Source organism: Aotus nancymaae, unplaced genomic scaffold, assembly GCF_030222135.1.
Source record: "Aotus nancymaae isolate 86718 unplaced genomic scaffold, 86718_ANA_hifiasm-v0.15.2.pri h1tg000041l, whole genome shotgun sequence".
NCBI lineage: Eukaryota > Metazoa > Chordata > Mammalia > Primates > Aotidae > Aotus > Aotus nancymaae.
In genome coordinates, this window is record NW_026988455.1 from 32,196,456 (window position 1) to 32,327,500 (window position 131,045).

At 38.4% G+C, this 131,045-nt stretch overlaps 1 pseudogene; it reads right to left on the reverse strand.

Annotated features, from left to right (window-relative positions):
• Positions 1–54,460: 54,460 nt before the first annotated feature.
• On the reverse strand, positions 54,461–105,195 carry LOC105725235 (heat shock 70 kDa protein 12B-like; annotated as a pseudogene).
• Positions 105,196–131,045: the final 25,850 nt, after the last annotated feature.

The window sequence follows — 131,045 nt, forward strand, 5'->3', positions numbered from 1 at the left end:
ATTTATGTTGTTGAGGTCAGCTTTACTCTGATATCAAAACCAGGCAAGATATAATAAGAAATGGTAACAGCAGACCAATATCATTCATGACTATACATTAAAAAGTCTTTAACAAAATATTTGCAAATTGAATTTAACAACTTATAGAAAAGTGTAATATATCATTACCAAATGATGTTTAAGAATGCAAAGTTACTTTAACATTTAAAAAAGCAGTCAATGTAATTCACCATTTTAACAGACTAAAAAATGAAAATCCATGTTATCATCTGAATAGATTACGGGAAAGCATCTGGCAATATTCAAAACCCATTTGTCTTTAAAATTCAGCAAACTGGGAATAGTAAGATAGCTTTTTCAATCTGATATAAATATGCAATATTACAAAAATAATTTTTAACAGCATCTTAATGGTGAAAGACTGAATCTTTTCCTCCCAAATTGGGAGCAAATCAAGGAGGTATGTCTTCACTTCCTGTCAACATTGTAGTTGAGATCCTTCACAGTGCAATAATATAGGAATTTCAAAAATCATAGAAATTGATAAGAAAAATGTAAATCTCCTTTTTTATGGCATCGTGATCGATGTAGAATACCTTAAAGATTAAAAAAAAAAACCCACCCACAATGAATAAATGAGCTCAACAATATCACAAAATGCAAGGTCAACATAAAAAAATCCATTGCATCTCTATACAATAGCAACACATAATTAGAAAATTCAAATAGCAAAATCATAGCTGATGAAAAATGATGAATTTTCTAGGGATAAATTTTATAAAATAGGTACAAAATCTGAAAAGTGAAGTCTTTAAAATTTTACTGAAAAAATTAAAAAGATTTTAATAATGGAGAGATATTTCATGCTTATGAATTAGAAGACTCAATATAATTGAGATGTAAATTCTCAAATTGATCTATGAGTTAAATGTAATTCCAACTAAAATTTAAACAGATCATTTTGGAATAAATTGACAGCCTGCTTATTCCAAAACTCATATAGAAAAGCAAAGGAATTAGAAATGTCAAAACAATTTTGTAAAAGAAAAAAATTAGAGAATCTGCACAATCTGATTTCAAGTCTCAGTATGAGGCTACAATAATGAAGAGAGTGTGCTACTTGCATAAGGATAGACACATAGATCAATGGAACAGAAAGAGTCCAGAAACAGAGATCATACATATATAGTCAAATGATTTTTGACAGGTGCAAAGGCAATTGAATGAAAAAGGATAAGCTTTTTAACAAATAGTGCTGTAACAGTTACATAGTCAGATGTAAAAAAAAAAAAAAAATAGAGAATATGGACCCTACTTCACACTATATAGTTTTGTATATACAAAATACAAAACTATAATTAACTCGGAATTGATCAAGTACCTAAATGTGGGAGCTAAAATTATAAAATTTCTTTAAAAATAGGAGAAAATATTTATAATTTTGTGTTAAAGATTTCTTAAATTGACGCAATATAAAAGAAATGAGGAAGTAAGCTTCATTAAAATGATTAACTTTTGTTATTCAAAAGACTTATAAAATGTCAAGACACTTATTGAGAGAAAATATTTGCAAAATATATCTGATAAGTACTTACATACAGAGTACATAAAGAACTCTTATAATTCTATAATAAGACACTCTGCTGAAAAAACAGTGGGCCAAATATTTGTACAGACATTTCACAGATGTCCAATACATACATAAAAGAGTGTTCAACATCATTAGTAGGAAAATGTAATACATGCGTATGTTTGTTGCAACACGATTCACAATAGCAAAGATATGACGCCACCCTAGATGCCCATCAACAGTGGACTGGATAAAGAAAATGTGGTACATATAAATCACGTAATACTATACAACTATTAAAAACGAGATCATGGCCTTTGTAGCAATGTGGATGGAATTGGAGGCCATAATCTTAAGTAAATCAATGGAGGAACAGAAAACCAAATGAAAACCAAATATCTCATGTTCTCACTTATAAATTGGAGCTAAACATTGAATACACATGGACACAAAGAAGGGAACAATAGACACTGGGGCCTATTTGAGGGCACAGGGTGGGAGGTGAGTGAGGATTGAAACACTGCCTATTGGATACTATCACCCAATAGGTAACAAATTATCTGTCACCTGACTACTTGGGTGACAAAATTGTCTGTACACCAAATCTCCACAACTTGCAACGTACCCCTGTAACAAACCTACACATGTACCCCTTGAACCTAAAATAAAAGTTGGAAAGAAAAAAAAAAACACAATGAGATACCTCTGCTACCTGACAGAATGGCTATAATCCAAAAGACTGAGAGCAGAAAGAGTTGGTGAGGAGGTGGAATGGTCTCATACACTGCTGGTGAGAATCAAAAGTGATATAACTGCTTGGAAAATAATTTAGCAGTTTCATCTTCCCTCCCTCCCTTCCTTCCTTCCTTTTGACGGAGTCTTACTCTGTCACCCAGGCTAGAATGGAGGGCATGACCTTAGCTCACTGCAACCTTCACCTCCCAGGCTCAAGCGATTCTCCTACCTCAGTCTCCCGAGTAGCTGGGACTACAGGCACGCGCCACCACACCCAACTAATTTTTGTGTTTTTAGTAGAGACAGGGTTTCGCCGTGTTGGTCAAGCTGGTCTTGAACTCCTGACCTCAGGTGATCTGCCCTCCTTGGCCTCCCAGAATGCTGGGATTACAGGCATGAGCCACTGTGCCCAGCCAGCAGTTTCTTATAAAGTTAAATGTACACTTACCATATGACCTAGCATTTCCACTCCTAGGTTTCTACCTATGAGAAACACATACATTCCTTCAGAAAATGAGCACAAAAGTGTTCTTAGCAACTTTATTCATAATAGTTTCAAACTGGGAACAAATGTAATTTCTATCAGTAGGCCAATGGATAAACAAATTGTGGTTTAAACATACAATAGATACAATTTATTAATAAAAATGAATTAACTAACATGCAACAGCATGGATGAAGCTCAAAAGTATTGTGTCAGAAGAAAGTGGCCAGTCATAAAGGAATAGATACTGTATGATCCCATTGACAGGAATTTCTTTTTTCTTTTTCTTTGTTTTTGAGACAGAGTCTTGCTCTGTCACCAGGCTGGAGAGCAGTGGCACATTCTCAGCTCACTGCCACCTCCGCCTCCTGGGTTTAAGCGATTCTTCCGCCTCAGCCTCCCAAGTAGCTGGGACCAGAGGCGTGTGCCACCACACCCGGCTAATTTTTGTATTTTTAGTAGAGACTGGGTTTCACCATGTTGGCCATGATGGTCTCGATCTCTTGATCTTGTGATCCGCCCACCTCGGCCTCCCAAAGTGCTGGGATTACAGGCGTGAGCCACCGCGCTGGGCCAGGAATTTCTTTTATTTTTTTTTGAGACGGAGTCATGCTCTTGTTGTCTAGACTACAGTGTAGTGGTGTGATGTTGGCTCACTGCAACCTCTGTCTCCCGGGTTCAAGCGATTCTCCTGCCTCATCCTCCTGAGTAGCTGAGATTACAGGCATGCACCAATTCCCCCCCGGGCTAATTTTGTATTTTTAGTAAAGACTGGGTTTCTTCATGTTGGTCAGGCTGGTCTGGAACTCCTGACCTCAGATGATCCACCCACCTTGGCCTCCCAAAGTGCTGGGATAACAAGTGTGAGCTACCAGGCCCGGCCTGCAGGAATTTCTTAAGAGGACAAAACTATACGGATAGCAATCACAGGAGCTGTTGCTGAGGCCAAGTTGTAAAGAGAGGAAATTTACTACAAAGGGGTGTAGAGTGGAAGGAATGTTCTGTATCATGCTTGTGGTAGTGGTGATATGTCAAAACCCATCAAGTTATGTGTTTTCAATTGGTGAGCTTTATTACATATAACTTATACCTCAATGACTGACAAAATGTCAGCCCCTGATACTGGGGTAATTTCTGCAGGGAGCAAAAAATAATTCTTTAGTTATTTTGCCTTTCTTTTCACTGACATCAATGCTGGTACAGGTATCACAGGTATTCATCATGTTTCATTGAAATCAAACATTCACCAAAAGTGAAGATGATTGTATTAACACACAGAAATACTCTTTGGGAGGATGTATGCTTCTATTGGTAGAATGAAGTGACAGGAAAAGTAAATAATAATCAGTCATAATCTAATTAATTGCTAAGTGGTAGAGCCTAATGTGAAAAGCTCCACGGAGACGATAGCTTCTTTGGCTTAAAGTGCTTTAATGCCTCTTGAATCCCAGGTGTGGAGAGAATGAATGAGAAGAAAAAAAAAATCTGATAGCAAAGCTGTCAGACACTTTGGGTCTTTGGCTCTCAGGAAGAAAGGTCACTGTGCTGCCCTTTCCAAAATGCTAACAGTAATCTTTCTTAGGCAGCAGCAGTAGCTCTATTATCAGCTGAGCAAGCCCCATTGTCGGTGATTGACAAGGTTTCCACCTCCAGATTTCTTCCATAACTGTGCTTAACAACTTGGGGCTTGCAAGCTCCTGCTCATGAAGAGAATTCAACTGGGCTTAGGTGGCAGAAATCCAGCATGGGCTTCATGTGGTGTGCACTCCTTATTACTGCACTTTGCTGTGGAATGTTCTGCTTGGAAAGCAAGGTGAGCTGTTTAAAACAGAACTTTGAAAGTAGGAATACACTCAGCACAACCCAAATAATTCTAGCTGTGGCTACCTGCAAAAAGACCAGTGTGAGTGGATAAACATTTTCACCTGAAACTGAATATGAGGCGATAGGTTAAAAGTCTGTTTTAACAGAACCCTGGGAAATCAGCCTGGTTCTGTCGGTTAGTAATGGGATGGTTCAGAGGATTTCACCTCCAAGTTAGGTAACTCATACCGTACAGTACACAAACTAATCTGTCAGGTCCAGTTCCATGGGTGTGCATCTCAGAAGAACCCATGCTTGGTTTAATGCTCCCCTGTCACCATCCTGAAATTAACAACTTTATCTTCGTTTGTTTTTTGAGATGGAGTTTCACTCTTGTCGCCCAGGCTGGAGTACAGTGGTGCGATCTTGGCTCACTGCAACCTCTGCCTCCCAGCTTTAAGTGATTCTCCTGCCTCAGCCTCCCAAGTAGCTGGGATTAAAAGCCCTCACCACCATGCCTGGCTGATTTTTGTATGTTTAGTAGAGGTGGGTTTCACCATGTTGGCCAGGCTGGTGTTGAACTCCTGACCTCAGGTGATCCACCCGCCTTGGCTTCCCAAAGTGCTGGGATTACATGTGTAAGCCACAGCACCCAGCCTCAATTTTGTCTTTGAGTTTGTATTTTATACGTGAAGCACAGTGGGAGAATGGAGTATGTGCATGAGCAGAGGAGTCACATGCAATATGCGTGTGCCATTCCATGGTGCCCCATTCACAGATAATGCACACACGATGCCCCGTACAAAATCCCAGTGGACCCTCGATGCATGGATGGGAAGTGAGACTTAAAGTGAGGGCAAGGTATGCATGTTACACATAAGACTCAACAAGTGGGTCCATGGAGACTCCCAAGAGGCCACACTTTCCATTTGAACCAGAACATGCTTCAAATGTAGAAAGAGGGTAATAGCATTCCAAGAAAAAGGAATAACCAAGGAATTCTTACCATATTCTTTCCTACTTGTGTCATTTTCCTGCAGTAGCCAACCGCTTATGCTGAAAATAATGTCATAGGAGAAAAAAGAAAACATAGGGCAACTCATAGTTACATGTTTTCCTTTAAATTCTTCATTATTCACCCAAAAGCTGAAGATAAAGCATGTAGAATCTGTTCCTATCAAAGTGCAATAAATACAGATGAGTTAGTTTTGTTAATTGTTTCTACTGCTCTGGTGAGAATGAAATACATATACATGTGGGAATTACAAAGCATGAATCATGTATTATAATTTTGGTAATTCTGCACATGAGATAAATACTCTTACATGTTCACTTAAAACTGGCTTCCTCAATATAAATATAAATGGTGAAATTCATGCTAATAATTAAACATTTTAATTTTTATTAACTTTGAATGACATTAAATGGCAAAATACCATGGCAAATAGAAAGAGGCTGCTGAAGAAATAAAATATTTATATTTTAGCATTTTTTTTTAAGAGTTGGGGTCTCACTTGGTCACCCAGGCTAGAGTGTGGTGGTATGATCATAGCTCACTGCAGCCTTGTTTTTCTGGGCTCAAGTGATCCTCCTGCCTTGGCCTCCCAAAGAGCTATGATTACAGGCATGAACCACTGTGCCTGGCCATTTAGGACCTTTAATATAACTTTTTTTTTCTATTTTTTTGGAGAAGGATCCCTACATTTTTATTTCAAACCGGGCACTGAAATTTATGTAGCTGGGGCCCTGCCATCGATACTGAATTCTCTCTCAAGTAAAATGCATTAGTGTTGTTTTGCATATCAAATATTGTCTGTGGAAGGCAGCCACAAACTTTATTGGTTTTGTGTCTCTAACTACTCAGCTTCCTAACATGAGTTGAATAGTCACATAAACTTTTCCTGTTTTAGGTGAGTCTGTGTTTTTGATTTAAGGCATTAAGCAATCCGTCAAGCAATTATGGAGTATTTTCTGTATGCTACTTGCTCATTATAAAAACTTTATAATTTACTTGAAGGAACAAATATTTACATAGCAATGTCATATGTGCTATTAAAATAGACATGAAAACACACAGGAGAGAGAATTGATGTATTTGAGCCTGGCAGGACAATAGGAGTTGTCAAAAAACTTGACTGAGCTGGCATTGTTTCAGCAAAGTTGAAGAATGAAGAGTTTTTGCAGGTAGTTGGTGAATTGATGGAAGGGCATTCTAGGCCAAGGAATATTTTATTCTCATAACCAGATTTGCTGCAGTGCACTCTGCTTTTGAGCTGGAGAATTTGTTGTTAGCATTCTTTCTGACTGTTGAGTTTAAAATCACAAATACACTGACAGATTTTTTAGTTTTTTTGTATAAAGTAGGACTAATTTTTGTGTTTGTGATGACATACATGCATATTTAAAATTTTTGGTTTTTTTAAGCATTATAGGGATATGAGGTGATATTTTTAAAAATAATATGTATTTATACCATTATTTTATCATTATGGTTGTAGATATTCAAAAAGGTGTTTTGCATTTTGAGCAATAGGCTGCCATTTTTTCTACTGTTACCAGTGGGAGAAGTTGTATAAAAGTTACTGTGAGAAGATGTATGAAAGTTACTGTGGTAGTAGTGGGCAGAAAGAATCAGGAGTTTTGGAGAAATTCACAATAACAAAATGATGAATTTGGGGTTACAATGCAAGATGCATTTGGTACCTGGAATGCTTTTGAAACTTGATGTTATGATGACACTCCAGTGTATTAACTGGGAGCAATATCCTGCGGGGATCAAAGAACACATCTGAAGTTTCTTCAGATCTATTCTAAGAGATGTTTGTGGTAACTGCAAGGCTTTGATCAGACCCTGGGAGGTCTGATGTCATGAAGGTCACTGTTACTATTTTGACAACGTGGAAAAGATAAGCACCGATCAGACAAACATCGTTTAGGTTTTGTGCTGCTTTCTCCATTGCCCATGATAGCAGCAATATGGATGTCAAGGAAGGAACTATATGGTAAGGGAGGTGGAGGAATTGATCAGGCATCTGGGTGGCCGAAGGGAAAACAGTACTGAGAGGAAGTTTTAGGCTCTCTTTTTCCACTGATCACTGCCTCTTTCCTCATGTTCCCTGTCTACATTGATTCAAATGGCCGTGAGCCTAGCCCTCCCTTCTCACTTGGCCACAGAGCTGGAATCTATGCTCACAATGTAGAAATGGGAACTGCAAGTCTGGCTGGAGCAGGGTTGGCTGAAGGCTATAGTTAAACCATGTTTACTTATAAACCTGTCCATGTTGGAGGCCAAGGTATGTGCTTTGAGAAAGTGTTTTCCTCTGGAGATAAATGTCTTACTCCCATCCTGCCACTCTCAGAAGAGGCTTTTATAAATGATGCTCGCTCACTTCTCTTTGTTTGGCTTTTAGCAGCAGGAAGCCAAGAAAAGGCCCACCTCTGGTTTGAAGACCCTAGGGAAGAGTTGCAAAAATAACACCTGCAGGTGTGGAGGGCTGTTCAGTGACCCCTGGTGTGCAGAAGGCCATGAAGAAATTATGAGATTAGAGGATCGAGAGAATGACAGCAGCTGCCTTTCAGCAGCTTTCTCCTCTGGCCCCGAGAATAATTCAACTCTAGCAGACTTACTTAAGGCCTAGGAAAATAGTGCAAATTGAAGAAAGGGCTAGAAATGGTTGTTGTTCACCCCAGGGTGAGAGGAGGTATTTGAGCTTTCCCTAGGATATTGAGAAGTAGACGGCTGAGCAAATCATAGCTGGAAAGTAGGAGAACATACTTCTCTACTTTGCATTTTTCTAGGAGAAAAAAATGAATCTACCTAAATGTTGAGAGCATCTTAGGTAATTTATGGGGAGCATTAGCAAAGCCAGGAAAGCTTGCAAACCAGACTAAACACCTCAAAGTTTTAAGAGTGTGCAGAGAATACAATGAAGAAATAATAAATGAAGATTAATGGCTTACTTAAAAAGGATTAAAGCAACTTTCAGTTTAAAACTGCAGCTAGCTAACAGTCCCTTACACAGACTTTTAATTTTTGACTGAACCACCCAGATAAAGACTGAAACTCATAATTCCACCCAAACTAGAAACTTCAACCTCTTTTCACAATCCTGGCAATTAGAATGGTTAGAAACATATTTAAAAGTCTATTTGTAAACTTTTCAAGAACCCAACCACTGACTCACCTGGGGACAGAAATGCCAAGTTCTTACCAACCAAAAAAAAAAAAAATACACACACACACACACACACACACACACGTATATATAGAGAGGCCAATAGCAGCAGAATTGTTGCTGTTTGAAATACCTAGAGTTTTGTTATCTTTGTTATCTTTCTCTTTTATCTATTGTAAGCCTTTTACTTACTAGTTTAGGGACCACAATTCTGAATGCAAAAAACAAAATTAAACAAAAACCAAAACAAATTAGCAGGAGGAAGGAAGGAGGGAACAACACAGAACAGAATAGAGAATTTTACCTGGGACAGTAGCCCAGTGAACACTATGGTGAGGAGTGTGGTGAGGGAGACTCCTTGCTAGTATGTTATCAACAGATGAGATACTGAGAGGGTTGACTGGGAGGGTTGGAAAAGATCTCTATCTACAAGAGTCTTAACTGGTAAAATAAAGAATATCACTGAGCTATTTTAATTTGGTATGTACCACTTCATATTTGACATCTTCCTTTTGCTGGGAAATAATATTTAAAACATAAATTTGGGCCCTAGGTTTGCTTACTGGTTCCACTTAGTAGAAAGAGCTAAGAAAAAAAAAAAAACGTGTGTGCACATGCATGCATATATCAGGAATCATGAGTGTACATTGATACCTCAAGTGCAAGCCTGTGGGGCTCCTTTCTGCCTTTTGTCACTTCACCTTGGCAGCTCTGTTGTGAGAAGTGGGACTTTTAACAACATGAATATATTCATTCAGTTGTTCAATACCTTCACATGCCCAAAATAGTTTCCAAGTTTTCATATCCACATCACCAAAAAAGTAAACCTGCTAATAATAGTTTACTGTATATTTGCAGTTTTTAGTTTTTTTAAGGCTAAGAGTATATAGTCAAATTACAGGGTTCAAAAAGTACTTGGGTAGATTCTGTTCCCCCAATCATTTCAAATGCAGATGTGTTTGTTTCTTTGTGCATTCAGTTAGAGGATTCCTCCCATTCCTGTTGGTTTAAATTTATTGTCTATGTGAAATATTGAAGTTATTTCAAGTATTAAAAGTACATACTTCATCCCCTTTCCCTTCTCCTCATCCACTTCTCCATAGGTGAGTAATTTCATTCATTTCTAATTCAGATTTTCTGTGTTTCTATTTGCAAAAAGAAGCAGATATATTTATGATTTTTATACAAAAGTCATGCTATATTTAATATTTTATACTTTTTCACTTAATATACTCTGGGAGCTATTTCACATCCATGAACAGATATGCCTCCAAAGGCACAGAGAATGTCAATATTGGGTTTGTAACAGAAAAAGTAAGAGTCATGAATAACAATATTATAAAGCCACAATCTTCCTGCTTGAAATCAAGGGAAATATGATTATATAACTAGAGTCATCAAGAATGATCATGAAGACTTAAGGTAGCAAACCTTCTAAAATTAAAGGAAAGAGAAAGAACCCTATGGTTGTATGGACAGACGATAGAAGGTCATCTTTATGAGAGGACAATAAGGCTGGCTTAGCATCCTTCAGTGCCAGAAGAAAATAACACGAGGTCTATAGAATTTGGAAGAGGAATACCTACTCAAGATATCACCTGTTTATAAAAGTAATGGAGAGATTTTCAAATGTACAAAAACTCATGGACTACAATACACATAAAATACCTTTGAAACTACTACTTGTAAGTAAAATCAAATCAAGAGAATAATCAAAACAAAAAACATAGCAATGGAGGAGTCGTTCAATGATTGAACCTATTTAAATGTAGAACTAAGATTATGTTTGAAATTACTATTAGGCAGCAAAATCTAAATGTTATAAATATTGAAAGAATGCATACATAAAATATAATATTTGTATAATTATAATGGACTAAGCTAAAGTCTCAATAATTTTTTTACCTTTAAGAAAGTGAGATAATTCCTGTTTACTTTTAAAGAAATGGTGAACAGAAATAGAAGCATGAAGATATAAAATCTAATAACAGACCATAATGCTTTTGAAATCTGGGGTGGCAAGAGTAAGAGAAGATGTATACCAGAGAAGAGATGATAAAATTATAGGAAACTGCAAGAAAAAATAAAAGGCCCTATTAAGCCAACCTTGCTATAACAACAGTGATGAATGGGATAAGATTGTTTTTATCAACCAAACATTTTATCACAAGAAAAATCAAATTGAAAAGATCATTCCACATCTGTCATCAAATAGCAACACACATAGAAGTTACAAACTAATGAAAAATTCTAAATATTTTGTAATTTGTAAAATCTCTAATGACATTTGGATCAAAGAATAAATTAAAAAAAAAAGTAAGAAAATAATAATAAAAATACAACTTTAAGGACCTATAGTATGTGGATAAATCTTTGATTAGAGAAAAGTACAAAGCTTTGAATATTCATCTTGCAAAACAAAAAATAAGTAAATTACGTTCCATATAGTCTACATGAGAAATTAGAAAAGGAACAACAAATTAAGCCAAATGAAACAGAAGGAAGGAGATAAGCTAGAAGCAGAAAATAATTTTTAAAAGTTAAGAATAATTCAATATAAAAAATGATCCATGAAAAGACTCTTTAAGGGGAAAAGCCAATAAACTAGAGAATTCATTTGCTAACTTAATAAAGAAAACCACAGAAAACAGAAGATAGTAAATCAAAAGGAAAATTTTGAAAAATTATATAACTATTAAAATATATTTGGGATCTTGGAATGGATGATTTCCTGGGAAAATAGAAATTACCAAATTGTGAAAAGGGGAAATGTAAACAGGATAATAATCATGGAAAAGATTAATAGAATTAGAAAATGTATTTGTTCCTAAACATCATGGGCCTGGAGCATCTAACAGATGAAGCATCTAACATGAGTCTGGAACATTTAACAAATGAATCCTTTCAAACCTATTAATATTTTTGTTCTTGGTAGGTTTATTTGTCAGTTCAGGCAGCCATACAAAATACCATAGACCAGTGGCTTAAATAGCAGACATTCATTTTCTTATAGTCCTAGAGGCTGGAAGTCCAAAATCAAGGCCATCAGCATGGTCAGGTTCTGGGGAGTTCTCTTTTCATGGGTTACAGGAACTTGCCTTTTTGCTGTGACCTCACAAGCAGAAAGAACGTGTCTCTTTCTCTCCTTATAAGGTTACCAGTACCCTCACGAGGGTCCTGCCCTCATGACTTCATATAAATCTAGTTATCTCCCCAAATCCCCATCTCCCATCATTGCATTTGGAGTAAGGGTTTCAATGTAAAAATTTTAGGAGGGCACAATTCAGTCCATAGCAGGAGGTTAGGAGGAAGAAAGGGTTTTAGATTAGATGTTCAAGGATTTTAAGGGAGGATGCTGAACAAAGACAAAGAGGTTAAACATCATGAGGTGTTGATAAGGGACAGAGTCTGGATCAAGTCTCTACTCTTCCAGTCTCAGTATCAGCTACATAAATGATGATATGAATATTAACTAGATGAATCTACACAGTTTGGGTTACATGGGAAACCACATCTGTTAGATACTGGACTTGGGAAAGGTCTTGGTATGGACAGCTGTCTTCAGCTGCAGGCAGTCCCTGAAGAGATACTCAGCTGAGGGCTGTCTGCTGCTGCCACTTTGAGCAGCTGAGAAAGGAATGTTTGAATGCCAGAATGAAGAGGACTCCACAATACCCACTGCAGTCCATAGCTTGCACTGCTTTGATCAGTTTTTTTGCTACAAGTTCTGCAAGGATCCTGGAGGATTCTGGTGGACCTCTTTTTTCTTTTAAATTTTTGACTTTGTGTGTGTGTGTGTGTGTGTGTGTGTGTGTGTGTGTGTGTGTGTTTTAATTGTACTTTAGGTCCTGAGGTACATGTGCAGATCATACAGGATTGTTGCATAGGTACATACATGGCAAGGTGGTTTGCTGCCTCCATCCCCCCATCACCTACATCTGGCATTTCTCCCCATGTTATCCCTCTCCAACCTCCCCACCCCCAGCTGTCCCTCCCTTAGCGCCCCCGCAACTGACCCCATTGTGTGATGCTCCCCTCCCTGTGCTCATGTGTTCTCATTGTTCAACACTTGCCTGTAAGCGGTAACATGTGGTATTTGGTTTTCTGTTCTTGTGTCAGTTTGGTGAGAATAATGGTTTCCAGATTCATTCATGTCCCTACAAAGAACATGAACTCATCTTTTTTAATGCTGCATAGTATTCTATAGTGTATATGTGCCACATTTCCTTTGTCCAGTCTATCATTGATGGGCATTTGGGTTGGTTCCAGGTCTTTGCTATTGTGAATAGTGCCACAATGAACATACATGTGCATGTGTCCTTATGATAGAATGATTTATAATCCTTTGGGTATATATCCAGTAATGGGATTGCTGGATCAAATGCAATTTCTATTTCTAGGTCCTTGAGGAATTGCCACACTGTCTTCCACAATGGTTGAACTAATTTACACTCCTACCAACAGTATAAGAGTGTTCCTTTTTCTCCATATCCTCTCCAGTGTCTGCTGTCTATTGATTATTTAATGATCACCATTCTAACTGGCATGAGATAGTATCTCAATGTGGTTTTAATTTGCACTTCTCTGATGACCAGTGATGATGAACATTTTTTCATATGTTTGTTGGTGGCATAAATGTCTTCTTTTGAAAAGTGTCTGTTCATATCTTTCACCCACTTTTGAATGGGTTTTTTTTTTCTTGTAAATCTGTTTTAGTTCTTTGTAGATTCTGGATATTAGGCCTTTGTCAGATGGGTAGATTGCAAAAATTTTTCCCATTCTGTTGGTTGCCAATTCACTCTAATGATTGTTTCTTTTGCTGTACAGAAACTCTTAAGTTTAATTAGATCTCATTTGTCTATTTTGGCTTTTGTTGCCATTGCTTTTGGTGTTTTAGTCATGAAGTCCTTGCCTATACCTATATGCTGGATGGTATTGCCTAGGTTTTCTTCTAGGATTTTTATGGTGTCAGGTTTTATGTTTAAATCTTTAATCCATCTGGAATTAATTTTAGTGTAAGATATAAGGAAAGGGTCCAGTTTCTGCTTTCTGCATATGGCTAGCCAGTTTTCCCAACACCATTTATTGAATCCTTTCCCCATTGCTTGTTTTTGTCAGGTTTGTTGAAGATCAGATGGTTGTAGATGTGTCACGTTTTTTCTGAGGCCTCTGTTCTGTTCCATTGGTCTGTATCTCTGTTTTGGTACCAGTACCATGCTGTTTTGATTACTGTAGCCTTGTAGTATAGTTTGAAGTCAGGCTGCATGATGCTTCCAGCTTTGTTCTTTTTGCTTAGGATTGCCTTGGCTATGCAGGCTCTTTTTTGGTTCCATATGAAGTTTAAAGTGTTTTTTTTACAGTTCTGTGAAGAAGGTCAATGGTAGCTTGATGGGAATAGTGTTGAGTCTGTAAATTACTTTGGACAGTATGGCAATTTTCACAATATTGATTCTTCTTAACCATGAGCATGGACTGTTTTTCCATCTGTTTTGTGTCCTCTCTTATTTCCTTGACTAGTGGTTTGTAGTTCTCCTTGAGAAGGTCCTATGCATCCTATGTTAGTTGTATTCCTAGGCATTTTATTCTCTTTGTAGCAATTGTGAATGGCAGTTTGCCCATGATTTGGCTCTCTCCTTGTCTGTTATTGGTGTATAGGAATGCTTGTGATATCTGCACATTGATTTTTGTATCCTGAGACTGTGCTGAAGTTGCTTATCAGATTAAGGAGATTTTGGGCTGAGACAATGTGGTCTTCTAAGTATACAATCATGTCATCTGCAAATAGAGACACTTTGACTTCCTCCTTTCCTAATTGAATACCCCTTATTTCTTTTTCTTGCCTGATTGCTCTGGCTAGAACTTCCATACTATATTGAATTGGAATAGTGAGAGAGGATATTCTCGTTTAGTGCCAGTTTTCAGAGGGAATGCTTCCAGTTTTTGCCCATTCAGTATAATATTGACTGTGGGTTTGTCATAAATAGCTTTTATTATATTGAGATACATTCCATCAATACCTAGTTTATTGAGAGTTTTTAGCATAAAGAGCTGTTGAATTTTGTCAAAGGCCTTCTCTGCATCTATTGAGATGATCATGTGGTTTTTGCCTTTGGTTCTGTTTATGTGGTGGATTACATTTATAGATTTGTGTATATTGAACCAGTCTTGCATCTTTGGGATGAAGCCTACTTGATCGTGATGGATAAGCTTTTTGATGTGCTGCTGCATTTGGTTTGCCAGTATTTTATTGAAGATTTTTGTATCGATGTTCATCATGGATATTGGCCTGAAGTTTTCTTTTTTAGTTGAGTCTCTGCCAGGTTTTGGTATCAGGATGATGTTGGTCTCATAGGTTGTAAACCCATCTGGACATGGACTTTATTTGGTTGGTAGTCTATTAATTGCTGCCTGAATTTCAGATCTTGTTATCAGTCTATTCAGGGATTCAAGTTCTTCCTGGTTTAGTCTTGGGAGGGTGTAAGTGTCCAGGAATTTACTCATTTCTTCTGGATTTACTGGTTTATGTGCATAGAGTTGTCTGTAGTAATCTCTGATGGTGGTTTGTATTTCTGTGACTTTGGTGGTGATATCCCCTTTATCATTTTTTATTGCATCTATTCGATTGTTCTCTCTTTCCTTTTTTATTAGTCTGACTAGCTGACTATTTTGTTGATTTTTTCCAAAAAAAACCCAGCTCTTGGTTTTATTGATTTTTTGAAGTTTTTTTTTGTGTCTCTATCTCCTTCAGTACTGCTCTGATCTTAGTTATTTATTGTCTTCTGCTAGCTTTTGAGTGTTTTTTGATCTTGCTCCTCTAGCTCTTTCAATTTTGATGATGGGGTGTCAATTTTAGATCTTTCCTTACTTCTCATGTGGGCATTTCTTGCTATAAATTTCTCTCTAGGCACTACTTTAAATGTGTCACAGAGATTCTGGCATATTGTGTCTTCATTCTTATTGGTTTCAAAGAACATCTGTATTTCAGACTTCATTTCATTGTTTATCCAGCCGACATTCAGGAGCAAGCTGTTCAGTTTCTATGTAGTTATGTGGTTTTGAGTAAGTTTCTTAATCCTGAGTTCTAATTTGATTGCACTGTGGTCTGATAGACTGTTCATTATGATTTCCATTCTTTTGCATTTGCTGAGGAGTGTTTTACTTCTGATTATGTATTCAATTTTAGAGTAAGTGTGATGTGATGCTGAGAAGAATGTATATTCCATGGATTTGGGGTGGAGAGTTCTGTAGATGTCTATTAGGTCTGCTTGGTCCAGATTTGCATTCAAGTCCTGGATATCCTTATGATTTTCTGTCTTGTTGATCTGTCTAATATTGACAGTGGAGTGTTAAAGTCTCCCACTATTATTGTGTGGGAGTCTATGTCTCTTTGTAGGTGGTTAAGAACTTGCTTTATGTATCTGGGTGCTCCTGTATTGGGTGCATATATATTTATGATAGTTAGCTCTTCTTGTTGGATTGATCCTTTTATCATTATATAATGCTCTTCTTTGTCTCTTTTGATCTTGATGGTTTAAAGTTGGTTTTATCAGAGACTGGGATTGCAACCCTGGTTTCTTTTTTTTTGCTCTTCATTTTCTTGGTAAATCTTCTTCCCTGCCTTTATTTTGAGTCTGTGTGTGTCTTTGCACATGAGATGGATCTCCTGAATACAGCACACCAATGGGTCTTGACTTTTTATACAGTTTGCCAGTCTGTGTCTTTTGATTGGGGCATTTAGGCCATTTACATTTAATGTTAATATTCTTATGTGTGAATTTGATCCTGCCATTTTGTTACTGGCTAGTTTTTTTTGCCCATTAGTTAATGCAGCTTCTTCATTGCATCGTTAGTCTTTACCATTTGGTACGTTTATGTAGTGGCTGGTACTGGTTGTTCCTTTTCATGTTTAGTGCTTCCTTCAGAAGCTCTTGTAAGGCAGGTCTGGTGGTGATGAAGTCTCTCAGTAGTTGCTTGTCTGTAAAGGATTTTATTTCACTTGTGAAGCTGAGTTTGGCTGGATATGAGATTCTGCATTGAAAGTTCTTTTTTTTTGATGATGTCAAATATTGGCTCCCACTCTCTTCTGGCTTGTAGGGTTTCTGCTGAGAGAACCACTGTCATTCTGATGGGCTTCCCTTTGTGGGTGACCTGACCTTTCTGTTTGCCCTTAGCATTTTTTCCTTCATTTCAACCCTGGTGAATCTGATAATTATGTGCCTTCGAGTTGCTCTTCTTGAGGAATATCCTTGTGGTGTTCTCTGTATTTCCTGGATTTGAATGTTTGCTGCCTTGCTAGGTTGTGGAAGTTCTCCTGGATAATATTCTGGAGAGTGTTTTCCAGCTAGGAGTCATTCTCCCTGTCACATGCAGGTACACTGATCAAGCATAGGTTAGGTCTTTTCACATAATCCCATACTTCTTGGGGGCTTTGTCATTTCTGTTACTCTTTTTTTCTCTAGTCTTGCCTTCTCAATTTATTTCATTGAGTTTATCTTCAGTCTCTGACATCCTTTCTTCTGCTTGATTGCTTCGGCTATTGAAACTTGTGTACACTTCAGGAAGTTCTTGTGCTATGTTTTTCAGCTCCATCAAGTCATTTATGTTCTTCTCTAAGCTAGTTATTCTAGTTAGCATTTGTCTAACCTTTTTTCAAGGATTTTAGTTTCTTTGCATTGGGTTAGAATATGTTCCTTTAGCTCAGAGAAGTTTGTTACTACCTACCTTCTGAAGCCTGCTTCTGTCAATTCATCAAACTTATTCTCCATCCTGTTTTGTTCCCTTGCTGGTGAGGAGTTGTGATCCTTTAGAGGAGGAGAGGCATTCTGATCTTTGATGGTTTTATCCTTTTTGTGCTGGGTTCTTCCCATCTTCATGGATTTATCTAGCTTTGATTTCAGGGAGCCGCTTGAAGATGGACTCTGTCCCTTGTCTGCCTGTATAGGCGCTGCTGGGTTGCCAGGGACTCAGTTCAGCTGTTGCATAGGCTTGCTGTGTCTTTTGTTTACACAGGGAGATTAGGCCCACCTCTGTAGTGGTGGATGCCCTTCCCCCACCAAGCTGTATCTTTCCGGGTCAAGCTAAACTCATGTGTTGGCTATGAAACTCTCAGGCAAGAGGGCTTCATCTTACTGGGCTTTGTGAGGGAGGGACCTGCCTAGCCTTTCACCTGTCTCCCTCCTTTTAGCGCCCCCTCTCTCCAGAGGCCAGTAGCTCCAGGCTCTCCCAGCCAGCCAGTGCATTGGCCTAGGTCTGTGCTGACAATATATGGCACCAGCCAGAGCTGATATTCAATTCTGTGCAGGTAAATCGGGTGCTTTTCAGCCCAGTGAAGATCTCTTGGTCTGTGGGTTGCAGAGGCTTTGGGAGAAGTGCAGTGTCTGGACTGGTGTGTCAGAGGGGGAAGCCCCCAGTCCTCTGGTCAGATGCACTTCCCAGGTGGAGCAGCACCCTGTTCTGCCTTGGTTTGCCCTCTTTGGTCTATACCCACTCTCCAACCAGTCCCATAGAAATGAACCTGGTACCTAGTTTGGAGATGCAGATATCACTCTCTGGGAGCTGTGTGCCAGAGCTGTTTCTATTTGGCCATCTTGGCCCTACCCGCAGTGGACCTCTTTCTTAAAGTAACAAGAGGGGAGTTAATGCGATGAATTACAGTCCTCTTCATTGTCCCTAATATTTACTATTCTCATTTCCTACTATCTAGTCTAGAATCATCAGGACCTCTGCAGTCTAGGTGGCTGGGGAAGATGGGGTTGACTCAGGTCCTTTTTTTTCATGGGTATGAGTCCCATTTACCATTAAAATTGGGTATGGAATGCCAGGAAACGAACACACAAGTAGTATCTTATTTCAAAACAAATTCTTCCCTGTCCCTATTACGTAACAGAAGCACTACCCCCTCCTGACCATCAGAATCAATTACCCCTGTCAAAATGATGGTGATTCCTTTATTTGCCTTCTTTTCTTTTGGCACCTGTGGTGACTAGATGACACCCATATCTTAAAATGTAATGGGATTTTTACTCTGCTCCCCTGTGGATATATATTCCTTCTCTGGGAGCCAAAACTTTTAAACACACAGATCTCAGAGTTGCAGGCACAGAATGCACAAATTCCCTGAGTTGGCCACTGAGAGTAGTTGTATTTTGCTATTATGGTCATGCTACAATTGTTTATTTAGAGCAGTGCTTCTCAGCTGGCAGTGATTTTGTCTCCTTAAGGGATGTATGGCAATGTCTGGATACATTTTGCATGCCACAAGCTGGGGAGGGGGTTTGCTATGAGGATCTACCAGAGAGAACCAGGGATGTAGCTAAACATTTCACAGTACAAAGAGCAGCATAACAAAGACTTACCCATCTCAAGACGCCAGTCCTACCAGGGTTGATTTAAATGATGGAACCTCACCCTTGCAGGGTATCTATCATCTCCAAACCAGCACTTAAGCCACGCTTTCAACAGATTGTTATAGGAGAAGCTTCTAGGTAGTGAAGAGTGTGATAAACTTGATGAATTATATGATCTTTTGTGCACTGTCACACCCTATTTTCTGTAAAATAGGTCCCCTGATCCCACATGATATTATTCAGTATCCTGAGCTAATGGATCAAACATGCTGCAAGTCCATTATGGCGGTGTTGACTGAGGTACTACAGGGAGTAAAAGCAAACTCATGTCAAGTTTGTGTTAGTTCTTGTTAAAAATGAATCACTTCATTTTCTAGAGTTGAAGGCATCCAGTGAATTTAATTGACTGCCACTGAGATGATCGGACTCTTTAAGTAGCTCACTTTTTATCTTTGTTACTGGTAGGTTGGGCTTTCAGGAACCGCAGTAAAATCCATCAGATTTGTTGAATTGACAGCACTAGGGTGGAAAATGGTGAAACAGGATGTCAACTAGGCAAACATTCAGTCTAATTAGTTATTTAATGCCTATTCTGTACTGGATGCTCTCTGGTGGAGAGCAACATGTGATACAAAGTTCTTTATATGTCATTTCTTCATTTACAGATCCATGCACATGCCCCTTCCCAGATCTCCATGTGCTCTATCTTTAGCTCTTTCTCCTTCCAAGCTCCTGATCAACCAGCCATGCCATCCATCATTGCCCGTGTGTTTATTTCTATAATATCCCCAGGACATTTCTCTTTTCCTACAAATTCAGTGATTGGTTACAGTGCCCAAAGGTCTGCACATTAGAAGGATTCCCCCTCATGACCGACTTTCAGCATCATCCCTGAATGAGGCTAAAATGAAGTGTTGTTTGTTTTGTTTGGATCCATGTGCTGACCCAGCTAATCCACGTTCCAAGCTTAGACTGTCTACTCCTCTTTCAACTGATTTTAAGGAAGCCCCAGGACAAGAGATGTGGAGTCTCAGTAATGATGGATGACAAGAGAACTGGTCATCTGTTTGCGCAGCTTACTTTCGCCATTTGCCCTACTCATGCCCAATTCTGGATATACCAATTCCATCTTATAACGGATTGCTCTTGGGCTTGCCTGACCTTGTGTCTTGGTGAGTCTGATAGAATTCTGAGCGTGATGAGCAGTCTGAACACATAGTCACTTGAAGCTGTACCATGGTCAGCTTCCTAATCATCCTAGATTTCTTTTTTTCTTTTAAATTTTGAGACAGGGTATCACTCTGTCACCCAAGTTAGAATGCAATGGTATGATCACAGCTCACTGCAGCTTCGACCTCCCAAGCTCAAGCGATCCTCCTGCCTCACTAGATTTCTTTTGATTGTGCAGATTGAACAACACTTTAGTTTGTTGCCCACTGATCTTGCCCTTAGGGATGTCATGCTTTATTACTAATTCTATACCTCTATTTAGATTAGACCCCACTTGCTGGCATCCAATCTTGCTGCTTACTACAATAAACATGCTGCCTTGTTTCTGACAGTTCAGTGCTGCTACCTGGCCTCTATTACTTTGGCAATCCTATAATCCCCAATTGCTATCAAAAAGCCAAGTTCTGTAACAGCAGCAGCCTTGGCCTATAAAGCAGAACTACCAATGGGCTTTTCAGTGCCGCTGGTGCATCTCTCACCTGCACATTTCTTATTGCTTTGGTAAGTGGAGCATCCTCTGGGTCTGCCCATGAAACATGGTAATCAGGTGGGTTTTCTGGCCTTAAGTATTATTTCCATTCTAGCAAGCTCACTTCTTTTTTTCATCATCTGCCATGACAGCTTTGGCATTTCTATTTCACATAGTGCAGGCTACTGCTTTTGCCAGGCTATTAAGAACAACATGTTATCATCTGCTCATGTAGTTTTTGCCAGAGTTTTAAACCCTGTATCACATGAGAAGATTCCTATATTCATAAACTCCTTCTGACTGTCATGGTTATTTTGGTGTGTCAACTTGACTGGGCCACAAGGTGCCCAGACATTTGGTCAAACATTATTATGGATTTATTTGTAAGGAGGACCCTGGATGAGAAGTAATAATGCCCTATTTGTCTTATAAAAACTTGAGAATAGAAAACAAATTGTATTAAAATACTCCATATTTTAAGATATGGTACCTAAGTAAATCAGAGAATTGGTATTTTCATGCTATTTCGACCATGCTAATGGTTACTGAAGTGGATTCCCTAATAAAGGTGGATGGCTATAAACATAGTCCTGGGGATAGTATTTAAATGCAGTGAATATGTCTGTACAGACAATTGCCATTCTTACATGTCTGCATATGACTTATCTTCAGTGCTGATGGTGTTCTCTATTCTATCCTCACATTTACATCTTACCTTTCTCTCCTAGTCTACCTTAATCATCTAGCCTATTGCTTTCTTTCTTCTTTCATTTTTATTTTTAGGAATTCTGTGTTGCATTTGACATTTTTCTTTCCCTGTTTATTCTTTCTATTTCAAAGGATATATCTTTTATTTTCACTTAAGTTTAGGGCTAAAGGTTTCTTATTTGTCTTTGAGTCTTACAGTTGCTTTTATTTGCCATTGGCTTTTTCACAGGGTTTCTCTGTTACCCTCACAACATTATTGTTAGAAATGCTTTTCTCTCTTTTTTCTTTTTTATTAGCTTATCTTAAATATCTGTTTTCTAATTTTCTTTTGATGTATTCTGAGGATGAAAACACAAATGTTTTGTTTCTTTGTTTCTAGTTATAAGAAAAGCCAATTGGACTGTGGCAATTTGTTCTGGTGACTAACTTAAAATACCCTTCTGCTGAGAGAATGTCACCAAAATATACCTCAGTGCTGGAAGACATTTATGTGCATAGTGTCATGTCTAGGTCACTTGTTCATCTATAGAACTTTAAATAGGTGACTACTATATGCAAGATACTGGAGAATTTGAAGAAGTATTTGGGTCAGGGGTTGCCAAGAGTACCCCTAGATTTGGTGGTTTGGAAGCATTCATAACACTCCAACGTCATTATATAAACAGTTACAGTTTATTGCAGTGAAAGGACACAGAGCAAAGTCAGCAAAGTGAAAAGGCACATAGGATAAGTCCAGAGAAAAACAGGCATCAAGTGTGAAATGTATTCATATAAAGTACACTACAGCATGCAACTGCTATGTTTTATATGTTATGGACAAGAACCTTTTAAAGCATGTGGTCAGCAAGGTTTACATTTACACAGTGATCTGTCTGCCAGGAGTTGCTCAGCAGAGAAAAATCCTAGAAATTTCTTCCCAAATGATGTCTCACATAATAGATGTATCCTGAAAAATAAGAATCAAAAGATACTGGCATACGACTAGAGTTCCATTCAGTTGTTAATCACTATTCCTGCTCATCCATTGCATCTGACCAGAATGGACTCCACTGTGATGTACCAATCAGGTTTGCAGGTTTCCATTCTGCATTGTCAGGTTTCAAAGGATTGGTGGTCGTGGCAAACATGCGGCTTTACTCTTTCTAGTATTTGGCCTAATTTCCAGTATTTGTACTAAGAATATTATTCTTTTACTCTTGAGTCTCTCTTAAGGGAACCCTGTAATATCCTTTCCTTATTGCATAAGCCATTTTTTTTTTCATGTTTTACCTTTAATTATTGTTTCTTTGTCTCCCAACTATTCACAGTTTTAACCCAACTCATTCCACAGATCTGAAGGTTTGTCAGATCTGATACAGTGCTGGCCCAGATTGCCAGCAACAGTATGAGCCTAACCAGTGCTTTGCCTTCAGGCCCTTCCTGTTCATATAGGCCTGGGTACCCAGGTATAGAACTAGTGAGATAACTCAGCTACTAAGCAATATAGCTGTAGTTACTGATGATCCCAATTTTTTCAGATGGGATGGAGGCACAATCCATCCCATCAGACCCTTAGGATTTTTTGCAAAATGGTTTAAAGATATAGTCTCAGTTTCTTGCTTAAGGGTCATTCCTGTTTCTGGCACCTGAATTTGTAGTGGTCTTCCCAGAACTGCTGCATTAGGTAGGAAAAAGAAAGTTGAAAGAAAGTGCAAAGAATTGTATAGTCAAACAATATCCTCTTCCACCTACTCTTCCTGACATCTCAGACAAAAGTGGAGGACTGTATCCAGTGGAGACCCAGCCTGACTCCGCTCATGTTGAGTGTGAGCAGACACTCTTGAAGACATGTGAGACAAACCTTCAGCCTTTATCACATTCATTTTGATAAAAATGTTCCATTTGCTTGTTCAAATTTTCTATCAGACCACTGCTCTGAGGATAATAAGCAACAGGATATTTTAATATGATGTTTCTTCTTCCATTATTAGAACCTATATGTTATATAATAAAATGCGTTCCTTTTTATGAAAAAATATAACTCCAAGGTATAAACTGGTACAATATTTTTGCTCCTGTTCTTTTGTAGCGTCTTGAGCTTTTGCATCTACCACTGAGTATGAAGATTGCAGGTCAGAGTCAGCATCGATTCTTGTCCGGACAGGCAGCAGTCTGATATAGCAATAGCTGTGAGTGGGGCCTTCCTCCAGGGGATTCTGCCACATAGCTATTCTCAGTATGTTACTTTCAGTGCTTTTTTTCTAGAACTAGATAAATATATGATAAAGTTTATTCGGAAGAACAAGCAAACAGGAGTAAGTAGAAAAGCCTTAAAAATAAAGAGTAATGGAGGGGTCACTCATTAAATCTAAAAACACATTTTAAAATCTCAATAACTAAAACAGTTGTATTGCTATGTGATGAAGCAGTCAGGTTCATGGAACCTAATAGGATAGACAAAATTCCACCTATGAAAATTTACAACAACCAAAAGCAGCATCTTAAATAAGTGGGAAAAAAGAAAAGTATGAATTTTTTTTTTTTTTGAGGTGGAGTCTCGCTCTGTCATCCATGCTGGAGTGCAATGGCACAATCTTGGCTCACTGCAACCTCCGCCTCTCAGGCTCAAGGGATTCTCCTACCTCAGCCTCCTGAGTAGCTGGGCTTACAGACACCTGCCACCATGCCCGGCTAATTTTTGTATATTTAGTAGAGCCGGGGTTTCACCACATTGGCCAGACTGATCTTGAACTCCAACCTCAGGTGATCCACCCGCCTCGGCCTCCCAAAATGCTGAGATTACAAGCTGAGCCACCACGCCTGGCCTGACTTTTTAATTAGTAGTAGTTGTAGGATAATGTGATAGTTACATAGAAAAAAGACAAATTAGCATCTTTCCCCACACTAAAAAAAATTCTTAATTGTTAAATATTTAAAAATAAAAATGAAATATTGTACAAACTAGAAGAAAATATGGATGAATTCTTTTATAACCTTTGATGGGGCAAACATCTTTCTTAATTATGACTAAAAATCCAAATGCAAAAGAAAAAGCATTGGTAAATTTGGCAAATGAGGAAATAACTCTTGCATGGCAAAACCAAACAGCCACCTATGGGGAAAGTAAAAGCAGTCAGATGACAAAAAGGGCAGTTCTTCAACTTAGGTCACAGACGTAAGTAAGTTAATATTCCTACTGAAAAGTCTTCTTAAAACTGAAAAGAACATGACTAACAAACCAATTGAAAAATGGACAAGTGGCCGAGGTGGGTGGATCACGAGGTCAAGAGATCGAGACCATCATGGTCAACAAGGTGAAACCCCATCTCTACTAAAAATACAAAAATTAGCTGGGCGTGGTAGCGCGTGCCTGTAATCCCAGCTACTCAGGAGGCTGAGGCAGAAGAATTGCCTGAACCCAGGAGGCGGAGGTTGCGGTGAGCCGAGATCGCGCCACTACATGATTACCCACTGCCTGGGTAACAAGAGCGAAACTCCGCCTCAAAAAAAAAGAAAAGAAAAGAAACGAAAAGAAAAATGGACAAGTGATACAAACTTCCCAGTAAAAGAAATTCAGATGTCCTTAGAAACCTTAAAAAGTTTTCTACCACACTCATAATAAGGGAAAAATACAAATTAAAACTACAGTAAGACTCATCCATCATATTAAAGAAAAGAAATCCAGAAGTTTGATAACTTTCCTTTATATGAGATGCTGTGGGGAAATGTATTCTCAGGTTTTTCTAAAGAGAATGCAAAATGGCACCATGCTTGTGGAAGGAAATTTGAAATTATTTTGCAAAATTCCATATGCTTTACTCTCTGACTCACAATTCTACTTTTAGGAACATATTGCAACATAACAGTGGCAACATACAAAATAATGTGTGCACAAAGATATTGCCTGAGGCACTGTTTATAACAGCAAAAAACAAATAAGAAAACAAGCAAACTAAAAGTGGTGTGAAAAAACCTGTTCCTTTGTTGGTACAGTTTTCTATCTTACTCAATTTCTTTAATGATTTACTCTGCCCCTGTTTTTCAGTTCTTGAGTCATCTTTAATAACATATATTTTGCTAGAAATTTTTATAATTTAGCTCAATTAAAAATTATTGTTATACTGCTTTAGCATTTTGGTTTTGATTTTAATAATTATAATGAAAAACATTATTTGAACACTTATTATGTCACATTCACTGTTCAACGTATTGCATATATGTGTTGCCTAATAAATGTATGCAGTAGGTACAGGTATTATCTCATTTTGCTTATGAGAAAGCTGAAGCTCAGAGTGGTTGAGTAACTTGCCCAAGGTTACCCAACTAGATGGTGGCAGAGCTTGGATTTAATCCAGACAACAGCCCAGAGCATGTGCTATTAGTCACAATCCTGTATTGTCTCTTTTGTGTATGTCATCATGAACCTTTCCTAACATGATTTACTTATTTCTCTTCTCTTTTTCTCTTGCTTATTTTGTCAGGGGTTAGATTTTTTTAACAGACTTTATTTTTTATAGTAGTTTTATGTTGACAACAAAATTGAGCAAAAGGTACTGGGATTTCTTTCATGCACCTCCGCACGTGCACAACCTCTTCCACTGTCAACATCTGACAACAGAGTGTACATTTGTTACAACTGATGAGCCTACATTGACACATCATTATTACTCAAAGCTCATTGTTTATATGATAGTTTATTTGTGGTGTTGTCCATTCGGTGGGTTTGGACAAATGTATAGTGACATGTGTCCGCCATTTTAGTATCATACAAAATAGTGCCACTGCCCAAAAATTTCTCTGTGCTCTGCCTATTCATCCCTTTTTCTCCACTAACCTCTGGCAACCACTGGACTTTTTACTATATCTATGGTTTTGTCTTTTCCAGAGTGTCACATAGCTGGTATTATACAGTATGTAGTCTTTTTTTTATGAATATATTTTTCTTTTTTTCTGTTTTTTTTTTAAATATATATTTTATTGCATTTTAGGTTCTGGGGTACATGTAAAGAACATGAAGGATTGTTCCATAGGTACATACATGGCAATGTGGTTTGCTGCTTCCATCCCCATCACCTGTATCTGGCATTTCTCCCCATGTTATCCCACCCCAACTCCCTACCCTCTGCTGTCCCTCCCCTAGTCCCCACCCACAGACCTCAGTGTGTGATGCTCCCCTCCCTGTGTCCATGTGTTCTTATTGTTCAACACCAGCCTGTGAGTGAGAACATATTGTGATTGATTCTCTGTTCCTGTGCCAGTTTACTGAGAATGATGGTTTCCAGGTTCATCCATGTCCCTACAAAGGACACAAACTCATCTTTTTTTATGGCTGCATAGTATTCCATGGTGTATATGTGCCATGTTTTTGCTGTCCAGTCTATCATCGATGAGCATTTGGGTTGGTTCCAAGTCTTTGCTATTGTAAACAGTGCTGCAATGAACATATGTGGACATGAGTCCTTACAATAGAATGATTTATAATCCTTTGGATATATACCCAGTAATGGGATTGCTGGGTCAAATGGAATTTCTATTTCTAGGTCCTTGAGGAATCACCACACTGTCTTCCACAATGGTTGAACTAGTTTACACTCCCACCAACAGTGTAAAAGTGTTCCTATTTCTCCACATCCTCTCCAGCATCTGTTGTCTCCATATTTTTTAATGATCGCCATTCTAACTGGCATGAGATGGTATCTCAATGCAGTTTTGATTTGCATTTTGCTAATGACCAGTGATGATGAGCATTTTTTCATATGTTTGTTGGCCTCATATATGTCTTCTTTTGAAAAGTGTCTGTTCATATCCTTCACCCACTTTTGAATGGGTTTGTTTATTTTTTTCTTGTAAGTCTGTTTTAGTTATTTGTAGATTTTGGATATAAGTCCTTTGTCAGATGGGTAGATTGCAAAAGTTTTTCCCATTCTGTTGGTTGCTGGTTCACTCTAATGATTGTTTCTTTTGCTGTACAGAAGCTCTGGAGTTTAATTAGATCCCATTTGTCCATTTTGGCTTTTGTCGCCAATGCTTTTGGTGTTTTAGTCATGAAGTCCTTGCCTATGCCTATGTCCTGAAAGGTATTGCCTAGGTTTTCTTCTAGGGTTTTTATGGTGTTAGGTTTATGTTTAATTCTTTAATCCATCTGGAGTTAATTTTAGTTTAAGGTGTCAGGAAGGGGTCCAGTTTCTGCTTTCTGCACATGGCTAGCCAGTTTTCCCAACACCATTTATTAAACAGGGAATCTCTTCCCCATTGCTTGTTTTTGTCAGGTTTGTCAAAGATCAGATGGTTGTAGATTTGTGGCATTGCCTCCGAGGCCTCTCTTCTGTTCCATTGGTCTATATCTCTGTTTTCTACCAGTACCATGCTGTTTTGATTACTGTACCCTTGTAGTATAGGTTGAAGTCATGTAGCGTGATGCCTCTAGCTTTTTTCTTTTTTCTTAGGATTGACTTGGCTATGCACACTCTCTTTTGGTTCCATATGAAGTTTAAGGTGGTTTTTTTCTAGTTCTGTGAAGAATGTCATTGGTAGCTTGATGGGTATAGCATTGAATCTATAAATTACTTTGGACAGTATGGCCATTTTCATGATATTGATTCTTCCTAACCATTAGCATGGAATGTTTCTCCATCTGTTTGTGTCCTCTCTTATTTCCTTGAGCAGTGGTTTGTAGTTCTCCTTGAAGAGGTCCTTCATGTCCTTTGTTAGTTGTATTCCTAGGTATTTTATTCTCTTTGTAGCAATTGTGAATGGCAGTTCATTCTTGGTTTGGCTGTCTTTAAGTCTGTTATTGGTGCATAGGAATGCTTGTGATTTCTGTACATTGATTTTGTATCCTGAGACTTTGCTGAAGTTGCTTATCAGTTTCAGGAGATTTTGGGCTGAGACGATAGGGTGTTCTAAATATAAAATCATGTCCTCTGCAGAGACAATTTGACTTCCTCCATTCCTAATTGAATACCCTTTATTTCTTTTTCTTGCATGATTGCTCTGGCTAGAACTTCCACACTATATAGGAGTGGTGAGAGAGGGCATCCTTGTGTAGTGCCAGTTTTCAAAGGGAATGCTTCCATTTTTGCCCATTCAGTATGATATTGGCTGTGGGCTTGTCATAAATAGCTTTTATTATTTTGAGATACGTTCCACTGATACCTAGTTTATTGAGAGTTTTTAGCATAAAGGGTTGTTGAATTTTGTCTAAGGCTTCTGCATCAATTGAGATAATCATGTGGTTTTTGTCTTTGGTTCTGTTTATGTGGTGAATTATGTTTATAGACTTGTGTATGTTGAACCAGTCTTGTATCCCCGGGATGAAGCCTACTTGATCGTAATGGATGAGCTTTTTGATGGGCTGTTGCAATCGGTTTGCCAGTATTTTATTGAAGATTTTTTTCATCTATGTTCATCATGAATATTGGCCTGAAGTTTTCTTTTCTTGTTGAGTCTGCTGGGTTTTGGTATCAGGATGATGTTGGTCTCATGAAAAGATTTGGGGACGATTCCCTCTTTTTGCATTGTTTAGAATAGTTTCAGAAGGAGTGGTACCAGCTCCTCTTTGTATGTCTGGTATAATTCCGCTGTGAACCCATCGGGACCTGGGCTTTTTTTTTTGGTTGGGAAGCAATTAATTGCTGCCTCAACTTCAGCCCTTGTTATTGGTCTATTCAGGGTTTTGACTTCTTTCTGGTTTAGGCTTGGGAGGTTGCAAGTATCAAGGAATTCATCCATTTCTTCCAGGTTTACTGGTTTATGTGCATGGAGTTGTTTGTAATAATCTCTGATGATGGTTTGTTTTTCTGTGGAATCTGTGGTAATATCCTCTTTATCATTTTTTATTGCCTCTATTTGATTATTCCCTTTTCTTTTTTATTAATCTGGCTAGTGGTCTACTTTGTTGATCTTTTCAAGAAACCAACTCCTGGATTTATTGATTTTTTGAAGGGTTCTTTTGTGTCTCTATCTCCTTCAGTTCTGCTCTGATCTTAGTTATTTCTTGTCTTCTGCTAGCTTTTGAGTTTTTTTTTATCTTGCTCCTCTAGCTGTTTCAATTTTGATGATAGGGTGTTGATTTTAGATCTTTCCTTGCTTCTCATGTGGGCATTTATTGCTACAAATTTTCCTCTAGACACTGCTTTAAATGTGTCCCAGAGATTTTGGTACGTTGTGTCTTCGTTCTCGTTGGTTTTGAAGAACATCTTTTTTTCTGCCTTCATTTCATTGTTCATCCAGTCAACATTCAGGAGCCAGTTGTTCAGTTTCTGTGAAGTTGTGCAGTTCTAATTTGATTGCACTGTGGTCTGAGAGACTGTTTGTTATGATTTCCATTCTTTTGCATTTACTGAGGAGTGATTTACTTCCAATTATGTGGTCAATTTTCGAGTAGGTGCAATGTGGTGCTGAGAAGAATGTATGTTCTGTGGATTTGGGGTTAGAGTTCTGTAAATGTCTATCAGGTTTGTTTGGTCCAGGTCCGAGTTCAAGTCCTGGATATCCTTGTTAATTTTCTATCTTGTTGATCTGTCTAATATTGACGGTGGGGTGTTAAAGTATCCCATTGTTATTGTTTGGGAGCCTAAGTCTCTTTGTAGGTCATTAAGTACTTGCTTTATGTATCTGGGGGCTCCTGTATTAGGTACATATATATTTAAGATCGTTAGCTCTTCTTGTTGCATTGATCCTTTTACTATTATATAATGTCTTCCTTTGTCTCTTTTGATCTTTCTTGGTTTACAGTCTATTTTATCAGAGACTAGGATTGTAACCCCTGCTTTCCTTTGCTCTCCATTTGCTTTGTAAATCTTCCTCCATCCCTTTATTTTGAGCCTGTGCATATCCTTGCATGTGAAATGGGGTTCCTAGATACAGCACACCGATGGGTTTTGACTTTTTATCCAATTTGCCAGTCTGTGTCTTTTGATTGGGGCATTTAGCCCATTTACATTTAAGGTTAATATTTTATGTGTGAATTTGATCTTGCCATTTTGATGCTAGCTGGTTGTTTTGCACATCAGTTGATGTGGTATCTTCATTGTATTGATGCTCTTTACCATTTGGTACATTTTTGGAGTGGATGGTGCTGGTTGTTCCTTTCTATGTTTAGTGCTTCTTTCAGGAGCTCTTGTAAAGCAGGCCTGGTGGTGATGAAATCTCTGAGCAATTGCTTGGTCATAAAGCTTTGCTTATGAAGCTTAATTTGGGAGGATATGAAATTCTAGGTTGAAAGTTCTTTTCTTTGATATTGAATATTGGCCCCCACTCTCTTCTGGCTTGTAGGGTTTCTGCTGAGAGATCTGCTGTGAGTCTTATGGGCTTCCGTTTGTGGGTAACCTGACCCTTCTGGCTGGCCTTAGCATTTTTTCCTTCATTTCCACCCTGGTGAACTGATGATTATGTGCCTTGGGGTTCCTCTTCTTGAGGAATATCTTTGTGGTGTTCTGAATGTTGGTCTGCCTTACTAGGTTGGAGAAGTTCTCCTGGATAATATCCTGAAGAGTGTTTTCCAGCTTGGATTCATTCTCTCCGTCACATTCAGGTACACCTACGAAACATAGATTATGTCTTTTCACATAATCCCATATTTCTTGGAGGCTTTGTTCATTTCTTCTTACTCTTTTTTCTCTAATCTTGCCTTCTCATTTTATTTCATTGAGTTGATCTTCAATCTCTGATATCCTTTCTTCTGCTTGGATGCTTTGGCTATTGAAGCTTGTATATGCTTCTTGAAGTTCTCGTGTTGTATTTTTCAGCTCCATCGCTTCATTTATATTCCTCTCTAAGCTGTTTATTCTCATTAGCATTTCATCAAACCTTTTTTCAAGGCTCTTAGTTTCCTTGCATTGGGTTAGAACATGATCTTTTAGCTCAGAGAAGTTTGTTATTACCCATCTCTTGAAGCCTGTTTCTGTCAATTCATCAGACTCATTCTCCATCCAGCCTTGTTCCCTTGTGGTGAGGAGTTGTGATGCCTTGGAGGAGGAGAGGCGTTCTGGTTTTGGGTATTATCATTCTTTTTGCGCTGGTTTCTTCCCATCTTTGTGGATTTATCTACCTGTGGTCTCTGTGGTTGGTGATTTACAGATAGGGTCTTTGAGTGGATGTCCTTTTTGTTGTTGATGAAGTTATTTCATTCTGCTTCTTAGTTTTCTTTCTAACAGTCAGGCCCCCCTGCTGTAGGACTGCTGGAGTTTCACTCCAGACCCTGCTTGCCTGGGGATCACCTGCAGCGGCTGCAGAACAGTAAGAGTTGCTGCCAGTTTCTTCTTCTGTTATCTGTGTCCCAGAAGGATACCCGCCAGTTGTCAGTCTGAGCTCTCCTTTATGAGTTGTCTCTTTGGTTATACAGGGGTTGGGGAACTGCTTGAGGAGACAGTCTGTCCCTTATAGGAGTTCAAGTGCTGAGCTGTGAGCTCTGTCATTCTGTTCAGAGGTGCTGGGCAGTTATGTTTAGGTCTGCTGCAGTTGAACTCATAACTGCCTTTTTTTCCCCAGGTGCTCTGTCCTGGAAAGGTGGGGCTTTATTTATAAGTTCCTGTCATTCTGCTGCCTTTTTTCAGAGATGTGCTTCCCAGGGAGGAGGTAGCGTAGTCACAGTCTGCCAGCAGAGCTGCCTTGGGCTCTGCCAGCTGCTGTGTGAACTTCCTTGCAGTTTTGTTTATAGGGGTATAGTTCAAACTGCCTCAGTAATGGTGGACTGTCTCAGTAAGGGCAGACTGCCTCAGTAATGGCGGACTGCCTCAGTAATGGTGGCCTGCCTCAGTAATGGCGGACTGCCTCAGTAGTGGTGGACTGTCTCGGTAATGGCAGACGCCCTTCCCCCGACAGAGCTGGTCCGTCCTGGGTACAGCTGTGCTTGCTGTGACTCAATCCAGAGCGTTTCAGATTGCTGCTCTTTGTAGGGGTGGGACCTGCTGAGCCAGATCACCTGGCTCCCTGTTTTAGCCCCCTTTTTTCAGTTGAATGGGTGACTTTGTCTTTCAGGCAGTCCAGTCACCAGTTGAAACAGCACCCGGATTTGTGTGAGTTTTTGTTCGGAGACCTGCTGTGCTGGCTGAAACAGCTGCGCTGGAGACTCATGGCACTTTTCTGCCTGTGAATCTCCTGTTCTGTGGGTAGTAAAAATTCATTTGGGAATGTGGTGATCACTCACCCTCTGTGTTTTCACTGGGAACTGCAATCCAGAGCTGTTCCTATTCAGCCATCTTGGATCCTCTCTCTATAGAGTATGTAGTCTTTTCAGATTGGCTACTTGCACTAAGCAATATGCATTTAAGGTGTCTCTATGTCTTTTTATGGCTTTATTGCTTATTTCTTTTTAGGGCCGAATAATATTCCATTGTCTGGATGCAGCAGAGTTTATCCATTCACTTATTATAGCAACTCTTGGTTGCCTCCAAGTTTTGATAATTATGAATAAAACTGCTAAAAACATCTGCAAACAGGTTTTGTGTGGACAGAGGTTAGCTTTTTAATAATAACTTTTAAGATATAATTCACACATCATACAGTTCACCATTTAAAGTGTACAATTCAACGTTTTTTAGTATATTCATAGAGTTGAGCAACTATCATCACAATCAATTTTAGAAAAATTTCATCACTGCCCAAGGAAACTTCACACCATGAGCAGTCACTCCACATTAACGCCCAGTCTCCCCAGCCCTAGCCAACCCCCAATCTACTTTCTGTCTCTCTGAATGTACTCATTTTGGAGATATCTTAGAATTATACAATATATGGTTGTGACAGGCTTCTTTCACTTAGCATAGTGTTTTCAAGGCTCATCTGTGTTGTAGCATGTATCAATACTCAATTTTGTTTATTACCAAATAATATTTTATGTATGGATAGTACATTTTATACACCCGTTTATCAAGGAGTGAACATTTGGGATGTTTCCACTTTTTGGCTATTATGAATAATGCTGCTATGAACATTTGTGTACAAGTTTTTGTCCAGGTGTATATTTTCATTTCTCTTGAGTATATAACCAGGAGCAGAATTACTAGGTCACATGGTCACTATGTAACATTTTAAGGAAATTGTCCAAGTGGTTTCAAAGTAGAATTACTGGGTCACTATGTAGCATTCTGAGAAAATTGTCCAACTGATTTCTAAAGTGATTACCATTTTTAAATCTTACCAGCAATGTACAAGAGTTCCATCTTTTTCATATTCTCAGTAATACTTGCTATTGTCTTTATTATTTTAGCCATCTCAACAGGTATAAAGTGGTATATCATTGTGGTTTTGATTTGCATTTGCTTGCTAACTCATGGTATTGCATTTTTTTCATGTACTTATTGACCATTTGTCTATCTTCTTCAGAGAAAAGTGTTTTCAGATTCTTTGCCTATTTTTACTTTGGTTACTTTTTATTATTGACTTGTAGGACTTCTTACATATTCTAGATGTAAGCCTTTTATTATGATTTGAAAAATTTTTCCAATTTTATGGGTTGCCTTTGTAATTTCTTGATGGTGTCCTTTAAAGCACAAGAGATTTTTGTTTTGATAGTGTCCAATTATTCTATGTTTTCTTATGTTAGTTTATGCTGACATATCCATGGGCATTTTTATTTCAATGATAATGTTTTGATGAAGGTTCTTTCTCAGGTCTATTTATTCCTTTCTTATATTTTTTCTGATTTTTTTTCCACTTATCTCTTTGTTTACCTATATGTCTTTACAATTACTTCCCTATAATTCTTTTGTTTTCGGTATGTAGGGCTATTTACTTTTCTGCTTTGTGCATTGGTCAATGTTCCCTTCATGGTGCTTACATGACAGTTTGTAATTTTTTATTGATAACTATTCTGCAGATGGGGTAACAATTCTAGTGGAATCTTATGAGCTCTGAGATGTGAAAGTGTTTCTCCAGAGAATGCTAGGTCATACTTTTGTTAGAACTAGAAGCGTTCCACAGACTTTGGATAAAGTGTTATGTGAATGTTACAGCTTGTGTTTTATAGAACAAACATGTATTGTAAATTCAAACTCCATTCCCAAACTAAAAGGAATAGACTTTAGGTTTGGTTAATCCCTAATGATTTTTTTTTCTCATTCAATTCCTAAAATAAAGGGCAAGCTTCTTTAGGCTAATGGTTAGGGAAGATTTTTGCAACTCTTCCCCTTAAATGATATTTATAGATTGGATGTAATTTGTAGATATAACTTTCTTTGTTAGAGATAGAAACTAAAGGGATAAGGATATTGCCAGATTCTTGTTAACCACCTTTACCTACCTTTCCCTCAGGAATTCAAGAATTTCAGTCACACTTTTGAAAACCTGACTCAGTACATTTTTTTTCCCACACCAATTCCACTTTCTGTTTTTACTATTCTGTTTAAGATACTTACAATCTGCCTAGTTCTTGAATTATCTACATAGAGTCATTAATTCTTGCCCTGTATCCTTCTACAGCAGAGCTGCCGCCATCTGACATCAATTCTACCTTTAAATGGCTTCCTTACTTCTCCAATCAACTCTAACCTCATTGTCACTGTACCCGTTTACACCCTTATTATTTCTTACGTGGACTATTGCAGTATCTTTCTAAGTGATTTCTCCGTATGCATATTTCCCCTCAAACTATCTTCTAATGTTATTTAAGATAGAGATTTGATCACGTGATCAACTTACTTCAAGAAACATTGTCATCTGCCCATTGGGTAAAGACTGAAGTGGATATACATTTTATTTTTCCAAGTTCTTCTCTTCCTATTGTTCACTATATTACTTATCTTGCAGCCAAACCAATCTATTGAATTTCCCAGGACACCTCAAATATAATCACACCTCTTTGTTTTTCCTCTGCCAGAATTACTGTCTTCAGTTCTTAGGTAGTTTCTACTATTTATTTAAGGTCCAAATCAAGTGCCATTGCCTCTGTATATCTTCCCTGTCACAGAATGGAAACTTTCTTATTTATGTTACCATTTACTCTTTGCATACCTCTATTTCAGTAGTATCTTACTACACTATAAACTTTTACATGCCTGTTTTGCCTTTTAGAATATGAACTCCTGCAGGGCAATAGCCATTTTTTATTCATCTTTGTCATCTCTCTCTGCCTGGCTGGCATGTTGCTTAGAACATAACAGACACTCAATAATTTTCTTTAAATAAATTAATGAAATAATAAAGCTATATTATTAGATCAAAATAGCCACAGGAAAATGTTTTCAATTGTAGACAATATTTATCTTCTTATCTAGTACCTGCTGCAGTGCAGACTAATAATTCAGTGGGGGACCTGATACCTGCTGATATGGAAGCAAAATTAGAATCTTTGAATCTTGTTATCCTCTTTCTTTAAAATATAAATAGGAACTTGTAGCTTTCAGTTTCTATGGAACCAGATAAGCAAATATAACCAATAAATTATTTATGTTAACTAATATTGGCAGGGATTTTTAAAATGCTGTTTTAAATCTTCTTACTTCAATTATAATACATATTCACAATACATTTAGAACACACAGACAAAATATTAAGTATAATATTACCCTTTGTGAGATACACAATAATTTTGAACACATTTATGTAATATTGGTAACAAAATTGAAGCCAGAGGGTATATTCTGTTTTGTATTTTTACTATTTAAAATAATATATTAAAATAATCTATTATTTTGGATACATTCATCTGTAAGTAGCAGAAAGTTTCAAGTCAAATGGGCCTGGCAGTAAAGAAATCTATTTACTCTCATCACTGATAAAGGTTAAGAGATGACTCTGGTTGGCTTATAGTGAGTGTGATCTCTCTGGGGACAGGACAGAGGGTCACCTTTCTTGAGTTACATGAGGAGGAGGAGGGGTAGCTATATTAATAAAATCAGAAACCTATTCCAAAGGAAGAAGGTGGGGGCAGAATGATATTGACATTAGGCAACCTGCAGTGTCAATCACAGATTTTCCTCATTTTTTTTTTAAGAAGTGAATCCTATTTCATTTAAAATCACTTAGTTCTCTGATATGGATATTTTGATATTTTTTCTTCAATATTTTAATATCATAAACAGCACAGCTGTGGAAAATCCTATAGCTAAATTATTGTGAAGATCATGTTTACATATACAATTTCAGGTCTAAATTAAGCAACATATTAAAGCTTTGAAATATACTGAGGTGTTGCTCATGGGAAAGTCACTCAGTTTTGCCAGCAGCATATGAGCATAATTGTTTCTTTGACAATAATGAGCACTTAAAAAAAAAAAATAAATAAAAGAAACTATCTTGGCCAGGGCTTTTTTAGTTGTGTTGAGGAAAATCTGTGCTTCTACAGAACCTGATTTAGGCCAGTATCGGTAATATCACAAGCTGACTTAGGCTACCAGTGGTTTTTTAAGATTATTGATGATGAGTTTATATCAAGTTACTGTTTTCTCAATCCAGACCCTTAATTCTCTGTCCTATTTTAACAATAATTGCAAATGCCTCCTTATGAGTAGCAAAGAAAACAAAACAAAAACAAACAAACACTTAAGTTATTCATGTATAAGAAAATTTTGGAAAAGCCAAAGAACATCTTAGAAAAGATAGATTTTATTAGAATAAATCAACATTTTTTTTTCTAACTTTCCAAACATCCAATTCTCTATACAGGATAATTGGACCTAAATCAGTATGTATCTTGCTTTGTGACAAGCATATATATATATATATGTGTGTGTGTGTGTGTGTGTGTGTGTGTGTGTGTGTGTGTGTATAAAACCTCAGGAATCCATTTAGCTCCTGCCCTACTAAGACCAGTTGGCTGATAGACTGAGAGGGCTGTGAAAGCTGCAGGTAAACCCACTAACTCTGCCTGGCTGCTCATGAAATCCTTTTGAAGTTTGAATTATCATTATTATACAAGTTATATATTAATATATCACATATGTATTATATATTATACATATGTAAAATAATTATACATATATTCACTTATTAAGACTTTTTTCCTGACCTGTATTTCCTGGTTCTGTATTTTAAAGGTTCCATTATTTCAAATAGGTTGACAATTCCTAGGCTAGGTATTAAGTTCATGTGAGAACAAGTGCTTTTTACTCTTTGCAGAAGTTGTGAAGACACTTAGATGTCATGATGGTGATAATTTCTTTTTTCTTTTTCCCCCTAGTTTTCCTTTATAATTGAGATATAATTCACCATTTAAAAGGATACAATTCAGTTATTTTTTTTAGAAACGTTAACAACTTGTGTTTCTAGGTGGATGGTGTACAAAAGAGTGATTTGTCATATATTTTTACTTTTCTGTGGGTTTGAATTTTTTTATACTTCAAGTTCTGGGATAGATGTGCAGACGTGGAGGTTTGTTACTTAGGTATATGTGTGCCATGGTGGTTTGCTGGACCCATCAACCCATCATCTACATTAGGTATTTCTCCTAATGCTATCCCCTCCAGCCCTCTCAAACCCCAGTAGGCCCCCGTGCGTGATGTTCCCCTCCCTGTGTCCATGAGTTCTCATTGTTCAACTTCCACTTATGAGTGAGAACATGTGATGTTTGGTTCTCTGTTTCTGTGTTAGTTTGCCGAGAATGATGGTTTCCAGATTCATCCATGTCCCTGCAAAAGACATGAACTTGTCCTTTTTTATGGCTGCATAGTATTCCATGGTATATATGTGCCACATTTTCTTTATCCAGTTTATCGTTGATGGGCATTTGGGTTGGTTCCAAGTCTTTGCTATTGTGAATAGTGCTGCAATAAATATGTGTGCATGTGTCTTTATAGTAGAATGATTTATAATCCTTTGGGTATATATCCAGTAATGGGATTGCTGGGTCATATGGTATTTCTATTTCTAGCTCCTTGAGGAATCACCACACTGTCTTCCACAATGGTTGAACTAATTTACACTCCCATCAGCAGTATAAAAGCGATCCTATTTCTCTACATCCTCTCCAGCATCTGTTGCTTCCTGATTTTTAATGATCATCATTCTAACTGGCGTGAGATGGTATCTCATTGTGGTTTTGATTTGCATTTCTCTAACGACTAGTTATTGTGAGCTTTTTTCATATGTCTGTCGGATGCATATGTGTCTTCTTTTGAGAAGGGTCTGTTCATATCCTTCACCCACTTTTTGATGGATTGTTTTTTTCTTATAAATTTGTTTAAGTTCTTTGTAGATTCTGGATATTAGCTCTTGGTCAGATATAGATTGCAAACATTTTCTCCCATTCTGTAGGTTTTCTGTTCACTCTGATGATTGTTTCTTTTGCTGTGCAGAAGCTCCTAAGTTTAGTTATATTCCATTTGTCAATTTTGGGTTTTGTTGCCATTGCTTTTAGTGGTTTAGTCATGAAGTCTTTGCCCATGTCTATGCCCTGAATGGTATTGCCTAGGTTTTCTTCTAGAGTTTTTATGGTTTTAGGTCCTACATTTAAGTCTTTAATCCATCTTGAGTTAATTTTTGTATAAGCTATAAGGAAGGGGTTCAGTTTCAGTTTTCTGCATATGGCTAGCCAGTTTTCCCAACATTATTTCTTTTTTTTTCCTGCAAGGGTTCATTCTGTTTTGAGAATGGGTGGCTTTGAGCATGGGAACTATATTCCTTCTCAGGTCAGTTTCCCAGTTTTATGTACACTTAGAGTATTTGTTGGCTTTTCTGCCAAGTATTTGATATCATAAATATAATAGATCCACACATTTAAAAGTGTTTCATTTTGGTTTCTGTGTGTACAAATTATTGTAATCCATAGCATAAAACACTAAAAAATCACACATCTCATGGAAAAGTGTTTAAAACTATAGACAGTGCTCCTGTGCTTAGGTGGCTGCCACATGTATTACCTCATTTTCAGAAAAAAATGCAAACAGAATCTGCAACTTTAAAAATATATTTGTAAACATTTTATAGTCTTTCTCTTTTTTTCTTCTTTTCCTTTTTTTTCCTCCACTTTTATTGTCTTGCCTCAACTCTGAATGAGACCTCGGGAATCCATTTAGCTTCTGCCCTACTACGACCAATCAGCTGATAGACTGGGAGGCCCATGAAAGCCGCAGATAAATTAATAGCAGAGCTAGTGCCTGCGAACCATGCCTGGCTGCTCTTGAAATCCTTCTGAAGCCTGAATTATTTGTATTAAGATAGGCCAGCACTCAGGCCCCTATGAGTCAATTCTTTGTAACAGTTGCCAATATTTTTATACCTGAGAGAGCAGCTTCATTCTTTATTATTGCTCAGGAATCAATACTCCCATTGCCCTCACAAAATGCTATACAAGCATTATTGGCATTTCACTTGGCAGTGAAGGGTATCAACATCAATCTCGCCAACTGCACACCTCGCTAACCCTGCTCTACTCTCCTGCGTCTGTTTGTATTCCATCTGGGCTGTCCGCGGCTGCTCGATTTGAATGGGGATCCTTAGCGCAGCCCTGACACGTTCTATGATAAGGAAATGGAAAGGCATCATTTAGCCTTTCAAAGTAACCGTCCCTCTCCCTGCTCATCTACTCATTTTGCGCTTGGAGAGTTTGCAGTATTTAATAAAATATCATTTCCTACCACCCTGTGGTTTTCTAAAATTGCCATTTCAGAGCTCTTCATTAATAGCCAAATGGCAGCTTCTAATCCCATCCACTGGAAGTTACTATGAATTTTAAAGTAATTTCTGGGGTTTGAAAATGGCTCCTAAAGAAACATGTTTTAAAAAATGACAACTCATACACATGGAGGTGTCATGTGCACAAAGAGCCATGGTGGGAACTGCAGCTACGTTCAGTCTAAATACTAAACATGCATGCTGCCTTGGCTGTTTAGCAAACTCAGTAAAAATGCTATTCACTCACATGTAAATTCCCCTTGCATCATGCAATTTTGGGGCAATATCTAAATGAAAACCATTATAGGGGATTCCGTTGTATGTCAGTCTCATGCTGGGCATTATCAATATGTAGTAGATGTTTGATCAAAAGGGATATCCAGAATACATTTTAAAAAGTCATGCAACTCAATAATAAAAGAAAAAATATCCCACTTAAAAAACGAGCAATGACTATAGTGAGACACCACTTCACACCCATTATGATTATGACAGTCATTTTCAAAGAAAAGAAAAAAATACAAGTGTTGAAGAGGATATGAAGCTATTGGAACCACTGTGTATTGCTGGTGGGAGGTGTAAAGTGGTGCAGCCGCTGTGGAAAGCAGTTTGGCATTTCCTCAATACCTTAAACATAAAATTGCCATATAACCCAGCATTTCCACTCTTAGGTATATATCCAAAAGAACTGAAAGTGGGAATTCAAACAAAAGATTGTATGCCTGTGTTCAGTGCCACATTATCTACACTGGCCCAAGGTGGAAACAACCCAAGGTCAAACAACAGAAGACCCTTCTCTCCCCTTCCTCTTTTTCCCCCTTTCTCTTTTCCTTTTCTCTTCCCCTTCTTCTCCTTCATTTTTGAGAGTCCTTCCAGAAAGGGATGAGGTTGATTCCTTCTCATGAATTACTAATCATTTGAATTACTTAATGACATAAACATTTAGCAGTAATTCTGCTCACCTGGAGACCTTGTTTAAAATTTACTTCTCCCAAACCCAGTCCTGGAGAGAATGATTCAGTAGTTCTGAGATGAAGCTTAAGATCTACATATTACAAAACTGCCTACGAATAATTCCTGTAGTGGAAGCTTAAGGCCTGCGCTCTGTGAAACTCTAATAGGGGAAACCTCAGACCAATTGAATACTATGGAATGTAATATTTCCTTTCATTGGCATAATGACTTCTGACTGTGTTAGAGCCATGTTTTGTTATTGAATGAGATATTATACTTGCTCTTATTCAAGAACGAAAACAGCTTTCCTCCTTTCTGGAAGAGTGGTCTGTAAACACTTGCTAGCTCAGGTCACTCTCTTGTTGTACATTTAGTAGAAATGGCCATAAGGATATTTAAAGTGATCATTTTGACAACATCTCTAAGTAATTCTTGGCCTTATAATAGGTGGATCTCTTCTATAACCATATAGCATTGGATTTATAATAAGGATCATTTTGTCTCTAAGCCTTAAAATTGTATTAACTCTTGCAAAATTTCAGGTCCTAAGAGATGACTAACAATCAGTTGCTTTGGGCTGAAATCAGGACCTGCCAAACACAATATTCCAAAATTGGCAATCTTTTTTTTTTCTCTCTGAGTTCCTCCTTCCCTCTTCATGGTATGTAAGACCATTTATTTGTTCAGATCAAATAAAGGCATCTAGAGCTGCATGTATGATCTAGCAAAGTTATTCTCTTTACCTTTCCTCTCTCAAGATACAACCAAACTGACTACATGTCACCCTGAAATTTGGAGTCATAGTAGAGAGATTCTTGTTCTGGCTCTATCATTTGTTGGTGGAATGACTTTGCACGTGTTATATGATTTCTCTGAGCTTCACTCTCTTTCTCTGTCAAACTGTGATATTGGTGGTGATGATGATTATGGTGGTGGCAATGATCATGATAGTAATGATGATGATGATGGTGTTTGATGATGATGGTGGTGGTGATGATGGTGGTGGTGATGATAATGGTAATGATGATGATGATTACGGTGGTGATGATGATTATGGCAATGATGGTGGTAATAGTGATGATGATGACAATGGTGGTGGTGATGATGATGATGGTGATGATGGTGGTGGTGATAATGGTAATGATGATGATGATTATGGTGGTGATGATAATTATGGCAATGATGGTAATAGTGATGATGACAATGGTGGTGATGATGATGGTGGTGATGATGGTGGTAGTGATAATGGTAATGATGATGATTATGGTGGTGATGATAATTATGGCAATGATGGTGGTAATAGTGATGATGATGACAATGGTGGTGATGATGGTGGTGGTGATGATGGTGGTAGTGATAATGGTAACGATGATGATGACAATGGTGGTGATGATAATGATGATGGGGCTGCTGCTGGTGAGGATAATAATGATAATGATGGTGATGCTGCTTCTGGTGATGAAGACACTTCACAAGACTGTCGTCAAAGTTAAGATGTAGTATGAATAAAATGAATTAGTGAGGTTTGTGAAAAGATCTAAAACTATAAAATGCCATAGTTGTTTTGTTTTTTTAAATTGTATTTTCAATTCAGGAATTAGAATATTTGTATGCTTTATATCAAGGAGACATATTTAGCCTTAAGTTTTCCTCAAAGGACAGGAAAATATTTGAAAATTACAAATTGTATTTGTAGTCATGCATATATGTGAACCTGTATGAAATCCTGTCAGTAATATTGCATTTAAGAATTGAATTCGTTTCAGTGGCAGTAAAATGGCAAAGTTATTCTTTCTTTCCCAGGAGAGAAATAAGTGGTTTTTATTTGCATCACTTGAAATAATTTTCTGAAGGAATTTTATTTTCTTCGAACCTCTGTTCATCAGGTATAAATAAAAATGGCTTTGAAAAGATAATCGTTCACTTGGTTTGTATTTTGGATATTAAAAGAAAAGACTTTTCTGAATTTTTATATATTATAGATATTCTCTTCACTAGACCTTAATTCGTGTAAGTGTTTCCAGAAAAAAATTAATTCATTATAATTTTTAAAGTAGAAAAAGTCCTGGAATAGGAGTTGGAAACTTTTAACTCTAGTTTTGTCGTGTGTTAAACATGCTACCATAGGGGAGTTAATTAACTACTGATCATTAATCTTCTCCTCTGTCAAATGGCTATAAAACAGACCTACCCCTATTCCCATGGCATCTGAGGGCAATTACAATATTTGTGAAAATACTTTGTAAATGACCAAGCTCTGTATAAATTGAAAGTGCCGTATTTTTCTGAATCTAGGATTCAGAAATACATCAATCATAAGATGTATTATTAGTTACATTCCACTAAGAACAAAAATGCTGCCAATTTAACTATAAAAAAGTGACTTACTGTTGTTTGATGCATAAATGGGTCATACCAGCCCTTTTAGTTTTGTATGTCCTTTAATCTATTTTAAGAAATATGGTGGTACTTAATTGCTTTGAATTGTTTTGATTGGCAGAAGATAAGCAATCTTTTTTGCATGTAAACCAGTAACAAAATATAACAAAATGCCTTATATTTTTCTAGATCTAGTAAGTCATTTTAAGAAAACACGGAATTGTAGTCATTCCTCCTGTGGTGAATATTTGCTCTGCTAATCTTAAACATACACATTTTTTGCTGTTTCCATGTCTTTATCCATAATAGTTTCATTTCACTGCTAAATCAAGAACAATATTTTGAAGACATTTTAAAATGGCAATTAAACCCAACATGTGACTTACTGCCAATGCACATAACTCAACTGAGGTGACAAAAATGTAAACAGGTATATCTAAATTTGTTCAAGCACAGTCAATGAAAACTCCTCTCTGACTGCCAACTTGCAGCTAGTGATTGTAAGATAACTCTTTATTTTAAGAGATGTTAAAATGTGGAGCAAAAGATATTTCAAAATTAAATATTGCATCTATGTAATTAGCCACAATGTAATATTATTTTATTCTAAATACAAACTGAAGATAGAACATTTACTTGTTATACCTTGTTAATAACAGGAGTGTGAGACCCTTTGAAAATCATCCAGTTTCCTGATGTCTCAGAAAAATAGCCAGATGCCTCATTAGTACAGTAAAGCACCAAAAACAACACTTTGGTCAATGATGGGTCACGTATATGATGGTGGTCCCATAGGATTATAAGGCCATATTTTTACTGCACTCTTCTCATGTTTAGGTATGTTTAAATACACAAATACTTAACCTTTGTGTTACACTTGCCTATAGCATTCAGTATAATAACATGCTGTACAGGTTTATAGCCTAGGAGCAAAAGGCTGTATCATATAGCCTAGGTATATAGTAGGCTACACCATTTGAATTTGTGTCAGTATACTCTAGATGTTTGCATAGTGACAAAAATCACCTAATGACACATTTCTCAGAGTGTAGCCTATTAAAGTGACACGTTATTGTATTTGCAGAAAGTATAGAGTCTGCTACTAGTACTCTCTTCTACACACTAAACTCTCACTTTCGTCAGACTTTTAATATGGCATGGTTTTGAAACCCTTTCTTTCTAACACTTTTCTGTAAACTAGGCTTCATTATTCAGAGCTCTTTAATGCATTGTATATGGAATTACTTCTACTTGTAAACTAATACAATTAAATTGTAAATTAGTTGTAAACTAATACAATTAAATTTCTAGTTGTGAACTTCCAGTAGAAGTTTAATACAATTAAACTTGTAAATTTGTCATTGTAAACTAATACAACTAAACTTCTAGTTGTAGTTATTTGAAAGGTAGAATGACCTACAATTTTTAAGTACAAGCAATAGTTTAAGTTTCTGGGTAACTCAAAATTTAAAAACTGATGAACACATGTAGCATATACTTGGAGTGTAGTTTTATTTTTAAATGGTGATAAAAATTTACATTAAACTAGTTATATATAATTATTTTCAAGTAAGTACTTTTTTAAAAGTTTTTTTAAAATTTTTAATGTTTTCATTTTTTAGCGGAGTTTTGCTCTTGTTGCCCAGGCTGGAGTGCAATGGTGTGATCTCAGATCACTGCAACCTCTGCCTCCCGGGTTCAAGTGACTCTCCTGCCTTAGCTTCCTGAGTAGCTGGGATTACAGGCATGTGCCACCATGCCCAGTAAATTTTTGTATTTTTAGTAGAGATGGGGTTTCTCCATGTTGGTCAGGCTGGTCTCGACCTCTAGACCTCAGGTGATCTGCCCACCTTGGCCTCCCAAAGTGCTGGGATTACAGGCATGAGCCACTATGCCCAGCCCCTTTTTATTCCTAGTAATTTTTGTTCCTCATCCTTTTTTGTGTCTTTATCCAACTCCTTTTAGAATGTTGAATTGACAGAGTCAGAAGCAGGCTTTTGGGATATACGATTTCTAGGGCTGCTGTCACGAAATACCAAAGAACTAGGTGGCTTAAAACAAGAGAAATGCATTCTTTTACAGTTCTGGAGGCTAAAACTCTGAAGTTAAGGTGTTGGCAAGGCCATGTCCCTCTGGAAGCTGTAGGGGAGAATTCTCCCCTGCATTCTTCCGGTTTCTGGTGGTCGCTGGCAATGCCTGGCAGTCCTTGGGTTGCAGCTACACTTCAGTCTCTGCCTCTATTGTCACATGCTGTTCTCCCTGTGTCTCCATCTTCATAAGATGTTTTCCTTTCTTATGAGGACAACCGTCATATTGTATTTTGTTCCATTATGTCCCACCCTAATGACTCACAGTAACTTAATGACATTTGCAAAGACCTTATTTCCAAATAAGATCTCATTCCTAGGTGCTGGTGGATGGGACTTCTTTATACATCATTTCAGTGGAGACAGTGCAACCATAGCATCTGTCAACATTATTTTGCTGGGTTAATATTAAATCATTGGTCTCTGCTGTTTGTGTACAATAATTTGACTGGCTACTACAGTGATATTCTTTCTTAACATTCAACCTATGTTTCTCCATTCTATAAAAGGGATATAAAAAGAGAACCATTTGTTTACCAATTGATTCACTAAGTCCCTGTTAGCTTTGTGTCCTGGATTTTCATATTAGACATGTCCTATCAGAGCAAAACATGGGTGGAATGTGACAAGCCATTCTTACACATTTATGATTCATACACATTTTATGATAGCTGCTCCTTTTCCCATGTATTCACAATCCATTTCTTTAGTAGTCCATCCTTGCATCCAGCAGTTTGTTTGCCAACACTATAATTTTCCACTTGAAAGTGGGACTGACTCTGGCTTTTTTCCAGTTTTCAGACTCCTTTGCCCTTCTCTAAGATTTCTCATAAAATAAGGATGGTTGTTGAGTGATTTCATTTACAAGTTCTCTTAGAGCCTTGGGATGCAATTCATCTAAGCCAAATAACCTGAATTCATATAAAATAACTTTACTACCTTTGGACTTTCTTTTCCCTTATGAATGCTAGTTTTATACTTGGCAGAAAAATCAGAAGCAAAAACAGAAATTTAGACATTCCATGTACTTTATATCAAACTTCTATGTAACACCTTATGCCCCTGCAGTGGTCCTGGGCCTCTTTTGTTCATTTTCTTATTTATAAAATAACACTTAAATAGTTTTGTTTTCCTTAGCACTTGATATATGCTTCACTTACTTTTGGTCTCAGACTTCCTAACAGTACAGTTTCATACGCATCCTTGGTTATTTATTCTTCTTTCCATTCTTGGGGCCTGATTTCCTTCATGCATTTTTTTTCTTTGTTTCTTTCTCCTAAGATGACTTTTCCATTCTGCCACTGGAAATGCATCAATAAGTGTTTCCCAACTCTCTTGAGTCCAATCCTTCAAGAGGCATACTCAGAACCACATGCTAGGGAACCATTAATTATAATATTTTTAAAACATGCCCCTCTAAATATTTCAGCAAGCTATTTGAAGCAGGCTTTTCTCAGCCTTTTCTACTGTAGGTACTGTGATCTAATATTATAGGACTGCTTTCTTCTAAGACATTCGATATGGTTTGGCTCTGTGTCCCTACCCAAATTCATGTTGAAAGGTAATCCCCAAGGGCTGAAGAAGGGGCCTTGTGGGAGGTGACTGAATCATGGGGGTCTCAGTGATAGTGAGTGAGTTCTTACAAGATCTGATGGTTGAAAAGTGTGGCATTTCCTCTCGCTCTCTCTCTCTCTCTCTCTCTCTCTCTTTCTCTGTCTCTGTCTCTCTCCTTTTCTACCATAGTAAGAGGTACTTACTTCTGCTTTGTCTTCCACAATGATTGTAAGTTTCTTAAGGCCTCCTAGCCATGCTTCCTGTAAAGCGTGGAACTGTGAGTCAGTTAAACTCCTTTTATTCATAAATTACTCAGTCTCAGATAGTTCTTTATAGAGTGTGAAAATGAACTAAAACAACATTTATCATTTCCCCATCACCAAATAACTCTGTTTGTTAAAATTAAGTCTACAGTAGGTCTTCTTAAAGCTATTTCTTCCACCACTGGGTAATTGAGATTATTAGAAAATCTAGACAAGAACTTCTCAGAACCTTTACTTTTAGCCAAATGAGATTTGATCCCTTTTTATAGACAAATGAAGTCCTCACCATTGCTGTATTTTTCTTGTCTCTATGCTAAGGAGGAACATACTATTTTCTCTCTTCACACAGAATGTGACCTGTATTATCACAACAATATTCCTTTTATTTATTTTTTTAAATAATTTTTCTTCTCATTTGCAACATGCTTCCACCAATGTTTTAAGTATTTCTAAATATGAATATATAAAACAGGTTGTTTAAATGGGATACATCCTCTCTTAGATTTGACTACATTACTAATACTATAGATTTGAAGTTCAAAAGATCATGAGAGAGAAATCTCTCATGCAGAATTTAAATCTTCCAAAAATGTTTTAAGAATAAATTCCATGTCTCTGGCACCATTCAGCCAAATCAAGAATAGATTATCCTTCCTTTGTGAAAGGTTAGGCTCTGATTGAAGGGTAGTTTTAATTTAGGGGGAAAAATGGATCTCTCTCATGAGGTAAGATTTCTATGGACTTCAACCTGAGGAGAGTGTGCAGTAACAGCTGCATGGGCTGGCTAAAACTTTCATAGGAAACCATAGTCCTTTGGCCTGAGGAATAAGAGAGAGAGATTGAGGCTAACTATAGCCATTAGGATATTAGGAAAGAATCTTAGAAAAGAGAAAGCTAGAAAGGGTTAGCCCCAGATTTGTGTATATACTTTGACCAAATTACTGGATGATTCCAGAGCTACTATTATGTGGAAAACAATCCAGTTAAAGAAAAATAGTGAAATTGATATTTGAGCTGCTAACCAAGAGACAAAGTTGGCAGTTTGAGTCCAACTAAGTTAACTGCCTACTTAGAGAAAAAGTAGCACTCTTTTGAGGAATAAAACAGAATTCATATAACAGTCAGAGGGTAGGGGATACAACCTCAAATTACTTAGCATGTGAAGAATTAGAAAAATATGACTCATCATTCAGATAAATAATGATCAAAGAGTAACAACTCCAAGATGACTCAGAAGTTGGGATAGCCAGATTCTTAAAACACCTATCAGAACTGTGCTCACTGAGAAAAATATACTTGGGGCAAATGAAAAGATAAAAAGAAATCACATCAGGCAAATAGAAAGTATAAAAAAGGAACAAAATATAGATTATTGGTTTGGCAAATAAAATATCAGAAATAGAAACACAGAGTAAAGACAACAGAAGAAAAGAGTCAGTAACTTGGTGAAGATTGTTCAATAGAAATTATCCAATTTGAGGAACAGAGAGAAAAAGTATTGAAAAAGAAAAAAACAGGGCATCAGTGACCTGTGGGACATTATTAGAAAGAGAATAGGGAGATAATAAGGGGAAAATATTTGGTGAAACAATGACCAAAAATTTCCTCAAATTGCTGAAAGGTACAGTTTTACAGATTTAAGCAGCACAGGGCAACTCAAATATAAGAAACACACACACACACACAAATGCCTGAGCAATTATAGTCAAACTGCAGTAAACCCAAAGATAATGAACAAATCTTGAAACTATCCAGAGGAAAAAAAGATAAATTTCATTTAGCAGAACAATGCTTTGAAACACTGCTGACTTCTTATCAAAAACTATGGAGGCCAGGAGATAGTGAAAGACAATCTTTTAAGTGCTGAAAGGAAAACCAAAAACATAAAATAATCAACTCAGAATTCTATATCTGGTGAATATATGTGTTTTGAACAGATTTGGGTATGCATCAGGGTGTGAACTTATTGAGATGTTTTGCCAAGAAGCTCTACTATAGACCTAACAATTGTAGAATAATGCTTTACTCAGTGCTACATCATAAGAATGTTTGAATTCTTCCCTGTTCAAAAAATAAGATATATCTTTATCTTCTGCTTCTCTCCATTGTAAAGAATGTTTCAGAGCTAGCACAGAATAGTTTTTTGTTAATAAAAGAAAGTTTAGCTGAAAGCAGTGGCTTGTGCATGTAATCCTAGCATTTTGAGAGGCTGAAGTGGGAGGATCGCTTGAGCCCAGGAGTTCAAGACCAGCCTGGGCAACACAGGGGAACCCCATTTCTACAAAAAAAAAAAAAAAATTAAAATTAGCCAGGCAAAATGGCACATACCTATGGTCCCTGATACTTGGAAGGCTGAGATGTTAAGTTCTCTTGAGCCCAAGAGATTAAGGCTGCAGTGAGCTGTGATCACACCACTGCATTCCAGCCTGGGTGACAGAGTGAGACTGTATCAAAAAAATAAAAAAGTAAATGAATCTGTGACAGATCATAGAGGAAATAACTTCTCAATACTCAATTGACAGTAGGGAAAGTTGGATCTCATTCCTGTTAATTATCAAGTGTATGAAAAAGGGAGATAAGTCACTTTATGTGAGAAAGGCAATGTCTGAGAGCTTGTCTATGAATACACATTCTTTGTTTCATTCTACCTAACATGGGTGTGTGTGTGTGTGTGTGTGTGTGTGTGTGTGTGAAGTATTAATTCCTGTTTTTCATTTGAAATGATTCAAAAAGGAAGGCTTTTAAAACCAAATATTGAAAATCCAGCAAGGGTAGTGTCTATTTTTTAATGTTATCTTTAGAATGAAATAGATGGAATTTGTTGAAAAGTTCTACTGACTTACATTCAACTCTTGGATTTCTAAATTTTTCATTCACTGCCTTATAAAATCTGGTGCTTAACAATATTTTGGAGTTAAATATTTGGTCAATTTTACCCCTAAATTATATATAAAAATTTATATGTATTTTAATATTGAGGTAAAATCTTTAGCTGCCATATTTAAACAATTTATAGCTAAATATGTCTATATTTTTCTTCTTAATCCTTTCTACTGTGTCCAGTTCTTAAGATGTTTTATATATGCATTAAAATTTTTAATTAAGCACAAGTGATATATGAACATTTTCTTCTTGTATAATATTAAAAACTTCAGAAAAAATGCAAATAGCTTTAGATCTTTTGTGTTATACCCAAGCAAGTTAGATGGAACAGCGTCATGCTCCAAGTTTGAATCACAAGTCCTTTATTAATAAGCTGGTGACCAAGAGACAGTTAATGCTCAAAATTCTCTCAGCCCTGAGAGAATTCTGTTCTATACCTTGGCTGGATTCCATTTTATACCTTCCTTAAGGTAAGGGATGGGGAGCCTAGCTGGAGCAGAGTTTACAGAAGCAGAACAAGCAAATTAGATAAGGAGGCTGGTAACTAGAAGGCAAGAGGTTCTCATGATTGTTGATTTTCAAGGAGGGTATACACAAGCAGTTCCCATGATTGCTGGTTACCAAGGAGGGTATTTGGTATTTGTCATATAATCAATCAAGGGGGGGCATTCACAATGGCAAGTGCACTTGCCAAGCAGACTATGGTTACAAAGGTTATATGTTTCTATAGTTCTAAGTACAGCATGACCCAGCACAGTAGCAAGACCCAGGTATGCACTTAAGGGAGAAGTGGCAGGAGGGGTGAGGTAGAGGTCAAGATGGAGTCTATCTGCCTCTCAGCAAAATGGAGTCTGTCTGGCTAACACAGGGTAGGTTAGCACATTTGAAAGCATTCACAAAACCTGGCCCTTTGTTCTGAGTTAGGAGTTTAGTCTATCATTTCAAATATATTCTTTAGATAGATAGCTATCTATAGATATCCTATAGAAAATTTGTAACAGTGTTTTGAGTATTTTTCTTGGATGTACTTTCTTGTGAATATGTGCAAGTATTTCTCTCAAGAGCAATATGAATAGAAAAATTATTAGATTGTAAGGTGTGAACATTTTAATTTCTCAATAGAGAATGCTATATTATTCCCAAGTCGTTGCAGCAATAAACCTTTCTACTTGTAGGACACTCTTTTACTTGCATTTTCACCAACTCTTAATATTTTAAGCTTTTAAAGTTTTGTCCACATAGTGAGGAATCAGCAAACTATGGCTCATGCACGAAATCCAGCTAACTGTACTTTTAAAGCCTGTAAACTAAGAATGGTTTTAATATTTTTAAATGATTACATTTTAAGTGGTTAGACACATACCTAGAAAATGTCCTTTATTTTTTCTGCTTAATCCACAAAGTCAGATATAGTTAATGTTTGGTTCTTTAACAAAAATGTGCTAATCCTTGATCTCAGGGATATTAAAGGGTAAGTCATGATTGTTTTAATTTGCATTTTCATGATTACTTAGTAAAATTGAGCCTTTTTCCATATGTTTATTTGACATTTGCATTTTCTTATCTGTAAATTGTCTGTTTTTTGTATTTTTATTTATGTTTCTATTTTTAAAATTGATTTGAATGAACTCTGTGTTCTAACTACCCATTTTGGTGGACACTGTTGTTTCCTACCTAGTAGTCATCTTCTGCACCCATTATTTTTTTGCCAGTAGAACTCTAGTTCTTTCTTAGGTATTGGGGGTCATGTGCTTGTGGGTATCTGAGCTCTCATCTAAATCTTAAGGAGGTGGGAATGTAAAATAATAATTATTCTCAATAACTGTGACAATTGCATTCCCCCTTGTCTGTGATTAGTTGAGGACTGAGCATGTGATGAGATGTGTTCATGTATATTTATTTTCCTCTCAATTTGAAAAAAAGAAAGACTAGGATAGTTATATCCCTTGCAAGCCTCTGTTTGCTTTCTTCTCATGAGACTTCTGAGAATGTGACAATCATATTTTGAGCATACCAGTAGCCCAATTAAATGGACAAACTACTATACTGAAAGCAAACAAAACAGTGAAATGAAAAAAAGTGGGTTCTACATTTTTTTTTTTAATCAAGGAAGGAAGGAGGGTGAGAGGGAGGGAAAGAGGGAGTGAAGGAGGAAGAGAAAAAGAGAAGAAAAAGAAAGAGAAAGAGAAAGGAGGAGAGAGAACAGGATTCTTACTCTATTGCCTAGGCTGGAATGCAATCTATAAATAGGTATTAAAAACCTCTTTTATGCTGATAATTGTGCTTAACAGCGAAGACAGGAAGGAATAAGGGAAGAAAACAACAAACAAACAGCCAACCAATATTTCATTTAAGTCTGTGAAATGCTATGCAAATGCTGAATTATGTGGTCACTTTCAAAATAGGTGAAATGTAATACTGAGAAAAATATATGTTCTATGGGCCTGGGATGAACAATTCTATAAATATTCACTGAGTTTACTTGTTCCAGGTCTGAGTTCAAATCATAGATGTCCCTGTTAATTTTCTATCTCATTGATCCATCAAAAATTAACAATGTGGTGTCAAAGTCACCCGCTATTATTGTGCGGGAGTCCAAGTCTCTTTATAAGTCATTAAGAACTTGTCTTATGTATCTGGGTGTTCCTGTATTGGGTGCATATATATTTATGATCATTGACTCCTGTTGTTGCATTGATCCTTTTACCATTATGTAATGTCTTTCTTAGTTTCTTTTAGTCTTTATTACTATTAAAGTCTATTTTGTCAGAGACGTAAGTTACAACTCCTGTTTTTTTTTTTTTTTTTTGCTCTCCATTTGATTGGTATGTCTTCCACCAACTCTTTGTTTTAAGTCTTAGTATGTCCTTGCTTATGAGATGGATCTGGATACAGAGTACCTATGGGTTTTGACTTTTTATTCAATTTGTCTGTCTGTGTCTTTGATTGGGGCATTTAATCCATTTAAATTTAGGATTAATATTGATATTTGTGAGTTTAATATTGTTGTTTAATGCTAGCTGGCTATTTTTCCCATTAGTTGATGTAGATTCTTCATTATGGAGATACTCTTTACCTTTTGGTAAGTTTTTGGGATGACTGATACTGGTTGTTCCTTTCTGTGTATAGTGCTTCTTTCAGAAGCTCTTGTAAAGCAGGCCTGGTGCTGATGAAATCTCTGAGTGCTTGCTTGTTCGTGAAAAATTTTATTTTTCCTTCATTTATGAAGCTTAGTTTGGCTGGATATGAGATTCTGGGTTGAAAGTTCTTCTCTTTGAGGATATTGAATATTGACCACCACTCTCTTCTAGTTTGTAAAGTTTCTGCTGAGAGATCTGCTGTGAGTCTGATAGGCTTCCCTTTATGGGTAACCTGACCTTTTCTCTAGCTGCCCATAGAATTTTCTCCTTTATTTCAACTCTGGTGAATCTAATGATTATGTGTCTTGGGGTTGCTCTACTTGAGGAATATCTTTGTGGTGGTCTCTGTATTACCTGGAGTTGAGTATAGTCCTGCCTTACTAGGTTAGGAAAGTTTTCCTGAATAATATCCTGAAGAATATTTTCCAGCTCGGATTCATTCTCTTCATGACATTCAGGTATACCTATCAAACATAAATTAGGTCTTTTGACATAGTCCCATATTTCTTGGAGACTTTGCTCATTCCTTTTTACTCTTTCTTCTCTAATCTTGTCTTGTTTCATTTCATTAAGTTGGTCTTCGACTTCTGATATCCTTTCTTCTGCTTGATCAATTTGACTGTTAAAACCTGTGCATACTTCACAGAGTTCTCGTATTGTATTCTTCAGTTCCATTAATTCACTTATATTCCTCTCTAAATTGTCTATTCTCGTTAGGATTTCGTCAAACCTTATTTCAAGATTCTTAGTTTCTTTACATTGGGCTAGAACATGTTCTTTTAACTCACTGAAGTTTCTTATTATCCACCTTCTGAAGCTTAATTCTGTTAATGGAACACACTCATTCTCCATCAGGCCTTGTTCCCTTATTGATGAGGGACTGTGATCCCCTGTAGAGGGAGAGGCATTCTGATTTTGGGTATTGTCAGCCTTTTTACGCTGGTTTCTTCCCATCATTGTAAATTTATCCACCTGTCATCTTTGTAATTACCAACTTTCAAATTAGGTCTCTGAGTGGACATCCAACTTGTTGATTCCCAGTGCTGGAATCTGAGCAACCCACTGCACCAGCTTAAACAGCAGCATTAAGATTCATGGTGCTTTTCTGCCTGGGAATCTCCAGTCTGGCTTCCTTCTTGAGTTACTTTTTCAATCAACTGAATAGGTGACTCTGCCTTCCCGGAGCTCCAAATGTCGACCAAAAGGGGGCCCAGTCCCATTTACTCTGCACCGGGAACCACCATGCCGGGGCACTGGCAAAACCACCATGCCGGCCACAAGAGTTGTGCTGGCGTCCCATGGGGCTCCTCTGCTGGGAATCTCCTGGTCTGTGAGCAACAAAAATTCATCTGAAAGTGTGGCATCCTCTCGTTCTCTGCACTTTCACTGGGAGCTACAATCCTGAGCTGTTAGTAATCGGCCATCTTGGATCTCTCTCTGGGTTCTACATTTTAGAGTCTTTTTATAGTTTAGGTTATTTTTAGGTGAGGCTTCAGTTATTTATAGCTAAAGATATCCTAGCTAATGTATCTAACATTTGGCACTATTCCATATAAATTTTAGAGTCATGTGATCATATTCTAATCACTTGAACTGATTAGAATGACTTTGCATTGTAGATTAATTTGAACTTACATAATATCCATAAGATACTGAATTCTCCCATAAGACTCTGTTATTCAATTCTTGCTATGGTTTGAATGTTGGTTCCCCTCCAAATTTATGTGTTGGAATCTAATACTCCATGTAATAGTATTGAGAAGTGGAATCTTTTGAGAAGTCATTAAGTCATGAGGGCTCTGTCTTTGTGAATAGGATTACTGCTCTTATAAAAGAGGATGAAGAAATCTGCGTTACCTCTTCTGCTATTTGAAGAGAGTGAGAAAGTGCCATCTTTGAAGCAGACAGCAAACCTTGTCCAGATGCTAAATCTGCTGGCATCTGGATTTTGAATTTCCCAAGCTCCAGAACTGTGAACAATCCATTTCTGTCATTTATAAATTATCCAGTTGCTCTTGTCTGTTTGTGCTACTCTAACAAAACACCTCACACTGGGTGATTTTTTTTTTTTTTTTTTGAGACGGAGTTTCGCTCTTGTTACCCAGGCTGGAGTACAATGGCACGATCTCGGCTCACCGCAACCTCCACCTCCTGGGTTCAAGCAATTCTCCTGCCTCAGCTTCCTGAGTAGCTGGGAACATTGGCTGATTGATAGATAGTAGGAATTTATTTCTCCCAGTTCTGGAGTTTGAGAAGTCCAGCATCAAAGTGCCAGTAGATTTGACATTTGGTAAGGGCTTGCTGTCTGCTTCCAACCTGGTACCTTTTCTCAGATGATGGAAGTGGGCAAAAGAGACTGGGGACAAATACTCCCTCAAGCCCTTTTTATAAGGCCACTAATTCTATCCATGAGGATGGAGCTCTCATGACCAAATCACCTCCTAAAGGCCTTACCACTTAATACCACTGCACTGGAGATTCGGTTGTAAGATCAGGAGAGATAAGAAATTCAAACCTTAGCACCAGTCTAAAGTATTTTGTTACTGTTGTCTGAACAGACAAAGACAGTCTTCTATTAGAACTTTAAATAAGATTTTCTCTAGAAATATTTCGTACATTTGTATTCAATTAATTACTAAGTACTTTATAGTTCTTGTTACCATAGGAAATGGCTTTTATTTTTCTTATTATGTTACATAATTGGTTTATGTTGGTGAAACAAAATCTTGTTATTTTAAAAATAATGTTGTGGCTGACACAAAGGCTCATGTCTGTAATCACAGCACTTTGGGAGGCTGAGGTGAGAGGATCGCTTAAGGCCAGGAGTTCAAGACCAGCCCGGTTAACACAGCATAACTTTATTTCTATGAACAAACAAAAAACAAATTTAGCCAGGTGTGGTGGTGCAAGCTTGTAGTCCTAACTACTTGGGATGCTGAGGCAGGATGATTGCTTGAGCCCAGGAATTCGAGGTTGCACTGAGCTAGGGTTGTGCCACTGCACTTTCAGCCTGGGTGACAGCAAAACCCCTCTGTATCTTTAAAAAAAAAAAGAAAACCAAAAAAACCCAAAAACTAATGATAATAATATTGTATACTACCAACTTGCTACATTTATTGTGATTTTGATAGTTTATTTATGGTTTTCTTTGAGTTTTCTGTGAAGTCAGTCATACTATTAACAAATAGTTATAATTTTGTGCCTTGCCTTAAATTTGTTGCCTTATGATTTTTACATCTTGAATCCTTACCTTATTGAATTGTTTTGGGAAAGTACAATGTTCAGTAGAAGTTATGAAATGTCATTCTTGTATTATTTTTGTTTCATTTCTGAATTTAATGAAAAATGTTTTAATTACATAATCTGTAAGATGGATGCATACTATAGATTTACCATGGATAGAATTAAAATAAATTAAGCTACCTCTTTTTTTATTCTAATTTTCCAGGTATTCTTTTTCAGTGTTATGAATAGGTCTTGAATGTTACAGAAAAAAAATTTGCCTCTATTTAGATAACATATATTTTTCTCCTTTAGTATGTATTGATGTGGTGAATTATATTGATGGATTTATTAACAATCAATGTTGTATTCCTAGAAAAAGCCTACTTTATTCTGAGTGAATAGAGAGAGCTGCTCCAAACATTTTTTAGAATTTTATTTATATATTGTTTATTTTCCCCCAAATAACTAGCTTTGGGATTTGTTTATTCTTTTGATATTTTGCTTTATTCTTTCTACCTCCATTTTCTGTTTATTACTTTTCACAGATTTTATTTTTTAAAATAAATTATTTAAATGAGTGCATAGTATAATTTTAATCCTTCCATTTTTATCTTAAGAAACATTCAGGTGATGAATTTAACTTTGAGACCTGTTTTAGCTTGGCTATATAATTGTATTTTTTCCTCATCAAAAATGTTGAATTAGATTAATTTTATTTTTTTGAGACAGAGTCTCACTCTGTCATGCAGGCTAGAATGAAGTGGCACAATCCTGGTTCACTGCAACCTCTGCCTCCCAGGTTCAAGTGATTCTCCTCCCTCAGCCTCCTCAATAGCTGGAACTACAGGCGCAAGCCACCATGCCTGGCTAATTTTTGTATTTTTAGTAGAGACAAGGTTTTGCCATGTTGGCCAGACTGGTCTTGAACTCCTGGCCTCAAGTGATCCACCTGCCTTGGCCTCCCAAAGTGCTGGGATTACAGGCACGAGCCACTGCCCCCGCCTCGAGTTAGATTAATTCATTGATTTGTTTCAATTTAGTCATCATATATTGTGCACTTCTCTTATCCCAGACTCTTCACATAAGTTATTTAATTTATGTGAAGAGTCTCAGACAGCCCTGGATATTATTTTAATTTCCCAGATGAGAAAACAGACTTCGAAAGATTAAGTGACTTGCCTAACGTCACTCAACTAGTGACTGGAAGAACATGTGGCTTACTTCTGTCACATGGAATCCTCACCAATATCCTTTAAGCAGGACCATGCTAGCAGCATAGTCTCCTTCATAAGATTTTCATTGGCTACATATTTCCTCAGTGTATATTTAGATTTGATGCAAGAGTGGAATATAGGAGTAGGAATGTAAAAATAAAAGACTGAACTTTCTATTATGCTGAAATGTTCCATATCTTCTGTCACTAATTCTTTGAGCTTTGCTTCCTTTTAAATTTGCTTCATGCAAATAAGTTTGATGAGAACATGAATTTTTCATGGCAAAGGTTAACATTGGAGTCATGAGCCTAAGGAAGTTTTATGGTAAGGAATTATTTCAGAAGTATAATTGTCAGAGCAAGGAAAATTAAATTTTGCAGTCTATTTTTTCACCCTTACTAAAAATGTTGCTTGTTGTAATAGTATCACCTCACCTGAAAGTTATAGGTAAAAATGACTAGAGTGTTTTTTGATAGAAACATTTTTTGTAATCAAAGTTCATCTTTAACTAGTAGAACCAGGACTATTACAATTGAATTCATGATCTTTCTTGGGATTAGGGACTTTTTTTCTTAAAATGGAAAAAGAGATGACCATGTATTTCCTTGTATTGCTCTTAACAGAATAGCCTAAACACTTAGGAATATGATATAACTCCTCTTCCAGCACCAAACTACCAAACTCGTATTTTAAAAGATAAAAGAGAAACAGGAAAATGAGATTTTAAAAAACTCCTTTAGTGGCCAACTTATCCACAAATGTTTAAATTAGTGGTCTTGTGGTCAGGGTAATGAAAGAAACAAACACAGTCTCTGACAGGAACTGATGAAAAGGTTTTCTTTGCCAAGTGAATTTGCTGTAAATGGAACATAATCCTTTCAGTGAAATTAGGGAAGTTATTTGCTTTTATTTTTTACTTGTATTAATGTTCTTTGCCAAGTGAATCTTCTGTATACAGAACATACTCATTTCAATGAAATTAGGGAAGTTATTTGCCTTTATTAATTTAATATTACAAGAGGCAATGCTCATGTTATTTATTGTGTCTTAAAAAATTTTACTAAATAATATTGTGAACTCACAAATGAATGAATTATTTTACTCCAGACAACGGGTCCATTCTAAGTTTGGGTAGATCTTGATTTTTATCAAGAAATACCGATTCTGTCTGACAGGAGCTGATGATTTTATTCAGGGAAACCAACAAAGTTTCATGGCCTCACAATTTTCATTAAAGAAAACACTCTCCAGAAACTTTGCAATGTGATAATATCGATTAAGTTTTAGCAACTGATTACAATTTTACTATATTGTTCTCTCAGGCAAGACACATGATTTTTTTTAATATACTTTTGATTTTTTTTATGAGGATAGCAATGAATTAAAATCCTGACTTATTTCTTTCTTGAATGTCAGATCCAAATATTCTCTGTGTCATTTTTTTAAAGTAAAAAATGTATACTTTTTGGAGTCCTTAATATTTGAATTGGAGAATGAGAAAGACAATTTCTTTGCCAAGTAAATCTGTTATATACAAAATATACTAATTTCAATGAAATTAGGGAAGTTATTTGCTATGATTCTTTTTGCTTTTATTAATTTAATATTATAAGGGGCAATGTTTGTGTTATTTATTATGTCCTAATGAAGTTTACTAAATAATATTGCAAATGCACTAATGAGTGAATGAATTATTTCACTCCAGATAATGGGTCTACCCTAAGTTTGGGTAGATCTTGATTTTGTCAAGGAATACAAGTTATCAATATGTGGATTATTGCTTCATTTTCCTTTCTTTTCATTTTCCTGATGGAAGTGTGTAGTTAGGTGCTAAGGCATTTGACATCTTATTTCAGTGAATGATTTAATTCAAACCTTACCTCTGTGGGTGTAGCAGGGATGGGAAGGAAACCTGTTTGGAAGCCTGGAACCATGGAGGTCACTCTTCATTTCCTCAGGGTGTTATCCAGATGCCTTCCTATTTGTGCTTTTGCTTCACTTCACCCAGCTGAGCATGGCTGCTTTCTTGATCCTTTACATTTCACACCACTGAGCTTGATTGTTTTCAGGCCCATAGTTGCTCACTTGTAGTATTACTCACACTAATATTGTAGGCTTCAAAGCTCAGCCAAAGCCAGTCCCTGGAGATACACAGATGGTGAATCATTAAAGGGCATGCAAACTACCAAGAATATCAGTGGTCCACGTAGGCTATTTGTGCCAGGTGAATTTGTTATTTAAAAGGCTTGGCCATTGTATTTTGGAGTTAGCGACCTGACTGATGCTTTTGCCTTCATGATTACACTAGAGAGAGAGAAAAAAAAAGTTCTGGCATATTGCTCCAGGAGTTTTATTTCACATACTGGCTTCATTTGAGAAAATAAGCCCAACTCTTGCTAATACTGACAAACTGACAACCTGACTTCTCTCTTACTGTTTGCAATATGCTTCTTTCTGATATTCAGTCTTATCCTGTCTTTTATGTTAACAAAGCCCTCTATGTAACTCAAATTGCTTCTTTGAAGAATCATAAACTATTAGAATCCCACTTCTATCTCTTTATTGCCTTCTTTGTGGAATAATGAAATTAACATGACTCATCTTTGAACACCAAATTCATGGCCTTTGTAATGCTAGTGGATTTATAAGTCCATTCTCCAGAACTCCAGTGCCTCCAGATAAAAGAGACTTTATGTACTCACTAGGTATAGAAACATGATATTTTAGGGATATCAAGATATAAACTGTTCTTATATTACAAGCTATTAGTTGAAGCTTGATCTACAAGGGGTTGCAAGAAGATTAGCTTTTATACTTACTCTGAGTGTCCAATACCTAGACTGCTTGCCATGCTTATTTCAGATGAACAGACCATTCAAATTATTGGATATTTTCACCCATTCAGGTATACATTCATATTTCTTGGGTACCTACTGTGTCCTACTAGAGACTCTGTTATGTATGAGAAATACAAAGTTTAAAAAAAATACAGTGTCTCTTTCAAGGAACTATAGTTTAGTTTATTGCAGCATCATAGGATGTATAGTTTTCATATCAGTTAAGTATGCATTTATATAATTCTTAAATATATTTTATGCATCTGTGTTGATCTAGACACCAAACAGGAGTATACTGGCATGTCTGTAACACCCACCCTAATTTCCATGCCACTTTCTCTGCCCACATCTCTCATGATTTGTCTTTGTATTATTTATTCTTGTCAAATAGAAACATGCCTACAATGTTCTCTTACAATACTGGAAACTCCCCAAGGAAAAGCTCATATTTATAGCCCCTACACTGAATTTTTCTCAAGTAAATTCCGTAACTTAATTAATTTTTGATGGTAAAATTAAGGTGACAATGTATACAGCATTGACAAAAATGGTCAGTAATTATTCAAGTAGCTGATTTCCTAATTTGTATGTTAGCACACTTATTTCACTAAGTTTGTTCTGATGGGAGAGTCAGAAGACTTTGGTTTCTGGTTCTAGCTTTACCACTGGCTGTGTAAGCTTTGGCAAGTCCTATAACTTGTCTGTACCTCAATTTCCTCCCATCAGTTTCTAAAAACAATGACCAAATTAACCTCAATTCTATTGATAAATGTATGTGTTCTTCCTGGTAAGCATAACCAAAATAGACAATTTGCAGCCTGCTTGGTTTAGAGTACATGATGGGAAACAGATGGTATTAGAATTTCCCTATTTTTAATGTTGAGACTTAAGAAGTTGTTTTCCCAGAATATATTCTCAAAGAAGAGTAGATGATATTCATCACCATGATTTTTAGGTTCTTAACATATAGACCATGTAGGAACACAAACATAAAAGAGAAAAGGGATAAAGGTGTTAATGAATTAGATGAAAATGATGGTTACATTTGCCTGAGAGAAATCTTACTATTAAATGAAGATTTATTCAACCCTGGTTCCTGCATAATTTCCCTTTCTCCTGCTGGAGCAGAACATCTGCATTTCCTAAGGCCAGAGTGGTCTTGATGGTCTCTGTGATGAGGGTAGATGCATTTTACTTTTCCCTAATTAAAAATACATTCCCCCAAACATTTTTTTCTTTAAGGAGAAAAAAATACAAGGCATTTTATGAAGATATGTTTTTATATATTAAAAACCATATTTAAAAATTATGAACTAATGTGCATATAATCATTAAACACATATTTGTATATATACTTATAAACACTTAAGTAACTCCTTATTCCAATCTTCTTTTTCATAATCAAATATTTTAAAACATCAGGATGAAAAAGAGATCTTTTCGTTTTTCTTCTTCCCACACAACCTGGAAACAAATATTTATGGAGTATGTCCAGCTCAGTAGAATTGACACTTCTGAATTTTTAGGTCAACTGAGCAAGGTTCTCAAGGTGAATATTGTGAATTTCACCTATCACAAGTCATATTTTGTCAACATTAGATAATCTAGGGTATATTTTACTCTTCAGAAAAGATTTTCTTCATTCTGATTGCTGTTATTTGAATTATGAATTCATGGAGGGAACAGATGCTTTTAAATTTCATGCACCTGGAGACAAATATATTAAATATTCATTTTATTTTAGGAATCTAAATTGCTAAGTATTTTAACTTACCTTATGTATCTTAGCTATGGTACATTTGTTTGCATGTTCAAGTTCTTTTAACTTCTAATTTTTACAGCCAGTCTGTAGGAAGCAGGCAGAAGGTCATATTATTGGCTTGGTTGAGAGGCTAAGTGATTAGGATTTTTCAAGTTAGATGTAGATTTTAAATTAAATATTCCAGTCTGTTATCTTTAACTTATATAAAAAATAATTGACAAAATTAGGCCAGGCATGATGGCTCATGCCTGTAATCCTAGCACTTTGGCAGCTGAGGCAGGTGGATCACTTGAACCTTGGAGTTCAAAACCAGCCTAGGCAACATGATGAAACCCTGTCTCTAAAAAAAATACATATAAAACCAGCTGAGTGTGGTGGTATGTATCTGTAATCCCAGCTATTCGGGAGACTGAGGTGGCAGGATCACTTGAGTCCTGAAGGTCGAGGCTGTGGCTAGCTGAGATAGTGCCACTGCACTCCAGCCTGGATGACCGAGTGATACCCTGTCTCAAAATAATAAAAATAATGACAACAGATAAAATTGACATCAAGAAAAATCAAACACTGAGTAAATTTTCATCTGATGAAGCAATGTATCTTCATAGGAGATTGTCTCCAAAAGTCTCAATTTGACAAGTTCCTGTATCAAAGGTGAAAAGAGTGGCATAAATCTAAAAACAAATTCCAAAGCCAGCACAGACCAGTAAAGTAATGTGCAAAACAGGTATTCTTAATACTCAAAGGGTGCTGTGAAGGTGATGCCTGAGAATAACAGCTAGGACAGCATGTGGCCACAAATAATTCTCAAAGAGCTGAAAAGTCAATAGGAGACAAAAGAAAAAATGCAAACTAAGACACTTAACACCTTTAGGCATTAGGAAAATACAACTTAAAATCACAACATGTGGCCTGGCATGGTGGCTTACACCTGTAATCCCAGCACTTTGGGAGTTTGAAGCAGGTGGATCACTTGAGGTCAGGAGTTCGAGACCAGCCTGACCAACGTGGTGAAACCCAGTATCTACTAAAAAAATACAAAATTAGCTGGGTGTGGTGGCTCATACCTGTAATCCCAACTACTTGAGAGGCTGAGGCAGGAGACTCGTTTGAACCTGGGAGGCAGAGGTTGCAGTGAGTTGAGATTGCACCATTGCACTCCAGCCTGGGCAACAAGAGTGAAACTCCATCTCAAAAAAAAAAAAAAAATCACCATGTGATACCTATATACACATATTAGGATGGCTAAAATTAAGAAGATTGAAACTACCAAATGTTGACAAGGATGTAGAGCAACTGGAACACTCATGTTTTGATGAGAGAATAAAGTGTTACAACCACTTTGGAAAACTGGAAGTTTCTTAAAGGTTAAACACATACTTACATTATCATTTAGCCATTCTACTCTCAGCTCTATACCCGAGATAAGTGAAAGCATGAAGTTTCATTAAAAAACCTGTATGTGAATGTTCATAGCAGTATTATTCACAATATTTAAAACAATCCAAATGGACATTACACTATTTGATTCTATTAACAAAAGATTCTAGCAAATTTAGACTTTCTTGTCAGTAAAGTCATATTGGCTCTTGCCTGCCATAAGAGGAGAGGGAAGGATGGACTGCAAAGGGATACCAGAAAGCTTTTGAGGGTGATGGAAATGCCCTGTATTTGATTGTGGTTTTATGGGTGCATATGTTTGTAAAAATTCATCAGATTGCACATTTTAAATGAATACTATGTCTTGTACATAAATTGGACTTCAATAAAATTGAAAAAAGTGACCCAGTCAAGGAAAGACCTTGGACAGCTATGAGCAAAGCAAATCAGTATAGGAGTAAGAACCCATCATGAAGTAAAAAGCAAATCCAGGGACAAAATCTAGAGAGAAGAAAATCTAAGCTTGATTATTTTTGCCCTACAGGTATTTCCTGCTTTTCATTTGACTAATGAATGCAAACCTGTGGGATTAATTGACAACTAAGTCTGGGATAATAATAATGATAACACTTTAATAACTACATCTATAATTTATAGACTATTCTATGACAGAATATACTACTAAGTTCTTTAAAATATATATGCCATATATTTTGACCTCATTAAAAATTTGAGGGGTCGTAGAGAGATCTTTCACCATTTCCTAACTTTCTTTTTTTCCTCTTATATCCTTCCTTTTACTCTACTCATCTGCTACTCTTGAGAAACAATTCTTTTAGTCCCTTACAGGGTGGTTCTCTACATATTCAGTCCTCTTTCAGGGTCTTATCTGTTATTCCAAACAGCTTTCTACGAACCTTCCTTCAAAAAAATGAATGTCTACTCTTCTTAAAGAGGCTTCTGGAGTACAGTTTTCTCTATTCAGAGAAATATGCGTGCAGGCAACAAAATTAGGATTCTTTTTTCAATGTTCATAATATTCCCATGGCATGGAAATAATTGTCCTAATTTCCTTATGCAGCAGCTGAAGTGTTAAAGGTTAAGAGAGCCGGCCTGAGTTCATGCAGTTACTGAGTGGTGAATCTAGAATTTCGTTTCAGATCTTTCTGATTTCAAAAAATGCATCCTCCACCCCTTAAACTCAGTCATTAAATAGAGATTGGGGCCTTGCCCAGCTGGAGTTAGAAGTGGTGCATGGCATCTGATGCTGACAGTAGGCAGGGAGGGAGCATACTTGAATTAGTAGTTTGCTGGGAAATCTAGAATCAGGGCCCAGGGAGAGGTGTGGTTGGATATATAAAACACAACACAATGATGAAGTTGCCATTTACTAATATGATGAATTTCTGTGTCTTCCCATAATGTACCAAGCACCCTTTTAGGCCCTGAAGATCTAGCATCAAATACAACATAGCTCCTGCCTTCAGTGAGTTTCCAGTTGAGAGGGAGAGACAGACTCTTGGGTCAATGTTTGATATTCAATAATTCGTGATACAGGTACACATATGATAGCTCAGGGGTGGCACGTACTTAGTATTCAGTAATGATTAATCTATACCTATGCTGTGAGGTATAGAGAGGGGCATTTAAGTCATAATGGCAATGCCAGAGAAGACATTTTAGAAAGGATGTTAAAGCACAAATATATAAGTGAAGAGTGAATGAAACATTCCAAGAAAATCCCTTGGCACCTGCTCATGCTGGTAGGCATGGCATAAAACTGAGTTTTCCAGGAACACATTTGTCAGGGCTGGAGTGGAGGGTGAGTGTGAGCAAGGCAAATGTTATATATGAGGCAAGTGAGGGAGGGCAAGGACAAACTCTAAAAGGGTCTTGTGTGTTACATTAAGGAATTTCAACTTTTTCCTTTATGCTTAGGGAGCCATAGAAGGACCTACAGCAGGTGAATGCCATGATAGTTTATGATAGTGGAGATATGAAAAGATGGTTGCAAATTGTCCCAGAAATGTAGCCATCATTTTGACCTAACTCTTTCTGGCACATTGAGCAAGATGTCAGGGTGCTTTGGCTATAGTAACTAGGAAGGCATTCATGGCCGACATTGATTCTGTAGGATTGACAAAGTTCTCCTTTGAGATTGGTGGTAGGAAAAATAAACTAAAAATTATTGAATATTAAGTGTGGGCCAGACCCAGGGCTAGGTTCTTACTGAGTTATTTTATATAGTTCTCACAATTACTCTATGAGTGTTGATGTTACACTCAGATATCTAGGTACCCAGTCAGGTAAATACTGTGGCATCTGAGGCACAGTAAATGTTCTCTACATTTACCAGGTTAGGTTAATCCCTACTACTGTTTTGTCCAAGATACTGGAAGCAGAAATAATGGGTGCCACTTTGAGACAGCGCAGGTAAGAGCCAAGGTGTATCTTCCATCTCTTTATTTCTTCACAATAGTAAACTTGGAAATACTTACCATGTATTTCAGATGGCATAAATTCAAACTGGAGAATGGCCAACTAAGACATTGAGTGAGTAAGAAATATGCCTCTATTTTTTGAGTCACCGAGATTTTAGAGTTATTTATTACTGCGCTGTACGATAAACTATCCTCACTAATATAGTGTCCCTTCAAATAGATATTATTTATATGTTTGTACATTTATTTATTTGGAGTTAGGTCTATAAATAAAGAAGTTTTTAAATGTCAACTGGAGGGCTCTGACTGCTTTGGGCAAAAGAGAACCAAGGACACATCACCAGTTTTATCAGAAGTCATGTGTGAGGACTTGAGTGAACTAACAGCAAAGCTGCGATTCAGTCTATTGGTCTTCTGTCACTACTGTGAATTAGTACCTTAGACAGTAACATGACTAGCCAGTCCCTTATTCCAATTTTTGGCAATATTAGCCCTAGTATATAAGTAAGGAAGCTGAGGTTGAGGGAAATAACTCATTCAAGACCAAATGTTTAGTAAACAGCAGAGATTATATTTGTATTATTTTATTGAATTATTACAACTTACTTGATTTCAGTCAATATGCCATGCTGTTTATTTATGTTAGTGAGTTGTCCACTGAAGAAGGTTATAGAATGATCAGTTTTATTGGTATTACATTTTTTGTCCTTATATTTCTTTTATATCATCTTGTCCTTACACCCACCTTCCCTCACCCCAGCTTAAAGGTGAACAAGCTGGGTATCAAGGGTCTACAGAGAAGCATTGACTTTCAGGAGACTCACAGCCAGTTAGAGATAAAAACACGGTCATAAAAACCTGTGCCTGTCCTAATGAGAGCTTTTCCACTGCAGGAAGATCACATTAAAATGTTTCTCTTTCTTTCTCCCTTTTTCTAGCCTGAAATATCGTCTTTGTCTGTTAGATTCCATGAGCTTGTTTGCAGAATCAAACACAACCAAATTTTTGTTTACTCTCAATTAATAAATGGCTTTGGGTTGTTTACTAACAGCACACATTCTGGTTTGCACAAAGATTCTTTCAGACTAAAAACCATGAGAGAGCCGTGCAAGTTGCTGTCAGACACATTTTAAATTTTATTTCATTAGGTGTATCTGTCAGGGTGAGAGAAGACTTTAGGCTACTCAATTTTTGGGCCCAAACTGCCCGGAACTGACTTATCAAGTGTCAGGGATTTTATAAACAGTAAAGCAAAGTAACAAAAGATTAGCTTGTGAATTTGAAAATGCCGAGTTTGAATTCCATGTTTACCACATGATCGTTGGCTATTCACTTAAAGTGAATTCACTCCTAGCTTCTGTTTTCTTAGTTATTAAATGGGGATAGGAAAACTGAGACTTTTCTCCTAAGGCAAATATTGGTTAACTTCAGTAATTTATCCTAGAATAGGAATTGTGGTAGCCTTTGGCAGGGGAGAGGTATGAAATTCTTTAACTTTCAAGGGCTTGAATAAGGAGATCTTGGGAAAGGCATATATCTTGACACAAATGTGGCTAAGTCCTTGGCTTCTTATGATATTGACACCATGGTCACACTCAGGAAACTGCTTCTGTTTGCGCTTAATAGAAGCTATATATGCAGCGGGCTCCAGGACTAGCATGACGATGGGGAGACAGAAACATCATTTTTTTTTTTTTTGTATTTTCATGAATACTAAAGATTCAAAATCACAAGTGGCTAAAGGCAAGAAGCAAGAAGCAATGAGGACTACTTCATAATCCATGTAAGCATTTTGGGAGTTCTTAGCAGTTCTTTAGAATGAGGAAGCTTGGAGAAGAATATGCTTTTCATTTTAGGTATAGAAATTGAAATATTTAAATTTGAATACTATTGTCTTTTTGTAGCCTTATTTTCTTATTCCAAGCTGGTCAAGTTAGGCATATGGCTACAATAATATTTTCAACTTATCAGGTTTGTTGTAAGGATTAGATATAATATAGTTTGTAGCTTAGGATACTTAGAGCTGTAGCACTGCATAGTTAGATAATATAGTTAACATAATGTAGTCCTGACACCTGGTAGACAGTCAATAGTGATAGCAAGCAGCAATATTATTTTAACAATTAGTTTTATCAGATACTACTGCTTAGGATAGTTGGGGCATTGATGAATTAAAAGTTTAAAAAGCCTAAATTTTACCTAATCTTCTTCTTTAAAAAACCAATTTTATCTTTAGAAACATTTTTCTGCTAATAATACCAGTAACTCTCTGCAATCTTCCCTTTCTCCATCTTTTAAATCTGGCATGTCACTTCCTGCCTTGAATATTTTAACTATGTAGTTGTCTTATCTCTCCAACTACACTATGCACTTACAAAAGATGGAGAACCGTATCTTATGTTCAGTGGTGATATTAAAAATGTTGTGTTTTGTTTTGTTTTGACATGGAGTCTTGCTCTGTCGCCCAGGCTGGAGTGTAGTGGCACAATCTCAGCTCATGGCATCCTCCGCCACCCAGGTTCAAGCGATTCCCCTGTCTCAGCCTCCTGAGCAGCTGGGACTACAGGTGTGCACCACCATTCCTGGCTAATTATTTTGTATATTAGTAGAGACGGGGTTTCACCATGTTGGCTAGGATGGTTTCGATCTCTTGACCTCGTGATCTGCCTGCCTCAGCCTCCCAAAGTGCTGGGATTACAGGCATAAGCCATTGCACCTGGCTTCAAAATGTTTATAACCAATGCAGTACAGACATCACCAATCAAAGTACATTCTGAACGTGAACACCCTGGTTGGTCCTACTGACACATAGCAGTGGAATTCTGACCCATTTTATATTTCTTTGAATCTTTCATAGTGCCTTCCACATAAAAGAACCTCAGCAAATACTTCCTGATGATTAAAGTTTGAAAACAGTGATTAAAGTGATGTCAGAAGGCAGCCGGCTGCCAAGTATCCTCTCAAGATTTTGATAACCTTGAAAAATTTATCCCAATTAGTTCCTCAGCTTGATGGGCTCACAAACTCAGTTTAACTGAACTTGTAAACTTCTATATAGATTGTTATTCCAATTAATTTATTTAAAGTGAGAATTATGCATTACTGTTCACACTGGCCTTAGCAGTGCATTCCTCGGATGAAGGCTGATTTATGTGGGGAGTCAAATTATCATAAGGGGGAATTGTGCTTTGCATCACATTAAAAGTGAAACCCTTACATTTATAGTCAATTGGTTTCCAACAAAGGTGTCAAGTCTAGTATAGGAGAGGATAGTATTTTCAGCTGGGAAAATTGTATATACACATGCAAAAAATAGTATTAGCCCCTTACCTCACACCATAAACAAAAGTTAACCCAAAATGGATTATAGACCTAAATTTAAGGGCTAAAACCATAAATCTTCTAGAAGAACACATAGGATAAAGTCTTTGTGACTCTGGGTTAGGCAACAGTTTCTTAGATCAATAAAAGAAATAATTGCTGAATCTGGCATTATCTAAATTAAAACATCTTCTCTTCAAAAGAAAGAAAAAAAAAAGACTAATACCAGGCTGGGAGAAAATATTTTCAAAATACATATCTGATAAGGACTTCTTTCCAGAATGTATAAAGAGCACTTACCACTCAAAAATAAGAAGAAAACCTAATTAAAAGTGGGCAACATATTTGAATAGAGATTTCACAAAGAAGATGTACAAAATGCTAATAAGCACATGAAAGGATGACCAATATCATTATTCATTAGAAAAAATGCCACTCGAAACCTCAATGAGATACCTCTACATACCCACTAGAATGGCTGTAATCCAAAAGACTTGCAATGCTAAGTGTTGGTGAGGATTTGGAAAAACTGAAATTCTCATACATTACTGGTGGGTATGTAGAGTGGCATAGGCCCTTTGGAAAGCACCTTGACAAGAACTTAAAAGATCTAATACATACTTGTGTCTAACTCAGCAATTCTATTCCTAGCTTTTTACTCAAGAGGAATCAAAACATATGTTCTTGCCGAGACTCGTTCCTAACTGTTCATGGAAGCTTATTCATGGAATCCAAATGTCCAGAAACTGGTGAATAGATCAACAAAGTATAGATCCATAAAAAGGAATGCTGTTCAGCGAGTTTTAAATGGTATACTGATAGTTATAATAACATAGATAAGCTTCATGTATATAATGCTAAGTGAAAGAAGCTCAACACAAGACTCTCTAGTGTATGATTTCATTTCTATAACACTCCCAGAAAAGACAACTCTATAGAGACAGAAAACAGATTTATGGTTGCCTGGGGCTGAGGGTGGGAGTGGAAATTGATTGCAAATGAGCCCAAGGAACTTTGTGGGTGATGGAAATGTTCTAAAACTGGATCGTGCTTATGATTATGCAACTGTATAAATTTACTAAAAATCATTCAACTGTACACTTACAATGGGTGACTATTATGATATGTAAATTATGCCTCAATGAATCTATAAAAAATCCAAGGGCGGGCGAGTGGGCTGCTGAATAAAATCTTTGAGACATCAGCTCTTTTGACTGTGTCTATCCTTGCAACAGAAACATTCACTGCCTACAGTAATGTTTTGCTCAAATTTGCCTGGTTACATCTATCCTGAACAATGAAGAAAGGGATTGAAAATATATTTCTGTGATTATATTTACTTAAAATTCTGCATTGACCAAGGTTCATTCATATGAACACATCTGTTTTTTGGTTATGTTAATATCATCAATATTGTTCTGGTCTGAGGATCACTTTATCTCTCAGATGATTTGGCGTTCCTTTCTGCTTTGATTCATTTATGTCCGTTTTATGGCTTAACAGAAGGACAATCTTAATTCTGGCAGTTTGTAGCTTAACTAACACCCACAGAGGCTAACTCGTTTCTGACTATGTATTAACTCGAAGGTAAATATTCTCCAATAACACCAAGTTGTTGTACATTGTTCCCATGTACCACACACACACACACACACACACACACACTGCTGCTACTACTTCATTAATAACCTACAGAGTTTCTATTTTTCTAAATATATTACCTGGCTTTCCCGCAAACTTACTAAATTACTTACCACAGCTGAGTTTTGTAGACATGGAAAATAGAATTTAAATGGGGAAATATATGCCACAGGTATTCCTTACAGGTGTTCATAAATTTATCCAAGTAGAGGCAGAACACTGAAATATATTTTATCCTTTCTTTCAAATCAGAAAGAGTGAAAAAGAGGTAGAAAATATAAATATATTATGCAATATAGGGTGTTCACTTCTCCAAAATGTAAATAAATTATTTTGGGGGAAAGGATTTAAAGAATAAGAATTTGTGTTGGTTGGTTGTTTATAAATTTCCTTTCCAAATCAGCAAAATGATTCAAGGCAATACTGTAATGAATGAAGCATTACTTTCTGATAGATTCAGGACCTGGTTGCAACAGCTCTTTTGGAGTGGGCTTCTCTCACTGAAAAATGGTAGCAGAGATAGTGATTTGGTTTTCTTTGGTGGGGCTATATCTATCATTCTACCATCACTTCTGTGAAAATCACTAGTCAGTACAACTAGGTCTGGCTTGAGGAGGATGACACTGATAAACAGATCAGGTCCAAATACACCATAAATATCACACAATGATTCATATAAAAGGCCAAAGCAAAGCCTGTTGAACCAATGTATCATTCTAAATATGATGCATATAGAGATGTTCAAAGAGGTTTCTGATTGCTGCTGTCCCAGCAAAACTTCTTGTTTTTTTTCCATTAATGATGAGGCTGAAGTCAACATTATTCTTCCTGGCTTCTCTTTTCTCGTGTGCATGGCCCATGTGCTTCATAAGAACATTTAGACGTGTTTATTTGTGCAATTCAGAATTTCTTCAGTTTCAGATTCTTATCAGATAACTTTTTAAGTGGAATCCATCCCATATATTTGTATTGTCCCAAAACATTTGTCATACTACTGAAGTGTATATTACTTTAGAAAAACATTCATGCCAGTAGTGTCTAAATGGGAAAAGTACAGCCAGTGAGGGAGTAGGATGATCCATTAGGGTGTGGGAAGAAAACACTAGAACTTCTCTCTCGATTTTATCTAAAATAAAAAATAAGTTTCATTAGTGTTTAATATATGGATTGGGACTGGCACACCCATTGGGTCACTGTACAATGTCACACACTGTTCATGAGGTACTTCTCTGCAATAAGACAGGAGCCCCACAGTATGGAGGGATTGACCCAATGTTAAGCCTGCTTGTTTATTAATTCTAAGCACACAATACTTCACAAAATGGAAGTCTTAAACAAATACACTTATTGAAAACTAGAAAAGTACAAACAATTAAAAAGCACATATGGCAGAGCTGTAGTTCTAGCAGTAGCTTTTTGGCAACCACACCAGGAAGTAAAAACAATTGTTATCTAATTATGTCTGTCAAGAAGATGGCCAATTAATTTAAAAAATCATAAAGAGAATTCATTGAAATGGGGTTTTATATCCACCTTTATTGACACAAAATGTGTTTTGAAGTTTAATCATAGTGTATATGTATGTAATGTGTACATACATATATAGACATAATATGTGTGAATGTATGTGTAATAAAAGCATGCATGTATTAGAGCGCTTCTTTTTCTAACTGGATATGCAATCAAGGCATTTGGAAACCATTTAGTTAGAAATGTCCCTTGGAAGTATATTCACTTAGTTCTAATTGTGGATGTTTCTGGTTGAGGATACATGTGTAAGCAGGGACTGAAAATATATGAATTCTGAGTGATAACAAGGAAACTAGCAAACATAAAATATCAGAAGTAGTGGATTCTGTGGCCTAGTTGTGAAAACGGATACTCTGGATGTATGAACCTTTATGCTATGTGGGTCACTAAGTTTCTGGGTATCCTTGTGAAAACCTGGACCCCAGTTCCCATGTTCCATATGACCAAGAGGAGCAGTAGCATGATGTTCTGCTGCTCCACTCATGAGGTCAGGCATTAAAAATGACAATGCAACATGTCAAACAGAGTACAAATTTCAAGATAAGTGTCACAAGGTAAAAGGTTAGCCATAGAAGCCCAGATATTAAAATGATTTATTCTTAATAACCGATCCTTATATGTGAAAAAACAAAAGACACTTGGATTAGCCCAAATAGTTTTACTAGCAATCATCCACCTAGAGACATCGACTTAATTAGCACGACTTTGGAATAATTAGTTAAGCAAATATGTATTGAATGCCTACTAAGTGATGAGTGAGTGCTAGGAATGATGGATGCTACCAGACTCTAGGCTAAACTTCTTAAACATATCATCATGATTACTCCTTACAGCAACTTAACATAGATGCTATATTCCCCATTACAGAAATAAAGAAATTGAGACATAAAAAGGCAAAATAATGCGTTCAAATTCTCAACAAGAGTTCCCAAAACAACCTCAGCTTTTTGATACAATGTCAGTCCCCTGATGGATGGAGAACTGTAGGGAGAGGGGAGTAATGGAAAAAGGAGGAATGAAATTGGGATTTGGGAGAGCAGCAACCTCTCTTTCTGAGCTACTGTCTTATGGAAACTGCCTGAGACTTGCATCTAACTTCCTCTAGTTGTGTTAATTTAATCTTTCACCAAGCTCCAAGACACAATCTGGCACCATGGAGGACAAATAGAGAAGGCTTCTGTACCCGTAGCTCTATGTCAGTGTTTCAGGCTTGTGTTCTTCCCGTTTTGACCTTGATTTCATGGCTGTCCAGTATCTGGTCTTCAACTCATTCTCCTCTGGCTGCTTCTACTATTCCTGAAAAGCAGGCTCTCAGAGACCGAGCTGTTTGACATCAGCTGCTAGGTGTTTCTCAAGCTAACTATAACCTCTTTGGATCTTTGCTTATGAGTAATACCACACTGAGGTCCAGGAGGCAATCAGCATCTGCCAAACCCTCTCACCTGCCCTGTTCTTGTTTGAATAAACTCTTCAATCGTGACTCTTTTTAAGCAGATGGTACTGGTGGTGTTCTGTCTAACCTGGGATCCCTAAGAAATTGGCCTATGCCTTATGGTGCAGATCAGCTTGCTCTGCTGCCCTGCTCAGAAGCCTTCTTTTTAGGCTGATCTAACTGCTCTGCAAGAGAAGAAATTTTTCTTCTTACCTTTCTGAATCTGGCTTCCTTCCCATGGCTGATTCTCAATTAAAATAGGGCAGAGGTGGGTGATTGTACAGTTTGTTTTGACTCTTTCCCACGTTGCCCTTTGTGTTGCTTCTGCTCTTTGACATTCGGGCTTTATAAGTATCATCATCATTTGCATTTTGGTTTTATGTATTTGTTTTGTTTTAACAAAAGAGACAGAATAAAGGTGAAATCTTTGTTTTTCTGCTCAGCCTCTGTGTTCTCTTTCTCCCTAGAGGTATTCGATATCATGAATTCCAGCTGATATTATTACATTTTCTTCATCTATATGTCCATAAATAGTGAATAATAACAACTAATGTTTAATGAGCACTAAGTATTCACCTAGCAGTGTTCTAAGTTATTCACATGCATCCTTTTCTTGACTCTTGGAAATAAGTGCTGTTATCATCTCTATATTATAGATGCAACAACTGAGACACCAAAAAGTTAAATAACTTGCACAAGATTACACAGCTAATAGGTAGCAGAGATGGGGTTCAAAGGCAGGCCTCGGACTTCAGAGCCAGCCTGCAGCTTAATAATATGCTAGTGCTTTTAACCAATGTTATGCAATCTTCTGTGGCATTTGAGTGATTTTTTAAATGTTCAAAAATACAATTTTTAAAATCTCCTTCAATTTATTTATTTATTTTCCTTTGGAGACAGAGTCTCCCTCTGTTGACTAGGCTGGATGGAGTGCAGTGGCATAACCTTGGTTCACCGCAACCTCCACCACCTGGGTTCAAGCAATTCTCATGCCTCAGCCTCCTGAGTAGCTGGGACTACAGGTACACACCACCATGCCAGGCTAATTTTTGTATTTTCAGTAGAGACAGGGGTTGTGCCATGTTGCCAGGCAGGTCTCAAACTCCTGACCTCAGGTGATCCACCTGCCTTGGCCTCCCAAAGTGCTGGGATTATAGGCATGAGCCAGTGTACCTGACCTCAACAGTGTTTGAAGACATGTATTAATCCAATCATTAATATCTACAGTTGTATAATATTCTGTCAAAAATGTCAGTTATATCAATCATAATTTACTATATCCTCTGGATAAGTATCTAGTGTTTCTGATTTTTCACTATCTCAAGCTATCCTGCAGTGAACGCTGTTGTGGTTATCTCCTTAACAGTCACTTTCCCTTCCAATTCAAATGTTGTTATTTCACCAGTGATTTTTGTCAGTTGCTAAAATGATGTAGTTAAATTCTTCTTATCAATATCTGATTGATTAGTAATAATTTAATCCTTTGCTAGACTTCGCATTTTAAAGAGACCCACTTGTTAGCTGCATTTAACCCACAATGGTTGAGGTGACTATTTGAACAGTTTCAGAAATTAGGAGGAAGGGGTGGATATGAAGAATATATATGACGAGAGAGAGAGAGAGAGAGAGAGAGAGATTCCCAGTACCTTCAGGATTTCTGTTATTTATCTAGTAAAACTAAACTTTCCTTTCCGTATCATGAAAATTTGAGTCTCCATGAGAAACTTTGTATCAGTACCAATATTGCAGAATGGTATATTGCTACCTGAACTACTCTCAGTATTCTTTTCCTACCTTGTAAATAGTAAACGTGTAGAGAGGGTGTTTATTAGATTACAAAATGCTCTGGGGTGGGTGCAGTGGCTCACGTCTTTTTTAATAAACAGCACTTTGGGTGGTCAAGCCTGGTGTATCACTTCAGGCCAGGAGTTTGAGAGCAGTCTGGCCAATATGGCAAACCCCCTCTCTACTTAATACAAAAATCAGCTCAGCATGGTAGCACATGCCTGTAGTTCCAGTTACTCTGGAGGCTGAGGCAGGAGAATCAATTTCTTGAACCCAGGAGGCAGAGGTTGCAGTGAGCTGAGATTGCACCACTGAACCCCAATCTGGGCAACAGAGCGAGACTCTCTGTCAAAAAAAATATAAAACCCAAAAACAAAAAACAAAATACTCTGGAGTATAATAGCTACTATTTATAAATCTTGATAACATATGAAACATGTTTATGAATCTTGATAACCACACAGTGAATATGTTTGCATATGAAGTGGGATTTCCTCTGCCGTGCAGTTTGTCTTGCTGTTCAGTATTTTGAGTTGCTTTCCCTTTAAGTGAAGCTCCAGGTAGAAGCATCAGAGTTATCTACCAGAAGTCCAAGAATATTTTATGTTGTGATAGCTGCAGTTTTTTATTTATAGAAAAGCTCCTCTAGTATCGAGTTTTTTGCTGGATGAATGCACTGTGAATGAATTTAGTTGTCTTTTGTTATTTTATGTATTTTAAGTGCATATAGTGCTTACCATATACATATCTTGATGCATGGCACAGATGTTGTTTTGAAATAGAACCACTGGGCCTTTAACAAGTAATGTTCAAGTTACCCTTAACAGCACAGAATCAAGGAGGAACGTTGGCCATGGAATTGGAACAATTAGCTCTAATTCTAACATTTACAGGTTTGGTGCAGTTGCACAATTTATTGTAAATGAAAGTCATAACAATACTGAGCTCATCATGTAAAATGATAATATCTTCTAAATTAATATAATATTTTCAAATGAATTTTTAAATATCTAACCTGTTTCTTAACCACTGAGTAATATGGTCACCTGATGCAAAGTCATGAATATATGGAAAAAACTTTAAAAAAATTAACTATAAAATGAACATACTCATTTCCTCTGTTCCCAGAGTTGTCGTGTGAAAAACAAATGGCTTGATATGTGTAGAGCACTGTGTGTGAGAGAAAGGCCTGGACCCATGGGAAGCTTTCTACCTTGTGATTTTGTTTTTGGCAGATGACTCAACCAGCATCCACAAGTGAGAATAGGCATTGATTACCTTAAAATTTAAGAGTAGTGCATCTCAATCAGTTAATCCAGGTACCTCTCCCCAAGAGAGGCCACAGACAAAGTTTAATGGAGGGTACACCTACTCTCCCTTTACCTCACGTATTTAAATAGCTCTACAGAGAGAATGAAATGCCATCTTTTAGAGAAATATGAATTGCATAGAGTAGTAGCAATTTCATTCCCCCAAAGAAGGGATTACATGATGTGTTCTCCCACCTTCCCACAAGATTGGGAGTGGCCAAGCTGACTTCCCCGTCCTCTCCACAACCCTCACATAAGGTAAAGAGTAAGGATAATATGTGAGAGAGTGCTGAGCCACTGAATGGATGGATCATTTGTTCTTCAGGTTTGAATGTGGAGAAAAGGGCCAGAGGGATGTGACAGAGTTGAAAAAGAAAGTTCCAGGGTACATGTCGATGTTTGTTATGACAAGGACATGTGAGTGGAATCTGACTGAAGGTGAGCTGGAGGCTGAGAATTAAGCTCTGTTCCATCACTGTTCCCTTCCTGGTGCCACCCACTGGGCAAAGGGAGCCTAACATTCAAAGGATGTGGAGAGGATCATCTGGAGTAGGGCCTGAGGAGAAGCGGAAAAAGCCAAGTCCCAGTCAGTTACCTTATGTAAGACAGTTTTGTAGGGTGAAACTCCTGGAGGTTCCACCCAAGAACCCATAGATGCCTCCCATGAGGAAGTCAGCATCTGATGGGGAATGGGAAATGAGGACAAGACAGGGATGGCGTGACAAAGAGAGGCTGATATGCTGTAAGCGGTCACCTGTGGAATGTATTCTTTCCACCCCTTCATCCCTGATCCAACCCCAGAAAGGAAATGACAGCAAAGATGGTGGGAATGGCTTGAAAGAAGAAACCCAATCATTTGCTCTCCATATCCTTCTATAGCTGCAGGAGCCACCAGTCTAGTCTACCTGGGAGGGTAGAGAAAGAGTCCTGTGAATTGAATACGAGATCAAAGTTTTTACATGGAGAACACCAAAATTAGTTTGAGATGCCATAAAATTTGAGTCAGATATCACTAGGGAAACTAAAATCTAGTGAGAAGGGAAAAAACAAACAAAAAACATTTTCATGGTGATACCTTAAGTTGATACACCTTGATAAAATTAGTTAAACCAATGATTAATTATAAAGATTTCTCTCCTTATAGGACCAAATGTCCTGAGCAGTCATTCCTCCAGATGGACCTTATGAGCTTTTCACTGGGTCCTGGCAGAGAGGGAATTTGGCCTGCTATCTATATGGCCAATCTTGAATTGTTCATGCATTTGTTCATTTATTCAATCTACATTTATTGAGCATTTAGTGTGCCAGACACCACACTACTGAACCAGACTCTTGGGATAATTAAGCTTGCCAAATTCTCAGTTCACATGATTTCACGTGGAATAAAAAACTTTTTTTTTTCCTGCAGTTTTTGAGGCACTGGCAGATACTGCACAAAATAAATTGTGGGCTTTACAACAGCAGTCTGAACTGCCTGGTAGAAATAATGATGACCATGAATCTGGGGTTTTCCAGGATGGTCTGGGTTTCTTATAATTTTATTTTTCAGCAAAGTAAATTTATTCAATATGCAGCTAAATGCAACTTATTTTTCATGAGCTTGTAGTGCTTTCTATTTAAATTTATAAATGGTGAAACATCCTTTGTTAGACCACATGCTTCAATATTTTATGTGGAAAATATGGGTGCTTAATGCCATAAGATTTTTTTAAAGCAAATCTAGATCTAGATTATGCTGACAAAAATATGAAAATTATTGTTTTCTGGAAACCCAGCTTTCCTGGCAGCTGTATCTCTTAGAATGTGACAGATTTTAAAGGTAAAACATGCTGCAGATAGAGTAATAGTTTGCCTTAATGCCAATTTTAACCCACAGTGATATAGTCCTCTGATAGCACTATGCTTTAGAAGGTAAGGAAGCACCAGAGTCTTTACTGAGGTCATACCTTCTGCAAGACAAGATGAAACAGGGAGGAAGTAGAGTGTTGAGAGACAGAGACAAAGGGAGAAAGCACTCAGAGAAGGAAAGAGAAGAGAGAGCCGGGGGAAATAGTTCGTAACCATCTCAGTTCTCATCCCCAGATAATTTCTTGCACAGGCCATTCAAGAAGCATGATGAGGATAATAGCCATTGTTTTTAGATTCCTTTTAGTTTTATTGTGGAATAATTTAATTAAAATAAATTTTTATTACCCTTTTGCTCCCTTTGCCTGCTCTGTCTCCTGCTGTAATTTCCTGTAAAGGAGATGCGTGATGTCCTCTGGGCATCCCCAGTAGCTTTTCAATCATCCATTCATGTCTTCTGAGTTAGTTTCATTTTGCCAAAAGAATCCTTTTCATATTTAGCATTCTTGTCACCGAAAATGAGTTGTCTGATTATCTAATATACTGCATAGTTATGGGGAAAAATCCTTCAAATTTTTGTTAATTTCCTCTTTGAACATGGTAGGCTAGTAAACAGAAACACCCTAGAAATAAATTTCTTTTAGAAACATGCCCTTCCGTTGTTCCAAATGTGGTAGGCAGAATAATAGCCTCCCAAGAATACCCATATCCCAATCCCCCAAAACTTGTCCATATGTTACCTTACATGCCAAAAATAAAAAAGACTTTGCATTAAGGACCTTGAGGTGGGAGATTCTCTTGGATGATATGAATGGATCTAATGTAACCATAAAGATCCTTCACATTGGAAGAGGAAAGCAGAAGTTAGGTCACAGAAAGATGGATGATGGAAGCACAGCCAAGCAAAGATGCTACACTGCTGGTTTTGAAGATGGATAAAGGGGCCATGAGCCAAGGAATATGGGCCACCTCTAGAAGGTGAAAAAAAGCAAAGAAACAAGAGTTTTCTCAGATCTTCCAGAAAAAATGCTTCCCTGAAAACATCTTGATTTTAGCCCAGTGGAACATGTGTCTGACTTATAAACTTTGTAACTGTGAGATAAGAAAACTTCTTTAAAGCCACTAAGTTACAACAGCAATAGAAAACTAATTCACCAAATACTCTTTCTGAGTATAGATTGAATCCTAAACTTATTAGCTTTTAATTGCATTATTCAATAAAAGTCTTCCTAACCTCTCTGGCCTTTAATGACAATTTTTATATAATTGAAGATGCTACATTGGCATTTTCTGTACATTTCCTTTCCAATCATTGCCCTTTTCAAAGCCAACTTTCAGTGGCAAGCTCCTTGACTGAAATTTGCTTGCATAGGTGACCTTTGTCCATTTCCTTTCTAACAATTGCCCTCTGGATGTTTCCTTTCTAATCATTGTCCTTTTTAGAAGCCAGTTTTCAGTGGCAACATCCTTGCCACGGAAATACACTTGCATACTTCCATTACCACTTACTCTTAAATTTAATCTTAATCACATTTGCAGTAGATGAAAGACCCAAGCTAAGTAGGGCTTTGTTGATTTTATATCAGCTGACAAAATAGGAGAGAACATTGTCCTTCACGTTATATTAGCAAGATTTCTCTCAATTTGTATTAAAAGAGTGAAATTTGCCAAGATCACTCTCATGTTGCACTGTCACATGAATATTCCATTGCTAATAAGGTTATCTAGAAAGGAAGCCAGTCTTTAGAACAAATATTAGTGTCTGAGACTAGGAAAATCTTGGCATAACTCAGTTGGCAACTTCACTAATTGGAAGCAACAAATTAATATGAAACTAGGATTCACTTGTATAGTCAGTTTTTCAAGAATGTTTTCTCTCATGCATTTTCATACAATCTCTATTACCCCGTAATATGTTGAAGTTTTAAATCTTTCACTTAGGTTTCTTAGACACTTACATCAGATATAGGAAAAGTAAGAAAAGAAAATTTGTGGCTGTCTTTTTTTCTTTGTAGGTTTAATAGGGGCTTTGGAAAGGCTGTACAGGATTTTAGTCAAAACAATGCCTCTGCTACAACTTCAGTTGTGATAAACAGAGACAATAACACCCAGGGAGGTCTCTGTACAGATCTAGCAAGTGGCAGGCAGTGGTTCTTTAGGTTCTTTGTTAGTGGGAATCTAAACTTCAGTGAGATTTTTTAACTGTAAAATGTGTGGCCATAGATTCATTTATAATAGCAATATTCACATAGCATTAAGTTTTTTAAATATATATATATATAATTGTACTTTAGGTTCTGGGATACATGTGCAGATCATGCAGGATTGTTGCATAGGTACATACATGACAATGTGGTTTTTTGCCTCCATCCCCCCATCACCTATATCTGGCATTTCTCCCCATGTTATCCTTCCTCAACCTCCGTATCCACCTCTGTCCGTCATCTATTCCTCCCCAACAGATCCCAGTGTGTGATGCTCCCCTCACTGTGTCCATGTGTTCTCATTGTTCGATACCCACTTGGGAGTGAGAACATGTGGTGTTTGGTTTTCTGTTCTTGTGTCAGTTTGCTGAGAATGATGGTTTCCAGATTCATCCATGTCCCTACAAAGGACACGAACCCATCATTTTTTATGGCTGCATAGTATTCCATGGTGTATATGTGCCACATTTTCCTTATCCAGTCTATCATCGATGGGCATTTGGGTGCCACAATGAAAGTATGTGTGCATGTGTCTTTATAATAGAATTATTTATAATCCTTTGGATATATACCCAGTAATGGGATTGCTAGGGCAAATGGAATTTCTATTTCTAGGTCCTTGAGCAATCACTACACTGTCTTCCACAATGATTGAACTAATTTACACTCTACCAACAGTGTAAAAGTGTTCCTATTTCTCCACATCCTCTCCAGCATCTGTTGTCTCCAGATTTTTCAGTGATTACCATTCCAACTGGTGTGAGATGGTATCTCAATGTGGTTTTGATTTGCATTTCTCTAATGACCAGTGATGATGAGCATTTTTTCGTATGTGTGTTTGCCTCATATATGTCTTCTTTTGAAAAGTGTCTGTTCATATCCTTCACCCACTTTTGAATGGGTTTGTTTTTTTCTTGTAAATCTGTTTTAGTTCTTTGTAGATTCTGGATATTAGATTTTTGTCAGATGGGTAGATTGCAAACATTTTTTCCCATTCTGTTGGTTGCTGGTTCTCTCTAATGATTGTTTCTTTTGCTGTACAGAACCTCTGAAGTTCAATTATATCCCATTTGTCTATTTTGGTTTCTGTTGCCAATGCTTTTGGTGTTTTAGTCATGAAGTCCTTGCATATGCCTATGTCCTGAATGGTTTTGCCTAGGTTTTCTTCTAGGGTTTTTATGGTGTTAGGCCTTATGTTTAAGTCTTTAATCTATCTGGAGTTAATTTTAGTATAAGGTGTCAGGAAGGGGTCCAGTTTCTGCTTTCTGCACACTGCTAGCCAGTTTTCCCAACACCATTTATTAAACAGGAACTCCTTTCCCCATTGCTTGTTTTTGTCAGGTTTGTCAAAGATCGGATGGTTGTAGATGTGTGGCATTGCCTTCAAGGCCTCTGTTCTGTTCCATTGGTCTATATCTCTGGTTTGGTACCAGTACCATGATGTTTTGATTACTGTAGCCTTGTAGTGTAGGTTGAAGTCAGGCTGCATGATGCCTCCAGCTTTGTTATTTTGCTTAGAATTGTCTTGGCTATGTGGACTCTCTTTTGCTTCCATATGAAGTTTAAGGTGATTTTTTCCAGTTCTGTGAAGAAGGTCATAGATAGCTTGATGGGGATAGCATTGAATCTGTAAATTACTTTGGGCAGTATGGCCATTTTCACAATATTGATTCTCCCTAACCATGAGCATGGAATGTTTTTCCATCTGTTTGTGTCCTCTCTTATTTCATTGAGCAGTGGTTTGTAGTTCTCCTTGAAGAGGTCCTTTACATCCTTTGTTAGTTGTATTCCTAGGTATTTTATTCTCTTTGTAGCAGTTGTGAATGGGAGTTTGCTCTTGATTTGACTTTGTGTTAGTCTGTTATTGGTGTATAGGAATGCTTGTGATTTCTGCACATTGATTTTGTATCCTGAGACTTTGCTGAAGTTGCTTATCAGATTAAGGAGATTTTGGACTGAGATGATGGGGTCTTCTAAATATACAATCATGTCATCTGCAAATAGAGACAATTTGACTTCTTCTTTTCCTAATTGAATATGCTTTATTTCTTTTTCTTGCCTGATTGCTCTGGCTAGAACTTCCAATACTATATTAAATAGGAGTGATGTGAGAGAGGGCATCCTTGCCTAGTGCCAGATTTCAAAGGGAATGCTTCCAGTTTTTGTCCATTCAATATGATAATGGCTGTGAGTTTGTCATAAATAATCTCTATTATTTTAAGATACAGTCCATCGATATCTAGTTTATTGAGAGTTTTTAGCATAAAGGCTGTTGAATTTTGTTGAAGGCCTTCTCTGCATCTATTGAGATAATCATGTGGTTGTTGTCTTTGGTTCTGTTTATGTGGTGGATTACAAGAGTTCAATGGTGTGTGTAAGTGTGTGTGTGTTGTGTTTACATGTGTGTATGTTGGAGAAGTGAAATGCCTTCATGAGACACAAAATAATCCTTTCAAAAGATGATTCTGATGCTAGTTCAAGGAAGCACTTTCTAATTAGAAATCAGGATACACCAAATAGGAAGCAAAATAATAAAATCACTGAAAACGTATTTGGAAATGTCCTGCTTCTTGTTTTTCCTTGTTTTCCAACTATTTTCATTCCCTATATTGTTTTCTGCTTTCTCTATAGGACGAGGGTTTTGACTTTGTAGAGATATTAAAAGCCTTCACAAGATAACTCTATTATCTCCCCCAATAACAACAAAGTAACTTTCCAATAGCAAACATACATAAATTTGCACCTACAATCTTACAATGAAGATATCTCTATTATAAAAAATTTTGAGTTCTTCCTCCTGTGACATGCTCCAGAAATTTACACAATTGCCTGTTTCTTCTTGCTCTTGTATAGCAAACATTTCCCTCTTAATTGGGTTCTTCTTGCTATGATTGAAATGTTGTCCCCCAAATTCATGTGTTAGAAATTTAATCGTCAATACAATGGTGTTGGTGGGCAGGTCTTTTGAGAGATGTTTGGGTAACTTTTAACTACTTATGAGAAAGTATCAAGTAAGTGGATGGATATTTAGGTGTGAAACAAGTAAATAGTATAGGCTAGAAAAAGATCTTTGGGATTCATTAGTTTAGAGATGGTAATTGAAGGTCTAGGCAAGAGTTAGATTTCCACAGAGTGTATACAGTAGAGAGAGAGAGGAACACCTCATGAATAGATTAATGCTGCTATTAAAATGGGCTTGGAAAAGTGGTTCAGCTCTTTCTTGCCCTTGTACCTTCTGCTATGTGAGGACACAGCAAGAAAACCCTCACTAGAGGCCAGCATGTAGATCTTGGACTTCCCAGCCTTCAAAACCGTGACAAATAAATTTCTGGTTTTTATGATTTACCCAATCTCAGACATTCTTTTAATAGCAGCATGAAGTGAGTAAGACACTTTCCATCAACTTTTAAGCATGCTTGTCTTTTATATTGTTTTGGATCAGCAAAAATAATCCTCCTTAGCCTTCATATATCACATTCTCTTTTCCTCCCCTCCACAGCCAAAGTTCTTTAGATTACTTCTGAGTTCACCTCAATTTGGCATTTGATCTCGTGACTCCATTAAAATTGCTGTCATTTATGTCACCAATAATGTCCATTTCACTAAATTAAAGGAATATTTTCTTTTATTATAGTGAATTAATATTCACTATATTAAAGAAAATAAATATTTTCTTTTCTTCTTGATTGCTTAACTGTTCTATCTCAAAGACTTTTTAAAAATTTTTGATTTGTGACACATTATTTCTTGGAATATTCCCTCTTATCTGTTTATTCTTTTCCTATTTCCATTTTAGGCACAACCTCCTGGACCTAAATTGGCTGATGGAGTTAATCACAGTTCTATTTTTGACTGTCTTCTCTCTCTACTGTATACACTACTTTTTGGCCATCTAACTGTTGCCTACACCTTCAATTACAATCTCTAAGCTAATGAATCACAAAGATCTTTTTCTAGCCCAGGCTATTTTTTTGTTTCACACCTGAATATCCATCCACTTAGTTGGCATTTTCTGATAATTAGCGAAAAGTTACCCCACTAAATATGTCCAGGAAGACATTTACACTTACTCTGTATCCTACCTCTTCCCGTTTGTCTTTTTCAAGTGAATGCCATTGGTAATGCCATCAGTGAATGCTCAAATATCCATACACATATGCAAGCTAGCAGCTAGTAGTCATCTTTGACAAATCCCCCTAACCTAATGCCCCCATCCCATTCAGCACTAAGCCCTGTCATATTTTACTTTTTAAAGAATTACTCAAATATATTCACTACTCATCATCTCTATCAACTTTAACCTAAACTACCACAGTAAATACTTCCCTTTCAATGCATTATTTTTTTGCAACATAGCTAGTGTAATCTTTTCATAATGTAAATCTGAATAAATTACTTTCCAGGTTAAAATTTTGTGATGACTTCCTACTGCTCTAAGAATAAAAACAGTGTTACTTTCCATGTTCTGTGGTCATTTGTACTGTAGCCTTCACTGCCCCTTCAGTGTCAGAGTGCACCATACACCTATCCTCTTTAATTCACTCCAGGAATGTTGTCCTTCTTTCAGCCTCATATGCAAGTGATATTCCTCCAAGGATAATTTTTTTTTCCTTTGAGATGGAGTCTCACTCTATCATCCAGGCTGGAGTGCAGTGGCATGATCTCAGCTCACTGCAACCTCCACCTCCTGGGTTCAAGTGATTCTCTTGCCTCAGCCTCTCAAGTAGCTGGGATTAAAGGCATCTGCCACCATGCCTGGATAACTTACATATTTTTAGTAGAGACTGGGTTTTGCCATGTTGACCAGGTTGGTCTCCAGCTCATGACCTCACCCATCTTGGCCTCCCAAAGTGCCAAGATTACAGGTTTGAGCCACCACACCTGGGCCCAGAGACAGGGTGTTTATACATGCTTGAACACTCTCATTTCTTTTTTCTATTAAACTCCTACATGTCAAGGATCACCTCTTCATGGACTCTTTCTTTGATGCTGCCAACTAGACCAAATCCCTCTCATGAAAAAATGTGTCTTTCCTTCATAACATTTAGAACAGTTACAATTTAATATTTAGTTGTCTAACTGTTTGATTAATAACCATACTACTTAGCTTCATGAAACACATGGTATATATACAGTGCTAAGCCACTATATGCTTTGTGCTTAAAGTCAGTTAGCAAGATGACCTGGGAAAAAATTTGTTGAATAAATACATAGAAAAGACTTATACATGATTTTAACCTGTTTTAGACAGTGGTTGACTGAGTCCCAGACAGGTGAATCACTAAAATCTAAACTCAAATTGCATAATTTTAGTATGGGGATTAATCTGTCACATTAGCTTATGTATTTAAATGTGCTTTATGCTCTCTTTACCATATTTATTTAAATCTGAGTGAAGTCAACATCAATTATTTTAATAGTGGTGGCACTGGAAGAATTACTAGTCTGCATTTAATGCCATTATAATTAGTTAACTTTTATAGACATTAATCCAAACCCAAACTTTCTTGTCTAAATTCCTTTAGATTATGAAACTTTTTGTGCAACATCAAATTTTCTACCTTGGAATGAACTAGAAACATATGCATGATACAGAAAGCAACTCTATAGGAAGTGGGTGCAATGGATTCTAGCTACTTATGACTTGGCCTGGGCAAAACTCCAAATCAAAGAATGGCAAACCTTCCCTATTAATCTTCTCTTTGTAGAAGGATGCCAGCCATTTGCTTATTTGTTCTCAAATCAATTACTAGAAATTCATTTTTCTACTCTGTTGCAAGGAACTGCTAGCTGCTAGGTAGGGTCAGCCAACAGGAAGATAAGACTGAAGAGTAAGAGAGATGAGTTCAAAGTTTATCTCTCCTCTTATGTTGACTTAGGAAGCATCTCTGCAGCAGTTGCATCTCCTCCTTAACTGCAGCTCTTGGCAGATAACCTGTCATTCAGTAGTTATAGCTCCCACAGGCAACTCCTCTTGTAGTTCTTGCCCTCATCACATGTCCTTGGCTTTGGGGCTTCTGTAAAGTCACATTCTTCTTTCTCTAGCTCTGTGGAATGATATTGTCTTTCCTGTTGTTGCTACTCTGTGGGTTGCTTCATGATCTCCCACTTCGTTTTTCAGCTCTACAAAAATTTGTGTAACCCATTGCCTGTATTGAATTTTCTTTATTCAAAATACTAAGATTGATCTATATTTTCCTGACTAGACCTTGACTGATACAATTATTTTATATTAGTATTAGTCCCAGGAAATAGACCTTAAGAAGAAATTCTGAGCTTAGATTGTTTGCTTCTTTTACCTTGAACACAGTGAAGAATTTCTTTCAGGTGAAAAATGAAATATTATAATTAAAGTGTCTCATCAAATAACATCACAATAACTTAAATTATTACCTAGTTTGTTTGAGATAATGTACTAGCTGAAAGCAAGTCTTTTGGGAAAGCAAGTAGTGTTTCATTTGACTACAAAAATGGAATGACTGTCTCTGACTATGCTGAACTACTTATAATAAGAAAATGATAAGTCTAGACCTTTAAACTCTTAGATCAAAGCACAGCCAGAGAATCCAAGAGCTGCTTTGGCACTCTTAGAATATTCTTACCAAGAGGGAAATTATGGTTGAGAATCAGAATTATGTGTAGTATACAGAGTTATTATGCAAATTGCAAACACAGACTCACCAATTTAGTGTGTTAGTGCTAAGCCATTAATTATAAGTAGTGAAGCCCTGAGAGTTGGGATGGGGGATATTTGAGCAGATGCAGTTGAATTTGAAAACTCTGAACATAATATATCCCCAAATTTCTGTAACCAGCAAATGCAGCCATGTGCAGTGAGGCTCATCTTTCTTTACTTAAGAAACCTTTAATCTTTTCATCTGAAGAAGTTGCCATAAAAGGAGATGTCTATTTTTTCTCAGTAATCACAAGAAGCATCTTTTATTGCTTCTGAACCCAAAACTACAGTCAAATGCCAACACACCTCAAGTGGAGAATTATAAGGCCTGGTCCAAGAATAAGTAATGTATACATAAAAAGAATTGCAGATATTTGCTAATTTTTATTGGAAATTCTCTTGAAAATGTGTGGAGATATAATCTATGTAAGGAAGAATAAGGAGCACAGAATATAATGTAGGATTTGTCAGTATTTATCAGTATCGGTATATTTATTTGAAAGTCTGGATTAAATGTATTAGTTCAAGGAGCTGAAAACTGTACTAAAACTTTGATTGGTTGGTTAGCTGAAACATAGAGTTAATAATTGCCTATATGAAGTGAGGATAAGATCCCCAAACTTTCCTGGAATAATGCTGATGGAAGATTCAAAAGCATAAGGAGATGATAATGTTGGAATGTATTTATTATATTCAACCTACTTTCTCTCTTCTGGACTATTCTTGCAAGAGAACCCACAGGACTCTTCTTTTACTAAACCATTGATAAATGCATTAATGAGGGGAGCCTCAACATCTATGGTGAATTTCCTCTGCAGGCTGTGGATGACACCAAGATTTGATTACTTTGAAATAAATTCATTTTAATGGGAAGATGAGATCTTGGAATGTCAGGGATCAGGTAGCAGTAGCACTTTACTGGCAGAGACAAAATGACCATAATTACTGTAATGAGCAGGGAGGGTTGAGTGGCAATTCAGATGTTTTTACCTACAGAAATCTATGGTGGTAGCTAATTGATTACAGTTTCCCTAGGAATTAAATAGAAGGATAGCCCAACAAAGCATTATTTGATCTAGTGAAGAGAAAATCATCTTGAGTAAGTACCACAGGAAGTCACAGCCTCTCTTCTTCCCAGACATTAGTCAATTCACAGAGCCAAGCCTAAGTAGGAGACTATGTTTCCTTGAAGAAGGATTCTAAAAAACTGCCACAAGTATATACTATAAATCATCCTCTAAATTGTACTCTAAAGGGCCTTCAAATTATTTATCAGGATGACTCTGCAAAGAGGAAAGAGAATAGGTCACAGGACTAGTGATGCCCTGAAGGGGAGAACTGCATATGATGTAAGATATTCAACTTTGATATGGACATGATGATTGGTGGGCATTTACATCTCCCCATTTGAGAAGAGGATGAGAACAGCTTCATTTAATGCAGAATAGCTATTTTGTGGATTCTTTGGATAACAGTTTGTAAAATGGGGAAAAAAGGCTGTTATAATTAGGGAGTTAAATATGGGCATACAATAAATAAATACATAAACAAATAAATATATAAACATACAACGTATGTTGTACACCAAAAATGGGGTGGACTGTGTAGGACAGCTGATGTTTTCTCTCATACTCTCTGTACTTCTCCAGCTCTGGTTTGTGTCACAAATAAATACATTTCCCATATTCTTTTGCTTATGAACCTTGGATGTGCTTGACCAATGGGAAGTACTAGGGAGAAATAAACAAGGAAAAATGAAAAAGCCTGTCTGTTTCTTCCTCCCTCACTCTATCTGGTAGCATCTTTGAAGCAGATCCATCTCACTTATGATTTCAGCTCCTACCAGGAAGCATACTGCACTATCTTCTATCACTGAGAGGAAAAATTCCCGCCATAATCCTAGTTCTAGCCAGATATCCTTGGCTTCTGAGTTTCCATAACACAACATAGTGGTTTTCTGCTGTTGATAATTTCTGGATTGCCTTACTGTCCCTATTTGGTTTCTTAACCTTTCTATCACTTCTGTAAACAATGCCCTGCATTCAATTCTCTTTGTTTGAAAAATATTTTCTTTTGTTTGAAATACTTGGAGTTGAAAAACCTGGACCCAACTGATCTGAGAAGTGAAAAAGCTGGGGGAACAAAGAGAACACAGGTTATTTCAATTTCAGCTCATGCGATTTATTTCAAGTGGTACTGAGTAAACTTGTTAATTCTCTTTGATGTGGCATAAAGCTGAAGCTCCTTCATGTCACACAAGGCTCTCCCTAATATGACTTCTGCCTATCTCTTCAACCTACTTTCTGACCCTTCCTGCCTTGTCACAGAATGCAGCTGTTCAGAATCCTTTGGCCTTCCCCAAATGGGCATTGCTGCTTTTCTGCTCCATACCTCTGCCAGGTCTGGAAAGCCACTGCCTCTGAATTCTTGTTTTCTCAAGACTCAGTTCAAGTGCTTCTTGCAGTATGATGCCTTCACTTGACCCCTAGACAGAATAATTACTATGCTCTTTAAACTCTAATTCTATTCCATGTATTTACATGTATTTCAACTCATGCAAAACACCATGAGATCCTTGAGGATAAGGAGTTAGTCATCTCCATATTCTTGTAAAAAGACTCTCAAGTGTTTGACGGATGAATCATGGAAACAATAATGATGATGAGTGGTGCGTATACTAGGATTTCTTAAAAATCAACCCATTATCTTCCCAAAAGCAAAGTGAATGCTTTCAATCATCGAAATTTTTTTGACAGCTGAAAATATTAAATAATAGCCTATGGCCATAGCTTTCCTTCTGTATAAAGAAGCAGACCTCATTTGGAAGACATCTGTACATCACTTGGGCCCTCCAACCAGTTAAAGAAAAATGTAGCAGTCTGCCAGCAGCTTGCTTGTTTCATAGTCGCTTGTTTTCCAGCCCATAGGATATTGGCCGTAATCCCAATGAACAAATGTTGATCAGAAGTCGGGCAGGCTGTGAAAATCGAATAAACAATGGCCCTCTGACAGGCTAGATTAAAGCATATTTAATGTCTTTGGAACTCACATTAACAATCATTCTAGGTTATTGTGCAGGCCTTCATTTTCTATTTACTGGAGTATTGCAACTGCCTTCAGGGGATTGAAGCTACTGCCCGGGCAAAACAGCTCAATCACGCTGGCCCCCTCAATGATAGTGACACAACCAGAGCTGTGCTCACCAGGAATTTTTTTCTCCTTTCTGCAAACGTAATGTATCATGAGTGGTTCTCCTGGGTAAGAGGTAAAAATGATTTGTAGAAATCTGTGAAGGCTGGGGGCACAGTTTTCTACTATTTTTGTGATGATTTATATTTCTTTATGATCCTGAAGTGCTGCGCTGTGAGAAGGTTTGCAATTTTGTGGTTCTGCTGGTTTAAACCAACCAAGATTAAGCCTATTGGATTAACAGGACGGATTTTCTTTGCCCCTGTCTCTCATCTCTGCTAGGCAGGAGAAGGAGTGAAGGTTGAAGAGATCTGCCCTCCCTCTTCTCCCCTCTGCTGAGCAGCAGCTCCAAATAAGACACAGGTAAAAAGTGCCACATGGGAGACCCTTTTCAGAAGCAGTCTGTCGGGTCTCTGATAGTCGTCAGCATTTCGGAGAGGCAACTGAAAAGTGTGGTTTGGCTTTGCCAAGGGGAGAAGAGGTGACGGTTTGTTCAAAACATTTCTAGTGTCTGGAAAAGATCCCAGTCTTGTGCCTGGGGCAAAGGGCATTAAAAAGAGAAGCTCTGCTGTCACCTGCTTCAAATTGTTTTTGCCTGCAGCTTAGTAGAACAGTATACTGAAGAGAAAGAAGACCAGGGGAGGGAGGGCCACCTTCTTACTCCAGGCATCTGAGAGAGGAAGGAATGTTCTGTGTTTAGAAGATAAAACCTTTGGAACTAAAATTGAGGGATAACTAAATAAGTTATTTCACCAAGCTCCAGTTATCAAATTACAATATTCTCTTCTCTTTTTTCTATGAGCTTTTTCTACCCTGGTGAAATGCTCTATTCTTAACATCAGTAATGTATAATTATCCACATCTCAGGAAAATTGTGGAGGATTGCATTACACTAGTGTTCCCCACACTGTGTTCCCTTAGGAAGGTATTTCAGGAGATAAAAAGTTCAGTTGCCAATAAGTTTAAGAGCAAATACTTACTGTCCCTCTGTGTTAGTTTCCTATGCTACTGTAACAAATTGCCCCAAATGTAGTGGCATAAAATAACACAAATTTGTACTCTGACAATTCTGGAAGTCAGAAGTTCAAAATGGGTCTCACTGGTCTAAAATGGTTCGAGGTCCTGGTGGGGCGGTCTTTCTTCTAGAAGATCTGGAATAGAATCCACTTGCTTGTCTTTTTCCGCTTCTGGAACTGACCTACATTCCTTGGCTTGTCTTTTCCAGCTGCCCACATTCCTTGGCTTGTAGCCTTGGAGGCACCCTGACCTCTGTCTCCAGTGTCTTGTAAGGACTCCTGTGATCACATCAGGCCCACCTGGATAATCCAGGCTAACCTAATAACCTCTTCATCTCAAGATCCTTAACTTAATTACATCCTCAGATCCCAGGTTGCCATGTAAGGTAACATAGTCACAGATTTGGGGGACTAGGACAGGCATTTTTGGGGGTCATTATTCTGCCTAGTGGTTCCTCACTCACGGAAACAATGTTTAAAAGCACAATAAAGGTTCTGTAAAGTCTTGTAAATAATTATGTTTTATTTTCTTTAACCCAGAGGAGGGCTCCAAACCTATTTTCTTTTTCTCCTTAATTCCAAGAATATCTGTTCTTTTATGGAACACAGCTTGAGGAATGAAATAATAAGCAATAATTCCAGCATTCAGAATGTAACATCCTTGATTTGATTATCACATTTCAGCCCACTCTTGAGTAGGTGGTGATGGGACAGAAGAGGATTCAAAATTTGACTGTTTTCATAAGAGTGACCTCTGGCAAACCATGTAAAATCTCAGAACCTTAGCTTCTTTATCTGTGAAATGGTGATAAGAACAAGGATAACCTGCTTTGCTTGACTGTTGTGTAGGTTTTCAACAATGATATGTGAGAAATCCCAGTGTAAATTGTAGAGTTAAACAGTATAAATTTAGGTCCCCTTGATGGATCCTACCCATAACCCAAGAGCTTTGGGAGACCTAGACAAGAAAATTGCTTAGGTCAGGATTTCAAGACCAGCCTGGGCAACTTAGTGAGCATCTATCTCTAAAAAAAAAAAATAATAAATTAATGTGGCCAGGTACGATGGCACATACCTATAGTCCCAACTACTCAGGAGGCAGAGGTGGGAGGATCTTTTGAGCCCAAGAGTTTGATGCTGGAGTGAGCTGTGATTGCACCACTGTACTTCAGCCTGGGCAGTAGAGCAAGATGTTATCTCTAAATAAACAATTCAATAAACAAAGTAAGTTTAGATATCGCAGGGAAAATGAACTTCTAAACAGTGACACTTCAACAAAATTTTCATAATAATTTTCTCCATTCACTTTCCTTTTCTGAATTATCAGTTAAAATAACTTCTGAGATAATTTAGAAGCCTTGAATATCAGCTTAGTAATTGTTGGCTTTTGGTTTTAATTATGGTACTGTTTTAATCTAGTAACTAGGAATCAGCGATACGTGAACTATTTACACATGTCTAACCATCAGTTACCCTTATGACTAACTTGGGAGATTATTTGAAAATTGTTTTTTATTCCAGATTTTGTTCTTCTTGTGAACCATGCTCACCCCAAGGTTTTATCTTAGTTTTGTTGATGTCCACTCATAGGCTACAAGTGAGTTTCAAATGAATTATATTTGAGTTGCTGTGTTATCTAGTATTTATGATAATCTTTGTTTATGCCAATTTCTCTTTTGTGTGTGTGGTAATAATTCCTGTTATTCACAATATTCCGTCACTTCTCCATCCAGACACAGGGTGGGGTAGTACTTCCCATCACTAATGAATTTAGGCATAGCCATGCAACTTGCTTTGGCCAATAAAATGTGAGTGGAAGAGATCTGTGTCACATCTAAGTGGGAGCTTTAAGAGCCAGGGTGCAGTTCAGCATCTTCCTTTTAATTGCTTTAGCGTCTGTGAAGGCATCTGCAACACGGAGCTCTCTCAGCTTGCATTCCCCAAGAATTACAGAGAAAAGAGTTTGTCTGTTGACCTATTTCGGACTTGAATGTGTGTGAGAAATATAAACTTTTGTTGGTTTATACCTCTAAGATTTTGGGGTTCTCTTTATTGCAGCTTAATCTAGCCTAACCTGGTTGAAACAACGTAGAATCTTTTATCAGATCCCCATTACTTTTAAACACATGAAAATATGCATTTGAAAGTTTTTATTAAGCCATAAGGAGATCTGGAAAGGTTCATTTTGTTACTGTAGAGACTGAGCTAAAGTAATAGGAAAATCTGTTAAAGTAATAGGGAAATAGAAAGATCAAGGGATTTGCAAATAGATGACCTCTGTCCTAGTCTTATCTTCATTCTTATTCATGTCTCATATAAGACAAATTGAATGCATAAAGCATTATTTATTTAATTTTTAAAAATATCATTCCTACCTAGAAAACTAATTCATAGGGTATAGAAGCATTCTTACAATTAATTTTCACAGCCTTGTAAAGACATGGTAAATTTTTACTTGCTCTCAGAAACTACTGGCTAATTTGAGGTGAAATTATTTATTGCTTCTCCTTTTCCTCTTCCCTTTAAATCCTCTGATTAAAGTCTGTTTTGATGGAACAATGCATTTCTTAGGATTGGGTGATGACCAAATGGCTGCTGCCTCCATTACTTGGTTTGGAGGATGCCAGTGAGGGGGAAAGGAGGGGAAGATGAAATTGCAAATACTCCCTGAAGGAGAAGCAACAGTGGTAAACTGTACACCCAAGTGCAAATGGCAGATATTAGAGTCATTCTTCCATGCTGCTTTCTATTGCAAAGAGGATGTGGCAGTGACGCATTGGTGAAGGAGGGAGGAATCTGACATTACTGAGCACTCGGATACTCAAGAAGCTGTGGTGACTATAGTTAGGGGACTGATAAGCTATGGAGTTCCAGAGTACATAAAAAGAGGGAAAACGAATTTTAGTAGACAAGCTTCCTGCTCTGAAAATGTGCCTAGGGCCACCCTCAATGCCCCAGAGCAGCAGCCAGATCCAGGAGGCAACTATTGATATGATAGCTTGCTTCCTCTTTAATCCTCCTTTGCTTCTCCTGGCCCTGTGTTCATTAGCAGCTCCCTAGAGGCACCCTGTCTGCTCACCTGTCAAGACCACTTGGCAACTGAAAAGTATTTGCAGGCAGTGGCAGCTCCTAGGCTCTCTCAGGAAGGATGGCATTTTTTTAATCCCTGCCCCATTCTTGAGCTTCTTTTTTTTTTTTTTTTTTTTTTTTTTTTTTTTTTTTTTTGCATTAGGAAGCCAACTACAGGCAGTAGAAAAATGGGTTTTGGAGTCTGGTGGTTAGATGTCCAGGGCTCCAGTCTCTTCTCCATCAATTACTTATATGGCAGCATACTTAAGCATTTTTTAAAGGTTTAAATTCTGATTCCACTTAATCACACTATACTTCATGTTGAGAATGGTTTTGATGGGGAATTTTTAGAAAAGACACACTGAAAATTAGGTCTCAGATTTTTCTGCCAGTGACTCTGAAGTTAACAGAGAAATAGGATTCAAATTCAGAATTACGGAGGAGGATCCAAGATGACCAAATAAGAACAGCTCTGGAGTTCAGCTACCAGCAAGAACAACACAGAGAGTGAGTGATCACCGCATTTCGAAACGAGTTTTCACTGCCCACAGGCCAGGAGATTCCTGAGCCAAAAAGTGCCACAAGTTTCTAGTGTTGCTGTTTCAACCCATGCCATGGGTTACAAACGATGTGAAGGACCTCTTCAAGGAGAACTACAAACCACTGTTTCAGGAAATAAGAGAGGACACAAACAGATGGAGAAATATTCCATGCTCATGGTTAGGAAGAATCAATATCATGAAAATGGCCATACTGCCCAAAGTAATTTATAGATTCAGTGCTATCTCCATCAAGTTACCAATGACATTCTTCACAGAACTGGAAAAAACTACCTTAAACTTCATATGGAACCAAAAGAGAGCCCACATAGCCAAGACAACCCTAAGCAAAAAGAACAAAGGTGGAGGCATCACACTACGTGACTTCAAACTATACTACAAGGGTACAGTAATCAAAACAGCATGGTACTAGTATCAAAACAGAGATATAGACCCATGGAACAGAACAGAGGCCTCACAGGCAACGCCACACACTTACAACCATCTGATCTTTGACAAACCTGACAAAAACAAGCAATGAGAAAAGGATTACCTGTTTAATAAATGGTGTTGGAAAAACTGGCTAGCCATATGCAGAAAACAGAAACTGGACCCCTTCCTGACACCTTACACTAAAATTAACTCCAGATGGATTAAAGAATTAAACATAAGATCTAATACCATAAAAACCCTAGAAGAAAACCTAGGCAAAACCATTCAGGACATAGGCATAGGCAAGGACTTTATGACTAAAACACCAAAAGCATTGGCAACAAAAGCCAAAATAGACAAATGGGATCTAATTAAACTCCAGAGCTTCTGTACAGCAAAAGAAACAATCATCAGAGTGAATCGGCAACCAACAGAATGGGGAAAAATTTTTGCAATCTACCCATCTGACAAAGGGCTAATATCCAGAATCTACAAAGAACTAAAACAGATTTACAAGAGAAAAACAAACAAACCCATTCAAAAGTGGGTGAAGGATATGAACAGACACTTTTCAAAAGAAGACATATATGAGGCCAACAAACATATGAAAAAATGTTCATCATCACTGGTCATTAGAGAAATGCAAATCAAAACCACATTGAGATACTATCTCATGCCAGTTAGAATGGTGATCATTAAAAAATCTGGGGACAATAGATGCTGGAGAGGATGTGGAGAAACAGGAACACTTTTACCCTGTTAGTGGGAGTGTAAATCAGTTCAACCATCGTGAAAGCCAGTGTGGTGCTTTGTCAAGGACCTAGAAATAGAAATTCCACTTGACCCAGCGATCCTTTACTGGGTATATACCCAAAGGATTATAAATCGTTCTATTATAAAGACACATGCACACGCATATTCATTGTGGCACTGTTTACAATAGCAAAGACCTGGAAGAAACCCAAATGCCCATGGATGATAGACTGGAGAAGGAAAATATGGCACATATACACCATGGAATGCAGCCATAAAAAATGATGAGTTCGTGTCCTTCATAGGGACATGGATGAATCTGGAAACCATCATTCTCAGCAAACCAACACAGCACCACATGTTCTCACCATAGGCAGGTGTTGAACACTGAGAACACAGCGATACAGGGAGGGGAGTGTCACATACTGTGGTCTTTGTGGGGAGGCCCAAGGGAGGGACAGTGGCGAGTGGGGAGGTTGGGGAGGGATAACATGTGGAGAAATGTCAGATATAGGTAACGGAGGGATGGAGGCAGCAAACCACATTGCCATGTATGTACCTATGCAACAATCCTGCATGATCTGCACATGTACCCCAGAACCTAAAGTACAAAAAAAAAAAGTTGGATAGCAATAACAGAAAAAACATAATTAAAAAAAATTCAGAATTATATATTTTGGCAGACTAGGAAGGTTAGCATAATGCTAAAAATTTAGCAAATACTACTATTATTATTGTTATTATAGAGATGAGATCTCCCTCTGCCACCTAGTTTGATCTCCTGGGCTCAAATGATTGTCTCACCTCAGCTTCCCGAGTAGCTGGGACTATAGGCACTTGCCACCACCATGCCCAGCTAAATTGTTTTTCATTAATTTTTTTTGTAGACATATGGCCTTGCTATATTGCCCAGGTTGGTCTTGAACTCTCGACTTCAAGCAATTCTCCCATCTTGGCCTCTGCCAGTGCTGGGATTATAGGTGTGAGCCACCATGCTTGACCTGTTCTAGCAATTATTTATAGGTAGATAGGTGAGGAGAGTTGTGTGGTTCTCATAATGACCCTCATCTGTATTCCATCTACTACACAAGTCCCGAAGGGGATAAACAGGTATCGTTGTGGGTGGACCTCTTTGCAGTTAGCACCCTGTCTCCCTGTTCCTTCTATAGGGCCACTATACAAAGTGTTGTAAGCATATCATACAGTTGTGAGAAGGAACTTATGATGTAAGCTTGTTTTTTGTTTCATCACTACGAGAAATGAGAAGTCAGAGGATGCTGGCTCTGATACGCTTTAGTTTATTGAAGTTACATTTTGGACAAATCTCTATTGAGTTACTATGGCATATTAAAAATGGCCTTAAATGCTGACACTTCTTCCATTGAGAGGAAGGATCTGTTTATCTTCCACTTGAATGTGGGATGGCTTGTGACTGTTTAGACTAATAGCATGTGGCAAAAGTAATGTTATTCAAGTTGCAGAGGTTTAGAAAGAGGACTGGTAGCTTCTTGCCTGCTCTCTTGAAAGCCAGCTGCTGTGCAAGAAGGGAAATTACCTTGAGATTACCATGCTGTGAGAAACCTGAGCCACATGATTAAACCATAGAGAATAACATCCTATATGGAGAAGGAGTGTGTGTGTGTGGGGGCGGGGGGAGAGAGAGAGAGAGAGGGAGAGAGAGAGAGAGTTTTGAAGCTCCCAGTATATGGTAAAGAGGACATTTTGAAAATGGCTTCTCCAGACCCAGCCATTCTAACTAATGTGGATCAGAGACCAACTACTCAGCCAACCTCATTCAGAATTCCTGACTCACCAAATTGTGAGTACAATGAAATGGTTATTTTAATCAATTAATTTTGAGGGTAGTTTGTTTTGCAGTAATAGACAACTGGATGAGTTGGTTATCTAATCCCAACATTGGTAATTTTTAATTTTTTAAAACTTGGGTTAGTTTTATTTGTAGTTTCTTTTGGTGGCTATCATACTTGAATTAAGAGAATACTGGATTTCTTCACATCCTGGTCAAAGCAGACAGGGGATCAGTGTGTCCCCAGAGACTTGAGGTAGTGGCAAGGAGACTAGGGCAGGAGCAGTGTCTGGGGAGAATATGGGGAGCTGGTGTGAGGAGTACAGGGCTGAAGAAATGTTTGATGATTTCTAGCTATCTGTAGACCTTAACTTCTCTGTCCTGGGCCTCCACCACAACAAGACTTCCCATTGATTCAGTTACATGGCATCTAATCAAAAGCATTTATTCTCTAAATTTGGCTTACTCTTCTGTCTCCTTCCATAATGTACTTGGCCAAGCACTAGAACAGAATCTGTATCTTATGCTATTCTTTTGTGGAAAGTCCCACTCTGCCTCTCTCTTGTCACCTCATCAGCTCTTGCGTATCAGTTCAGACAGCTTTGGGGCAACTCCTCCAGGCTTTTCTCTGTGATCTTTGTCCCCTGTCCTCTCACGGCAACTTGAGCACACCTCTATCATTTGTAGAGATATCATCTCTATCACATCTATCAAAATGCTGCATTGAATCATCTGCTAATTTTTTTTTTGGTCACTTCCAGGAATGGTGAATTTTCCAAAGGCCAGGACAATTTTGCTGTTCATTTCAGTATCTACTAAATGTGTAGTAAAGGAACTTGTAACACAGGGGCTCAACGAGTGCTTCATCACATGGAACTAAAGAGGATCATCTTATGCAGAGGGCACATCTCTTGTGATTTCAAAACTGTTTGTGTTGAGATCATAGGCACAAGACTGATTCATAGGTTCAAGTCAAAGCCAGAGTAGGTATAAGTAATTCCACTTAGACATTAATGCATGTCTTAAATGAAAAGTATCAGATCATAAAACTGTGTTTGTGAGTGTGTTTGTCTCTAAGAAAAACAGAGAAATCTGGGCAGTGAGTGAACTGAGAATTCTGTGGCTCAGGTGCCTGGAGGGAGAAACATGTTTAATGCAGTTTCTTGCTGGGTCCACCCTAATTGTCCTCTGGGCTTTATCTGAAGTTAAATTTTGCTAAAGATAACTAACTTCTTTTCCTTTCTCCTCATGCCCTTGTTTTCCGAAAGTTTGTCTCTGTCTTTAATGGGCTGTAGCATCACACACATCAGACGCTACAGACTTGATGCTGACTCAACTAGGAACCGTCCGCAGTAAGCTCAGCTCAGCATTTACCCTCCTTCCCTCTGTCTCTTTTCTCCTCCTTCTTTCTTTCTCTCTTCTCTCTTTCGTAGGAGCAGTTTATTTCCTTTTGTCAGAATGCAGCCTAATGATATAAGACTGGTCATTTGCTGCTGCTTTGCTTCTTCAGTGGGTGTCAAACTGCACAGCAGTGGTCTCCCAGGTTCAGTCTCTGCCAGAGACTCTCTGGTCTTCTTTACTTCCACTGTAAAAAAGGCAGAATAATTAAATACTTCCAAGACAGGTTAATGGGATAACTGTCAACCTGAAGGGAAGTAGTAGGTGTCAAAGCATTTCCAGAAGTGGACTGATATATAAATATTTGGTGCATTGTGTGAGTTCCACTGGTCTCTGCCCATCACCATCTAATTGTGTAATTGACCCCCTACTACTCATCTAGTGTTGTTTCTGACCACAAATCCTAGAAACAATTAAAGCCTGCATGTCAGATTTGTCTTCAAGGATTTCTTTTTTTTTTTTTTTTTCCCCTTGAGCATAAATGTTTTATTGTCACCTTAGGGCTCTCAGGCAGGTGGGGCTGTTGCATGTCACAGTTGGAGGGAAGGGCCTAACGTTTCACACTTTGGAAAACTGAGGCCCATGGGTGGTCAGAGAATGTCCTAAAGGCACACTGAGTCAATAGCAGAGCTGGGACCACTCCTCATTCTCTCTCTGGCCTCCCCATCCACCTTCAAGCTGTCCTTCCATGGCTGGGGTGGAGTGCAAGTGGGGTATTTCACAAGCTGCCCTTGAGACCTTCCCAGATGGGTGTTTTGTCTTGAAGGAAATGCTACCCCCACATCCTTCATAATTGCCTCCACCATAACAATGTTCCCACCTCCCCATTAGTGACCTACTGCCCCGTCTACAGTTAACAGTCATACTTAGGTGGTCAGCACCACCCCAGGAATGTGCTACCACACCCGTCCCTACGGAGTCCACTTCCAGGCATTTTCCTGCGATACAGGGTTCCTCTGCCTGGCTCCTGGTTCAGGCTGAGTCCATCAGTGAGTGAACTCCAGCCATGCAGGTCCAGGCCTTGCACCACCTCCTTCCTCCTGCGCCTCCTCCTTCCTCCTGCCTTGCTCAGCCTACCCCTACTCACATCCCATCCCCACCCCCGACTCTGCCAAGTTCAGACCAGGACTCCATCTTCTGTTGCGTTCTTCCTTCAGGGTCACATGCCCTTTGCCGGGCTGCGCGCTCCATCTGGCAAACCTCTTCTCAGTCACCCTTACCCATTCAGTCCCTGGCGGGTTCGTTCAGCCTCGTGGTCAGCGGACCAGGGTCCAATCCCAAAGCCAGTCTCTGAGTGTGTCCCCAGCCACCCACCCATGACCTCATCTCCCCAGGACAGAGCATGGGGAAAGAGGCATAGACACCAGAACCATCATTTTCCCCGCCCCACTCCACCCAACCCCGCTCCGCTGGCCCCTGGAACAAAAGAGGGTGGGGCTGGGCCGAGGGCTCTGGCACCGTGCCGGCGCGCCCTCAGTTGGAAAGAAAGTCAACACTATCCCCATCAAGCTACCAATGACCTTCTTCACAGAACTGGAAAAAACCACCTTAAACTTCATATGGAACCAAAAGAGAGCCCGCATAGCCAAGTCAATCCTAAGCAAAAAGAACAAAGCGGGAGGCATCACACTACTGGACATCCAACTATACTACAAGGCTACAGTAATCAAAACAGCATGGTACTGGTACCAAAACAGAGATATAGACCAATGGAACAGAACAGAGGCCTCGGAGGCAACACAACATATCTACAACCATCCGATCTTTGACAAACCTGATAAAAACAAGCAATGGGGAAAGGATTCCCTGTTTAATAAATGGTGTTGGGAAAACTGGCTAGCCATATGCAGAAAACAGAAACTGGACCCCTTCCTGACACCTTACACTAAAATTAACTCCAGATGGATTAAAGACTTAAACATTAGACCTAACACCATAAAAACCCTAGAAGAAAACCTAGGCAAAACCATTCAGGACATAGGCGTAGGCAAGGACTTCATGACCAAAACACCAAAAGCATTGGCAACAAAAGCCAAAATAGACACATGGGACCTAATCAAACTCCACAGCTTCTGCACGGCGAAAGAAACAGTCAATAGAGTGAATCGGCAACCAATAGAATGGGAAAAAATTTTTGCCGCCTACCCATCTGACAAAGGGCTGATATCCAGAATTTACAACGAACTAAAACAGATTTACAAGAAAAAAACAAACAAGCCCATTCAAAAATGGGCGAAGGATATGAACAGATACTTTACAAAGGAAGACATACATGAGGCCAACAAACATATGAAAAAATGCTTATCATCACTGGTCATTAGAGAAATGCAAATCAAAACTACATTGAGATACCATCTCACGCCAGTTAGAAGGGCGATCATTAAAAAATCTGGAGACAACAGATGCTGGAGAGGATGTGGAGAAATAACACTTTTACACTGTTGGTGGGAGTGTAAATTAGTTCAACCATTGTGGAAGACAGTGTGGTGATTCCTCAAGGACCTAGAAATAGAAATTCCATTTGACCCAGCAATCCCATTACTGGGCATATATCCAAAGGATTATAAATCGTTCTACTATAAGGACACATGCACACGAATGTTCATTGCAGCACAGTTTACAATAGCAAAGACCTGGAACCAACCCAAATGCCCATCGATGATAGACTGGACAGGAAAAATGTGGCACATATACACCATGGAATATTATGCAGCCATCAAAAACGATGAGTTCGCGTCCTTTGTAGGCACATGGATGAACCTGGAAACCATCATTCTCAGCAAACTGACACAAGAACACAAAATCAAACATCGCATGTTCTCACTCATAGATGGGTGTTGAACAATGGGAACACATGGACACAGAGAGGGGAGCACTATACACTGGGGTCTTTTGGGGGGGGTGTGGGGGGAACAGCAGGGGGTGGGGAGTTGGGGAGAGATAGCATGGGGAGAAATGCCACATATAGGTGAAGGGGAGGAAGGCAGCAAATCACACTGCCACGTATGCACCTATACAACAATCCTGCATGTTTTTCACATGTACCCCAAAACCTAAAATTCAATAAAAAAAAAAAAAAGTCGATGGAGGTGCGCACGGAATGATTGGTGCTGACGTCGATGGCGGTGACCTTAATTTCGGTGTTGCCAAACTGCATGGTGGCGCGGATCTCGCGGTGGCCCGGAGGCATCTTGGCCGCAGTAGGCTGGCTCAAGCTCCAGGCTGAGCATGCCTCACTTGCGCACGCCAGGGTCGGTGATGAAGTGCGCATCCTCGGCCGCGCAGCAGTACAGGTTGGTGAGCACGCGTCGCTGGCCCGGACGCGCCGGGCAGTAGCTGCGCCGCACCTCCTCGCCCAGGGCCACCGACTGCTCGGAGGCCACGAAGCGTTCGAAGACGTCGGTGCACCAGCGGCGGCCATCGCGAACCAGCAGCTTTTCGGGCAGGTGGCGCCCAGGCACAAAGCGGTTGAGCACACCCACGCCGTAGGTGAGCGGCGAGCAGCAGACCCGCACCACGCACGGCGCCTGGCCAAACAGCACGGCGCCTTTGAGGATGGTGAGGCCCATGTCGTGCGGGACCACGACACGCAGGCCGCGGGCGCCGAGCGCGGCCTTCACCGCGTGCTGCAGCACCGCCGACTCGGCGAAGCCGCCCACCAGGAATAGCAGCTTCACACCCTGCACCTCTGGCCGCGCTAGCAGCGCCTCTATGTATTGGATGATCCCGCTGACTGCTGAAAGAGCTCGTTCATGGCTTCACAAGACATTTGGAGCATACCCTGTGAGGACCACTTTCACAAAGTTCAACGTGGAGAGTGGTCTCCACGTTATGGCCCCGCAACTTGCGGTAGAAGTCAATGAAGGAGAAGGGCAGCGAGATGTTGAGCGCCCCAGGGTGGTGCGGGCCAGCCGTGCGCTTGCGAGCCTCGAAGGCGATGGTCAGATCCACCCAGGCGGCCGGCCGTTGCCTTTTGAAGGTAGCGATGAAGTCCTCGCCGAAGATGCGACACAGCAGCTGCTCGAAGGCCAGGTCCACGCCCACCGCACCATAAGGGCCCCCAGATGCCTTGTAGAGCTCCTTGAGGGTGGTGCACTGTCTGGTCCACGTGCCTCCACCGCAGTCGGCCACCACGTAGCGGTCTCCTGCTTGCATCTCTGCCCACAGCTCTCCTACACCCGACTCCACCAGGAATGTGCGGCTGTGGCGGGACCTTCGAAGCTGCTCCCGAGCTTGCTGGAAGCTGGAGTCATGGAGCGGCGCTCACTCAGGCGCCCACCACCTGGGGCCCGGCTGCTCAGGTCCAGGAGCTGGTGCAGGCGCAGCTTGCACCAGTATACGGAGGCGGCCTCGGGCTCCAGGGCGATGAGTAGCTGCTCTGCATTCTCTCGGGACACTAGTCCGGCCAGGTAGGCAGCTTCCCGCATGAACTGCTTGGCCGGCTGTTTCCAGATGGCAGGCACCGTCAACACCCAGCACACAGTGTGCTTTTCTGGCAGCGATGGGCTCTGCTCCCTCAGCTCCTGAAGGGCGTGCTCCCTGAAGAAGCGGAGGGCATGGGCGAACACCTCCAGGGCAGGCATCTTCTTTCCGTTTACTGCCTTTAGCTGGGTCTTCAAGGTGAGATCTGTGGCGCTGTGGATCTTCATCTTGAACTTCTCGAAGTAGAGCCAGTCCCGGGCCTCCTCGGGATCCAGGTCATGGTAGTAATCGCGGGCGGTGTAGCCGAAGCTGTGGAAGGCGCCCTCTGGGGTCAGCAGCAGGCAGGTCGGGGTCTTCTGGTGGGCCACGCCCGGGTCTCCGCCCTCCCATTTCCTCATCGTGTGGATGGCCTCAGGGTCACTGGCAAAGCTAAAAGCATAGCCACTAGACGTGGTGCCGAAGTCAATGGCCACCACCACGGAGAAGGAGGCCTGCTGGGGGGCTTGGGTCTCGGGCTTTGGAGACTGCGAGGGTGTGAGGGGGGCAATGCCACAGCTTTCCTGGGTCCTTGGGGAGCCGGGTGGGCTGAGCACTGGGGACCACTCCGGGCTAGAGCCAATGTACAGACCCTGCAGGCCCATCTCCGGGACAGCCAGCATCCTTGCAGGTCCTGTAGCTCCGCCCTCCCGACAGCTCCAGCGCCGTCCAGCCGCCGCAATCCCGGGCCCGCAGCCCATTGGCCGTGTCTGCCGCGGCGGCCGCAGCTCTCGAAGTGCCTCCAGCCTCCCTGCGCCGCCTGCGCCGCCGGGTCGGCCCGCACTCCCGGCCCAGATGTGCGAGCGTCTTCAAGGATTTCTAAGGCCTGCCACAGTGGCATTAATGTACAGAACCAGAGAGGCGGAAGCAGTGTTTGATGAATGTGCTATAATTGCTCTTTGGTATGACATAGTAATAGGAAAATTCATTTAATTGACAATGCAAAGGCCCCCACTGTTAGCAGCTGCTTTAAATTTAATGGAGCTGGGATTGTTAATAGTCTTTTCTTCATAGGGGTCTTTCCTTTGGCAGCCACAGCACAGAGCAAGCCTGTCCCATCATCTATGCTTTCCTTCCAGCCTCACTGTGGTGGAAGATGATAGGGAATAGGTCCATTTGCACTTTTTCATCATGTCTTAATTATCTGGTGGAACTATTGGTGTGTGATATGTGGCACCCTCTCCCTCTGCGGCTTCTCCTTATGCAGCATGATATTACAAGAAAGACAGCTCTGGAACCGAACCAGGGATATGTCACCTACTAGCTGCAAATCTTGGACAAGTTACACAACCTCTCTGAGCTATAGTCTCTTCTAGAAAATATAAAAATTCAAGCCCATTTATTTCCAATTGGCCAGCACAGGGCATGGAATATATTTGTTAAATATCAGCTTTTAATTTTCTCTTTGTACACCATAGTAGGTCTCTCAAATTATCCAAGTTCTTTGCTACCATTTCCTATGTCTTCACTCTCTCATTTCCCACCTTCCTTAATGAAATGACATATAAAGCAATCTGACTTTAAACTACAAAATTCCTTAGAGCTATTTGCCCTTTTCCTACAAGGCCTACCTTGCTTTACTAAACCCTATACAACCAACATGAGCCTTATAAGAAAACGGCAGCAGATTCACTATGAGGAATCCTATTGCTGGAAACTTTAGGTTATTACCATTGGATTAGGTTTATTGGCACAAGACTGATTCATAGGTGCAAGTCAAAGCCAGAGTAAGCACAAGTAATTCTACTTAGACGTTAATTCATGTCTTAAATGAAAAATATCAGATCATAAAATTGTGTTTGTGAATGTGTTTGTCTGTAAGAAAAAGAGAGAAATCTGGGCAGTGGGGAAGCTGAGAATTCTCAGTGAGAGGGCTGAGAAGTCTCCTGGGGCTGTGGTGCCTGCAGGAAGAAACATGTTTAATGCAGTTTCTTGCTGTGTCCACCCTAATTGTCCCCCTTGGCTGCAGATAAAGCTTTTGTGTGTGTGTGTGCACTCATCACCAGCCTTCTCCAGGTAAGCCAAAGCCACAGGTGCTAAGTCAGTTATCTCTGCAGTCACTCAGACAATTTCTTGTGCAGCAGTTTCACAATTGGAATTAACTGGAGATTAAACCATCTATCCTGTGAACAGATGAACATTAGGATATGCCCAAACCAGACTATAGAATATTTATAAACAGCTACAGTAATGATTCAGAAGGAATACTGCAGTTTCCTAACCTTCTCCCAGAACTCTCTTGAGAAAGAAATAGTGTATCTGTTCTGTGTAATCTGTGGTTCTCTACTAAGTCTGAGCTTCTCCTTTACTGAATCACTCTTAATGTGTGTGCTGCTAAATTCACCATTGTTTATAAGCACTATTGATCTTTCTTTCATGTCTCCTAGTCACCTTTAATCAGAATATTCTGTCACCACAAAATCTTCCATTAGAAGATTTTATTTGACATAAAAACTATCAACAGCTGGCTTTAAACACTTTACCTAGCTGTGACATTCTAATATGCCCTCTGATATGGCACATTGTGCTATATACACTATTTACAACTCTCAGAAGCATATTTTTTTCCATAGCAGACCTCAGATAGAGAGATATATAGATTTCACTCTGTCATGGATACGTGCTTTTCTTTTTTTAAATTTTTTTTTTACAAGTTTTAGTAAATTACTATTCTCTGGAAGCAGTATCAGGTGGCAACAAAGTATTACTCAACAAAGAAAAGAAGATCAAAACACTGTTATGCATTAAAGGACAAATAGAAGGTGTGTGGCTACTTAGGTGTGTGCACACATCTACTAAACAGGGAAGACAAGTATAATCCCTAAGAAACATCATTTCCCTGAAATATGAGCACTTGGTGATATATACATATATTTCTGATGAATTAACCTTTGCCAATAGTCATCTTACATCATATATAACTTTGCAAATATTTTGAGGAATCATATATGTCTGCCAAATGTTTGTACTGTTGACAAAATTTAGGGATAGTCTACTCACATCATCAGTCACATTTCCTCCTCAAATGCACAATTGTGCATGTCCTCCAAGCAGGGCCACTTTCATGAGTGTGGGACCTGTGAGGTCACCAGGACCCCATGCTCTGGAGGGTCCTGCACTTGGTTTAATGTTCTGCCCCACTATATTGGCATTCTTAATTTTTAAACAAGTGACTCAACAGTTTTATTTTGGGGCCTGACAATTATATAGGCCGGTCCATGGCCCATATATTTGCTGCCCGTGTAGCTGTTTACAATAGAAGTGGTTTTCTCTTCTACTGAATTTTTTCCCAACACACACAAATATTTACATCATATAAGCTTATGATAATACATATATACACACACGTAGACCCACTCATGTATACATATACGATATGTATATACACACACATATAGACACATACACACAAACTTTTACACTTACTTTTCTAGAATTATAGAGTTAAAAAATCCTAGCTGAGACTGCCTGTTCAACATTTGGACTGCAGAATGCTACAGGATACATTTTTAAATAAATTTTTGAAATTTGAAATTTGAAATTTTTGGTTTTTAGCCTTAATAATAACACCATCACCACCATTAATGAGTGTTATGCACCCAAGCACTTTTTCTAAGTTAGCTTATTCAATTGTTAAAAAACCTTATGAGGTGGTTACTTTTTTTTTTTTTTTGGAGACAGAGTCTCACTCTGTCACCCAGGCTGGAGTGCAGTGGCCGGATCTCGGCTCACTGCAACTTCCGCCTCCCGGGTTCAAGCGATTCTCCTGCCTCAGTCTCCTGAGTAGCTGGGATTACAGGAGCTTACCAAGGTGGTTACTTTTATAATATGTTTAATGGATTGGGAAGCTGATGCTTAAAGTATTATTACATTAGGGCTGGGCATGGTGGCTCACACCTTTAATCCAAGCATTTTGGGAGGCTGAGGAAGGAGGATCATTTGAGACCATCTGTGCAACATAATGAGACCCCATCTCTACAAAAAAGAAAAAGAAAATTAGCCTGGCATAGTGATATGTGTTTTTACTCCTAGCTACTCAGGAGGCTGAGGCAGGAGGATCACTTGAGCCCAGAAGTTCGAGGCTGTAGTGAACTATGATTCTGCCACTGCACTCTAGCCTGGACAACAGAGTGAGACCCAAAGAAAAAAATTATTAAATCATTTGCCTATGAGTATTTCATAGTCTGTCTGATGTTATTGCCTGAGCACAGAATATGCTAGAGAGTTTATCCCACTCTAGTTAAAGCAAGCTAGCCTTTTGTAACCACAGCTAGTCACACACTGACTAAGGTCTATGCCGGGGGAGACAGGGAAGAGTCTACTCATCAAGGCAGCTCCTGTTTGGAAAAAGGCAATTATCTGGAAATGGGAGCAGCCGTGAGTTTTTGTAAGCCAAAATTCACATCTATCTTACTTGGTAGAGGTAATCTCAATGAGGAATCACTAGCATTTATTAATATCAACATCTTGCATCTCCCTTCACATCCTTCCCACATTAAGTTCATGTCTTCTAAAGATAGTTTCTTCAGGATTTGGGTTGTTTAATTTTGGGAAAACTTCTAAAAAGAGAGTCTGTGAGACAAATCATAGTGAGGTTGCTGCAGTTGGTCCCAAGCACTTCTTTAAGTAAAATGTGTTGGCCTGAGACAACATTGGTAGATAAAACACTCTATCAGTCTTTGAATAGCAGTGCTAACTAAGGCATGTGGACAAGAAAGGCAAACCCATACCTGGCATATGTGTTTATTCCAGTCAATGATGAATTCATGCCACTACCAGGGGAAAGAAGTCCAGAAACATCAACTTGCAAGTGGCTGCTTGGTTTTCTGAGGAATGACACTCTTTTTTAAAAAAATTGTACTTCTGCAGAACATGCAGTTTTGTCACATAGGTATACACATGCCATGGCCATTGGCTGCAGCCATCACCCATCATCTACATTAGGTATTTCTCCTAATGCTATCCCTCCCCTAGTATCCAGAATCTACAAAGAACTTAAAGAAATTTACAAGCAACAACAACCCCATCAAAAAGTGGGTGAAGGATATGAGGAGTGGTACTCTTTTGAGGTCAGTATAGTTTCCTTTTGCTGGCAGGTGGGATAGTCAAGAGTGTCAGGAGCTATATTAGCATTAGTGAGAGGGAGACCATGCTATCTGGCTCACAGAGAGCTTCCATCTTTGCCACCATGGCCACTTCCTTTTTGGGTCTATTGTGCAAACATCAGTGTGGTGAAACATAAAGGTTAGAAGACATCTACTAGCAGAGCCATCTTGCCCACTGGGTGGATAAAGGCCTCTTCTGTAGTGGGTGCTCTCTGGTTGGCATTAACATGGGATACAAAGATTCTCACACTTTGTGCTCACTCTCAAAGGTCCACACATCTGTTACTTCCCCCGACCTCGTTGTCCCTAGTCATCTAATTTAATTCTTTCCAAGCTACTCACCTACCAGATACACCATTTTCCCTGTTCTTGAGTCTATGGATCCTCTTACCTTGATCCACTTTTTTTTATTTATTTATTGTACTTTGGGTTCTGGGGTACATGTGCAGATCATTCACTTTTTACGGTCCCACTCTGTATCATTCCATGCAGTGTTTGAAGCTCGGCCCAACAAAAGGCTTTTCTCTCAACACTCTTGCATCCATTTACTAAACCGACCTCCCTGTGAACCAGCTTGCTGTATTTCCTCTCCCTTTAGTTAGTCATAAAAAATGACTATGCAGTTGAAGCATAAGCTGAGGATAAGGCACCAGAGAAGCATGAGTTCTGAGCAGGCTGTTCATGTACTTTATATATGTCCTCCAGACCAGCTTTAGCCTGATTGTGGATGTACCACTTCCATTATATGATGGATTGCTGCTAGAACCACCTGAAGTGGTAACGTGGTGAATCTGAAAATATCCAATTTATGCTGAGCAGTTATGGTCACACAGTCACTTAATTCCCAAGGTCAGATGCTTAGATCCTGCAAGGACTGAGTAGGGTTCCAGGACCTGTTTTTTGAATGCTGTGTAGCAATTTGCTGCATGTAGCATGGCTTTGCTTCCAAATCACAAGTGTTTCTGTTGTGACTCTCCTAATGGGCCTTGCTAAAGGCTGTACGCAGTGTCTTTACCTACCACAGATACCTCTGGTGAGTCATAGAGATCCAATGCCAGCACTTCTAAAACCACAGCAGGAACTGCTGCAGAGCACTTTCTTTTTCTGGGCTTCAGTCAAAGTTAACAGCTTCCAACCCAACATAATGAATTCCCAAGTATAAAATATGCTGCTTACAAAACCCAAGACTACCAAGGTTGGGTTTCATCCTTTGTGGTAGGAAATGTGAGGTCTTTTCCCATTCTCTGAATTACATGTGCATTTTCAGGGCACATATAGTACATGCCAAAAAGTGGAATGCACATGCCTCGGAAATGCACATGTAACTAGTTAATACATTAATTTAATATATTATCATACTAACCAATATGATCACTTAGTATGATATTAATTTTCAAAAAATTTTCCAGATAGTCCTGGCCCCTTCGATCTATATTATGACAGAGAACATGAGAATTAACATAATCTTGGGATGTGACAGTTTATATCCCACGTGAATGTAAATTGCTCTGATCTTTGTGAGTGTACATGCTTTTCCAGTTCAATGTCTACTACTATATATGTGAGGCTGTGTTAATCTTGCCTAAGAAAGATAACCACGTGTAGAACTGTAAATCCAGCCAGCCTTTTGCAGTGGCCAGACTGGTGAATAAAATAGGAATGTAGTGGGGAATATCAGCTCTCTGTGTTAAAGTCTTTAAGTGTAGCACTGGTTGTATTATAGTGCTGTGATGTGATATTGTTTTCATTTACTCTAATTGCTGGGGAGGGCAGGGATAGTTTCAGGGGTTCTCACTTGGCTTCTCTATGACAACCACCTCTACTTATAGATCAAGAAACTTTTTGCCAACTGCTAAATATATCCACTTGAATTATATATTTAGTGACCAGAAAAATGACAACCAAGTAGGTCCATAGGGCCAGTAGCCCCAGTGTGGATCAGACCTGTGCCCGAAGTCCATTTATTATCTGAACATAGGGAGGGGGGCAAGATGGCACTTTGGATCTTCTGCTATCAAATTAAACTTGGGTCCTGCATCCAAATGGCCTTGAAGTATCTAAGTATTCGTCTTTTCCAAGTGTGCCATTATAAAAGTAAATAGTGATAGGTCCCATCGGGAAAAGAAAGCCTACAGGTGCCACTGATTTTTTTAATTAAAAAAATTGTATTAACATTTTTTTTGCCTTTTTATTTCCCAAGTTCTGCCACAGGATCTATGATATTGTTTTTGAAATGGGGTCTTGCTGTGTTTTCCAGGCTGGGCTCAAACTTCTGGGCTTAAGGAATCCTCTTACCTCAGCCTCCCAAGTAGTTGAGATCACAGACACGTGTACAGCTATGCCTCTCCATTAGTCAATGAATTCTACCTCTGGGATCTGGCTCCTATCTGGAAACTGGGCAAAATTTTGTGACTTTCCATTCAGGAGGAAAACATTTGCTCTCTGCTCATTTATTCTTGATTCTTTTGGATATACATAAAACAGTACCCTTGTTGGCTGACAATTTATCTTGTCTCTAGGAACGTCATGTATAAGCCATCACTATAGATCATTGTAAGTCAGACTGTCCTGGCTGTCATTCTGCTTTTGCTAAGCATAGTACCCAAGATTCTATTATCCCCATTGCTTCTAGGGGGTACAGTTCTGTGACAGCATCTCTCCTACCAGGAGATCAACCTACAGAGGAAACGCACTACCTGGGCTTGGTGGCAATGCTGGTGTATTCTCTGCCAGGTCATTTCTTATTACCTCAATAAACAGAGTACTCTCTAGGCCCTCCTGAGGAAAATGACCAGCTGTTGGGTTTTCCAGTCTTATACAGCTGACACTTAATCAACATGGGGGTTAGGAGTGCTGACCTTTCTGTGCAGTCCAAAATCTGGGTATAAACTTTTGATGCCCACCCCCAACCAAACTTAACTACTAATAGCTACTGTTAATCAGAAGCATTACTGATAACAGTTGATTTATACATTTTCTATATGTTATATGTATTATATACTGCGGAGACAACTCCTAACGTGTGTGATGGATCATGCTGTTTGCTGAGAACAATGGCGAGGAAAACCAAGCTGGCCCCCGGGAAGCAGAAAACTGCTTGGGGCTTTCTAAAGTAGTAAACAGTATGTGTATATCATACCCCAGTTAAACTAGTTCTTTAAGCACGGGATATGTGACCCTGTCCCCATGGCTCCCTCATGGAGAATGTTTTCTGGTTTGTCTTTGATCAGTGTAAGCAGGCATCAGCTGCCTTCCTGGTTTATCTTGGGTCTATGAGAAAACACAGAACACCTGCCTGTTAATAATAATCAGCTGTTCAGAGAGACTACATAGGTCAGCGTCTGCATGAGGCTCTCAGCTCAGAAGGCTGTTTGTGCCCTGATAGTCCCACTTTGCACTCTATCTCTGTGTCTGTTTCTTAATGCTTTCAATACTGCCTGGGTGGGGGTCTCTACGACTGAGCTGGACTCGGTAATACAATGTATTCTTACAATAAAGTAAGCTAAAGAGAAGAAAGTGTTAAGAAAATCACAAGGAAGAAAAGATAAATTTATTATTCGTTAGGTGAAGTAGATTCTCATAAAGGTCCTCATCCTTTTGGTCTTCACGCTGAGTAGGCTGAGGAGGAGGAGGCAGAGAAGGGATTGGTTTTGCTGTCTCAGGGATGGCAGAGGCAGGAAAAAAACCTGCATATAAGTGAGTCAACCATGCAGTTCAAACCCATGTTGTTTGAGGGTCAACTGTATAACAGATACATTATAGCATGCTTAATTCTCTATACCTTTTGAGCTCTTTCTTACAGTTTTCTATGGTGCTTTTGCCATCTGTATTTGATTTAATGTCAGCTGTAGATTTTGCCAAGCTTCTAAGAGTCATCTCAGCAGTATTCCAGATCCATCACCTACTGTTCCTGCCAGGGAGTTAAGTCCTGTAACACCAGGGAGTTCCCTCATGTCGTAAAGCCTTCTTTATCCAGCTTTATATTCTACCCCTCTTGATCTAGCCCCATCAGGATTCACTCTCAGACATCATCTCCTGGTTTCTGCCAATGATGTGATCATTGGCCCTGTAGCAACTTCAGTGTATAATCGTTTTATTTCTTGATGTGTCCTGCACTTCTCTGGGATGGTTGTGCTGAGATTTAACTATAATTAAAAGTCTAGTGCCAAGGCTGCAAGGAGAGGGCAGGTTGTGAGAAAGTCAGCCATTAACTTGTTTAAAACCTATCTCATTTGGGGTCCCTACATTGTCTTAAATAAGGAGGGATGACTGCTTTTCCAAAAAGGAGTGGGGCATATCTCCTAGCCTGGGGTTCTGAGAAATTAAGGATACAAGGCTCATAAGTTTACTTACCTGTGTATCACCATCTCAAACTCAGAGCCCCATACTGTCACTGAAGATGTGCCTAGGCCAAAATCCTCTGAAGTTCTGACAATGTCACGCTTAAGTTCTGCCCACAATCTTCAGCAGTATCTGCCCTCTGTCTTCAGGGGAGGGGAGTCTTTTTAAATGCTGCCAAGGAGGTCTCTGACACAGTTTGTTTTAAATTGTTAAGAGGTCTGAGCCTGTCATTTTCTTTCTTCAGTAAATCAACGGCACTTCAGAACAGCCACTCAATTTCACAGTCTTCATAGTTGCCATTTCCCTTATCTCTGCAAAGCCTGTGAAATTTCACCAGTTAGTGCATCCCCTCTACCTGGATCCCATCCCATTTTCCCCCATATGAAAGTTGAGTAGTTGCATGCTACAGCATGCCAGAGACTATTAATACATCACCGATCACCAGGGAGTCAGATTGGCAAGCCGACTCCAGCAAGAGTCTATCCTTAGAGTCTTCTTCTTAGGTTTACTTCTGGTATAAACTGATTTAGGTTGAGTTCCTTAAACACAGAGCCTGAGATGGGGATTCTTGTTCAAGTGATTGATGAGGGGAGTGGGAGGAAGCTATTTTCAGGATAAAAGAAGTGGGGAAAGCCTGATAGAGTGGGCTTAAAAGGATTTATGAATGTGATCTCAAATCTGAGCTTCAATCTGAACCCTTGGGGAATTTTTAGAACACAAATTGCAGCAGAGTCTCATCCTGAGATAAAGGCCCAGTCTTCTGTTCCTAGGCAGGAGTTAGTCATTAGCTGAAGTTTGCTGGGTGGCGTTATGGGAATGTGTGTTGTATAGACTTCCAGGTGGGGATAACACGCTAGAGGATCAGCTGAGAGTTGTTGTTATCAGCCAATACTCAAGGTAGCTAGGGAACTGGGATACTAGCAGGTGAAAAACCTGCTTAGTGCCATCAACATCATCCATACAGTAGATAAGGGTAGTTCTTGAGATTCAGTATTTCAAACTATCCCTAAGGTGATGCCAGTGTTGCTAGCCAAACAACCACACTTTGAGTGGCAAGAAATTATTTTGGCCGGGTGCTGTGGCTCATGCCTGTAATCCCAGCACTTTGGGAGGGCGAGGTGGGTGGATCATGAGGTCAGGAGTTTGAGACCAGCCTGACCAATATGGTGAAACCTTGTCTCTACTAAAAATATAAAAATTAGCTGGGCAGGGTGATGTGCGCCTGTAATCCCAGCTACTCAGGAGGCTGAGGCAGGAGAATCGCTTGAACCCAGGAGGCAGAGGTTGTAGTGAGCAGAGATCGTGCCACTGCACTCCAGCCTGGGTGACAGAGCAAGACTCAGTCTCAAAAAAAAAAAAAAAAAAGATGATTTTGTTTTCAGACCTTTCTGTGTTTATCTCTTGCATCCTTTTTTTTTCTCTTTCCCTCATTCTTACTCTAATTATGTTGAGTCTACATCTGCTCTCCAAACCAGTTTGCAGGACTTCCTTCAGAGAATGTGAGAATCTTACAGGTTTCTTTCATAAGAAAGGGAAGAAAAACATCAGTTTGTTGGTCTGCTCTTCTATTTATACATTCAGTTTCCAATAGTTGGCTTTAACCAGGTTGTTTCCTTCACATTAATGGACAGTTCTTTAAAAATACTACAGTCTTAGGAATTGATTCAAGAATAAGAAAATACCCTCGGCTTTCTGTGAGCAGATTAAGAATAGCAAAGCTACCTAAAGTAGGAATCACAACCAATTTTTTTATTTCATTGAAGCACTGAAAGAAGTATTTACAAGTCTAATTATACCCAAGTCACCATTTGGGTTAAATAAAATTTGTGAGAGGCCGTTGATTTGGAGTAGGCTCCTATACAAAGCTTAACAGAACAAAACAATATGGAGTTTAACTACAGTAGCTGAGTTTTCATTAATTGCAAGAGCCTTTGTAACCAATTAACCAATTAAGCTTTAACCAATTAGGTTGTCTCTATACCAAACTTCTGTTTCCTATAAATGCTATCAGATCAGGTTATTGGTTGGCATTCTCTGGACCTACTCTGGTTTGAGGCACTGCCCAATTTATGAATCATTTTGTTTTGCTTTGTTTTTCTTTGTTCAATTGAACTCACTTAACATTTAAACTTGTCTAAGACTTTCCTTTTAAGACATTTGGTATGGTTGGTAGGAATCAGAACAGAACCCCAGCCACCCCAGGAGCATCAAGCAATCAGGCATAGGTGCCCACTGAGACCATTGTATTCACTGTTTTCTTGCATTTTCTGGGAATCATGGGTGAGTTCTCTCTCAAATTTGTGAAGCTCCACAAATGTGTGTTTTGAGCAATCTGTTTTTTGAGCAATCTTTAAAAATCTAAACTGGGTTTAAACTCTCCACGAAACTGAATTGGGTTCAGTAGGTAAGGTTACTAGAAGATAAAGTCATAGGTTCACTTGGATCCAGTAAGGAATTACATTCCACCTTCTGAAACTCCACCCAGAGTTAATTTCTGCTGTGAAAAGGCGTATGTGTCCTTCTTGGGGTGGCTGGCTTGTGTTAAATAGAAACTGGAATGGGTCCAGGGTCTGGAAATTCTACATTTGGAATCCAAGCCCAATTCATGCATAATAATTCCCAGAATTATACTTTTTTTCTTTTTTAAAGAGGAATGGGCAAACCTTGCCAAAGGTAATTTGGAATTATAGTGGCCACAATTAGAAAGTTTTAATTTGGGTAAAATTATTTGTAGTGTATATTAGAAAAAGAAAAATTAAAAACCCCACAGAAACCATGACATTCATTAATGAATTAGCACACAGGTTTTACCAGACTAAAATGTGAGGGGAAAAATTGTTTATGTAAGTTGAGCTCTTAGATCAGTAGAGTCTACTTCTGTAAACTAAAACTTGAGCTCAGAATGATAGTAAAAAGTATCCTAGTCTTGTATGGAAAATGCTTTCTCTGCCTTATTCCTTAATAGGCTCTGCCCAGAACTCAGTAATTTAGTTAAAAGAACACAGGTTTAGTTGGGAAGCAGCTGCCTATTTTTAGTTATTTTGAGACCTATCTTTAATGAAGGAAAAAGTCTCCATTTACAAAGACTTTTGTCTCTGCACCAGGAAGACAGGAAGAACTAAGTCACTAGAGGCTTTACAATAGAGAAGGCAAAAAGACCAGAGTCTATATAACAAGCCTTACCTCTGACCATTTGTCTTAGCTAGGCTTCCTCCTTTCTTTGTCTTGGCAGGTAATGGTATTTAGGTTTGAAACCTGAATTCAATGAATGACCTAGGTAACAATGACTTAGGGCAATAATCAGGCAGGTCAATCGGGAAATGGTCAAGGATCCCTTAACCCCTGTGCTGAAATAAGTAACTTGTTCAATGGGTAAAGAAAATATTCTCATGCCCTGTAAATGGTTTTTGAGTAGCAAGGTCTGTCAGGGTGTGATGAGACTTTCTTGTGAGTTAATCTTCACAGGATTGATAATGGTTGAGTCCCTTGGGAGAATCTGTCTTTAGCAGATAAGGGGAATTCAGAAAGTCTTGCCTTGCTTACATATTGGTAATCAATATCACTGTGATAATATTTGGGGGTAATATTTTCTTAACTTCAATGGGTACCTCTGTGTAATGAGCAATTTACTCATTTGTTAAGAATGAGTAAACTAGGTGAATGTAAATAGGTTGGAAACTTGTAAATGAGTCACAAGAATCTTTTATTATCTGAGGTCTTAAAGTTATGTTGGATTAAGTGATAGATGTCTATGAAATGTATGACTCATTTTTAAGTAAGTTAAGATACTGAAACTTGCTCCTCAACCCTTCTGATCTCATTGTGTTTTGGAGGAGAGAAGCCTGAAGATAGGATAAATGTGATTTTTTTTTTTTTTTTTGACTAGTGGGGGACTTTCCAATTATTTTCAATGACTGGGATAGGCTAATAGAAACTGTTCTAAAGATAAAACAGCTATTCACATCTTCCACTGAGAATGTAGAATGTGTCCTCCTGGAAAACAGAGTAATACAATGATGAGCTGGTTAAGGCTGATAATCAATGCATGGCCATATTCATTCACTAAGCAGATATTTGACTATCTACTATGTGTAACACATCGTAGTAGGGCCAGGGGTATAAACAAACAGAGTAGATGTAGTGTTTTTCCCTCAGTGTCATATGAGAAACAGATGCACACACACACAGTATAAGAAAATTAGCAGTTGTATTCTAGAAAGAAAAAGAATTGTCCACTCCTATCTACAAATAGTTGAATGGCTGAACTGACCTTCTTGTGTCAGCCATTTTTGTTGCCACTTATCTAATACCAGTCTATTTTGGTCTATGTTGGAAACAGATGCTTGGTGCTGCAAAGAAAAATTAGCACTGAGACAAAAGATCTCTTAGCCAGGCAATCTTTACTTTCTACAGAAAGGGTGCTCTTGTTAGCTATCTTGCTAGGAGAGTACAACGAACAAAGGAAAAGCAGACATATTTATCTTTTACGCCTTTGGGGTCATCTACTACTGTGTCTGATCTCTGTTGGCTGGAGCTAGACTTCACAATCTAAAACTGAAACTTGATTAGCTAACAACTTAAAACTTTTCTAAAGAGGTAAAACCAATGGAGAACAAAAAGGAAATTTAAATAAGGAAGAGGTATAGGCTATGAGCTGGGACATGCCTGTGAGCACATCTATCACAGATATCTTGGTTAAAATACAAGGACATAGAATGTACCACATACCTGTGAGCATGTCTAACAGCTACATAGGATAGGGCTTAACAAAGAGTTATTAGCAAAAAGGCTTTGAAGAAAGTGTTTAAAACAAACTATTATTTCTAACTCTTATGATTTAGTTTTTAACAAGAAAGGAAACTTTGAAGAGGAATTTTTCTACTTCTTACACTCTATTAAACATAAAAAGGGTAGTAGTACAAAGACCAAGCAAAAATGGTGGTTTCTAAGCTAAAATGGTGCTCATCTACAAAATACTACTATAAGACAGTTCAAGATTGCTTGCTTCCAAGGTTTCCATTGGAAATTAAGATCACTAAGAGTTGAGGAGATTCTAATTAATTAAAACAAACAAACAAACAAAAACTATGGTTTCATATATAAGTAAAGTAAGAGATGTTTTTGGTTCAGTGAATCTATATAATATGAAAGCTGTGGGTTTTTTATTTTTGTTGAGAGCTATTTTGTCTAATTTACAAACTGTTTAAAGATTGTTTCAGAATAAAGAAAGAATGAATAAAACTGAATGGATAAGAAAGTTGTAGAAGGTTTATGGAAGATAAGTCTCGTGAAAGGAATTTCATGTGGTCAAACTGATAAGAATTAGAGGGGAATTGTTTTTCTAAGAACTGAGCATTGATATCAAATGTGTAACTATGCAAAGTTAGAATCTAGTCTTCTGTGTTAAAACAAAAAGGATTTTGTGGAAAATTGACCTGTTCTTAATAGGGAATACAGCCTTATTAGGTTGTTTGATGACATAGAAAAAACAAGTCCTTTCTTCTAAAGAGCTAAGATTTTTCCTACCACCATGTGTCTTTCTGTATTTAATTATCACTCTGATTAAGTGACCATTTCATAATGACCTATAATCTTGATCAAGTGTTGTAAACCTCCATTTTTTTATGTTACCCCAAATCAAATGATAAATTAGTCTTTTTAATCTACAATTGACTTGGGATTTTCTAGATGGGTACCTGGGGAGCATTAGGAAGTATCTCATCTTGTAAAGGTGTTAAACTAATTAGGCTAGTTTCATATGTTGTATGATGTTAAATCTCTTTGAATTTTCTTTATGAATGTGTTTCAGAAATTCTATGAAATTCATAGATATCTACTAGTCCTAATATAATGCTATCAGTGATAATTCTAGTTGTTGTCTTCAAATGTTGTCTGCAATAGAGATAACCAAGCTTCCTTGTCAAATGCTGGTTATAATGCTTTAACATGGCCATTCTGTCTTTGGCATTCAGTTATTTCTTCTCTAAATGCATTTTCAGTTGGTTATAGTTCAAAAAGTGTTGCACTTTCAAAAGATTCATGGAAAGAACTTTGACAAGTATAAGTTTTTGATAACTTTAAGATCTTACCATTAGACTAGGTGGGAATTCCTGAAATTCTTAATGATTGGTTTGTAAAGTTAACACAAAATCAAGTAGAACAAGAATTAATTGAATACCAAAGATGTGTTCTGGCAGATTTTCATGCTAGGTCAGCCAATGCTGAAATTGGTAAGATGTGCAATTTGAATGAACTCCTTAAAATTGATCCAAGTCAACTTCCCTATAATGATTTATTAAAGGGTATAATGCACTAGATTTGGAAAAGCGAAATGAGTATCTGAAGAGAGAAATTTAGTGTTAAACATGTACTCACAAAGGCACTGGATGCTTGCCTAGTCATCCTTGAATCCTTGAAGGTTCTATTGTAAAGAACCTTGCACTTTGTAACTCATTATGGAATATGTAAGATGATCCAAATAATGAATAGATATTTGAGGGTGACTGATTTAAAATTGCTAAAATGGTTTATGGCCAATATTTGCTTTGTCAATCCTATAATCCTTGTGATGGCAGCAGCCTGTTTGGAGCAGCTGCTGCCATGATGCTAGCTTCAGTGGGGGAGGTGCAGGGGCTGCCTGCTCCAACCCCTTCCGAGTTGGAGGAGCAGGGGCCCAGCCCTCCTGGATGCAGCTGCAGCCATGGCTGCAGACCCAGGAATCTCTGTACCCTTGGGGGCCCAGGAAGCCCTCCTGCCCCTGTGGGCTCAAGAGTGCCTGCTCCTGCTGCCTGGCTTCTCCCTGCTCCCAGCACCCACTCCAATTGTGGAGCAAAGTTGTGGCTGAGCCCAGGTGCTGTCATGATCTGGCTGGATGTCTCCACACATGGGGCACTGCTGACATGCCAGACCCCTGCTGCCTTGGCCCCCTCCAGACTTTGGGTGCTGATGAGCATGGTAGGGAGGCCAAGGGAGGGATAAGGGTGGCTCAGCATGGACCTGTAGGAACCCCTCAGCATGAACAGCATGGACACTGTGGGCACCATGGATGACAGGTTGATGGTAGCAGGAGGCAGACAGATTCCTGGATAGAAAGCAGTAGTTCCTCGGTGAGACTCCACCTTCAGAACAAGGTTGGCACGAGGCCTGGGAACCAGGCTGCCAGTTCCACAGACTACATTGAGAACTTATAGTTCTTTTTCTGGTCCCACCCATGGCTTCCCATTGACCAATCAACACACACTTCCTCCCCTCTGAATCCCATAAAAACCCTGGACTCAGCTAGACAACAGGATGACCTGCCTGCAGAGAGGAGCAACCCACTGTGGGTCTTCTCTCTGCTAAGAGCTGAATAGATGTTGAGATTCCCTGCCTGTAGAGAGGAGCCACCCACTGCAGGTCACCTCTGAGCTGTTGTTGCTCAATAAAACATTCTTTGCCTTGCTCATCCTCCACTTGTCCATGTACCTAATTCTTCCTGAACATGGGACAAGAACTCAGGGCCTGCTGAATGTTGGAGCTGAAAGAGCTGTAACACGAACTGAAACATGTCCCTTGTTTGCCATGTTGTGGGAGACAAGAAGGAAAAAGAGAGAAGAGAAAAGCTTGGTCCTTTGGGGAGCCCAGACCTAGGAGCTCCCTGAGCCAGAGCTATGACACCTTCTTTGGGGCTCTATGGTTCCTGGTAGCTCTAAGCTTCTGGGCACTGCCACATTCCCTGGTGCCTGCTGTGGAAGCTGCAAACTTTCAGGGAGCTGTCACTGGTGCTGGCACCTGGAGCTGCACACCACAATGCAGCCACCATGACTGGCTGTTTATAGTGGTCAGACCCCATGCTTGCTTGCTGTGTTAGTCTGTTCTCACTCTGCTGACAAAAACATACCCAAGGCTGGGTGATTTATAAGGAAAGAAGTTTAATTGACTCACAGTTTCACATGGCTGGGGAGACCTCACAATCATGATAAAAGACAAGGAGGAGCAAGTCACATCTTACATGGCAGCAGGCAAGACAGCATTTGCAGTAGAAGGAAGGAACTCCCCTTTATAAAACCATCAGATCTTGTGAGACTTTTTTACTGTCATGAGAACAGCATGGGAAAGTTCCAACCCCATGATTCATTTACCTCCTACAAGGTCCCTCCCACAACACATGGGAAGTATGGGAGCTACAATTCAATATGAGATTTGGGTAGGAACACAGCCAAACCATATCACTCACTCACACACTCCTCACCACTCTGCGCCTGGCTCACCTTTGCAGATGTGGGATCCAGGCCAGTAGTATGATCTGAGTGCAGCCTGCCAGGGTGAGTGGGCAGAACAAGCCCAGCGGGCCTGAGCAAAACTCAGCCAAATGCGTCACCATCTACAGAGGTCTCTGGCTGGAAAAGTGACACCCCAAAGATCCTGTGAAACTGTGAGGACAATAAAAACCCCAGGTGTTTCATTTCTGTACATGACAGATCATTTGAATATTTACAAAGGAATTTCATTCAATTACTGTTTTCAATAGGATGTAAATGTGTTCTTGTAATAGTCTATGTTCTTTGCTTTTGTAGAAGCTTTCCATGCAGGAAGACGAATGTAATTGTAGTTAAAAAAAAAAAAAAGTTATTGAAAAACACATTCTCCTTATCGGATATCTCTGGAGAGATCTCCAATGACAGGGATACCCTCTATACAGGGAAAATGATAAAACAATTAAACAAGGTGTTACTAACACAATGGCATTGCCATTGTCTGTCATGATCAGTCTTCTGGAAAGACTGAAAGGATAAATACTATTTGGAAATTAAAATTGGTAGATTAATTGGACTGACTTTGCCAAGGGTATTATCAGTAGCTTTAATGGATGAAATAGTTACTGGAAGGCCTATATCTTTAATAACGGAACCTTATGTGTCTCCTGCTTTTCTAAGTTCTAAATGCTGAGGGCTCTGATGTATTGTACCAGAGTATATTTTCACCAGATAAAGGAAGCTTTTTGTAATCCTTCAGTTGATGATAACCAGACCTTTCATGATCTAGAACCTGGATATTGGGTCTTTTGGAAATGGCATTGGAGAGAAGAACTGCTCTTAAATCCCACTGGCAAGAACCATACCAGATTCTTTTCACCATTCATACTACAGTAAAGTTTCAGAGCCTTGAACTTTGAGTCCACATTTTTCAACTTACAAAGGCCTCTTCAGACCCTTAGAATGGTATACCTATTGGAGAGTTTAAGGTAAAGCTGACCAGGGAAGTTTTTATCCTCAAAGTAGATAGCATCTTGGATGTAGACAGCTTTTGCCCAAGATATTGAGACAAAATTCATCAGAATGAGACTGTTACCCCTCTTATTTCCTTATACTTTCCTTTTTTGCTTGACAGGATAATGTTGTCGCTAGACTTCTGCTCAATTATTCTGTTTTAATTTAATGCAGTTATGAGAGGCAATATAATACTCTTATTGCACACAAATAAATTAGATATGTTAGAAACTTAGTTACAAGAAACTAATGAACAGGCTATTTGCTTAAAATGGAGAGACTCCTCATCTGGCTTGTTCTTTCATCCATTTCTTTTAGTTGGTTCGATTCATGAGGACCCTGGCTAAGGGTATATTCCAAATTCTTGATATTTTCCTCTTGATAGTCACAATAGTTTCCTGATGTTTCCTCAGTCTTAAATGTCTACATGCAGCCATTTGCTGCATGGTAAATGGTCTCTTTTCAGCTGAAATAAGGAGCCAAAAAATGTAATCATAAGGTTACCATAATCTATGAATGATATCTTGAGACCTGTAATCCAGGATGATGGTGGCTGAGAGTAGCCCTGTTGCCCTGCATCGAGACTCTTACTTAAAAGGAGATTTTTTTATTAAATAAAATTTATGAGAGGCCATTGATTTGGATAAGCATCTTGAACTAAGACTAACAGCTCAGGATGGAATTTAACTACAGTTACTGAACTTCAGTTATTGCAGGAGGTTCTGTAACCAGTTGACCAATTAAGGTGTAACCAATTAAGTTGTTTCTGCACTGAACTTACATTTCTTTCAAATGCTGCCAGATCACGTAATTCATTGGAGTTTTATAAACTTGCTGTGGGTTGGAGGGCTGCCCAATTAATGAACTGGTTTTGCTTTGTTTTGCCTTGTATTTGTTGACCATTTCTGTTTTGGTCAAATTTAGTTAAAACTAAGACTTGTCTAAAGTTTCCTTTTTAACAAGGAACACTATTTCAAAAGGTTAAGGAATTGATTTAAGGTCACATAGGAAGTGATGGCAAAGTTTGGACTAGAACTCACGACTTGGACCTCCTGTTCTTATGTGCTTCTGTTAAATTTGGATCTTTGTACCTTAAACAATGTCTAAGTAGGAATATTAGCCATAATCTTTATACATTTGCCTTATTTTTAGAGCATATTAAAGCAGAACATAAACATTAAAAACATTAAAATAGAAACACTATGCCAAGGACTAGTATTGGAAAGGCAAGGTAAAATGTTTTGAAATTGACTGAAAGGTCTCACTTAAGATGCCTCGACTTACTTTAGAAAAAAACTTATCATAGCATTATCCTCCCTACTGTGAAATTTTTCTTATAGACTGATAACTGCTTCATATTGGGGGTGACTACTTTTCTATTATTGCTGCCAGCTTTTCATTAAGTGTTGTCATCTTTTATGGCATGAAGCTGACTAAGCTGACTAAGAAGGAATGCAATAGTACAGATCATCCTCAATTCCTAAATGAATGTATTAAAATGGAACATTATTAATCAATATTGTACAGATATTGTACAATCATCCTCAATTCCTAAATGAATGTATTAAAATGGAACATTATTAATCAATATTGTCATCATAATACTCATCAAAATTAACACTCATTGAGGGCTTCCTATATACCAGGCAATATACATTATCTCATTTAATCCTCACAACATTCCTATGAGGCAAGTACACTTATTCGACCCGTTTTAGAGATGAGAAAGCATACTCAGAATTTTAGTGTTTTGGCTTTTTCTCCCCCAGTCACACAGCTAGTTTGTGATGGTACCCGAATTTAAAGCTGGTTCACATCAGAAGCTGCGACCATAGACACAATTGATTTATGCTGAGTAGTGAGATTGGAAGGCAAATCAACTTCAAAGAGAAGGTAAATATTTTAGGTTTAGTTTAGAAATGTATACTGGAAGCAAGTGAATTCAGAACATCGACAGGCCAATAATAAATCATAGAGAAGAATAAGATAAGAAGTTCTGTATTGCAGAAGAATGCATTCTTGCAACTATAAGAGTAAAAGCTGAGAACAAGACTTTAGTGTTTCATGTTTTGTTTTGTTTTTTAAACTAGAGGTTTCTTTTGTTGGTCATCACTTCAATAGGCCCTCTTCCTCATGATAATCTTACTGAGAAATGTTTATGCAAATAAAGTACATATTATCAGTTGTAAAATAAGTGGTTTGGGTGTCTCCTACCTGGAGAGAAGTCTGAGAAGTTTAGAAGAATTCTTTGTTCTGAGAGAGAAGGAGGTCATGATGGGATGAGCTCACATCATGGATAAAAGGGGCTTTCTTGTGCCTGCATGCTGTAGAACTTTGTGGGTCCTGCAAAATTGTATTTTCTGGTTTCTTTATAGTTTTTGTAAATAAGCTAGATGTACCACACACTCATAGTGCCTTACCGTTTCATATGGTTGCTGCATTGGGCTGGGGGACAAAACTATATTGAAGATGATTAGGTGAGTCGACATTAAAGAAACTCCATGTGTATAAAAAAAATAGCTATGTTGATTTCTTGAGGGATGGGAGGATTAGAATAAATCCTGTATATACATTTTATGACTTCAAGTAACCTATAAATGATTTTTAGGCATGAATTATTTTGGCTATATCATGAATTAGATTATAACCAAGACTTTCTATATCATACCTAGCTTTACAATCTGGATATAATCAATGGGCATAACATAATAGAATTAACACTTAGAGTATAGTGAACAGGTTTAATATATTTTTATTATTCAGAATATTTTTGTTTTTGACTGGAGTGCAGTGCTGTGATCTCGGCTCACTGCAGCCTCGACCTCACAAGCTCAGGCATCCTCCCATGTCAGTTTCCCAAGTAGCTGGGACGACAGGCACACGTCACCATGCCCGGCTTTTTTTTTTTTTTTTTTTGAGACACAGTTTCGCTCTTGTTACCCAGACAGGAGTGCAATGGCGCGATCTCGGCTCACCGCAACCTCCGCCTCCTGGGTTCAGGCAATTCTCCTGCCTCAGCCTCCTGAGTAGCTGGGATTACAGGCACACGCCACCATGCCCAGCTAATTTTTTGTATTTTTTTTTTTTTTTAAGTAGAGACGGGGTTTCACCATGTTGACCAGGATGGTCTCAATCTCTTGACCTCGTGATCTACCCACCTCGGCCTCCCAAAGTGCTGGGATTACAGGCATGAGCCACCGCGCCCGGCCTTTTTTTTTTTTTTTTTAAGAGATGGAGTTTCCCCATGTTGCCCAAGCTGGCCTTGAACTTCTGGGTTCAAGAAATCCACCTGCCTCAGCTTCTCAAAGTGCCAGGATTATAGGTATGAGACACTGTGCCTGGCCTGGGCTTTCTTTTGACTAGCCATAAAAGCCAGCCTGGGTAACTTGAGCAAAAAATAAGTTAGAAAGGATATTGGCTATTTTGTACTTCACAGAATTAACAGGAATTCCGTACAGCTTGGCTCAGAAACAAACAATAGTTCCTTGTGTTTAACTAGCAACATGTTTTCAAAAGGCTCTCCAATTTCTGTTTAAACAAATTATCTTCAACACTTTTTACCCTAGGGCTCAACATTCAAATTCTAGGAGGGTATCCTCGGGTTGGCATGAGTCATATGCGACCACTGTGGTTAGAACAGGACTCAGAATCTTGCTTAGCAGCCTTAGCGGAATGTACACAAAGAGAAAGCTAGTAAGTTCCTCAAAGAACTCAGAATACTTTCCACCAAGAGAATAGTCAATGGATGCTAGGAAGCCACAAAAGCAACAGCTGACCTCTACAAGATCATTGCAAGTCTTGGGACTTAAAATTTGCTATTACAGCATTTAAACATTATAAGGGTACATGTTATAGAGAGGGACCAAGTTCAGTTGAAATTTAAGTGCCTGAACCTGATTTAGTTTATAAGCCTTTAGAAAATATTATAGGCTATATCTACATAATTCTCCTTAAGTGACCTTTTGCAAAGCCAAGTGCATTCAGAGACTTAATCAAATTATTTGTCATGCTCCTGCAACTGATCAGAGAATTCTAATTTCAATGGCTAAATACTGGGCCCATTGCTAGGGGTAGAGATACAGATAAGACATGCTCTGACTTTAAATAGTTCATAGTCTGGCATGGGGGAAATGAGAAATGCTTGCAACTTGCTATGATGCAGAGGTATAGGTGTCTACTTAGCAGAATGAATAAAGATGCATCACAGGAAAAGGGATTCATTCTTCTTGGAGGTGTTGAGGAATGCTTAATGGAGAAGATGACTTTTAAAGTGAATCTTAAAGAAGTGGCTATTTTTGTTTTTTTCTGAGTTAGGGAAAGGACAATGGGAATTCTAGACAGAAAAACTGCAGTTAAATGCATGGAGATTTGGAAAGGTTGAGGAGGGTGCAGGGGCAGTGGGGCAAACTCATAGGTATGAACGTGAGGGGAGTGGATAGCAAATGAGTCTTGCCAGTGGAGGGGATGCTATTATAGGGATTTGGGACTTTATATTGAATAAAAAATTAGTCACTGATGATTTCTGGAGTAGGATGCTGTGTTGAAATCCATACACTAAGGAGGAGGGATATAGACTGGTGGAGAAGACAGTTCTGAGGTTATCAGAATAAGCCCAGGCAGCATCATGGAGGGCTGCAGTGAGGCACTGGCGTTTTTCAGGCTCAATCAGTAAGAAACGGGACTGATTTGATATAAGGGGAACAGAGAAAAGTCAAAACATGCTGATTGGTGTCTAGCTCTCTTCACAGGGTCATGATTATATTAAATAGGAAAAGAGAGGTTTGAGAGAAGCAAATGAGATTGGTAAGATATGAATTGGTTAAAAACTTGTAAGCTAAGATTTTTAACTTATTCTCACCTATCAGTTTTTGGACTAAATGTTTCCCCAAATATTACCATGTCAATAATAAGCATAAAAGATCACACCCAGCAAGCAAGTAATAAACACACCTAGCCTTCATCCTCTACAATGCCTTGCTCAGATGGCTGTCCCGGGGTGGGAGATAGGGGTATATACTTTAAAGAAAAGACCAATGCCTGGGTAGCCCAAGATAGCAATCTAGTAAACAAAAAGCCCTAACATGATCTAAGCTATGGTGTCCATTTGCTAGACCTGGCAAGCTGACTTTATTACAGACTGTCGTAGGTTATTAGGGTAGACAGTGACAGATCATTTTGTAAGGCCCAGAAGAGAGCCAGATCCATCTGCCTAGAAAAACAAATAAATCCCAGTTCAAAACTAAGGTTAAAAAAGATTTGCAAGGTGCACTGATGCATGTGCCCCTCTCTGGGTGGGTTGTGGTGGCCGGCCACAGGGGTTGCCCTCATTGGTTCAACACAGCCTGCCATCTGGGGAGACAGCAAGCTCTTGGGCTCATATTACAGGACATTTTCCCATTTCCTTTTCTATGGTCTAGTTTCAGCAGAAAAATGGACGACAGGCTGGGGGAGGATAAAAAATAAACAAGAGAGGGAAAAGAGTCTCTCTCTGAGCAATCTTATAAAACAAAGCATAAATCTTTAACTGCCTGACCTTTCAGCTCACATGATTCTTGGTGCAGGAGGGATAAATCAGAGCTCATCTGGAGGCCCAGGGGAGGGCAGCTTTCTGCCTTCCAACAGGAAGCAGCCTATTTGCGGAAAGCACATAGATGTGTCATTGTTTTTAATAGAAGCTCAATTGATTTCCTAGAAATTGAAATGTTCCCTTGGTTGGGAAATGAAATTTCTACTTGGCTCTTCCACCTTTGGCCACCCCTTGGTGGTGAGTGTTATTGCGCATTACTAGAATTAACAGAGAAAGGCCAAGTAAAAGGTCTTGGGGACAGACTTCCTCGTAATGTGGAGCCCAACTCCTAGATGCAAATAAAACTGGCAAAGGTTGAGGGTTTGGCAGATGCAACTGCCTGCAGTACCGTGAAGGGCATTTTGTTAACCCTTCTTATGCTGATCTCCAACTTGCCTGTCTTGTCATCATGGCCCATACCTACTGCAGTAGAGCCAAGTGTCAGCTGCTGGATTCAGCAACAGAGCACATATTTTCTGTCTGACAGCTTTGGTGCTCTTGACTGCAGCCAGCCCCTCCATCACAGCCACCAAAGTAACATTTATACAAATACTTATTTCTTTAATATGTAGGGAAAGGAGTGTGCTTTTTCTTAGCTAGCTGACAATCAATGTAATAAAATAGGTTTCTCCACGTAAGAGAGTTTTTTCTTTTTATTTTTTTTCAGGGGGAAGGTGGTGGTGGTGACTAGAAACAGAAAAAGGGTAAATTATTAGCTTCAAGAAAGCACAAGGAACCAGACTTCATTGGTAAAGCCCACCTCAGTTTATAGAACCAAAGGTGTATTTTGATAATTTTTTTCTTGTTTTGGGGAGAGGGTCACTAGAGTGGTTCGAATGTGAGAGAAGCAGATATGTCAGCCCAGCCTGAGATACTTAAGAAAACAGAATCAAGAAAATATTGTATTTAATTTAAAAGAAAAGGTATTCTGAATCTTTCCTAGATTCCTTTTTCTTGAGTCTGTTTTATTTGTCCCTAGCAAGAACTCTAGCTACCTGAGGAAGTGGGTGCACCTGGTGAAGCAGGGCCCACCTGATGATGGGAGGCTTCTTCTTGAGGTCCCAGGCACATCCCAGGGTCAAGAGCAAAACCACTCAAGGAAAAGAGACTATTCCATGGTTTAGGATATCTGAGGGTATCTGGTATTTAAAGAACAATGGCCTTTATGAATTAAAACTTGCTATCCTTTTCTTTAAATGTTATTCTGTTAGCAGGTTATTTCCAAATTCACTTTTTGCAAAAATGTGCAAGCTGTTCATATACAGAAAAGGAAATAGGGATAATTTAGAAGCTGGAGTAAGAGTTTTGATATTTTTAGAACTACATCATCAATTTGCCTCTCTTCATTTTATGTTTACTATTAATTTTTTTTTTGTCCTATTTCTTACAATTTAAATGTGGCCTAGTGGGGACCTGATGAACTGAAAATTAGAATATCATTTTAAGTCTACTATTTACTTTTTTGACTCAGAGTAATTCAGCTTCTATGTATGAGATCCTGACTCTAATCCTAATTGATAATAATAAATATAACTTTAAAAAAAATTGCTGGTTTTACCTATATAAAAATAGTATTTGTATTTAACATAATTTTTGAAAAAATTAAAACCATAGTAGCCAAAAAAAAAAAAAAAAAAAAAGAAGAAATCCAGAAACGGATTTACGTGGGGAATAACAACTAAGTTTATATTTGTTTCTTATTATATTTTTCAAATACTTATTAATAGTCAAATAAGTGAGCTTGGTCCTGGTTTTCAGAGGAAATTTTATATTGAATAGATTTTATTTATTGTAATAGTTGTAATAAAAAGCCACCAGAAAGTGGTTCAGCATTCCTAATAACATAAGAAGGAGCGTAGAGGAAGACTTATTTTTAAAAAAATGATTGATATCCTTCTTTTCTAGTTTATTCTTCACTAATAAATCACATTTAAGTGTTAGTAGAATAATCTCAGCACATTTTAACAGTTAGCAGTTCAAAAGCTGCCCTTGGCTAGAGGCTATCTATGCACTTCAGATATTTTAGTTATCTATCTCTTTTTCCTTCTTTCCCTTTGTTTATTTATTTTTTGATATAGGGACTCACTTTGTCACCCAGGCTGGAGTGCAATTGCTCAAGCAATTTTCCTGTCTTAGCCCCCAAGTAGCTTGGACTATAGGTGTGAGCCACTGTGCCCAGCTTTTCTTTTTTTTTTTTTTTTTTATAGATGGGA